At 31.2% G+C, this 144179-nt stretch overlaps 2 protein-coding genes and 1 long non-coding RNA gene across 3 annotated transcripts; all 3 read left to right on the forward strand.

The window, feature by feature from the left end:
- Nucleotides 1-30562: 30562 nt before the first annotated feature.
- Nucleotides 30563-88094, forward strand: LOC143050914 (tripartite motif-containing protein 46-like). Its single transcript, XM_076224018.1, has 4 exons — nt 30563-31416; nt 32077-32133; nt 83404-83460; nt 88025-88094. The coding sequence occupies exons 1-4, from the start codon at nt 30650-30652 to the stop codon at nt 88092-88094; spliced, it is 951 nt and encodes a 316-aa protein (XP_076080133.1). The 5' UTR covers nt 30563-30649.
- Nucleotides 88095-88461: 367 nt separating this feature from the next.
- Nucleotides 88462-93618, forward strand: LOC143051405 (uncharacterized). The gene is made up of 2 exons (XR_012970752.1): nt 88462-88601; nt 93469-93618. It is a non-coding gene; the product is annotated as an uncharacterized LOC143051405 (long non-coding RNA).
- A 36323-nt stretch (nt 93619-129941) lies between these two features.
- On the forward strand, nt 129942-131416 carry LOC143050916 (transcription intermediary factor 1-beta-like). Its single transcript, XM_076224019.1, has 2 exons — nt 129942-130752; nt 131356-131416. The coding sequence occupies exons 1-2, from the start codon at nt 129986-129988 to the stop codon at nt 131414-131416; spliced, it is 828 nt and encodes a 275-aa protein (XP_076080134.1). The 5' UTR covers nt 129942-129985.
- Nucleotides 131417-144179: the final 12763 nt, after the last annotated feature.

Raw genomic sequence — 144179 nt, forward strand, 5'->3', positions numbered from 1 at the left:
TTCCAGTTACCCTACCTCCCATACTTTTTAGTCTGAATAACAGCCTACCCTAAAGAAATTTTTTGTTGTTTTTAATAAAGCGCTTTTTTAAGTCAAAATGTTACTCCTATGTACAGACAGTACAGCCTGTGACATCCTCTTAATTATGTCCACCCTCTTGCATGGTCAACATCCAATGGTGGCCATTTATTGGGGTATTCAATCTTGAGATGTTGGCCATTTATTGGGGTCATAAAACATAGGTTGATGTTTTATCTAATAATGTTACCTGTTGTAATCAATCAGGGTTGAAGTTTTCAACTTGTATGTTTCTTTAAAATTTACCTATAAAGGTAACTTAGGTTTCTTTCAAAATTGACCGTTCACCTTTTTTTGAAAATGTAGAATGAAACATTGTTTTAGTCTTTGTTAATTAATATTATTTTTGATTTATCTGTCTGAATTTATTCAATTTTTTTTTTTTTTTTATTTTTTTTTATTCATTTTTGTATGATTTTGTTTCTTATTCTTTTAATGTCTTCTTAGTAAGAATCTTTAGAAGAAAAAAGACAAAAATATCAAAGATAAAGTTATTGACTAGCATTTGAAAGACAACAGACTTTAATTAAAAAAATTTTAAAGTAAAAAAAATAAAATTAATGTACATGATGTTCATTGTATTTAATTGTTTATTTGCATTATTTAATGAATTATCATTAATAATAATTAATAATCAAGCAAATGATATTTTTAAAGAAACCATGATTCGATGATGAAGGAAGTAATTTTTAGCAAGCCTGTTTCTTAACAAAATAAAATGATCAGACAATATCAATCCTCTTATAATAAATGTTTATAACATCTATTATTACTCAGGAAAACTACAAATATCATTATACGGTTTTAATAGGAAAAAACTATTTTTGTCTATCTTTTTTTTTAAATCTAAAATCAGGAGTTAACATTGTGCGTGAACAATTAATGGACATGTGGAATTGAAGAGACTTATTTTCCAAAAAAATATTTTAAAAAAACTGTCTTCCTTTGCTTTTTTGAAACAAATGGGAACTTATTAAATATGACATCTTCAGTTTGGCTAATATCTGTCAGTTAAAAACAAAATTTGACAAAATACACTTATATAGATGGTTACACTTTTATGATCTATTAATTAAATAATGTTTTTCTGTGTACATTTATAGTGTTATATATATATCTTTATTCTCATAAACCAAAGTACAATGGTACAGAGACATATACAAATAAATTAGCATAGTATAAATTTTAAATTCTAAATACAAATGTAAAATAGAGACATAAAGTGATTACCCAGGAGATTCTAGGCATTTAATAATAATTCTTATAAACTTGCACAGATTGTTTAGTTCAGACGGGTTGCTACTATTCATTAGGCCTTGAAATTTTAAAATATTTGGTCTGTTTATAAAATTATGCTTTAGTAGCAGTTGTGTACTATCGTCTATTGCCGAGCATTCTAAAATATAATGGAACTCGTCGCCAATGTCACCGGAATTGCACAAAGTACAAATACGATTTTCTCTCTGAATGTTTTGCCATCTACCAATTTCGATAGGAATTTTTGTGTTCAACGTTCTAAATCTACAAAAAGAAGCAATATTTTTGTCATCTAAAATTTCAAAGTAGGTATCGAAATTTATACTATTTTTGAATAATTTATAATTTAGAGCTTTTGGAGAATTCTGTACAGTAGCATACCATGTCTGTCTAAACTGGTCAGTTAATCTTAATTTAACAGTATCATACAACCAGTTTTTACTTATAAAATATGTAGTGTTCCATATATTTGATAGCCTACAATTATCAAGCATAGATTTTACATTCTTACACGAAGCTATATTTCCATTATAACTACCAGTAACAAGATTGTATAGAATAACAGGAAGTTTCTTATTTTCGCCAGTTACAAGCTTTTCCCAATAATTAATAGTACGTAATTTAATGTTGGAAGTGCTGGACTGGTATGATACATATTCTTGGTAAACATTTACAAATATTTTCCTAAACCAAGGCCTTTTATAACAATTTCAGGGACTTGAATGAATTAAGACTTTAAAACCCTTGATGAAAAATCAATTTAAAGAAAAATATAAGAACATTTTTGAAAATAGATGTAAGAATAAAAACTTTGATAAAAACTGTATATACTCAAATGTGTCATTTAAGTAGAGAGTTAGTGGTCATAATTTAGAAATAGAAAATCGTGGACAATATAAAATTCCTAGAAAGGATAGAATATGTAAATTGTGCCACTTGCTGGACAATTAAGACCACTCCTTCCTTAATTGTGAAATTAACAAAACAACTTGAGATAATCTATCTGAAAATTGTTTACCTTCTCATAATATTGTCTCTTACCCAAGAACAAAAAGTGAAAGAAATGCTAAACCTTTATTACATGAATATGTTGAAATATTGACTCCCTTATAAAATAGTCATTAATTAGAACCGAGGGCAGAAACATAAAAAAAAATCCATGTGTTTTAATTTCTTAAATTATAGAATTGTTAATTCTTTGCATTATAATTGTTTTTTGTTTGTTTGTTTTTTTTTGTCACAAACTAAATACCATATGTTTATATGACAATACAAATATTATCAAATTTTGTTGAATTAATGAATATTTTGAATATATTTATTCAATAAAGAACTAAGGAATTGCCTAAATTTTATTTAGAATAAGTTCTAAAGACAATCTTTAACATTTGTTAAACAGTATTGAATGCAGATAAGTCTATCTACTATGATTTAAGTATAACATGTATAAATCATTTTGATTTAAGAAAATTAATTTGAGAAACAACTTTTCAAAGGAAAAAGGCAGACATTGGGAAAGTTTGTATTATATTAGAAGATGATAATCGTTTATTCTTTACTTACCATAAAGTACACGTATGTAATAAAAAAACAAACTTAAAATTGATTAAAAAGGTATAATGTCAAAACAAATAGTCATAAGTCAATTAAAAAAAAAAATCAGCTATTTATTCAACTAGTTACATTATTTCATTTTATTTTTGAATTTTCTTGTCATAATCATAGTAATTAAATGTCACAAACACATACATGTATATTTTACCTGAGACACATTACCTGTAAGTTATATAATTTTAACACTTCAATGCAGTCAGGATTTCCCTTTATCCTTGACTAGTTTTTGATTAATACCTTGTGTATTAGTTAAGCGACAGGGGGTATAATGATGGACATATAGGGCCACTATGGTGGACATCATTTTTATGGCCACCTTGAATAAGATAATGTCACAGGTAGTACTGTAATGTACAAATACATAAAAGAAAAGAAAAAAAATTATCTACCTACATGTAAGGTATCTTTTATTTTAGGTGTAACTGGAACCACACATATTTTTTTTTTGGCCAAAAATCACAATCTGTGCCAGCTTTTGAAATAATCTGACATTATTATGATATTTGAGGCATACTTTGTCAAGCTATAAGCGTGTGCTTTTTTATGCAGGTTGGTGTAAACCTCAATGTGGTAGTTACGTTCAAAATATTCAATTCTGTCCCTTATGTCACACTCTTGTGTGTCCTTATTTTGACTATTCAGTCAGTACTTAAACATCAATAGATGGTCGGCAAAGCGACTCATATTTTCAATACAATAGTATGTTGACAATATGTATTTTTTGTAGTACCCAATCAATTATAAGCAAATGATGTTTGTCTAACGACACACTTATAATTTCTCATTTCTCATTTTTCAATTACAAAAGAAAGTTTTAAATCCTGCAATTTTAGATTGGTATTTATCATAAACACTTATATACCTCTATTAAGAAATTAAACATAACACATATCCGCCTTTAATGTTGCATTGCATACTACCAGTGTTGTAAACATATGTTGAGAAGAATTTCGGCAATTGTATACATTATGCATTTCCATTATCATTCTGTCTTTCAAAAACATTAAATCAACTTTAAAAACTGCAAACGTTCGAGGCACTTTGTTTATAAAAGAGACGTGTATCTGACAAAACGGAACAAATCAGATATACTTTGTTATATTATTTTTCATGATTTCTATATTATTTAAAAGTTGGCGAAATTGATATCATGTTTTTGTATGATCTCCAAAAGACAAAATGATAAGGTTTGAACAGCCATTTACTTTTTTAAAGGAGATATTCATGTTCACTACTTTGTTTGATATTCTATTTAAGCTTCGTGTTAATAGCAACCACATTCAAGTAAAAAATACACTTCAAAACAATATGCTGAACGTATTTAGTAAAATTCATAAACTGCTTTTGCTGTATCATGATTGTCTTTTGTTACTCCTCATACTTCAATCTAATTTGGATTTATTTTTCAGGGCCCGGTAAGTGTTATATACCAACCAGATAAGTATATTGTGATTAGTTGACAAAAGTAAAGAAAATAAGAACAAGTAATAGTGAATGCTGTATGTGGTGTTTTTACCGAAATAGGAAAAAATTATGTTGGAAGTTATCAAAGGTATCAGAATTATAATTTAAAACCCAAGACGCGCGTATCGACTGCATAATACTCATCAGTGACGCTCAGATCAGAATAGTTATAAAGCCAATTAAGTACAAAGTTGTAGAGCATTGACGACCCAAAATTCCCAAAAGTTGTGCCAATTACGGCTAAGGTAAATAGGAAAAATTGCAACATATGTTTTTATATGTTTAACATATGTTTTTTATATGTTTGAAAACATATGTAAACATATGTTTAGGCCCGACGTGAAAACATGTTTTCGAACATGTATAATAAAAAAAGAGGAAAACATATTAAAAACATATGTTTTTAAAATTATATTTTTTTTAAATATATGCTTTTCGTATGTTTTCATACCTGGTCTAAACATATGTTGTGGTTTGTTTTTTGGCGATGGGTTTTTAAGGTTTATGTTTTAATAGGTTTATCTTTGTTGTCTTTTTTGCTGTTGTCAGGAACTCATTTTGAGTGTAAACAACTCATTGTGATAAGTTGTTGCTTTGAAATGTAAATATAAAAAAATACCAAACTCCACAAAAAATACATGGCAAAATCAAAAGTTCAAAGAAATAAAATAAAAAAACAATTGTATACAGACATTTCTTTTTCATTTCTTTATGCAGAATAAAACAGTGCTTCATATTTTTTATATCAAGTAGAACTTTTTTTTTTAGTTGTTTCTTCTATATTTATATGTTTGTCTCTTTGACATAGCTCATTTCTATTGTCTATATTCTATTTTCGTTTGTTTTTCTCTTCGACATAACCCATTTCTCTTGTCTATATTCTATTTTCGTTTGTTTTTCTCTTCGACATACCCCATTTCTATTGTCTATATTCTATTTTCGTTTGTTTTTCTCTTCGACATATCCCATTTCTATTGTCTATATTCTATTTTCGTTTGTTTTTCTCTTCGACATATCCCATTTATATTGTCTATATTCTATTTTCGTTTGTTTTTCTCTTCGACATATCCCATTTCTATTGTCTATATTCTATTTTCGTTTGTTTTTCTCTTCGACATATCCCATTTCTATTGTCTATATTCTATTTTCGTTTGTTTTTCTCTTCGACATATCCCATTTCTATTGTCTATATTCTATTTTCGTTTGTTTGTCTCTTCGACATAGCACATTTCTGTTGTCTATATTCTATTTTGGTTTGTTTTTCTCTTCGACATACCCCATTTCTATTGTCTATATTCTATTTTCGTTTGTTTTTCTCTTCGACATATCTCATTTCTATTGTCTATATTCTATTTTCGTTTGTTTGTCTCTTCGACATATCCCGTTTCTATAGTCTATATTTTATTTTCATATGTGTGTCTTTTTGACATATTCAATTTACATTACATTACCATTACATGGTCGTGTAAAAAAACAGAACAGTCGAGTACAGATCTAGGCCATTTCAGACTTTTTTTTGTTTGTAGTGTGGTGTATATTATTAAAAAATGGACACAACAAGTTGTAAGTTGTAATTTCAAATGTTCCGGTCATGCAAGTGAGAGGTTTTACTAGCTATAAAACCAGGTTTAATCCGCTATTTTTCCACATCAAAAAATGTCTTTTCCAAATCAAGAATATGACAGTTGTTATTTATTCGTTTGATGTGTTTGAGCGTCTGATTTTGCAATTTGGTTAAGGACTTTCTGTTTTGAATTCAGTATTATTAGCTCACCTGGCCCGAAGGGCCAAGTGAACTTTTCTCATCACTTTGAGTCTGGCGTCCGGCGTCGTCGTCCGTCGTCGTTAACTTTTACAAAAATCTTCTCCTCTGAAACTACTGTTCCAAATTAAATCAAACTTGGCCACAATAATCATTTGGGTATTTAGCTTAACAAATGTGTCCGGTGACCTGGCCAACCAACCAAGATGGCCGCCATGGCTAAACATAGAACTTAGGGGTAAAATTCAGTTTTTGGCTTATAACTCAAAAACGAAAGCATTTAGAACAAATCTGACAAGGTAAAATTGTTTTTCAAGTCAAAATCTATCTGCCCTGACATTTTCAGATGAATCAGACTACTTGTTGTTGGGTTGCTGCCCCTGAATTGGTAATTTTATGGGAATTTTGCTGTTTGGTTGTTATCTTGAATATTATTATAGGTAGAGATAAACTGTAAACAGCAATAATGTTCAGCAAAGTAAGATTTACAAATAAGTAAACATGACCGAAACGGTCAGTTGACCCCTTTAGGAGTTATTACCCTTTATAGTCAATTCTTAACCATTTTTCGTAAATCTTAGTAATCTGTTACAAAAATCTTCTCCTCTGAAACTACTAGCCCAAAGTAAACCAAACTTGGCCACAATCAACCTTGAGGTAACTTATTTAAAATATGTGTCCGATGACCTGGCCATCCGACCAAGATGGCTGCCACGGCTAAAATTAGAACATAGGGTTAAAATGCAGGTTTTTGGCTTATAACTCAAAAACCAAAGCATTTAGAGCAAATCTGATTGAGTTTAATTGTTGATCAGGTCAACCCATCTATCTGCCCTAAAAAATTTCAGATGGATCGGACAACCCGTTGTTAGGTTACTGCCCTGAATTGATAATTTTAAGGAAATTTGCCGTTTTTTGTTATTATTTTTATCATGAATATTATAATCGATAGAGATAAACTGTAAAAAGTAATAATGTTCAGCAAATTAAGGTCTACAAATAAGTCAAAATGGCCAAAATAGTCAATTGACCCCTTAATGGGAGTTATTGCCCATTATATTAAATTTTTAACATTTTTCATAATTTTTTGTCAATTTTTAAAAAATATTTTCCACTGTAATTACTGGGCCAAGTTCATTATAGATAGTGATAATTGTAGCAACAAGAATGTTCAGTAAAGTAAGATCTACAAAAACATCACCATCACCAAAACACAATTATTTCATGAATTTATCTGTGTCCATTGTTTAATATACACATTGACCAAGGTGAGCGACACAGGCTCTTGAGAGCCTCTAGTTGTGAGTTTAGTAAACTAGTAAATTGGCTATTTCACAGATTGTGGTATAATTTTTTTGACATTAAGTGCTAATTTTGTTTACCTACAATACTTTGAATTTATAACCGTAAAAACGAAGTCGGTGGCTCCTTGATTATTGTTAATCATTTAAACAGAAATTCATGTTCCAACAACAAATAGCTTTTTTAACGTAAAATCTATGGAATAGACATTTGAGATTGGAAAATTTAAAAGCAAATTTAGGACCCTTTTTCGTCTATGTGATTTCTAATAAATTTTTCCCTATTTTGAATTACTTTAATCAATAATTTTTGAAAAATAAGAAAAGGTAAATGTAATTTTTTTCGATATTCAGTTAAACTACAACGAGCCAAAGATGTCGTTGTACTTAGCCAATTTACTGTAAAATGACCTTCACTATTCCGTCAATACATTCCCTTTGTGTTGGTATGATTTATTGCTGAATATACATATACATATATATATGAAGTTCATTATATGAAGATATTAATATAAGGTGCAAAATATAAACATTAATATACCATGCATATGATGTATGCTAGACGCGCGTTATGTCTTAAAAAAACAACATTTCATGTCTTGATTTTCAACATTAATTTACAATAGAATAAGGTGTTATTAGTGTAGTAAAGTAATACAATAATTATAACATTACACTGATGAATGTCAGACGTTCATTCCTTTACATAGGAAATACCCTTAGCAGAACGTATAAAACCTATGACGTATAATAATAAAACTGTTGAAATTTATGTCCATAGAGCACATTCAAAAATCTGATTATATCGTCTTTACGTCAACTTTCTTGAGAATGATGAACCAAATTTGATTTACATATTTTTAATCATAAGGCGCCAAATCATACAAATATCCCATAGCAATATTATGCAACATAAATACTTTTTAATAATCTTATTCAACTTATTCCATTGACGTTGTATTAATTTATTGCTGAATTGTATGTTGTATTTTATAATTGTTTATTTGATTTTTTTTCAGCTAGTAAGTGTCAAATACAAAACAGATAAGTATAGCGTACAAGTGCATATGTAATTCATTTTATACAGTGGTGGTAGTAGAATACTTAAGTAAATCAATAAATATACCTTTTAAATGATTATCTCAGGCACGTGTTCTGTCTACAAAAGAGACTAAAGATGCCAAAGAGATTCAAACTCATCAGTCTAATTCAAACTGCCAACGACATGGCAAAAGTATAAAGAGATAAACACCAATATACACAACAACCAAATAACGAAAAACCACTGGGACGATTTCGTGCACTTTTTCTTAGATTTCACTGCATGGGAGACGATGAAAGCTGAGATGATGAAACCCAAGGACGAATAATAACCATCATTTAAAGAACTATATGACCATAGAGAACGTATATAAAACTGGTCAAATCAACCCAAGTTCAACATTCCTAAAGGCTGTTGAAACCTAAATTTCTTTACAATTTATGAATTTATAAAATGAAAATGTCTTTTCCACATCAAGAATATGACAGTTGTTATCCATTTGTTTGATGTGTTTGAGCTTCTGATTTTGCAATTTTGTTAAGGACTTTCCGTTTTGAATTCAGTATTTTTGTGAGTTTAGTAAACTAGTAAATTGTCTATGTCACAGATTGTGTGCATTTAAATATAACTGAAAATCGAACAAAATGGCATTTATCTGTTTTACTGTCTGTAAACATGTAGCAAGCAGTTAAAAGAAGGAAAAACGTTCTTTAAGTTGTCTAAAATCCTTTCAACTGAAATTTCTACTTTATAGATTTTCCCTCAAAAACTTAATGTTGTTGGAACATGAATTTCCATTTTAATTAATATGTAAAATAATCATGGGGTCATCAACTTTGTTTTATGGGGTATTTACCAATCCGTTATCAAGTTGCTTGATAAAAACCTTAACAATCGATTTGTTATGGCCTCATTCTCAATGATGTTACTCTTTGTTTACATTAAGTGCTATTTGTTTTTACCTAGAACAATACTTTGAATGATATAAATCGTAAAAACGAAGTCGGTGGTCCCTTGATTATTGTAAAACATTTAAACAGAAATTCATGTACCAACAGCAAATAGCTTTTATAAAGACAAATCTATGGAATAGACATTTGAGATTGGAAAATTTAAAATCACATTTAGGAACGTTTTTCGTATATTTGATTTCTAATAAATATTTACCTATTTGGAATTAATTTCAACAGTAATTTCAAAAATAAAAAAAGATAAATGCAAATTTTTGATATTCAGTTAAATTACAACGAGCCAAAGATGTCGCTGCACTTTGCCTTTTTACTGTAAATTGACATTCACTATTCATTCAAAACATTCCATTGGTGTTGGTATGATTTATTTCTGAATATACACATATATATATATATGAAGTTCATTATATGAAGATCTTAAAACCAAGGTGTAAAGTATAAACATTAATATACCATGCATATGTCTTAAAAAAACAACATTTCATGTCTTGATTTTCAACATTAATTTACATTAGAATAAGGTGTTATTAGTGTGGTAAAGCAAAACAATAATTATAACATTACAATGATGAATGTCAGACGTCCATTCCTTTACAAAAGAGATGGAAGCTACCAAATAGACGTTCAAAATAATTAGTCATATGTAAACTGTGTACGTCACGGCGAAAATCCCTGTTTTCTAGATTAACCTTCATAGGAAATACCCATAGCAGAAATGTATAAAACCTATGACGTATAAAAAAAAAATGTTGAAATTTATGTCCATAGAGCACATACAAAATATGAATATATCGTCTTTACGTCAACTTTCTTGAGAATGATGAACCAAATTTGATTTACACATTCTTTATCATAAGGACTCAAATCATACAAATATCCCATATCAACATTTGACATAAATACTTTTGAATAATCTGACATAACAAACTCTCATCTTAAAATGTTCTTCTCTCACATTACTACTTATTCAACTTATTCCATTGACGTTGTATAAATTTATTGCTGAATTGTATGCTTTATTTTATAATTATTCATTTGATTTTCTTCAGCTTGTAAGTGTCAAATACAAATCAGATAAGTATAGCGTACAAATGTATATGCAATTCATTTTATACAATGGTGGTGGTAGAATACTTAAGTAAATCAACAAATATACCTTTTTAATGATTATCTCAGACACGTGTTCCGTCTACAATAGAGGCTAAAGATGCCAAAGAGAGATTCAAACTCATCAGTCAAACTGGCAACGACATGGCAAAAGTATAAAGAGACAAACAACAATATACACAACAACAAAATAACGAAAAACCAAAGGGACGATTTCGTGCAATATTTCCTAGATTTTACTGCATGGGAGACGATGAAAGCTGAGATGATGAAACCCAAGGACGAATAATAACCATCCTTTTAAAGAACTATATGACCATAGAGAACATATATAAAACTGGTCAAATCAACCTAAATTTCTTTATAATTTATGAATTTATAAATCGACACTTTGAAATTATAACTTTTCACATTGCAATAACTGATAAAGGACTATAATACTCACTAGTCTGAAAGAACAAGCTGACATCTCAAAATGCTCCATAATTGCTTTACTGCTTATTTAAGGAGGCAGACCTAGGTTAAGGGAAACAACTCTGAAAATCATCAGTACGTTTGTGTCAGACATTTCCATAAATATTTTCTAAGCTTCTTGGATACATAGATTATTTCCAATCTGTTTCAAGTAAATGCTTAAAATTCATTGACGAAACTTGACTTTTACAAACGCATAACTGATTTAAAGAGTTATCTCCCTGAACCAAGGTCTACCCCCTTAATTAATTGTAATGCCATTTTTATACTTTATTGATAAATAGTATACCATGTATACTGTATTCTATGATTAATTATTTCCCTTTTTGGCCGGTAAATGTTAAGTTACAAAGAAATAAATATAGCATACACTTATAAATGCAATTTATGATATAACGATGTTTATAAAATTGTGTTAATAGAGTATCAAAGATTAGCTATCAACATGCAATTTAAGAGAGAAATATTCTAAAATTGTTTAAACATTGATTGGTTAATTATCATTATCTGTGTTTTTTAATATGACTCTTAGGAAAGATTATGAGGAAAATAATAAAAAGAGGCATGTGTGATTCCAGTTACCTTACCTCCAATGCGTTTTAATCTGAATAACAGCCTACCCTAAAGAACTTTTTTGTTGTTTTCCATAAAGTGCTTTTTTAAGTCAAAATGTTACTCTTATGTAAATAATGTAAAAACAAATACATAAAAGAACACAAAAAAACAATTATCTACCTTAGATAACTATTATTTTAGGTGTAAATGGAATCACACACATTATTTTTTCGGCCAAAAACTCACAGCATTTGTGCCAGCTTTTGAAATAATCTGACATGATTATGATATTCGAGACATAGTTTATAAAGCTATAAGCGTGTGCTTATTTATGAAGGTTGGTGTAAACCTAAATGTGGTAGTTACGTCCCAAATATTTAATTTTGTTCCTTATGTCATACTCCTTCGTGTCCTTATTTTGACTATGCAGTCAGTACCTTAACATCAATAGATGGTCAGCAAAAGCGACTCATATTATCAATACAATAGTATGTTGATAATATGTATGTTTTGTAGTACCCAATCAATTAAAAACAAATGTTGTATGTCTAACGATACACTTATAATTTCTCATTTCTCGTTTTTCAATAACAAAAGAATGTTTTAAATCCTGCAATTTTAGGTTGTTATTTATTATAAACACTGATATATCTCTATTAAGAAATTAAATATAACACATATACGCGTTTAACGTTACATTGCATACTACCAGTGTGTTGTATACATATGTTGAGAAGAATTTCCGCAATTGTATACATTATGCATCCATTATCATTATGTCTTTCAAAAATATTAAAACAACTTTAAAAATTGATCTCCAAAAGACAAAATGATAAGGTTTGAACAGATATTTACATTTTTTAAAGGAGATATTCATGTTCACCACTTTAATTGATATTTTATTTAAGCTTCGTATTAATAGCAAAACAATATGCTGTACGTTTTAGTAAAATGCATAAACTGCATTTGCTGTATCATGATTGTCTTATGTTACTCTTCATACTTCAAACTAATTTAAATTTATATTTCAGGCGAAAGTAAGTGTTATATACCAACCAGATAAGTATATTATGATTAGTTGACAAAAGTAAAGAAAATAAGAACAAGTAATAGTGAATGCTTTAGGTGGTGTTTTTCCCGAAATAGGTAAATTTTATGTTGAAAGTTATCGAAGGTACCAGGATTATGATTTAATACGACAAACGCGCGTTTTGCCCGTTTCATCTGAATCAGACTCATCAGTGACGCTCAGATCAAAATAGTTATAAAGCCAAACAAGAACAAAGTTGTAGAGCATTGACGACCCGAAATCCCAAAAATGTGTGCCAAATACGGCTAAGGAAAAATTACAACATATGTTTTCATATGTGTAACATATACTTTCATGTGTTTAGGCCCGACATGAAAACATATGATTTCGAACATATTTAAAAAAAAAAAAAAAAAGAAAACATCTTTAAAATCATATTTTTTACAAACATATGTTTTTCATGTGTTTTTATACCTGGCCTAAATATATGTTGTGGTTTTTTTTGCGAGGGGTTTTTAAGGGTTATGTTTTAATAGGTTTTCTTTCTTGCCTTTTTGTTGTTGTCAGGAATTCATTTTGAGTGTGAACAATTCATTTCGATAATCTACGTATCTGACTACTTACATGTAGTTACGATATTGAACGCGACCCTGGAGGTGATGTTTTTAAGTCCGATGGAAACCAATCGTTCTCATTTTTGCAATAATAAAGATCGGCGATATTTATTGTAAGTGGAAGCGGGGTCTTAGATTTCTATTGATTGTAAGTAATTATCATCAAAATAAACAGGAACAATATTCTTAACCGAAATTAAAATTCATGATATCGAAAGCAAAGTTCAATCTTGTCTTTCATATATACTTTGACTGAACTATAAAATGATACATAAAAAATGTTTTCACTATTTTAAGAATTTCTGTTCATCACATAAGCACTAAATAACCTGAAAAGAAATGTTGTAGAAATGTATAGAAGCATTCGTGTGTACATTTGCACAACGCATTGTTTTCCAACCACTGCATTTATAAATATAAATTACGTGTCTGTAAAACTGACTGAAAACTAATTACTAGTATGTATAAATTGATGTGCATTTATTGTAGTTGAAAAAAAAAAACAAAAAACAAAACAGCAAATAACGAGAACTGTGTTGTTCGTAATTTGTAAGAATGTCGCCAAGACCGGCCGAACGTTCTTCGACGTTGTTTTAGAGTTGGTGCCATGTGTTTCCGCCAATTTAAATTGTTAACACTTTTTTAGAAATATCTCTTTTTCCATTCCGGTGACCCCATCCTTTTATTTCATGATTTTATTTAGATATAAACAACGCATATTCTGTTGAATACTCATTGAGAAATTATTGGTCATTTTTTATTAAAGTTATTTTTTTAATAGTTATTTTATAATAAGAAAAGGCGGGAAAACTATTATAGCAACATATCGTTATTATTTTCAACTCAGAAAATGGTAATATTATTAAAATAGTTTGTATTAACAACTAGGTTAACAGAACAAACAAGTTTTATGGGAAACCACTTTTACAAAAACATTACACTGCTATTACCTAGAAGTCCCGATTTCCAAATTTCATGAAAAAGATGGCATTTTTGTATTTGCTTACTTTGAAGCTTTTACCCAGCCTAAAGTAAAAATGAAAAAAATATTTAAGATCTTATTGGTAGATCTGAATAGAAGGATTTGTCTTTAAAGGGGCTCGCGGGTGTAAATCGAATTTTTACTTAGAAATATGATTTCGGTATATTTCCTATAAATGAACTTTATCATATAGAAAAATAAAATATAAACATGGGGTCACTGTTCATTTATGCTCACATTCTGCCTCCGAAAGAAGCATACATTTGTGTAAATGTCGTTTTTTCTGTTGAACTAATAGGAGAAATATAGGTTATATTAAAATAAAAAAATAACTCAATTACAGAAATCGCTGAAATTTTACAATTATTTAGTGTATGTGTAGCTTATTTGAAAACAACAATAGAAAATATAGCTCATCGATGAGTTAAAAATAGAAAATTCAATTTTATTGCCAAACAAATGCATGATTGCACGAAAGGTAGATAATTTGAAGCTTTTTCAATGATAGAATCATTTTAAAAGTCATCTTGGGCCAAACAGAATCGAAACTGTTGGTTGATTTTTTCACCATATCATAAAATAATAACTAATAGTGTAATCAATAAAATTTGTAATGAAAAAAAAACAATGTTTATTTTTTTGCTGAAATTTTTAAACCCAAGAGCCTCCTTAAGGAGGCTGGGGGTCTAAATCAACTTTTTTTTCTAATATAGGATTTTTCTATTTTTTTTTCTATAATAAAACTTTATCTTATATCTAACATGTCTAATATAAATATAAAATAAAAATGTGGGGTCACCGTTCAATTAAGCTCACAATCTGCCTCCGAAAGAAGCATACATTTGTAAATGTCCTTTTTTCTTGTTGAACTAATAGGGAAATATTGGTAATATCGAAATAAAAAAAAAACATAATTACAGAAATCGCTCAAATTATTTAGTTTATGTACAGGTTGTTTGAAAACAATAATGCAAAATATAGGTCACCGATGAGTTAATAAAGAATATTTCAATTTAAACGTAAAAAAATGACATTTTTGTTCCAAAGGGAGATAATTTAGAGTTTTTTCAATGATATGAACATGTTTAAAGTCATCTGTGGTTAAACCAAATCGATTAAATAGAAATTAGGTCCGAAATATTGGTATGATTGGTCCGAAATTTTCTTTGAAAGCGATTTTTTCTTGTATTTTTAAATAACTGTTGTCAACTATTGAAATATGAGAATAAATTGTGAAATGACAAGACATTGGGTAATTCATATTTGAATTCTTTAGTATGAATCACGAGCCTCTTTATGCAGGTTGATATCAACCTAAATGTGGCAATTACGTATAAAAAAGTTTCTAGTGTCACACCATTGCATGTCCTTGATTGTATACTAACAAGACCACGGAGACACTGGTTAACCTACGTGTAAATTGTGACTACATGTTTAATCGTGTTTATTCGTATGTATTTACTCCTGAGTATGCATCAATATATGTAAGCAAAAACAAAACTGTCATTTATCAAAAAATAGTATTTTAATAATATGCATTGTTTGGTTTACCAAAAGATTAAATGAAAATAACTTATGTCTATCGACACACTTTTACTTTTTCAATTACAAAAAGCTCTGGTATCTACAATAGAATCATATCTAGAAGCCATTTTTAATGTCAAATACTTATCTAATTTAATGAACTAATTGTTAAAATAACCCAAGAAAATAAACTGTTTTTTCAAAATAGTTCAGCATAGTGATCAATATTTCAGAAAACTTAGGGTTTAAATGTATTACCAATGTTATTTCAACTGATCGGGCGGAGTTTATGTTTCAATTTGCATAAGGACAGTCTATTTGAAGATGTATGTGATAAGGATGATTGCCGTTATAATTATTACTGATTTCTAATCACCTATCAGTGTCACCAAATGAATTTACAAAACAATGATTGCAGACTTTATTGATGAGTTTATCCTAAAACACCTATGTTAAGATGGACTGGTTTATTATGGGCGAACCGGCTAGACTCCGCCCAGTCAAGTTAGGGTTTAAATGTACACGGTTTTTACAAAATTACAAAAGGCACATTGCTCCTCGACATTGTATTAACAATAAATATGTAATTAACCAAGATTATATTGTCATATTCGAAGTTATTCTATTTAAGTGATTCAAATGGTCATAACGTTGATTTGTGTTAGCATAATCAAAATAATTTCAAAAAATGATTTTTTTCTATCGTGAGGATCGCAAACTGCTTATTGGAAATGGATCGTAAAAGATCTGATTCTACGAAACTTTCATTTCTTTATTTACTTACAGGATAATTTAGAATTTTTACTTGTTTAGAAAATACTAAATTTGCCAGACTAATATCAGTGCACTCGTGTTTGTGAATAGGACTATGTATACTGTATTCTATGATTAATTATTTCCCTTTTTTGCCGGTTAATGTTAAGTTACAAAGAAATAAATATAGCATACACTTATAAGTGCAATTTATGATATAACGATGTTTATAAAATGGAGTAGCAAAGATTAGTTATCAACATGCAATTTAAGAGAGAAATGTTCTAAAATTGTTTAAACTTTGATTAGTTAATTATCATTATCTGTGTTTTTTAAAATTACTCTTAGGAAAGATTATGAGGAAAATAATAAAAAGAGGCATGTGTGATTCCAGTTACTCTACCTCCCGTACTTTTTAGTCTGAATAACAGCCTACCCTAAATAACTTTTTTGTTGTTTTCCATAAAGCGCTTTTTAAAGTCAAAATGTTACTTCCATGTACATAATGTAAAAACAAATACATAAAAGAACAGAAAAAACAATTATCTACCTTAGATAACTATTATTTTAGGTGTAAATGGAATCACACATATTATTTTTTCGACCAAAAACTCACAGCATTTGTGCCAGCTTTTGAAATAATCTGACATGATTATGATATTCGAGACATAGTTTGTAAAGCTATAAGCGTGTGCTTATTTATGCAGGTTGGTGTAAACCTAACTGTGGTAGTTAAGTCCGGAATATTCAATTTTGTTCCCTATGTCACACTCTTGCGTGTCCTTATTTTGACTATGCAGTCAGTACCTAAACATCAATATATGGTCAGCAAAAGCGAATCATATTATCAATACAATAGTATGTTGATAATATGTATGTTTTGTAGTACCCAATCAATTAAAAGCAAATGTTGTATGTCTAACGACACACTTATAATTTCTCATTTCTCATTTTTCAATAACAAAAGAATGTTTTAAATCCTGCAATTTTAGGTTGTTATTTATCAAAAACACTTATATAGCTCTATTAAGAAATTAAATATAACACATATCCGCGTTTAACGTTACATTACATACTACCAGTGTGTTGTATACATATGTTGAGAAGAATTTCGGCAATTGTATACATTATGCATCCATTATTATTCTGTCTTTCAAAAATATTAAAACAACTTTAAAAATTGATCTCAAAAAGACAAAATGATAAGGTTTGAACAGCCATTTACATTTTTTAAAGGAGATATTCATGTACACCACTTTGTTTGATATTTTATTTAAGCTTCGTGTTAATAGCAACCACATTCAAGTAAAAAATACACTTCAAAACAATATGCTGAACGTATTAGTAAAATTCATAAACTGCTTTTGCTGTAACATGATTGTCTTATGCTACTCCTCATATTTCAAACTAATTTAGATTTTTTTTTTCAGGACAGCGTAAGTGTTATATACCAAACAGATAAGTATATTGTGATTAGTTGACAAAAGTAAAGAAAATAAGAACAAGTAATAGTAAATGCTGTATGTGGTGTTTTTCCCCGAAATAGGAAAATGTTATGTTGAAAGTTATCAAAGGTACCAGGATAATAATTTAATACCCAAGACACGCGTGTCGTTTGCAAAATACTCACCAGTGACGCTTAGATCAAAATAGTTATAAAGCCAATTAAGTACAAAGTTGTAGAGCATTGACGACTTAAAATTCCAAAAAGTTGTGCTAAATACGGCTAAGGTACATAGGAAAAATTGCAACATATGTTTTCATATGCTTATTTGACACCCCTTAAATCATCACAATCTTTCTTACCATGCATTACAATTACACATTTGCATTACCCCATGCCTTATGCTTAAACATCCAAAGTCACATACTATCATCCATGACTTGTCAAAGTTTCAAAATCAATATACTACATGTATGACTGATGGGCTAGTCAAAATAAAAGCAAGGGATATGGAAGGTGCTAGTACTCTGATATATACAACTGCATACCAAATATCAATGATTTATAATAATTGGTGCACTCAAACAGTCCTAATCAGAAACTTTTCACATTTAAGTTAATTAAAAATATCAAAGTCAATCAACCAGGGATTTATTGTTTAGGTCCTTTTAAACTTACCTAATTACAATTTTAAACAAACTTTTTATGACTTCGCCTCTAATACAAACAGCATGCCTAAGACGCACCTTCACGACAGTTGTTGCAAGACAAAAAAAAAGAACAAGCAATAAAGTTTTAATAGAGCTTTTAACGCTATTTTCTATAAAATTAACCTTTAAAAAATAATAATTTGTCACAGCTTATAGAAATAGCCCGCAACAAGAATTAAAACATTCAACTGTATGACCTCAAAACTTGCAACATGTATACAGAGTCTGACAACAAAACAAAGTTTAAACAAAGTTATCCGTTTCATTACTTAGCTTTCATCACAAAATATGTATTGCCTGCTGCTCCTTATACATTTTATATGTACATAAATCAATATGACAATCTATGATTCCATTATATAACCTAGAAAGCAATGCCTCAAATGAATTATGTTCTTTTGCTTAGATTATTCTACTTATTGAAGTACATGTACTTTCATTGAAAATGCTAAAAAGAAATAATGTATGACATGTACAAATGTATAATAAAATGAAATTAGAATATATCTTCCAAATTGCATTAAAAATGTATGTGGCAAAATTGGCTATTGTTGATCTCTTAAAACAAGAACAACAGATCTAGACGTGACCTGAAAAAAAATAACTATCTATATAAAGTATTGAATTATTTGAATGTTCAGGCGCCTGCTATTCAGTAGTTGTCCTTTGTTTATGTGTTATATATTTTTTCGTTCATTTTTTGTGCATACATTAGGCCGTTAGTTTTCTCATTTGAATTGTTTTACATTGTCAATTATAGCTGACCATGCGGTATGTGCTTTGCTCATTGTTGAAGGCCGTATGGTGACCTAAAGTGAATGTCTGTGTCATTGGTCTCTTGTGAAGAATTGTCTCATTGGCAAACCTACCACATCTTCTTTTTTAATAATCTATCTTATGTTTATTAAATCCATGTGACCGTTGTATGAAGTGATGACAAATGTTGTCATGCATTTTTATTTTTCCATTTTATTCAGTCCTTACAATAAGAAGATGTGGTATGAGTGCCAATGAGAGAACTCTCCATCCAAGTAACACTTTATAAAAGTAAACAATTTATATAGGTCAAGCTACGGCCTTCAACACAGAGCCTTGGCTCACACTGAAGAGCAAACTACAAATGGCCTAAAAAATTACAACTGTAAAACCATTCAAACGGGAAAACCAACGTTTAAAGTCTCTTTTTTTTTCTCTTCTATTTATAGTTTATCCTGACTTTTTCTTACATCAATTGTCATCCTGTCTTTTTTTTGCAAAGTGTCTCATGTTGCCTTTTTTCAAATATCATCAATGCCAAACCTCCACCACCCCCCCTCCCCTAGAAACACACATAAAAAACAAATTATAGCTCCATTAAAGGGAGGGTTTTGCATCAATAATCAATAGTCGGACTCCACCAAGTCAATGCTGTATGTGCCTATCCTAGGTCAGGAGCTTGTAATTCAGCGGTCCCAGTTGTCGTTTGTTCACTTTGTTGCTGTATATCATATTTGTTTATATGTTCCTGGTTTTGTTTATAAATCAATATCAGTCTGATACTTTCCTCGTTCAAATTTGCATTGTTTTACATTTGTCATTTTCATTAAATGTCTTTTATATAATACGTGTAGCTGACTTTGTGGTATAGGTTTTGTTCGTTGTTCAAGCCATCTTCAGACTTGTATCATAATTTATAGTTGTTTACTTCTATGTTGTTTGATCTCTGGTGGAGAATAGGACTCTTCCCATTGGCAATCATACCACATCTTCTTATTACTATATTTACATTAAAGTATATGTAAAGTAGACCATATAGGTACTCTAGGAGTCCACTCTTATAATTTACAAGGTAATAAGACCTGCCGCTGTAATAGACTGGGTCATATTTTTCAGCTTAAAAATATATGAATAGGGGTGAACAACTATCAGAATCATAATACATGTATGATAAGGCTGACAATTAATAGATGTTTATTGTAATAGTACTCAGTAATAGTAGTCTCATACTCAGGTTAATTCAGGCTTATTATACTTAAAGTGTTATATGCAAAGCCCTGTACTTTTTTTAGTTGCAAGTCTCGTTTTGTCTTAAAGTAAACATAGCATAAGGACTTGATTTTGAGCTTTAATCAAATGGGATGGTTTTCTCGGTAATTCCATAACGTGATACTTGTCCGCTCCTGCATGGCCTGGAATCACTCATACTTAAAATTAGGAAAAGGTTACATGTACGATATTACCTACGCAATGTATAAAAAGGTATATATATACATTTTTTAAATCTAAATTATATGAAAAGCGGGGAGTAATTGATCCCAATGAACACCCCTATCTAAAAGTAAAATAGCTAAGTATTTATAGCTAGAGAGGTAATAAATTAGTTTGCACAGTTTCATGGTTTTAGAGCAACTGATACACAAACACAAATCCCACACATCATCAGACACGATTATACAGGTCTGCATCAGTAAAAGTAATTAAGTCCTATAGTGACACTAGATAAACTATTTTAATACATTTTATCAACTATATGATGTCCCCACCCTTTTTTCCCAGGTTTGTCTTATTGTCTAAAGGGTTTACAAATTATATGGTTATTTGGTATGTGTGTGTCTTAATCTTGTAACATCATCACCATGAGATATAAAAATAGGTAATGAAACGGATTATCCAATGCAATTAAATTTATATTACAATATCGTTCTCATCTTTATACATATCGTGAAAAATAAATCTTCGTGCTTTTATCCAATACTCAAACAAAATGTGCCTAATATTTTTTACCTTTTGTTGTGCGTTTAGGGTACGTATAATTATCCATCAAAACAAAAACACTTTCGTTGCGTTGAATTTCTTAAATTTTCCATGTTGCGATTTCATTCCCCGGTTTCTTCCAGTTAATCGACAAGTCACCCATTTCAATGTATCTGTTTATAGTAAATGTCGGTTCACCAGTGTGAAAAACCAAAGTTCTTTGTATCATCTATCTGTCCATTCTTCAAAACTTTAAAAAAAAACAGCAGCAGATAATCGCGGGAACTATCAAGAGTTTATGATAAGATCAATAACGTTGCAATAATTTCGTGTGTCATCTTTTGATGTTCCTAGCTGTGTTTTATCGATATATTTTTCTTTTTTTTGGCACTTTGATATTCACCTTTTACATTACACACCACACATAATTCTAACAATATGGGAAAAGATGTACATTTTTAAAATTTAAATTATATGAAACAGAACCTATCAATTAAGTATTAGAACCCCCCGAGTATGAGAGTCTATTTGTCGAAAAGAAATAACACAGGAGGGAAATAGCAGGCTTATATGGTTGATGTGTTTTTTGTTCTGAGAATACAGGCCAGGCCAAAACTTTCACTGAATATTCTAGAAATATTAACTATTAAGTTATATTAGGCATGCAGTTACATTATGTTGATGTGTTGTAAAAGAAATGCTTTGTTGGAACAGACAGTTACGATCATCTTCAATAATAATTACGATCATCGTTGATAAAAAATAAATAAAAGTTGCGATCATCATCGTGATTTCTTGTATCTCGATTTTCATTCTTCTTGTTCTTTTTTAATCATGTACGAAGAAATATTTCAATAGCACTGGTTATCAAGATATTTTTTCAAGTAATACAAATATGAAAATAAACTGTTAAAGTGGAGAAATCGGCCTTTTAAAATTCCACTAAATTTGTGTCCGCCATATTTGAATGATCGTAATTACAGTTACGATCATCACGTTGACACCGGTGCATGTGGCATTTAGTAGGATGAGTAGAATATTGCACTTTCATGTTTGAGAAATCCATTATATAGATAATAAATGAATAAATGTATGTGATAGTCAAATTACAAATTTTTAAAGTTTTTGTTTTGTTCATAGCATTGTATATCTTTGATAAGCTTTAGATATTCAAATATTTTGGCCTCGATTATCATTGAACATTAATTGTAGGAATGCGCATCTGGTGCAGAAAAATTGGTACTGTTTATGGTATACCAGATGATGCCTCAAATTACAAGACTGTAATGGTTCATTTAGTAATTGTTTATTGAAACTAATGAAAGTACATTCATGCATGTAGCTTTACAAAAGCATTAAATCCGATGCATGTCTATTTGTGCATGGTTAATATTGTATACTGGCATGTAAACCCTGAAATTTATTCTGATATATCCATTTTTATCAAAAATTCGTGTAGCTTTAATTTGTTATTAGTTTAAGTGTTCTTATACAAATTCAAAGTTTTGCTTTGATATAAGACAAACCATTTTGAAGAACCAACGTTATATCTTAAATGCGTATTGATATGGCATGTTGATGTGGCAATTATTTTTGCAAACATTATTTTAAGCATTATGTTATATAGTAAATCTTACATCTTGCGTTTCATTTTGGCACTGCATATGGTATGTTTTTATAACACACAATTGTCGATTCGTACTTATTCAGCTTTAAAAAAACCATGTATGGATTAAAAAATTCATACGTTGAGCTTGATACATATACTAGCTTACTTTTTTGTATTCTTTGGTCGGTATTTTAAGGCATTTGACCGTGTTATTTATTGTTTTGCTATGTATTGATATAGATAAAGCCTTTTAAAGTTGTCTTTGGCATTTGGCATATTAATTACGCTGTCAGTCCAAGGCTAGCGAGACGTATAGCCACATAACTATGAACTTTCCCAAATACACCACCTGCTATACAGTGTTTATAGTTTGTTCGTGAACATGTACTGATCAAATATGACAGTTTTACAACTCACGTTTATAGTTTGTATTGTAAAATATTACCACTTGTTTGATGACATAGCTTATTGTCCGGCCCTGGGAGTATCTTTATGACACCTATATTTCAATTCATATAATAATCGATCACAAAGATTGAATATGCATACATCAACAAACTGGGGAAACACATCAGGACATAGCTTCCAAATAGAATATAGCCAGGCAGTCTTTCAGAGATTATAATCAACATCACCTTTTTCAAATCAAAACCAATTGAAGATGTTGCCTACATTTATTAAAACATTAAATGACAACGTTCCTAAATTAATGCGATACTAAAATATTTATGGTTGACCACACAGCGTGTTCGTCCTTTACATTCTCTAAAACAAGTATTATATCAATGTTTTAATGTTCATAACCTTTTGTCGGTAAGTGTCACTTGGCAAACCGATAAGTATGAATAATAGCTTTGAGCATTTAATGTCATAGAAAATATATGACAAACGGCCAAGATGTGGTGCATTTGTATGATGTAATGTTGAAAATTGAATTCAGAATGCAGAACAATGATACTGTAAATTCCATTGGATCAAATAAACGTGGATACTTTAATCAGATTGATTACGCCTTGATTACAAATCCTTTATGAAAAAAAGGAAGTAAAAATAAGAACATGTGATTAAATATTTCCAATGAGGCAGCTATCAAGAAGACGCATAATGAAATCAGGTGGTTGTAACAAAAAATCAGTCTACTAATTTTGATAATTGGCATTATAATACCGTATGATAAGTTGAAGAGATCCCTAAATGACAGTATGTGGAGTAATTTAAACGTGAAAATTGTCACTGATAAGTTCGACTAGTAACTCCGAGCGACTCGCTTTACATAATATAATATTTTCTTATTTTAGATGTAACTGTGGAGGGTAAGTACTTAAGATAAAACTTACTATCCATATTTCTTTTCTATTGCTTGGCTGTTTATAGATATAGGAAGATGTAGTGTGAGTGCCAATGAGACAACTCTCCATCAAAATAAACATTTTAAAAAAGTAAACCATTATAGGTCAATTTACGGCCTTCAACACACTTGAATCACACCGTACAACAAACTATAAAGTCCCGAAAAATTACTAGTGTAAAGCCATTCAAACGAGAAAACCAACGGTCTTATCTATATAAACAAACGAGAAACGAGAAACACGTATAAATTACATAAACAAACGACAACTACTGTACATCAGATTCCTGACTTAGGACAGGTGCAAACATTTGCAGCGTGATTAAATGGATCAAAACCCTCTCCCTTTTTCTAAAACAATAGCATAACATCACAACATAAAAAAAAAACGATAACATATCAATTGGCAGGCTTAACTCAATCGAACTACGTACATCAATACACTATAAACGAATAAATTTGATCTGCGATATCTGAATGCAAATAGTATGAATAAGTCATACAAAGACGTAGAGATCGTAGTTTTAAAAGTATTAATATAATTAAAAGAAGTATGACATGTTGATTATGAGTTGATTTGTTTGAATCTTCCAATTCACATTTACTACCCATTATTTAATTAAGTTATGTAACGGCACGACAGGAATGTGGAGAGAATAGAATTGTCCTGCAGTAGTCCTTTTAACTTCTGTGTGTCAGGGTCCATGAAAGATTAAACTTATTTCCAAATTATTTGTTTTGAATGAAACTATTGATAGGTATTTCATTCAACTACTGAAATATATAGATAACGTTAAGTTAGCATGATAGCAAAACATTAGAGTAAGCTCTTCTTAGTTTTTACATTCTCATGCATTTCAACATAATTATAAATTGAATTACTAGCACGGGAAAATGAAACAAATGTTATATTTGTGCACCTATATACATTGACAACTTGAGTGGGTTTTTTAATGTCATGTTTTCATCACAGCCTAATCCCTAGGCAGTCTGGCACTTAAAAACTAAAAACCACTGAAAATAATTTTGAAGACAGAAATTGATCCTAATAATTTAGCAAAACATGCACACATACACTATTACCGATCTCGGAATACATGAAGGATGAACCACTTGCATTCAAAAAGCAAAGACTACACATAAGATCTAAAACAAATGTTTTTATTTTGTAATAAAAATAACCATAATGATGTTATTTTGATGCATGTTTAAACATGCTGAAGCATCAAGTAATATTCATTTTATTGCAGACAGTATGAGTATATAGCAGAATAGCAAAGTAAAAGCCTGTATCATTTACTAAAAAAAGGAACATAAACTTATTTCTTGAACAATAGAACACAATTTGAAGCTTATGTATGATGGCATGTTTATTTTGATGATATACATATATATGATTCTTGTTACATATATGAAACCATTTTTAATAGTTAGCTACATTGAGGTTTTAACCACATATGTATGGACTCGTTGCACCATTTGATTCATTCAAACTTTTTTGTATTTCCCTATATTAGTAACTAATATGAACTTTATCCACTCTCATGGCTGTATTCTATTTAGAATTTGCTAGTTTAAATTGATTGTATATAAATGTAACACAACTTAATTTATGCATGAGTATCTTTTGGTATATCTAAAACTGCAACGCATAAGTTGATTTCAGCTTCCTGGTATTCATATAACTATTATGAATGTGACATATACGCTATGAAAACAGCATAAGTATATGTCGGATAGTTCGATATCAATTGATTCGAAACCAGATTAAAAATGTGCATAAATAATAGTAATGTAACCTGTTTGTTTTTCAAGTTAAACACAACATGTTAAATAAATATTCTGACACATATTTGATTAAAAGTAAAACAACAAAAATTACAATCTCAATTTAAAATTGAAAGTCAATAATCAAATTTCGAAATTTGAAGCTCACGTACACATCAAATGAATGGATAAAAAACAGACAATATGCACCCCCCTTATAGGTTGACTTCTATAAGTAGACAATTCAATTTCATATAGGATCTTCTGTTATGACTAAAAATGTAGCACTTTTACTATTAAGTTTCGTAAAAATGTATATCCTACAACGGACAGTTTATATTCACAATTTTGTTTCAAAGATCAAAACATAGGACTGTTCGTTATATTGTCAACATTTATATGCCCAAAACTCCTAAGAGTTTAAACTTGTATTCAATGTTTAACTACTCCTTCCTTGACTTTGGATCTTCCTCAGGATCCAATTTGACCGCCATTCATGTGTATTTATACTGGTAACATACCTAAGTTAAGTCTCTATGAGATGAAACATAGAGGTCATATCTTGGAACCAGTACGTAAAACAAAACAAAATGTATATGAATAATACATATCTCCCCAAAAGAGGCGTGGTTTGCGAAATAGCAACATTTGATAAATTTTCAACACAGAATAGCCATTCAGTTAGAATTAGGAGATGTCGTGAGACTGTCAATTTACACATACCAACCATTGTTCAAAAAGGGGCTAACGTCACAAAGGGAACATTTGAAATGTGTCGATCAAAGAGAAAGTGACTATTTCAAGGTATAACAATACGAGTACGAAACGATTGACAATTTTACAAATTATTCGATAGACAAATTAAGACTCACCAACACGAACCCGATTAGTCAAAACAAGTCGACACGAATAGGGTCACTGTTGGTTCCAATAGGAATGTCGATTGTCTGCCCGAAAAACACGTAACAAATATACTGTCAATCAAGATATAAAGTATCTTGGTTATGTCTGTGCTTGATGATGGTAAATCCAGAAAAGCGCTCAGTAGTCCGAACTTAGGTTCTTACATTATCTATAACAACCTGTCTTAGGGACAAAAGATATCAGAGGGATGGTCAAAATCATAGATTTAAATAGATTTAAAATAAACTGACAACGCCATGGCTAAAAAAATAAAAAGACAAACAGACAAATAATAGTACGGAAGACAAAACATAAAAAAAAACTAAAGACTAAACAGGACGAACCTCCCCAAAAACTGGGGTTGCATTCCGGTATCTTAGAAGGGTAAGCAGATCCTGCTCCACATGTTGCACCCGTCGTGGTGCTTATGTTATTACAAATCCGGTAAAAAGTCTTGTTTGGTAAGTCACAATCTGTGGGACGGTTATTCAATAACGGTCGACCAACTCGTGATAGCGTCCATAAATTTACGAAGGGATTATTTCAATTTCAACGTTTGGGATTCTTGGTTTAATGGCTTCCTTGTGTACAGCAATCCCCCATCAAGGAAATCATGATAGGAAATACAAGCCCGGGAATATCGTATCAATTGGGAGATAAATTTTCCGTATACAAGCGCTGCTGGAATGTTGCTACATAGAAAAGTAGTAAGATGCAAAGTGGATATTCCAAACTAATATGACAAAAGAACTCGACAATTCAGAAAATTTAATCGCGATAATTTTCTCTGTGTTACGTAGGCGCACGTTTTACATTTCAAGAAACAATTTAAAAAAATTCTTTTTGCCCTTTAACCCCCTCAACTCGAAATTAATGGTTTTAAAGTTCATCCAAAAAAACTTCAAACCTAAGAGAATAATTATTCGTAATAAGTACCTTTCCAAAAACAAAATTAAAAAAATGAGAAAATAGAGAAAAATGTAAATACAAAACCAATAGAGGGGTTAGATGTAAAACAATGTCAGAAAGACAAATATAACCTTGAACAAAATGCTGCCAAAAAGGAATTTAGGAAGACGTTCAAGTTTGGTTTATGTTGTTGTTGTTTTTTTGTTCTGTGGCATATAATTTAATCAAAATGAAAGAAATTGACCCGACTAAAACAATTCCGATACCAAATTGTTCTCTTAATGATAACAAAATAAATCATAGTTTATTACAGCATTGATGGACAAACTCCCTATTGTTTGAGATATTTGTTATGCTTTACGTCAATGAATTACTCTAGGCCATACATCAAAACAGAATTTATTCAATTAAGACCTCAATTGGACTTGGCCTAACGAAGCGGATTTCACGCTGACATGCAATTTTGTGATAAACTAATAATTACATTTAATTCACTATTTAACTGTTGATTTAAAGAAAGTTAACTTATTTCCGTTTATTCTACAAAAAACCTTTATTGCCTTCTTCACAATTCATTATTGAAAATATATTAATTTAACAGACAAATTAAAAAAAAATTGTTTTACTTCAGGTTTCCCGCTAGGTACTTGTTGGTGAATCTTTTGTGCTATGTATAAATAAACTCATCACATATACCAGGACTAAATTTTATGTATACACCAGACGCGCGTTCCGTCTACATAAGACTCATCAGTGACGCCCGAATCAAAAAAGTTAAAAAGTTAAAAAAAAAAAAAAAAAAAAAAAGCCAAAAAAAGTACGAAGTTGTAGAGCATTGAGATCCAAAATTCCTAAAAGTGTTGTCAAAAACAGCTAAGGTAATCAATGCCTGAGTGTTATGAATAATACATTGTGATGTTTTCCTTTTAAAACATGTTTTTGTTATTGTTTATTGAACTTATGATACTTGATAAGACTTTTTATTAAAACATTGATGTTCAGTGTAGCTTGAATTCGAAAGTGCTAACTATTTAAAGTCAGATCTGCTTACCCTTCTTAAACATTTACAGTGTCAACCTCTGCAAGTTTTAAAACAAAGTAACCGATTTATTCATTTCTCATATTTAATCATTTAATAATCATGATTTACATACAGAGGAACAGTCAAACTGATAAATCGAAAATAAATTGACAATGCCATGGCTAAAAATGAAAACGCCAAACAGTCAAACAATTGTACACACGACACGACATAGAAAACTAAAAAATAAGTAACACAAACCCTACCAAAAACAAAAGGTGATCTCATGTGCTACGGAAGGGAAAGCAGATCCTGTTCCACACTTGGCAGCCGTCGTGTTGCTCATTTGATAACAAATCCGGTAAATAGTCTAATTCGCTAGGTCACATTCATGAAAGGGGAGGAAAATGTAGTTACGACGTAAGGAACATATCTGATATCATCTCTGAAATGGTAATTCCAGAACGGTCAACCAACACGTGGTGGCGTCCGTAAATTTCACGAAGGGATGATTTCAATATAAAAAAGAAGATGCGGTATGATTGCCAATGAGACAACTATCCACAAAAGACCAAAATGACACAGACATTAACAACTTTAGGTCACCGTACGGCCTTCAACAATGAGCAAAGCCCATACCGCATAGTCAGCTTTAAAAGGCCCCGATAAGACAATGTAAAACAATTCAAACGAGAAAACTAACGGCCTTATTTAAGTAAAAAAATTCACCATTTGAAACTCTTGTTTTAATGTCTTCCTTTTGAGCAGTAACCATCAATGTATTTTATTTCGTTTGAAATAGGGTTTTTCCCGTTTGCTATTTGTAGTTAATATTTACAGATGGGAACTAGTATAACTAGTTCGGATACTGGTTTTGTAACAGTATGTACTATTTATAAGTTTGATGTTACTGCGAGCAACTAATCCTATATCTGTGTTTGTCTTGTTTATAGCCTATTGAATTAGAAATTAAATGCTTTAAATTCGGACGAGCAGGGCGAGGGAGAATTTAATGATAGGAAATACAATAACGGGCATATTGTATCAATTGGGAGACATATTCCCCGTATGCAGGTGGTGTTGTTATGTTGCTACTTAGAAATAGAAAGTTCACAATTGGAAAGCTAAAATAATCTCTTTTGTAGTAAGGTCTTTTTTTCAACCTACCCTCATTGTCAATTTCCAAATGTAAGTCAAGATATGAGGCCGTAACACTGTATCTGTTGTATCCTTTATCTCTAGTTCGGTGACCGTTAGCTACTGGTTTTTGTATCATTTGGTCTCTTGTAGAGAGTTGTCAAATTGGCAATCATACCAAATCTTTTTTTTTTGTTCACATTTATTTTGCAATATCATCTATACATATTCCAGTTATTATGGAATAATTCAATACAATAGTTTGTGTTGTTTATTTAAATTATGATAACCGAGTCAAGCATGCAGGTCAATAACAAATGTCATTTGCATAACTGTACACTAGCTATAAATAGTCAATACAGTGAAGTCTTTATCTGACAAATGATATTCACGTTATAATCTAACTTTTAATGTTTGACAATTTATCATCTAACTACACAACATACATAGATAGCCGTTATTGATTCAAATGTAGAACGTTGTTATCAATGGTTATATATCTTACCTGTGTAGTATACATTGCGGACGATAAGTGACAAAATGGCACAGGCAGCCTCTAAAACATGTGAGATATGTATCAGTGCTACAGGATCCCAATACTGTTTGGAGTGTGAACAATACTTTTGTGAAAATTGTAAAACTTTTCATAGTAGGCAGAAGATATCAAAAACTCACCAGTTCCAGTCTTCCTCAGATGTGATCCCGGAAGGTAAATCGAAATGTAAGGACCACAATGAAGACTTCAGTTTTGTATGCAAAACATGTAACGCAGTAGTGTGCAGTAGTTGTGTGACTGGTAGTCACACAGGGCATGCTTTTTCCAAGCTTATGGACAGCATAATACAGCTGAAGGAGAAGAACACAACATACCTACGTAGAAAAATACAACAGTCAACACAAAACATGAAGCAGATAGAAGAAGGTATAAAGGAATTTGATGTTAAGGTGGAAGAGGTAGTTAAAGCTATCACAAATGAAGGTGCAAAGCTCAAGGCTATGGTTGACAAATGTGTCGCAGGGATGATTTCATCGGTCAATGACCAATCTAGGAGAGAAAAGGACAAATTAACAAAGATCATGGCAGATACTAGAATGGATTTGAAGGCAGGAAGCGATTTAGACAAGCAGATTTATGAACTCGACAAGATGAGAAACGATGGAAATTTGTTAAAGTCTTTACAGAAACTTACAGATAACATTGCAAAGCTGACGATAAAGCCAATTCCCGAGTTTCCGAACATAAAGTATACTGCTAAGTCTGCAACAGATAACGACGTTAAACAGCTGTTTGGTAACTACATAATCAGGTAATTCTACTAAAAATGACTGAGCATTTTTGTGGTCGTAATACATGCTTTAATATAACCATGGTATCTTAATGAGACATGTATTTTTGCGAAATCAAAATTATGTTGCATTCTAAAATATCAACTTATGTCTGAAAAAGATATGACAGGCAAAAGAGAGATAATTCATGAAATACAAATATATGTGCATTACAAATGTATTGTTTAATATTATGGGTTTACAATGTGCTCCAGTAGATAAAGACGGGGTATATGGTAGTGTATATTTTAAGTTGTGCATGTACCAATCTCGACAAATCGTAAACTTATGTAGAAATGCAAAAAACTTGCTTTCAAACTAGTACAGATATAAATGTTTTTCCCGTTATTTAAATATGTTATTCTAAGTTCATGCATTTTATGCAATATTATAATAGAAATAAAGACAATAGAAGTATACCACTTTACAATAGTCATAAATCGATTAAACAGAACAAAACTGAGGGAAATACACATTAATTACAAGTGGAAAGCAACAGAACGATATCAACACTGTACTGCTACAAAAACAAACGCCAACATACAAAGCAAATTACTATGTGTTAACAACTGTCATACTCCTGACACTTGACAGAACATTTTGATAAAAAAATGTAAACATTTCAGTTTTTCTTATATCAGTAAAATGCGTACACAACAAACAATGAACAGAGAAAGAGAATTGCCTTCACCAAAGAGGTAGGGAAATATATTTGTATATTATACAGTTTTTATAGTTACGTATTTGACAATGTAAATAAAGGCAACATTAGTATACCGCTGCTCAAAGCTCATAAATCCATGGAGAAAAAACATAATCGGGCTAACAACTAAACTTGTCATCAAATGTTTGAGTGAATTACACATTATCTTCTTGCATACCTCAGCATTTGACATTGCAACAGTTCTGATTAAATTTGTATTATATATTTTGTACACCAGTTTACTATTTAATTTTGTTTTCGATCAATCAATTAGAATGTCTCTCTGTTTTATGTCTCTCCTCTTTTTTTCCACTACGTACGTTAGAACACACTGGGTCGAGCCCGATTGCATTTAAGTAAATAAAGCTTCTTATGATATGCAAACGCATACTAGTATCATAGATTATTTTCAATAATGTTTAAATTTTGTTGCATATAATTTTCGTAAATATACTGCTCGTTAAAATGTGCCTGCTTGTCTAGTTGAAATATTTAAAACCTCTTTATACTTATATAATATCTTTATGGTTTATGTCTCTTCTCTTTTTTCCACTACGTCCGTTAGAACACACTGGCTCGAGCAAGATTGCATTTGAGTAAAATGTCCATGCTTGTCTAGTTGAAATATTTAAAACTTCTTTAAACTGATACGATATAAGCAAAATATAAAAGTCATTCATCACAATTATCTGGACTACTGAGGCACGTATAATCAAAAGACGCCATACTGTTTTACAACAATATAACAAAGTAATACTGTTTTGTTAAGTGTAGTTTGTCCTTTTGTAAATAGTCTTTGTATGTCATATCTTTCCTCATATGGAATTGTCCTTTTTGTGATATTTTCACCTCTTTTTAACATATTATCGATTGACAAAGTTATTCGCAATCGACTGTCAATGAAGAGTTCAACCACTTCAGCATTCACATTCACAATCGACTGTAGATTAAGAGATTAACGAATCAAGAAGTCACTTTCACAATCGACTTTTCGTGATGGGTTGAATACTTTTATCAGTCACATTTCCGAAATGGATATGAAGTTAGTACAAGGGGTTTCGATTGTATAATATGAGAACTATCAGTCATTACAAAATGATTGGAATAATCGTATATAGTTCTTCAACAAGTTGAAATGAGATAACAAATATGCTGTTTTATGAATGGTTGAATTAAAATAGTTCGTCTTACATTCAGTTTGTTATTGTCTGTAAGAAAGACAGGGAAAGGGTAGGCAAATCAGGAATAATTCTATAAGGATTTGGAATGTAAAAAAAGAATGACGTTAATGTATTGTTTCCTTGTTGGTGTAAACTCTTATATTGTTTTGATGATGTCATCCGATTTGGTTCAAAGAAACGACATACACCAATTAGACTAAATAAAAAGTCGAAATTAATAATAAGGTCTTGTCAAAAATCAACAACACTACGTAACGACAATCCCCACTTACAACACATTGTAAATTGTGATACTCTTGGTGGGTAAACAGCTTCTGTTCTACACTGAACCATATGAAACCTCTCTGAATTTAAGCAATATATCTTCCTGGTAAAAAAAGAATATATCTGTCTGTGTGTGCGCGGATCTTTTTCTTTCTTAATTAATTAATTTGAGATTCATTAACTTGGTATATGACTCTTGTATATATTTCAAATGCTGTTTGCTATTTTTTGCACTGATTATGTGTCTACCACTTAGTAATAGCTTAATGTTGCTCATTATAGTGATTACAAACAGGAAGTGAACACAAAAGAGCGAGGGAGATACCTGTACACATGCAATAAGTGTGGGTAAGTTCCTTGTATCTATGGACACGACACAAATATGTAGATATGTATCATATGGCGTATCCAAAGTATGAAGACATAACGTTTTTTATTCCTTAATTTCAATGAAATGCAGAATATGTTTGGTCTTCGAAAATGCAACTTCTGTCATTTGTTCTTATTTAAAACCACATACATTGTAGATGATTGCAATGTTTCATAAATATTTTAAACCCATTGATGAAAAAACAGAAAGAGCGTTTATGAGCATTATTCTACCTCTCAACTTGTAAATACTTTGATATTTAAGCATAGGGAAAGTTGAGATCTCACTAAACTTCTATAACGCCGCCGCATTTTTGCGTCTTTCTAAATTCAGGAGCCTTTGGTCTTTGTTTGTCTTTTTAATTTTATTTCAGTTCATTAATGTGATTGGAGATTAGTATGACGTCTATTTTCACAGAACTTGCAGTATTTTTTCGCTGTGTTACAGACCCATTGGTGGCCGTCGTCTGTTTTCTACTCTTAAGTCTGTTTTTTGTCTCTGACACATTCATCATTTCCATTCTCAATTTTACATAGATGACATTCTTAAAGGACAACCTGTATGATGCGAGGACAATTTAGAAAAGGGTCCTCCAATACTATACGCAGTTCTTGATAAACCATTGATGCTATGTCTAATTGAAAATTCCAGAACAACATTGAACATTATCAGTCCTCAATAATGAACGACACATCACATTTTCACATTGAGCAGAAGCAAATATACTGGTCTGTTTGTATAGACATCTTTCACTTATACATATATATCTAACACCATTGATCTGTTTCATCTTTCAGAAGGGAAAAGAGATCTGATTAGTAAGTATTATCGACGTCTATTGTAAATGACAAATATCTAAAACGGTCGAACACTTACAGACAAGTTTTACAAATACATTGTGCGTATCTCAATCACTTGATCGTTCTGTACTACACATGTTATAAAAAAATAAATATTAAACACTGACTATTAGATACATACAGTACTGCAATATTAAAACAGGATCATCATGATATCAGCTGGATATGATTGAATATTACCACGTTTACGATATTTTCTTGTCATTCGATTTAGTTTTTGAAGTGTTTGATTAGGTTTGTTAGTTTTATTTTCTAATTTCAACCAGGTAACTAATGACTTTTCATGATACCTTAATTGCGGAATACTAATAGCACAGAGGACATTGAATCCAATTTTGTGGCCGTTGAAAATATTGTTATGACATATTATCATGGATATGTTACATTTGTCAGTACAACCATTCGTTTTATTTTACTCCCAAAAAAACTAGAATTAAACTTTTTTCTGTCAAAACCTGATTTTTACCTGATGAGTAACACGACGAATGCTACATCTGATTTTTCTATGTATTGTTTTAAAATTGTTGTTTGGCTTGTTGTCTTTTTTTGTCCAGGTGTTGTATTTTTTCATTGGGTTTAATGATTTTCAAATGCCCATTGTATCTTGTTGAAAATGTCTTTTGAGAACATTTTCAATTCATATCTATTATACTGGAATTGAAAAAAAAGGTTCCCTTATAACATATTATATTTGTTTCGCCAACATATTGTTGTCGATTTAAGGGAATTATATGCGACTGTCATACTGATTACAGGTTATGTTATAAAACCAAATTTACTCCCTCATTTCCGTATGAGGAAATGATTGTACCAAGTCAGGATTATGACAAATGTTTTTATTCGTTTGATGTGTTTAAGGTTTTGATTTGCCATTTGATAAAGGAATTTCCATTTTGAATTATCTGTTGTCTTGTATGTTGGTATTAAGTAATAATATATTTTTGAATCCTAAAGGAAAAAGGAATACTAAAGTGACAATTATTGCAGTAGTGAAATCCGAGTGGAACTTAAAATTGTTTTATTTAGTTTATTCGGGACTGATGATGACTTCGAAGTTATGTTGTTCTTTGTTGTTTGTTTTCTAAATAATTTTAAAATGTGTTTACAGGTATTTTACATTGGCATTAAGTGTTTAAAAACGGACTGTATTTATTTCCTCGACTTGTATTAACGTACAACAAACCAATTCTTGCTTATTATATAAAAATTCAATGAAGCAATCATAAAACGCATTTATTCAGGTGCATCTGGCCTTTGTTAGTCTTGTATTATTTTAATTTTAGTTTCTTGTGTACAATTTGGAAATTAGTATGGCGTTCATTATCACTGAACTAGTATATATTTGTTTAGGGGTCAACTGAAGGACGCCTCCGGGTGCGGGAATTTCTCGCTACATTGAAGACCTGTTGGTGACCTTCTGCTGTTGTTTTTATCTATGGTCGGGTCTATTTGGCACATTCCCCATTTCCATTCTCAATTTTATTAAAATTAAATTGGGTGATAAAAACCTGGTTGATAAAGCCCGTACAGATATATATTATTAGCCATCGTATTACATCTTCATAGTTATGTAACAAAGGTGATACAACATCAAACTGCGACAGATTATAGAAGTGTCATTTCGCTTTTCATGTCACATTGCGAAGTATAAAACAGTTGAACATTGTAGGATGTACACCTTCTGCTGTATCTGTCTGATCTAACAAAACAAAATAATCATAACTTTGATTTCAAAATTTATCTCAAAGGCATTGATGAAAATGCAATGTTCTTTTACTTAACAATTGAGTATATCGATGATGTCTTGTAAATCAAAAAACCACATGTCAATGTGTGCTTATATCTCATATATCACAGTGAACTTAAAATTAAGGATATAACCGAAATAACAAGTTCTGCTTCTTATTTTTTTTTAAAGAATTGACATCTTCCATCTAGTTACTGTGACAAACAATTTCAACTATCCATTTATCATTTTCCCATTTTTCAGCACTAACATACTGATTCGACATCACATAACTTTACAGTCACAATTAAGGCTGATGGGTCTTATCTCACTTACGACATGTCAAGGATTTTCTAGATCTTTAATTATGATAACAGTTGTCTGATATTCAAATTTACCACTCGTATAGTATTCCAGATGACGCAATTTTGACGAAATTATGATTTGCATTGCAAGTGAAACATGTACATCAGATATAATTTACTCCATTGACGTACATCGATTGGGCTCCCATCAGAAACCATGTAATTCTTCAAGTGTGTTGTTGATTTGCCTCTCCTTATCGAACTGATGAGATTTGATCACCAGTTAAACATGTTTCCATCAAGATATTGTCAGCATAGTTGATAAAGAAAATTATTGAAGAGAGGTCTACATGGTCTACTCTTTTGTATCAAAATATTCAACAAATATCAAAAACTACTAAACACATGGACTTATTTAATTATTAAATGAACTCAACTCTGTAAAATTTTGTTGCCATTGTAAAGAAACTCCTGACGGTCTCTATGTACCTGTATTTGTATATGTAGCTACAAGAAGCATACCAAATAAACTTTGATGATTGTATCAATAATTTAATTTTCTCTAACAACTGTTAATACTGAAACTCGTACAAACCTCATAGTATTGCTTTGCACATACTATCCTTTATTGGGACTGTATTGATACAAATAAAATACATGTAACTCGATATAAGCACATCTTTAAAGTTTTATCTTAAAATCATTAACACTTCAAAACAATAGCTAGCCATATTTACAAAGTGATGTTTCTTTATACCTATTTAAGATTGCATTCTTTTTTTTTTGTTTCAGTTACTTGTAAGTGTTATGTACCAAATAGATAAGTATATTGTAATTAGTTACACAACAGATATGAACGAAAGAATAATACACAGTAAATATTTTTTAGTGTTTGTATTGAAATTAAAAAAAAGGTTTTTAGTAAACAAAGACGCAATTGCACAGAAGTAAAAATCATAGAGATATTTTGACTTGTTAAGTGTTAAAGATATACACCTCTGATGAGCTCAAAATTTCTAGAATTAATCTTTTATCTTTCAAAACCTGATTTTTACCTTGTGAGTAACACGACGAATGCTACATCTGCGTTTTCTATGTATTGTTTGAAAATTGTTGTTTGGCTTGTCGTCTTTTTTTGTCCAGGTGTTGTATTTTTTAATTGGTTTTTATGATTTGCGAATGCCCATTGTGTCTTGTTGAACATGTCTTTTGAGAAAATAAACAATTATATTATATAATATAAACAGAATACTGGAATCGAAATAATGGTTCCCTTATAACATATTATAGTTGTTGCTTCCACACATTGTTGTCAATTGAAGGGAATTATATGCGACTGTCATGCAGAATACAGGTTAAGTTATAAAACCAAATTTACTCCCTCATTTCCGTATGAGGAAATGATTGTACAAAGTCAGGAATATGACAAAAAAAATTATTCGTTTGATATGTGTAAGGTTTTGATTTGCCATTTGATAAAGGACTTTCCATTTTGAATTATCTGTTGTCTTGTATGTTGGTTTAAAGTAATAATACCTCTTAACCTGAATATGTTTTTGAATCCTGAAGTAAAACGTGACAATTATTGCAGTAGTGAAATCCGAGTGGAACTTAACATTGTTTTATTTTTTTAGTTTATTCGGGACTGATGAAGATTTCGAAGTTATGTTGTCCTTTGTTGTCTGGTTTTTTAAATAATTTTAAAATGTGTTTACAAGGATTTTACATTGGTATTTAAGTGTTTTAAAACGGATTTTATTTATTTCATCGGCTTGTATTAACTTACAACAACCCAATGCTTGCTTATTATATAAAAATTCAATGAATCAATCATAAAATCCATTTATTAAAATTAAATTGGGTGATAAAACCTGGTTTATAAAGCCCTTACAGAGATATATTATTAGCAAATGTATTACATCTCCCTAGTTATGTAATAAAGGTGATACAACATCAAACTGCGACAGATTATAGAAGTATCATTTCGCTGTTCATGTCACATTTCTAAATATAAAACAGTTTAACATTGTAGGATGTACACCTTCTGCTATATATGTGTGATCTAACTAGAAAAAATTTAATCATAACTTTGATTTCAAAATTATCTCAAAGGCATTGATAAAAAAATACAATGTTCTTTTACCTAACAATTGAGTATATCGATGATGTCTTGTAAATAAATAAACCATATGTCAATGTGTGCTTATATCTCATATATCGCAGTGAACTTAAAATTAAGGATATAACCGAAAGAACAAGTTATGCTTCTTTTTTGATTTTTTTTCCAGAATTGACATCTTCCATCTAGTAACTGTGACAAACAATTTCAACTATCCATTTATCATTTTTTTCATTTTTTCAGCACTAACATACTGATTCGACATCACATAACTTTACAGTCAAAATTAAGGCTGATGGGTCTTATCTCACTAACGACATGTCAAGGTTTTCCTAGATCTTTAATTATAATAACGGTTGTCTGATTGTCAAATTTACACTTCGTATCGTATTCCAGATGACGTCACTTTGACGAAATTATGATTTGCATTGCAAGTGAAACATGTACATCAGAAATAATTTACTCCATTGAAGTACATCGATTGGGCTTCCATAAGAGACCATGTAATTCTTCAAGTTTGTTGTTGATTTGCCTCTCTTATCGAACTGATGAGATTTGATCACCAGTTAAACATGTTACCATCAAGATATTGTTAGCATAGTTGATAAAGAAAATTATTGAAGAGAGGTCTACATGGTCTACTCTTTTGTATCAAAATATTCAACAAATATCAAAAACTACTAAACACATGGACTTATTTAATTATTAAATGAACTCAACTCTGTAAAATTTTGTTGCCATTGTAAAGAAACTCCTGACGGTCTCTATGTACCTGTATTTGTATATGTAGCTACAAGAAGCATACCAAATAAAATTTGATGATTGTATAAATCAGTTAATTTTCTCTAACAACTGTTAATACTTAAACACGAACAAAACTCATAGTATTGCTTTGCACATACTATCCTGTATTGGAACTGTATTGATACAAATAAAATAATGTAACTCGATATAAGCACATCTTTAAAGTTTTATCTAAAAATCATTAATACTTCAAAACAATAGTTAGCCATATTTACAAAGTGATGTTTCTGTATACTTTTTTAAAATTGTATTTTTATTTTTATTGTTTCAGTGGCATGTAAGTGTTATATACCAAATAGATAAGTATATTGTAATTAGTTACACAAAAGATATGAACGAAAGGATAATACACAGTAAATGCTTTTTAAGTGTTTATATTGAAATTGGAAAAAAAGGTTTTCAGAAGACAAAGACGAAACTGCACAGAAATAAAAATCATAGAGATATATTGACATGTTAAGTGTTAAGGATATACACCTCTGAAGAGCTTGAAATTTCTAGAATTAAACTTTTTTCTTTCAAAACCTGATTTTTACCTGATGAGCAACACGACGAATGCTACATCTGAGTTTTCTATGTATTGTTGTTTGGCTTGTTGTCTTTTTTGTCCAGGTGTTGTATTTTTTCATTGGTTTTTAAGATTTTCGAATGCCCATTGTATCTTGTTGAAAATGTCTTTTGAGAACATTTTCAGTTTATATCTATTATACTGGAATTGAAAAAAAATGGTCCCCTATAACATATTATATTTGTTTCGCCCACACATTGTTGTCAATTAAAGGGAATTAAATGCGACTGTCACAGATTACAAGACTAAAACAAAAATAATCATAACTTAAATTATCTGAAAGGCATTGATGAAAAAAATGCAATGTTCTTTTACCTAACAATTAAGTATATCGATGATGTCTTGTAAATCAATAAACCACATGTCAATGTGTGCTTATATCTCACAATCACAGTTAACTTGAAATTAAGGATATAACCGAAAGAACAAGTTCTGCATCTTTTTTTTTTTTTAAGAATTGACATCTTCCATCTACTAACTGTGACAAACAATTTCAACTATTCCTTTATCATTTTTCCATTTTTCAGCAATAACATACTGATTTGACATCACATAACTTTACAGTCACAATTAAGGCTGATGGGTCTTATCGCACTTACGACATGTCAAGGTTTTCCTAGATCTTTAATTATAATAACAGTTGTCTGATTCTCAAATTTACCAATCGTATCGTATTCCAGACGACGCCATTTTGACGAAATTATGCTTTGCATTGCAAGTAAAACATGTACATCAGAAATAATTTACTCCATTGACGTACATCGATAAGAGACCATGTAATTCTTCAAGTTTGTTGTTGATTTCCCTCTTCTGAACTGATGAGATTTGATCACCAGTTAAACATGTTTCCATCAAGATATAGTTAGCATGGATTGATTTTGATAAAGAAAATTAATAAAGAGAAGTCTACCCTTCTCTATCAAAATATTCAACAAATATCAAAAACTACTAAACACATGGACTTATTTAATTATTGAATGAACTGAACTCTGTAATATTTTGTTGCCATTGTAAAGAAACTCCTGACGGTCTCTATGTACCTGTATTTGTATATGTAGCTACAAGAAGCATACCAAATAAACTTTTATGATTGTATAAATAATTTAATTTTCTCTAACAACTGTTAATACTGAAACTCGAACAAACCTCATATTATTGCTTTGCACATACTATTCTTTATTGGGACTGTATTGATACAAATAAAATACATGTAACTCGATATAAGCACATCTTTAAAGTTTTATCTAAAAATCATTAACACTTCAAAACAATAGTTAGCCATATTTACAAAGTGATGTTTCTGTATACTTTTTTAAGATTGTATTTTTATTTTTATTGTTTCAGTGGCATGTAAGTGTTATGTACCAAATAGATAAGTATATTGTAATAAGTTACACAAAAGATATAAACGAAAGGATTATACACAGTAAATATTTTTTAAGTGTTTGTATTGAAATTGAAAAAAAAGGTTTTCAGTAAACAAAGACGCCATTGCAGAGAAGTAAAAATCATAGAGATATTTTGACATGTTAATTGTTAAGGATATACACCTCTGAGGAGCTTAAAATTTATAGAATTAAACTTTTTTTCTTTCAAAACCTGATTTTTGGGTATATGTCTGAACAAAATTATTGATGAAGAACAAATTATATGGTGCTTCACTTATTGCTTTGCTACGCCCTATGAAAGTACCCAATTTTGTTGATTTTCCCGTTTTTCATCAAATGTTTACCCATTTTGGGGTTATTATCCTGAAAATAATCACAGTTCCACAAATAAACTTTTTTCCATAATTTCAATAAAGATGATTTGGAACAATCTGAATAAATTTGACATTACAAAAAACTAACGATAGGTGTTAATAAAAGAAAGTTTTATCATATGTTAATGCTTTTTCGTGTCAAACTTACCATGCTGTCAATTTGGTTAATTTGTGGTTTTCTCTATTTTTAGAACAAAATGCATATTATTTCAACTTCTCTGTTATTAATGATTGAAAAGAAATATATATCAAAGAAATTTGAAAAGAAAAATGTTAAATGAGATGTACATATCCTGGTAAAATCATTTCTTGTATCCCTCATCATACTGAACCATACTCGACTTAGTTTGATCAATACTCCACCTACTCTGAACAATACTCGACCTAATCTTAACAAACATAGACCTATTTTTTGTACCTATTTATTGTATTTCATCAATTAAAGAACTGTTTTAACAACAGTTACTTCCCCTGACTAGTAAGTTGAATAACAATTTGAAATAACAATTGCATATTAAATATAGTATTGAACCGAAAATTTCACGATAAACATTATATTACTTGAACACCTCATTATCAACATTTACATATAAATAAATCACAATAAAATAAAAATAAAACAAGCTGATCAAAACATGTATTGTGACTTATATTTTATTATTGTATTCAAAATTTTATGAATGTTTCAGAAATATTTTATGGTTTTCACTATAAATTTAGGCCTAGTATAAACTGATGGTGTCAGTTGATTTTAGTTAATAACACAGTGAACATTTTTTATTCTTAAATATATATATATGACATAGTATATAAAGCAACTTCATAACTTTAGAAAATGACAACTTTCTTTAGATTCTATATATAACACTATAGTAATCATCTATTACCTTTTAGATAAGGACATGCGTTCTAATTTTGCAGTACACATTTATTTCAATTGAATTTAAATATGTTATTGTTAAAATTAAGGACATGACATACAAGAAGCACTTAAATAAGGTGTAATTACCTCAGTATATTTGTACTTTACAGGTAAAACTAAATCCCATTTTTTATAAACTTGTGTTTTACGTATCTACTGGAGTCAATAGGCCTTGTAATTTCAGTTAAGTAGTATGTTGCAATTTGGAATTCTGAATTAAATACTCTCTGATCGGGTGTGATATTTTAAATGAATATTCAAGTATGGTACAGAGTGGCAGCGAGTAAGAATTTAAGACTAATTAAGACTGGTCGTGTAAAAAACAGTACAGTCGAGTACAGATCTAAGCCAATTCAGACTTTTTTTGTTTGTAGTGTATACTATTAAATGATTGGACACAACAAGTTGTAAGTTGTAATTCCAAATGTTTCGGTGATGCAAGTGAGAGGTTTTACTAGCTATAAAACCAGGTTTAATCCGCTATTTTTCCACATAAGAAAATGTCATTTCCACATCAAGAATATGACAGTTGTTATCCATTCGTTTGATGTGATTGAGCTTCTGATTTTGCAATTTAGATCAGGACTTTCCGTTTTGAATTCAGTATTTTTGTGAGTTCAGTAAACTAGTAAATTGGCTATGTCACATATTGTGGTATAATTTTGCATTTATATATAACTGAACATCGAAAACATGCATTTATCTCTTATATTGTCTGAAATAATACTAATTGTATTCTTTATAAATAAAAGAATATTTGTATAGAACATGTAGAAAGCATTCAAATGAAGAAAAAACGTTCTTTAAGTTGTCTTAAATCCTTTCAACTGAAATTTCAATTAATATATAAAATAATCATTGGGTCATCATCTTTGTTTTATTGTATTTACTAATCCGTTATCAAGTTGCTTGATAAAGACCTATACAATCGACATGTCTTGGCCTCTAACGCGATGATGTTACTCTTTTTTGACATTGAGTGATAATTTTTGTTTACCTAGAACAATACTTTGAATGATATAAACCGTACAAACGAAGTCGGTGGCCCCTTGATTATTGTAAATCATTTAAACATAAATTATTGTACCAACAACAAATAGCTTTTTTAAAGAAAAATCTATGGAATAGACATTTGAGATTGGAAAATTTAAAAACAAATTTAGGAAAGTTTTTCGTCTATGTGATTCCTAATAAATATTTACCTATTTTGAATTAATTTCATCAGTAATATTTCAAAAATAAGAAAAGATAAATTCATGTTTTTCGATATTCAGTTAAATTACATCGAGCCAAAGATGTAGCTGTACTTAGCCATTTTACTGTAAATTGACCTTCACTATTCATTCAATGAATTCCATTGGTGTTGGTATGATTTATTTCTGAATATACATATATATATATATATATATGAAGTTCATTATATGAAGATATTAAAACAAAGGTGTCAAGTATAACAGTTAACATACCATGCATATGAATTATGCTAGACGCGCGTTATGTCTTAAAAAAACAAAATTGCATGTCTTGATTTTCTACATTAATTTTCAATAAAATAAGGTGTGATTAGTTTAGTAAAGTAAAACAATAATTATAACATTACAATGATGAATGTCAGACGTCCGTTTCTTAATAAAGAGGTAGTAGTTACCAAATAAACGTTCAAAATAATACGGTTTATCTCTTTCATAAGATAAACCAATTTAATTATATGCATTTATATATATTTAATTGTTTGTAGTGTATACTATTAAATGATTGGACACAACAAGTTGTAAGTTGTAATTCCAAATGTTTCGGTGATGCAAGTGAGAGGTTTTACTAGCTATAAAACCAGGTTTAATCCGCTATTTTTCCACATAAGAAAATGTCATTTCCACATCAAGAATATGACAGTTGTTATCCATTCGTTTGATGTGATTGAGCTTCTGATTTTGCAATTTAGATCAGGACTTTCCGTTTTGAATTCAGTATTTTTGTGAGTTCAGTAAACTAGTAAATTGGCTATGTCACATATTGTGGTATAATTTTGCATTTATATATAACTGAACATCGAAAACATGCATTTATCTCTTATATTGTCTGAAATAATACTAATTGTATTCTTTATAAATAAAAGAATATTTGTATAGAACATGTAGAAAGCATTCAAATGAAGAAAAAACGTTCTTTAAGTTGTCTTAAATCCTTTCAACTGAAATTTCAATTAATATATAAAATAATCATTGGGTCATCATCTTTGTTTTATTGTATTTACTAATCCGTTATCAAGTTGCTTGATAAAGACCTATACAATCGACATGTCTTGGCCTCTAACGCGATGATGTTACTCTTTTTTGACATTGAGTGATAATTTTTGTTTACCTAGAACAATACTTTGAATGATATAAACCGTACAAACGAAGTCGGTGGCCCCTTGATTATTGTAAATCATTTAAACATAAATTATTATACCAACAACAAATAGCTTTTTTAAAGAAAAATCTATGGAATAGACATTTGAGATTGGAAAATTTAAAAACAAATTTAGGAAAGTTTTTCGTCTATGTGATTCCTAATAAATATTTACCTATTTTGAATTAATTTCATCAGTAATATTTCAAAAATAAGAAAAGATAAATTCATGTTTTTCGATATTCAGTTAAATTACATCGAGCCAAAGATGTAGCTGTACTTAGCCATTTTACTGTAAATTGACCTTCACTATTCATTCAATGAATTCCATTGGTGTTGGTATGATTTATTTCTGAATATACATATATATATATATATATGAAGTTCATTATATGAAGATATTAAAACAAAGGTGTCAAGTATAACAGTTAACATACCATGCATATGAATTATGCTAGACGCGCGTTATGTCTTAAAAAAACAAAATTGCATGTCTTGATTTTCTACATTAATTTTCAATAAAATAAGGTGTGATTAGTTTAGTAAAGTAAAACAATAATTATAACATTACAATGATGAATGTCAGACGTCCGTTTCTTAATAAAGAGGTAGTAGTTACCAAATAAACGTTCAAAATAATACGGTTTATCTCTTTCATAAGATAAACCAATTTAATTAAAGAGAAATAATTGCTGCATCATTCGGATTCCGTTCTCGTTTCCCGCCAATTAACGTCACATGACTTGTCAGCATTACATTGCACTAGCCACTCTTGTAGCCAGATATGTAAAAGTTTCAAAAATGTAATCGTAAAAAATCATTGACATCCGCATATCATATTCCAATATTTTGATATGAAACTATGGAAGAGACAAGGTAATTCTACAAGAAAGGATTTTCATTCAGTGCAAGGGCCAGCAAATGACGAAATTAAAAGGTAAACCGAACTGTCACCACACGATTCGATGCCATCAACACGAGGAACACATCCAGCTTCTTTCGACATGTTTGGATGTGTAAAGATCATTGAACAATTTAATTAATGAATCTTCGCCATAAAACTTATACAATGCAAGAATGACAGGGACAGCTTCAAATTTGTCAGTGGCCCATTGACCGGTGATCAATTTAATGACAGAACCAAATCCTCACACCAGGAGCCCCCACACGGCGCAAGATGCACAAGGAAAACACGATTTAAAAGAAGGAGAACCACTGATTCAAAGAATTCTTTACTTAGTTCCAGCGGTTTGCAGATTTCGTCAAACATTATTCTTGGTATGTTTAATTTATAAAAAGTTGATGTTTTGTGGCGTGTATTTATTCTAATTAATATTTATCTCATAATGAATTAAGATTAATATGATAGTGATAGAGATAAGTTTTACTGAAAAGATTATTTTATTATTATAATTTGATGTCATATGAATTTCACATGAGCAACATGCTCGCACTGTGGCCTTTCTAAATGTTTCTGCTTTAATGATCTTTTAATGTACAATATCTTTTATAACCATGCAGTCATTTGGAAGACGCACCTAGCACTATTACACACAAGATACACACGTGGGCAAAAAGTGCAAATTCTTCAACCTTTATCTCAATTAATAACATTATACCACTAATCATACACAATTATACACTATATGTTAGTTGGCTCAGCTGACGTGTAAATGAAATACACAATATGAGAGTTCGAAGACAGATGACAAATTTTGTGGCGGATAACGCTATATATAGCTTTAGAATAAACTCAATCGAGTCGATGGCTTCGATTAAAGTATTTACACGTGCAAATTCTTTGAACAGTCTTAAATATTTCCTAATACTTTTCGATACACTTTAATCGGCATTACTATAAATAAAAAATGTATAAAATTTATACCTACAATTTTCTCGTTTGACTTGTTTAAAATGGTTTATAACATTTTTCTTTAGGGGTTTTTAATTACTCACTAATGCGGTATGGGCTCTGCTCATCGTTGAAGGCAGAACAATGACTTATTGTTATTAATGCAGTATTGGCCCTGCTCATTATTGAAGGCAGAAAGTGACTTATTATTATTAATGCGGCATGGGCTCTGCTCATGGTTGAAGGCAGTAAAAAGACTTATTGTTGTTAATGCGGTATGGGCCCTGCTCATTGTTGAAGGCAGTACGATGAATTATCGTTAATGATTTATTTGCCTTTTGGTCTACTGTGAAGAGTTGTCTCATTGATTCATATCAATTCTTTTTTTTACATGAGTGAGTTACTCAGTTACATGTATATATACATATATTTGCGTTTCTATTTTTGTTAGCTTACTTGCTTTAATTTATGCATGTTTCACTTTGCCTAGCTATTTACATTATGCATGTACGTGTTCTTGTTGTGTAATATCAGCTTATAATTTGATATTTGATTTTTGTATTAAATATCAAGTCATTTGAACTTGAAATATCTACAGAGCTCCTGTTTACGTTGTTGAAACATACATATCATGCCCGACCCTAAATTTTCTGACTTACGCAAATAGAGTTAATATAGTTTTACAAGCAAATATAGTTATACAAGCAAAGCCGAGTTGATATTTTCAACCTCAACGTATGATCTGTTATTACTATTGGTATAGGTTATTCAGATAGCTCACTTAAGCTCATGGCCAGGACTATTAGTTTACCAACAAGTCACTTAGAGCAAATAAGGGAATTATGTGCACTTTTGACACAATTATCCAATTACTTTATAAACTCGCGAAGCAGCAGACAGAGCATGGTACACAATATCCTCTTTAATTTGAAGTGCGATAATATTTTTGTATAGATACATGTATTGTTTATAATATTTTTGATTGTCATGTATTGTTTATGATATTTTTGATTGTCATCACCATCTAACAAGGATATGTCAACATTAAAGATACCTTTGTATTTTACCATCACATCTCTTTTACATGTATCACATGTCAGCACGAACTATGGGCTTTCCCACAACTATTTCTAGAAACAAAACAAATACGTGGCATGTACTTTTAAGGACTTTTACAGACAAACACGCATATTATCCAAATGGGAAACTCCATGAATTAGTAAATTAATTTCAAATACCCTTGATCTATTTCCTTCTATTAAAAGGAACATTTAGCATTCTTATCTATATACAGAGCTGATGGACACAATCTTTTTAATTCTAGTCGGAATTAATCAACTATGCATCTATTGTATAGACACCCACATGGAATTTCACTTTAGCACCTACTTCTTTTAGGTCACAAAATATATTCAACGTAAAACTAGTCAAGTTTGAACTTTCCAAAAAGCTACACAGACTGCTTAGCTATATCCGAATTTTAAGTTTTACTAGGAATGCATGTGGTTGCCGACTTGGTACAGGAACTGTGGTACTTTCTATATGTATTGATTGATACGAATAAATTATTTTTTAAAAGTGTACGTTATACACCCTTGTTTTTAAAATATTGGTCACGTTATTTCATGTATTTGTTCAAAATAAAAATATATACAAATGTACCCGACTTCGAAGGAATGTCTAGAATAGCATAACTTATATATACAGGTAATGTATTTTCGTAAACTATGTAGAGGATAATAGAATTGAGAATGGAAAACTAATATTAGGCGTATTACAGATCAACAAAGCAATTAGGTAGATTCATGGTATACCACCATCTTGCATTGTACTTTTCCAGTGACCAATCAGTCTAGGTGTAACCCAAATCTTCGAATTTGTACACAGATGTTCAATTTTATTGATAAGAATTGTTATCTCTATTAAGAAAACTTCCTGATTTATGGTATTATATATATAACAAATATTTTAACAAGTATCAAACATATGTTCTTTCGAATAAATTTGTTTAACTAAGCCGGTTAGGGCGAGATAACTCTGTTAGTAAACATTGATAATTCATGAGCGGTTTATCAGTGGATGTATTACTGCTAAAATATTGCGTTTTTATGATGATTTCAATATATATATAACATGAATAATACAACAAAAGAAGTGATATCGTCATAAACAAATCTTGCTGAGGGGATATAGAGGAAGGATAACAGCCTCATGATAACAAAGCTATTTCAAAGGAAAAATATAATTGTCCAAGATTCAAACGTATTAACAAAGACTACTGCCTTCTTAGCTAGTTCACTTAAATGGACCTTTAGGTTGTGGAAAGGGGGGTTAATGAGTGTGTATAGACACACTTAAGTGGCAAGAATAAGGGGTTATGATCGTTTCCCGTAATTGTACGTCAGATCATATTATGTTTTTACTTTCCTGCGGTACCGCAGGAAGTTCTGTTGAGACCATCTCATGTCTACCCTGCACTAGTAACCCGAATTTAACTTGATCGGACAAAAACGTGTTAACGCTATTTAAATGAGATTGATCGTTATTTGATAAAGATTGACAAAAATTAAAAATTATATTTAATTCATTTCAATTCATATCAATTCATTTTAACGCCAGTCAAATAGATTTCTCTGCAGTCGATCAATTGAAATCAAGTTAGTGGTCAGTTGGGTCAAACTAATAGGCCACGCCCCTGTTAAGCTATTTCAAACATGCATTAATTCGTTTTAAACATGGATGAGACCCGCGGACTTTTTACAGGTAAATCACTCAAGCAAAAGGACCTCGATGTATATATCGTAAGTAGCGTGTGGTCCTTTGCAACTATTTACGAAACTTTATGTATTCCTGTATATTTACCGTTTCTCTTTTTACTGTTTTACTATATTGTACTCGTAAATCAAATGTAGACACGGAAAACTACATAATTTGTGTACATAATTTAAATCGATGTGTCTTGAAGCAACATATATTCATTCTCTTGCTGTATATTGATATTTGGAAAAGCTTGTAATGAAAAACAAGATATTGTTGAATAATAAAATCGACGAAGATAATGTTGACGTTGAATATGATAAACAGAAAGGCATGCTCAAAATTCTAAATGAAACAGCAGCCCACTGAACTTCTAAAACTGTGTTAAATTGTAATACCGGTCACTGGCCAAATCGGGCGTTAATTGTGGAAGAGAAACAAATATCAAACAAAAATATTGTTCTTACGACTCTGTAAAAATATTATTGTGCTGTCATGCACCCTGACGTACTTGTAATAAATTAACATGTATTCTGTATATATGAGATAAATTTTAGTCTGCGATAAAGATGGGTAAGTTGATTTAAGTTTAACGACCTTGACAGGCTATTTGTCGGCATACTCTTACGTTTTTTAATGTTTTAAAAGAAAACATACATTTACGTTTTGGGCATTTAATATAAGTCTACTTTCCAAATTGAAATGAACATAAACATTGTTAAAAAAACAGAAAATGGAAAAGAAACATTCTGCATTGTTGCTTTCATATAATTTTATTTCCTATATATTTGAGCGGAAATTTCTAAGTTAAAACTGATTGTAGTATAGATAAAATATTTCATCTAGGTGCTCTCGTTACATATTAAAATGAATTTCATTGGTCGGAACGTTTGCAAACTTTAAATCCAGGTGTTCTCATCGAGGTCCTCGTTCATGTTTCAAATCAATACACAATATGAAGTCCAGTTCGGCAAAAAGAAATCAAATTAAAACTCTACGATGTCCGATTAAACAAACAGAATTCAGAAAAATAACACTTTTACGATTCTTCCAATCACGACAAAAATATCTATCTTTTTCTCCGATGAAAATCATTACTATTTATATCAGAACAAGTCAAAAGTTGCCGGAGCTTGATTTATGATGCATACGAAACTTTAATAAATAATAATCCGGTTTGTATTTTTCAAAATAACTTTTATATCCGATAAAAATCGAAAAATAAATTATCGATTTTTCTATGAGACAAAAATTATCCTTATTGGAGTCAAATTTGTAATAAAGGACAAACCATATCCTCATGTTTTTTTATGCAGCACTAGTAAGCATAGTTCGTCTGTTATCGCTTCAAACCAAGCCATCATAAATACACCAGAGATTACTAAAACGTTTTTCAGAATTACGAAAAATATGTTATAATCCTTGACCTTCCCGAATCAGTCGATTGTATGAAAGTTTTTTTTTAAAGAAACAGGTCTTTTACTGCAAAAAAAAAAGAAGATAAAAGCGATTTTTGTTTGAAGTAACGAATGTCATTCTTGAAAAAAAGAAAGTTTTCGTGTTTTAGGTCGTCCTGATGCAAACGTAAAAGTTGAAATAAAAATTACACTCCGAGATTACACTAAAGACATTTCGCTAGCACACACGGGACTAGATTTATTAATCGTTCATTTGCAAGTCAAAAATAATAATTATGCAAAACAAATGATAAAACTTCCCAATTTAAAATTGAGAAAAATCCGACAGGAAACCAAAGAACAAAGGTACGGCATTTATCTAGAAACAATCTCCATCCAACTACAAAATGTGAGGTAAATCGATTAGCTTACGCTAGCCAAGCAACCAACAGACAAAATAAATCTTGCCTCCCCGATGAAGACTATCTATAGACACGGAATAAAAACTAAGAAATTATAATAGCATGTTAGATTGGTTACAAACACATTTATGCAAACATGAAGCAGCTGTTTCTTTACTGAACTGGTCAGTGGTAATACAAAACCAGGGTTTCAAAAAGATGAAGAAAAAGAAAAAGACATTTAAACATGTTAAAATTTATTTAAAAGCAAATCATAAATAGTGTTTAACTGAAATTGAAAAAAAAAGAATCAAAATAGTCTATAATATGTATAAATTTATATCAGAAAGCTAACAGCAAAATGAAAGGAAAATATGTGTTGCTTAAGAACATTGACCTGGGCCGTAACAGCCTCATGTTTGAAATTTTAAAACAAAGTTGAAACAAAGGCTTGTCTTCATATCAAATTGTTTTCACGGCGAATGTCTTGCAAGAAGCAAACTCCCATTACTCCGGTGTCGCCCCTGCATAATTTTGCGTGATCCATGCATGTTTCTGAATTACTTGTCTTTTGTGCATTTACTTTCCTACTAAATGGCTATAGTACAAGTATTAATTTTCATTTGTAAATGTTTGGTTTCGCAATGATGCATGTCCACCAATATCCAGACATTGTGCGAAAAAATATAGTTTAGAAGATATGATTCTATGCTGAATACAGAAAACATATACTAGTAGTCGTTTCTTCATGAAGAATTGAACTCTAACATTACAGAATACCAAACTGGCTCTCCTTTTTGAGTACTTCCATCTGGTGTCTTACATTTAAGGGTTTAACTTGTATTAAGTCGTGTCAACTTACTGTCAAGACAGACGCCTTTATAGAAAATAAAGGAATATGGAGTAAAGGTACACGGGACCTTATCGAACACAAATTTAGAGCTAAACAACAATACAAATTATCAATGGTCAGCGTTTTATTCCTGTTCATCTTTATAGTCGCTAGAGAGTCTTCAACAATGAAAGAATCACTTGTTTACCAGAAGAACAAAACGACAATAGCAAGAAAAGATCTGAGAGTACTTAAGTTTCTGACAGCTAGTTCAAACTGTTACGTTTGAAGTCTTCCTGTCCGTCATCTCGCAATCGTTATTTTTGAAGACCTTAAGTGAATGAATAATTTGATTTTCTGTCTCAGGACCTGCGCATATATAAAATACTTGCCACTGAACATTGAACCAAGTAAAATCAATACACATCGTTTCATATATAATAATTATATATGCATCTCTTTGATCTTTGAAGATCTTTGAAAAGTAGGCGATGGCAATACACCCGAGGCCCCTCAGGGGCCTCTGATGTAAAAATCAATCTACAGATGATAAAGTATTTCTTTGTTGGTTAGACTCCCTTTTTGGGAGTTGAACACTGTGCGGGACAAATTTCTTCTCATGGGTAGATATATTTTTCCCATGAGAAAATTAGTTTTTTCTTTTATTTGTTTCAGAATTTGTAAAAGTGCTATGAAATATCGAAATGGACTGACAATCACTAGTAACCAATGACTGGAACAATTTAACAGGCATTATAATAAATTAAAAGTATTTCTATCATACTTTTACACTCAATAGTCTTCTTTTTCTTTTTTTTTTTTATCGTTGAATGATTGATAGAACTTCTACCGTCCAGCGGCTGATTTTACAATTTGAATCTTTCACCTTTGTTTTCAGTCAATATCATCGTGCATTTCATGTAATAGTGTTCGCTGGACTGTCAAGTATCAGAAACATGTCTTTTGAATTTCAGAATTTAATTTTTAAGAATTAGAAAATTATAATTCTGTTTTAATCTATATACATGGGGAATGACGAATCGTGTTTTAAATTGTTTTCTAATTATAACCTTATAATTTCGTGAATTTACATCATAATCATTATGAACTTATTCTTTTTCGTCTACGTAGCTCGATATACGTGTTTTTCGCCACTAGAAAGATGTGCACTTACATTTTTTGTTCAAATTTCCTAATCATGCTTATGCAATGTTGTAACTCGTCTACACAAAAATCTTTTATTTCAATTCATTTTTGGCAAACACCTTTGGAAGTCTTTTCTAGATCTTTTATAACCTCTCGGGTAATTATCAAAGAAAATCCAGAGTTTTGCATTTACAAGGACGCGTACGGATGATCTTTGTGCTATATTCACTTGTACTTTACCCGTAGGCGGTCTTCGTGTACTGTAATTTATGGTTTAAAGGAATACGAATACTTTATTTCTCATAAAACTTCAATTGCTAGTTATCAAGAACATACATAAACATAACTATAAGGTAAAATTATCACATGCATGTGTAAACGATACAATTAAATAAACTTGGAGGACTGACTTTCACATTTATAACTCTTACATAGTTTTTCTAATATTACAATATTTGATGAGTTTAACTGTTGAACAGCTTTAAAGATATAAGAGTTTGACTAACAGTAGTTCCTTAAACATTTCCTTCTTTTTCTATATTTTAAATGTTTTACAATTCATTATGTAATGGTACTCGTCATCAATGTTGTTTGTGTCACAGAGACGGCATATTCTGTCTTCTCTGTGTAAATCCTGACACCTTCTAGACTCAATCGGCAACTACCACATCTATATCTGCGTAATGTATTATTTTAGAAAGGTAAAAAGGAAAAGTAGTTTTCAAATTGATAATTCTTTTTGAAAATACGACAACATTATGTTTTATGCGGTTCTGCAATAAAAGCAAATCATTCTTCTTGAAACTGGTCTTTGGGTTTTTGTTTAAGACATTTTGACACCCATTTATCACAAACTGTGCACAAGGACGGATAACTAATATACGTCCTTGCTGTGCATTATAATTCAAAATAGTTGTAATTTGCAATTGTTTTAAATTTGTATTTTTTCCTCACTAGATAGGTGAAAGTATGTATAAAATTTAATGTAAATTGCGAAAATGCATTACGAGCATTAATCTATACTTTTAAGTTAGAATTTAGAGTCTCAACTTTTTTCAAAATCTTTGTTATATTACCCATGTATTATTTAAGTTTATGTCAAAGGCGTTTGATTGGATAATAGTTAAAGGTAGGCGTGGTTTTTGGTAACTTTCCTCCAATCAACTGGCCTATTCGACAAACCTGTGTGCGCTGATGCGTGTAAACTGGGTATTGTAACGGAACGTGTCTTACATCAGAATCTATCGTGCGTGACCAATGTTTATTGTATAATTTCTTGTCATGTGGTTAAATTATCTGAAAAAGTTTCAAAGGTTACAACTTTTTGAAAGATTTTTTTCGGCAGAAACCAACAGCAATATTTGACGAAGACAAAGACGAAATAAAGGATTAAATTTTAACGTCCAGTGACATATATTACAATGATGTCGAAACAGAACTTGAAATTGACAATAGGTTTTCATAGAACCGCCGCTTTTCCAAAGAATTCACGCTTAGTTGCTATTTCACAACTTCGGGTTCGCATTATAGTTATACATGTACAAATAACTAACAATAAACAAATTCTGATGATTTCTGCAACTGTTCTAGGACCTTTTAGTTGTAATATAAATCTGTGATTTTTCTATATTCGTACTTTCGACGAAGCAAAGCAAGTTCGATCTAGAACTGGACATTTATGCATTAAACATTTACAATATTCAATAGTTGTACAAATTTTTTTGTAGTACATGTAGAAAATCCGTCTTTTCGGATAAAATCTTAATTTACGTACCATTGTAAAATTGAGAATGGAAATGGGGAATGTGTCAAAGAGACAACAACCCGACCAAAGAAAAAAAACAACACTGAGCAGAAGGTCACCAACAGGTCTTCAATGTAGCGAGAAATTCCCGCACCCGGAGGCGTCCTTCAGCTGGCCCCGTAACAAATATATACTATATATATATATATAAGTACGTCTGAGTCAGTTATGAATATAATTATTTTCTGTGACTGTATCTTGATTACATTAATTTGTAGGATCCTTTACTATAGATAATTTAGCTGATCTGTAAACAATAACATCTTCATGCCTTATATATCATGTACTATAGTACGCCGCTAGATTAAAACTGACGTGGAAAGGTAACACATGCCCACCGAAAGCTTTTTTTTGCGTCTAGCGGGACGGCTGCAGTGTGGGCGATTTGGTGTCACGATATCACAGTAGCATGGGTTCGAATCCCGGCGAGGGAAGAACCAAAAATTTGCGAAAGCAAATTTACAGATCTAACATTGTTAGGTTGATGTTTAGACGAGTTCTATATATGTATATATATATATATATATATAGTCCAGTGACAATAAACGCCATACTTATTTCCAAATTGTACACAAGAAACCAAAATTCAAATAATACAAGACTAACAAAGGCCAGAGGCTCCTGACTTGTGACTTGCGCAAAAATGCGGCGGGGTTAAACATGTTTATGAGATCTCAACCCCCCCCCCCCTATACCTCTAGCCAATGTAGAAAAGTAAATGCATAACAATACGCACATTAATATTCAGTTCAAGAGAAGTCTGAGTCTGATGTCAGAAGATGCATATACGGACCCTGGATTTAAATCAGATATGATCTGACGGTTTTTCAAAATACATATTTTTAATTGTGACTATCTTTAGTTCCGAATCTTTCTATCATTCTATATAATTAATTTAGTTTAAATGAAAATAAGGAACTTGGAATTAAAACACTGTTGAAGAGAAACTACATATTCGGGTTAAATTCACCTCAGTTTGTTAATTCAAGTTTGACATCTAACATCTTAATCCGTAATCCACATTTACCTGACGACCTTAAATTGTTTATTGTTTTTTATCAATCGAATATCCTCACACAGGAGACTGAGACAAATATGTTATTTGTAATGGTATTTATCAAAACTAAAATGATGGAAAATATCTTTGTCGAAAATGAATTTGCCTAATAAGCGAATAATTATAATACATAGATTTCAACATCTTCAATAGAGAGATTACTGATAAGATGTCCAAAATATCATGTACATGTATATTGCGATTAGTGCTATATAGTATGTCAATGACATTGAATGCCGCTGAGTGTAAAATATTTGTCAGCTTAAAAAAATATTTTTGACACTGCTGGTTTTAATTTTCTGACTCAAGTATAAATTGATGGACAAAAACATGGAGGGTAGAGTGTAATATTTGTAACTGGTCGTTAAGCAACCATGAATCATTTAATCTATTCTTTATATTTTCATCTCTTTATTCTGTAATTTAAAGTGCTTATCCCATTATCATCTTTATTTCTGTAAACTCTATTTATTTACTTTCATAGCCTCATATATGTACATGTACATGGTATTTGTTACAGGAACAATTTTGACATAAAAAAAATTACAACAAAGTTAGTGTCCATATTTTCAGGACACGATAAATGACTTGAATTTAGCTAGAAGGTTTTTTTTCTAAGAAAATCCAGTTTTTAACACACTTATGCTTAATACTCACACTATCAGCCCACTTGTGAACTTTTGCACTTAACCGATTTGAGCTCATGTTATTTAATCTACACCACAAACGAATAATACTTTTCCACTGTTTATCAAAATTAGGTGGTATTACTAAGTCTCTAGTAACTGTAGCATTTGGTGCATATTTTTGTACTCCGAGAAAAAAATCTACAAGCCCTATTATGTATAGAGTTAATACAGGAATATGTTTTTTGACCCCATATACCTGCTCCATATTCTATTATAGGACAAACCAATCTTTCATACAATTTTACAAATACAACGAAACAAACACCACCTAAAACAATCGTTTTACAAAAATCATCAACCTCGAATTACAATGAAGTTTGACTAAAAACCAAAAAAAGTATCATAAATTCAAAATAATTAACCTATAAAAAAATACACTAAAAAAAGAAAGAAATACAAAGTTTTGTTTTAAATCCTACAAAAACAAACAATTATATAACACGGCAAACAAAAAGGTGGAAGCCGTGTAATTGTTATGTTTCTTTATTTCTGCATGGGTCAGTGATTTTATTACCTTGTTAATTACTGGCACGTGTCGTCGGACAAAACCTTTAATGACAGAAAAAATCAAATTACGACTTAACTACAATTTCTAATGACTAAAAAAATCAGATACATTATCTTAAAAAAAACAGCGTCCGATGGTATCTTTTTTACATTCATAGCACCATCCCATCATGGGCTTAGTGCAGCTTCTTGAGCTTAGTGCACTAAGGCGGCCTAGGTGGTGTTTAGACGCTCCCTAATATACCGTCGTATTTTACAAAAAATGAGAATGGAAATGGGGAATGTGTAAAAGAGACAAAAACCTGACTATAGAGCAGACAAAAGAGGAAGGCCTATATTACGGGTCTTCAATGTAGCGAGAAACTCATGCGTATACATGTACATACATGCATTATTGTATGCACATGCTTGGACTTATAGATGCATATATATACTTGTACAAGTCCAAGATTGTGTTATAAAGTATTTCTTATAAAAATACAGGAACATTTTAATGCTAATCCAAACGCACAGGTGTCAATATCTGCAAATCTTCCGGTTGATACAAGTTGTCATTTAAAAAAAGTGAAATTATAGTGTATTTTATGGATGAATAGACAAATTTATTTTAAAGAATTACAATCCCTTAAAAACGAGGCACCATCATATATACTTATCAAACAGCTCAAATTCAAATCACTGAAGAGACATGTATTTTCGAAATGCGCATCTGGTGCAAGAAAATTGGTACCGTTAATTTTATTCTATATTAACCAGTGACCCGTGTACTAATTTTTAGGAAAAGGGATAGAAAAAGTATGAAACAAAAATAACCGGAAACTATATTTTCAAAATGCACTGCATAATTTAAACCGCTTTAAGGTGTTTCATTTTATTTTATGTTTGTGCGTATACGAAAAAATGATAGCAAGTTAAACTTCAATGTTCATGACTTACAAGTATTATATTTCTTGTAAAATTGATAGATGAGCGTTTTTCACAAATACCGAACATAAGAATATAGCGTAAACGTCAAAAAATGGACAAGCAACCCAACGAGAAAAATATAATTTCAGAGGCATCTACATGTACATGTATAACTAGTTTTGAGTTAGAGAAATCATTCAACATTTTCAATGCCAATGCATACGATTTATTTCAGATTTGTGCGTTTTTTCGATTTACGAATAAGTCAATAAGATACAAAAAAGTAATTGAAGCAAAAAAAAGATACATGAAATAACGAATTAACAAAAGTTTACAAATACATACCTAGGTGCTTTTAATAAAACAACATTTATTTTTTATATTATTATAATTTTATGTTTATGTACCCGATATGGAGTTCTTCTGAAATTAAAAATCACTTGAATGGGTATTTCTGGTGTATATACATGTATAACACGTGATACCTACATGTACAATATACGGAAATGGACACGGCTGGGTATTGTAAAGTTACTGAAGGTAGATTACTGGCAGGTGTATATCCCCGGGCGAAAAAATTACTGATTTGTGAAAACGGTTTGGTGTAATTTGTCATATTGTAAACGTTTGAATAGCGCTCATCTCTTCTGTTTTATAATATTAATTGCGCCAATAAATGGAACTTGACACATTCCCCATTTCCATTCTCAATTTTATTAATTGTGTCATATTTACCTCGAAACTATTGCCCAAACTATTAACATATTTACACGTACATGTAACATTAGAATACTTTACTTCAACTGTTAAATAACTTTATAATTACTAAAATTCGAAATTATATACTTCTCCTTCCGTATGCCATGTTTTTGTGTCAATTCTATCTTTCCATCAGGTCCATTGTGCACTTTTTTGTCAGTCTAAGTGCACTAAGGAGGCCCTTTCAGTTTGCGAATTCTGAACCTACATGTAAATACCAAAAAGGACCTCCTCAGTGCTCTAAGAAGAAACATTTGAAAACAAGTGTATAATATTTCAGTGTATGTAAAATGCGGATCCTAAAATATCATTTTTACTGTATATGCCATAAATGTCTAATGTAGAATGATAAATAAACAGACGAACTTTTTTTAATTTTTGAAGAAAATGAGGAAAATTGGTTAAAATGTATATGTTCAGAAATACATAATACTAATTAAACAAAGTAAGAGATGCAAGCGGAGTTTTATCGCGCCTAAAGCCATCCAGCTGTGAAATATATACCAAAAATAGGTGAATATTTAGGACATTTCACGAACAGATCGTGCAGGTGCTTTATAACTAACAGGTAAGATGTTGTTGCAGTAAAAAATATTCATTTTAATACAATTATTAAAGTTGTATAACGTAGAATATGCTTTGTCATTCAGTTTCTTCATATTTAACTAAATTCCACCATGATGATTTCGTAATGCTAGTCATGTTTACTGTCGAATAATGATACTATTCTTTCATTTTCACTGTGGAGCGAATCATTAGTATTGTATATGCGGTGCATTTTCACTGTATAATTTTTTTTTATCTATTACAGCTCATTTCTTTAAGCATGTAGAGCAAGACTTTAGTTGATTTGCTTGCTTTTTTTATTGGATAATCATTATGATAACACCCAATTTAATTCAAATATTAAAAATACAGGTTAAACTATGCCTATTCATATTGTTTAAAAATGTCAATCTTATTTACAAAGTTTGTATAAACAATTATACAAACAAAGCAAGCAAGCCAACCAAAGTTTTGCTTTACATGCATTAGGAAATAAGCTGTAAAGCCTTAATTTAGCCGACTTGCTCAAACAATGTAGATAAAGTAAGAGAAAGATTTGATAAAATTTAACTTACGGAGGAAAGTTTGGTTTTAAAACACTCTAATAAATTCAATAGAAATAACATTTATTTCAAATGTATTCCATTTAGTTTCTTATAAAGCGTATAGGGATCTTTATCCTTATTTTTTTTATCCATTTCCATGACACTTCACCACTAATTACGTACATCTTGATATAGATTGCACCTTTGTTTTCCCGTTTAAAAGGTTTTACACTGGAGCCCTTTATAACTTGCTATTCGGTGTGAGCCAAGACTCCATGTTGAAGATAGTATTTTGACGTATAATGGTCTACTTTTATAAATTGTGAATCGGATGGAGAGTTGTTTCATTGTCACATACGACATCTATATATGGCTCAAAAACGAAACGAGACGGGATAAAAAGGGACACAAAAATCCACGCTACTTTTTTACTATATTTATAATGGGCTTAATATAAGTCAAAATAGAGTAAAAAACTAAAATAGTGGGTCGCATTTGGGTATAAGTGTCACGCCGGATTGCCGATTTTTTGCAAGCGTGGCAGGTGAAAGTCAAATGATTGTGAAGTGAAAAACGGGAAATGAAGTCTAGCGGGACACGGATAATCACAAAAAAATAGAACTGCATAGTATAAGCGGATACAGGAATCTGACAAAACAATAAGCGGAATACGGGGATCTGCCAAAACAGTAAGCGGGATCCGGGATCAGAACCCCCCAATGAGACCCCAGAATAAGATATTTTTGTATATTCATCCTATTGTTACAGTCATGCCTTCAATAACAAATGTATTCGATGCATGCATTTTTTTTAATTTTTGATCCCTTTTTCAATTTTGTGGGGTCCAAATTTATAGACAAATGTCCTTTAATATAGATATTTGGAATTCGTTGACATGCTGAATCTAACCGTGTATCTAGTTTGGGGATTGTTTGCCTAGTTGCTGAAATAGCCCACATAGAGTTCCAAAGGGTCTATAATCAACAAAAATGAATTGAAGCATGCATTTCATGTACAATAACCCATATGTGTATGGCTTTACCTCTGCGGTAGTATCCATTCGCGGATCTAGAATTTTTCATTAGTAGGGGCCCACTGACTGCCTAAGAGGGCCCGCTGCTGTCACGCTCCAGTGATTTCCTATATAAGTTAAAATCAAGGAGAAACGTAATCTGAAGAATACAATATGACATTTTGAGAATCGCTTTTGTTATAAGTTTGAAAAGCTATATATTTGATGAAGAATGAATGAGGAGTTTGTATTTCAATTTGAAAATACATGTATCATAAATCCTAAAGTCATCAACTAAGTTTTTTTTCATTTGTTGCAAGTGCATTTATCACATAATTCTACAATAAAAATTCCTCGCATCTTTGAAAATTCTACATTAATAATGACTGCACTAACAGTGATAATTCATCGCATCTATAGTTAAAATGGATCGCTTTCAATAATCGATATGCTATATTATGATGCTTTTATAACACTTTTTTGAATTTTAATGCTATGTTTGTATATTATAAAGACATATCACAATGAAAATATGTTAAAACGTAACTTAAAATCCTTTAACTTGATATTTTCAAAACGTAAACAAATACAGTTTTCCCATGATCCTTTATTCTACAATAGACATACCCGCATATAACAGTAAAAATGAACTAGCTGGATTCGCACTTTATATACACTGATATTTGCACAATTAAATGATTGTTTTATTGGCGCAAATGAATGTTGCAGTTTTTATGATTAAGTGATACATAAAAAAAAAAAGAATTCGCGTAATTAACTTGTGGCGCAAATTAATTCTTTTTTAGCCAAACTGGATATCGGCCTTCAAAACATTGTGTATACACAAACAAAGCAATATTTATCTTTTACGCATTCTAGCCGGAGAATAAAAGTTTTTGCAATTTGTGTAGGATTTTAATTTTAGAATGCAACGAACAAGTAAGAAGATCGTTATGCACGATGAAAGGGAAAAATTTGGTGCGTCGATAAAAATTTCATGGATGCACTTGATAATTGTAAAATTTCAAGTCTTTAAATAACATCCATTTGTAGAACTGATTATTTCGATCCTTCAAATATATGTAGAATAATAATAAAGAAATATATTATTAAGTCTCTTTCATATAAATACTGTAGATTTGTATTTGATCATCGATTGCAAACATAATGTTCAGTGAGAAATATTTCATGTATTCGTACAGAGAACAAATCAACTTCTTTCAGAATACAATTGATTGGTTATTGAAGTAAATGATTTGCGACAGAATAAGTGAAACTTGGCCAGCAGCTTACCTCTAAAATAAAGAAATATAAAAAAAGATAGAGTTAATTCTGTATTTTACTCATACTGCACTTAAGCACTTTTTACAGTCAATACCGAAAATATGAAATACATCGATTTAAATTATGTACACAATGAATAATTTCTGTGTAGTTTTCCGTGTCTACATTTACATACGAGTACAATATAGTAAACTGTATAATTTGTGTATGTATTTGATCCTATGAGCTGTATATTAATTTTCTTACGGAATAAAGAATTATTATAGTTAAAAAGAAAAAAGAGAAACGGTAAATATACAGGAATACATAAAGTTTTGTAAATAGTTGCAAAGGACCACACGTAACTTACATGCCACGAGTTTTCATAGAACTTGGCAATTTTTGAAACGCATGTTTATATGCGATAAAGATCTAGTGCATTTGAGCAAATAAAAATCATGTTATATAATTATCTATCTATTTTATTTTCAACAAATTCACAAGTTTTGCATTTTTAAACCGCGTGTGCATATATATTTTAATGTTTTTATTTTAATTCCTTATATATGAACATGTCACGTGTATTATTCGGGCGCCCTATTATTCATTCGCTTGTTTAAATTGTGAAACATGTGACTTTACTAAGACTGTACGCATTTAAAGTTTGAAACAAAAAACTGCAATTGGCGCAAATTGATTCTGCCCAAACGATAGATACATCGAGGTCGTTTCGCTTAAGTGATTTACCTGTAAAAAGTCCGCGGGTCTCATCCATGTTTAAAACGAATTAATGCATGTTTGAAATAGCTTAACAGGGGCGTGGCCTATTAGTTTGACGCAACTAACCACTAACTTGATTTCAATTGATCGACTGCAGAGAAATCTATTTGACTGGCGTTAAAATGAATTGATATGAATTGAAATGAATTAAATATAATTTTTAATTTTTGTCAATCTTTATCAAATAACGATCAATCTCATTTAAATAGCGTTAACACGTTTTTGTCCGATCAAGTTAAATTCGGGTTACTAGTGCTGAGTGGCCGGTTCTGAATTGGTACCAGTTCGAGCTTGACTGTTTTATGATACATAGGATGGCCTATGTATTCAGCGTGCGTAAACTGTTAATCTTTACTCCCCTGAAACCAGGGGGTGATGCGAATAAGACCCGACGTATTTGGGGATCATAACCCTCGTTCTCTTTAGGCTGAACCTTGAGGAACTTGTGCATCCATTGCTACCAATGGTGCACAGATTTGTCAGTTAAATCAATCATGTCGGCATTCTGTCATCATGTCAGACCTCGTCATTCTAAGTGAACTTTGGCCGTTATTTCCGCATTAGTTATTTGTTTGTTATGTTTTTGCCTGAAAATTGATTCTTTGATTAAAACGGTGTATCTCTTTCATAAGAAAAACCGATTTAATTGAAGAGAAATAATTACTGCATCATTTGGATCCGGTTCTCGTTTCCCGCCAATCAACGTCACATGACTTGTCAGCATTACATTGCACTAACCTCTCTTGTAGCCAGATATGTAAAAGTTTCAAAAACCCACCCACCTCCCCTTGCAATCTCCGATTTAATAACAATTCTTGTGTCTGCTGCTGTTTTATTTATCTTTTCAGAATGACCAGAACAGGCCGGATCTATATTTTTGGGACAAAAAAGAGGAGACAAACAAGCCGATGGATTTGCTAGCTGAATCATACGTTCGAGAACTATATATGTCAATGCTAATTTTCATGAATGGCTACCACCTTTATCTAAATATTCAGACACCAGTAGTGTCAGAATGGAATTATCAAAACCTGCTATTAGTTCTTTGCCTGGAATGCATTTAACTTTTGACTTTATTTGGATAAAAATCATGCAGCATTTATCTTGATTACTTGATTCTAATTGTTCATTTATATTTTGTAATAAAATCATTCGTCACAGTCAAAAAGAATGTGAGGATCTGGCAAGATTAAGGGGTTATGATCGTTTCCCGTAATTGTACGTCGGATCATATTAGGATTTTACTTTCCTGCGGTACCGCAGGAAGTTCTGTTGAGACCATCTCATGTCTACCCTGAGTGGCCGGTTCTGAATTGGTACCAGTTCGAGCTTGACTGTTTTATGATACATAGGATGGCCTATGTATTCAGCGTGCATAAACTGTTAATCTTTACTATCCTGAAACTAGGGGATGATGCGAATAAGACCCGACGTATTTGGGGAACATAACCCTCGTTCTCTTTAGGCTGAACCTTGAGGAACTTGAGCATCCATTGCTACCAATGGTGCACAGATTTGTCAGTTAAATCAATCATGTCGGCATTCTGTAATCATGTCAGACCTCGTCATTCTAAGTGAACTGTGGTCGTTATTTCCACATTAGTTATTTGTTTGTTATGTTTTTGCCTGAAAATTGATTCTTTGATTAATTAGTCATATGTAAACTGTGTACTTCACGGCGAAATTCGCTGTTTTCTAGATTAACCTTCATAGGAAATACCCATAGCAGAAATGTATAGAACCAATAGCGTATAATAACAAAAACAGTTGAAATGTATATCCATAGAGCACATACAAAAATATGATTATATCGTCTTTACATCAACTTTCTTGAGAATGATGAGCCACATTTGATTTACACATTCTTTATCATAAGGCGCCAAATCATACAAATATCCCATATCAACATTGACATAAATACTTTTCAATAATCTGTCATAACAAACTCTCATCTTAAAATGTTCTTCTCTCACATTACTACTTATTCAACTTATTCCATTGCCGTTGTATTAATTTATTGCTGAATTGTAAGCTGTTTTTATAATTATTTGTTTGAATTTTTTTCAGGAGGTAAGTGTCAAATACAAAACAGATAAGTATAGCGTACAAATGCATATTCAATTCATTGTATACAATGGTGGTAATAGAATACTTAAGTAAATCAATAAATATACCTTTTAAATGATTATCTCAGACGCCTAATATTGTAATATATGGTAATATCGAAATAAAAAAATAACATAATTACAGAAATCGATTAAATTCAACAATTATTTAGTTTATGTACAGGTTGTTTGTAAACAAATATTACAAAATATAGGTCACCGATGAGTTACAAAAGAATATTTCAATTTAAACGTCAAAAAATGAAATTTTTGCACAAAAGAGAGATAATTTAGAGTTTTTTCAATGATATAAACATGTTTAAAGTCATCTGTGGCCAAACCAAATCGATTAAATACAAATTAGGTCTGACATATTGGTATGAATGGTCCGAAATTTTCTTTGACTGCCATTTGTTCATGTATTTTTAAATTACAGTTGTCAACTATTGAAATATGAACATAAATTGTGAAATGACAAGAGATGGTAATAATATTTAAATTCTTTATTATGAATCACGAGCCTCTTTATGCAGGTTGATATAAACCTAAATGTGGCAATTACGTATAAAACAGTTTCTAGCGTCACACCATTGCATGTACTTGATTTTATACTAACATGACTAAGAAGACACTGGTTAACCTACGTGTAAATTGTGACTACATATTTAATCTTGTTTATTCGTATGTATTTACTCCTGACTATGCATCAATAGATGTTAGCAAAAACAAAACTCTCATTTATCAAAAAATAGTATTTGAATAATATGCATTGTTTGGTTTACCAAAAGATTAAATGAAAATAACTTATGTCTATCGACACACTTTTACTTTTTCAATTACAAAAAGCTTTGGTATCTATAATAGAATCATATCTAGAAGCCATTTTTAATGTCAAATACTTATCTAATTTAATGAACTATTAAATTGTTAAAATAACCCAAAAAATAAACTGTTTTTCAAAATAGTTCAGCATAGTGATCAATATTTCAGAAAACTTAGGGTTTAAATGTATTACCAATGTTAAAACAATGATTGCACACTTTATTGATGAGTTTATCCTAAAACACCTATGTTAAGATGGACTGGTTTATTATGGGCGAACCGGCTAGACTCCGCCCAGTCAAGTGAAATAACTTGAGTAATACACGGTTTTTACAAAATTACAAAAGTAAAATTGCTCCTCGACATTGTATTAACAATAAATATGTAATTTACCAAGATTGTATTGTCATAATTCGAATGCCTAACCAACTTTTCGTATTTAAAGTTATTATATTTAAGTGATTCAAATGGTCATAGCGTTGATTTGTGTTAGCATAATCAAAATAATTTCAAAAAATGATTTTTTTCTATCGTGAAGATCGCAAACCGCTTATTGGAAATGGATCGTAAAAGATCTGATTCTACGAAATTTTTATTTCTTTATTTACTTACAGGATAATTTATAAATTTTACTGGTGTAGAAAATACTACATTTGTCAGATTTATATCAGTGCACTCGTGTTTGTGAATAGGGCTATAGTCGTGCAATACCATTTGATCGGATTATCACATAATGTATAATACCACACCGACTAGGTACCTTGTAACACAGTATCTGTCTGTTTTTCTGAATGTTTTATTTTTTATTTTTTGCTAACATGTTTAAACCCGCCACCTCTGTACAAATGGGCTTCATTGAAATAAAACACAGAAGAAACTGTTGATGCTTTCATGTTTTGAATTATCTCCAAAACAAAAGAACATTATTTGGTTTGAATAGTCATTTACAACTTGTTGGTTGATATACATATTCATGTTTATCATTTTGTGTGTATTTCGCTTGACTCTCTATCCCATTTAGTTTATACTAAATCAAATCAAATCATGTAAAGTAATATGCTGAACAAATTTAAGTTACATTTGTAAAGATGTTTTTGAGTATTTGCTGTATCATGATTGTCTAAAATTATTATTCAAACTATAAATTGAATTTGTATCTTCCTTTTTTCAGTCCATGGTAAGTGATGTGTGTCAAGAAGAGATAAGTATAGTGTGATTAGTTTACAAAAGAATGAATCTAAAAAATATATACAGTGAAAGCTGTATGTGATATTTTATTTTAAATGGGAAATATGAAAAATGTTATGATAAATAATGACGAAATCATATAGAAGTACCAAACCTATTAAAACCCTATTGCTTTTTTAGAATAAACACATCTCAACACTTTATTGAAGACTTTAATGTTCGAGTGATAGGAAAAAAGCTTGAAGACGACACAATCTTTCATTTAGTTTAATTGACGTCTGGAGCTGGCATGTCAGTAACTGCTAGTAATCTTATGTTAATTTTTGTTTTGTCATTTTGTTTAGTTTCTTTTGTTACCTATTCTGACATCGAGTTCAGACTCCTCCAGTTTTACTCTGCGGATTGGTATGTGTTTATTTTCCTACATTGACGAGAGGTATAGGGTTAGGAGGGTTGCGTCTGTCCAAGTCAGAAGCTGCACAAAACACCTTTACAAATATTTAGTTAGTTCGTCTTCAAGTAATTGTGTCACTACTTAACTGTTTGTTCGACTTACTAGTGCACGCACTTAGTACACTTAATTCATGGTAATAAATTGTTAAAATAAGGCCTTTGAAAAAGGTGAGTTTATTTTTTCGAATATTTTTTCGGTTAACTCAAAAAGAAACAAAATGAAATGCCTATTTTTATGAACATTTTAAATTTATAATGTGCGAATATGTGTGCTCAAACTTTATGCTTCATTTACCAGTAGTAACAGACACAATAATTATCTCAATTTGATATGTCTTGTTCATTGTAAACCTGTATTACTATAAGTTACAATGTATGACTAAAATCAGCCAAAATCCATCGAAAATACATTCTACATGTATACAAAATTTAAAAACACTTTTAGATATTTTGGGTGATATGTTTGCTCTCAATAACGACAGTTTCAGAGTGTACAATGGATAGATTTATACTGCTGAACTGACATTTAATAAAGCTAATACATTATACTATAAATGAACACTGTTCTGTACTTGATCTTCATGACGGGAAGCTGAAATCTATAATTTACGATAAAACAGATGCTTTTTTTGAAAGACACAAAACTCACGTTTTTTGCATTTATTTTCGATTTTAAATCCATTGAGGCCCGCGATGAAGACCGGTGCAGAAAAAAAAGAATGTCTAATAGTCAGCATTAATACATTGCTCTAATAAATATCTATTTTGACATAAAACTAATTTGGACAGTAAAAACAAATAACAAAACATTATCGATTTTAATCAGAAGTGTACGATTTGTCCTACGCTTCAGAATTTTGAACTGAACTTGATATTAACTTAACATGCAGGCTGAAATTGACACGAGTGATTTTGTTACACATGTACACATTAAAGTTTTGACATCGATGATTGTCATCGTAGAAAATACTGCTGATCATGTCTGTCTGTTATCAGAAAATTGGTTTCATTCTTATTGCTCTACAGAAATGTTTGAAATCACACATAACGTATACAAGTTATTGTTAATTCGTATAAGGTCAAACAATACGTCATTGGAATGCGACTGTAATACACATTTTGAGGTCACGCAAGTTCATACAACACTCGTCAACAGCAAAACGTAAACTCAGTCCCGAAAGGGGCGGAGCTATAAAGCGATATCTGTATGGCTGTATCTGTATAGTAAGACACGCAATTGCAGGCTAAATATGTTCTGTTTTGTTTGTTGTGCACCTTGAATGTAAGTGACATTTGACGATTGTTCAATACATTTGTCGAACAGGCAAGGGGTGAAACAAATTGGTAATGCTTTGCATATAGCGCAAAAACGACAATAAAACAAACAACAGAACACAAAACTGTACACACGTGTTATCTAAATATTGCTTATGTTTACTTTGTCCTTTGCTTGTAAATTGCAACGAAAACAGACGTTCAAGTTCTTACAATGAATTAAATAGTGGTTCCTCTTTCTTAAATTTGTTACATGATCTATACAAAAGCAGATGATAGTTGCAGTTTCCAATAAATGAATCCTATCCGACATTTAAGATACTCCAGACTTAGCATGACACACTTATTGGTAGATATTTTGCAAAAGAAAATAAGAAAAACACGTTTTTTAATACATTTAGTATGACTATTTCAATCAAACAAAACAGATGGAAGCCAAAGCCTTAGATTAAACAAACCACTGAAACGCCAAATACCATCTCTGAAGAATTCAATTACAAAAGAGTATTGAATCTCTTGGTAACATACGTTTGTTACTTAAGGGATGTAAATTGTTAACAGCTATATCTGAATTACAATAATTCAAATTTAAGTGCCAATGTAGCATATAATTATCCAGTAGAGCAAAAATAGCGGTTATTGGTCAGCGTATACATCAACGGTCAGACGTTTACAATACAAAATTATTTTCGTATTGACAAATACAAATGTCACTTCATTATAATATGATGAGCAATACAAACGAGTTAATGTACACTGAGATTCAAGTAAATTCTGACAAAAGTCGTTTTAAAGGAAATACTACTTTCTCATTTTAGGTGTAACGGTTGTGACATGTAAGTATTGACAATAAAACTAACGAGTTATATTCGTCTGCTAAAACACAAGACATGAGTGAGTCATTGAAAAAAAAGGATCGTACTTTTAAACACACGAAAACCTTCAACGAAGTATAACATGTGTATTTGCTTTTAATGTGTTCGATACATAAACTTTACATTTACAAGTATTATACATTTTATTACTTAAAGGATACAACATAATATGCAAAAACTGCTATATGTTTGAGATAATCTCTTTTAAACTTGTTATTTTGAAGATTTCCGGATTTAAAAATAACAAGTACTTCTATCAGAGACACAATTCGTTTGATTTACTCTGATGGCTGTTTCTGACATAAACCGTTATTATTTTAATATAGGGATCACGCGCAATACAACATACACGAACAAACAAAAGAGCCTAAATATGTTTTAGTATATCAAACGAATTTGTTATTTCAAAAACGAAACATGTAGGTTACTTTTGAAACAGAAAGTCTGCTCCAATCTTAGCAAATCATACACCAAGTTTGTTGACGAAATCGGTTTGAAATGCATTAAAGAATGGTAGAAGCATTGCATTCAAGAAGCAATTGATAACAACAACTATATACATTTATATTAAAAGCGAAAAACTTTAAGTATGGTTTATATACTGAAATGAAAAACCATTTTTTTCATATCTGCAGGTTTATGGACAAGATCGACTAACAGCTAAGAGACAGCCATTTACACGCAAAAGACATAATATAACACTTCTGTCTGGCGTATAACAAATGTATAAACAATGAGATATAATATGGATCTAATATTTTCCGGTTGTATTTGAATGTTATCTATATGTTGAATTATATCATGATTCTGATAACATCACTTAGTTAACAGTTAACTACAATGTTGTTCGTTCCACCTTACACCATAAGCTATTTTGTACTTGTTGTACCATAAGTATTTGTTTATGTTCACATTGTCTTATTTCAGATAACAATGTAATGCAATAGCTTTACTATGACTGGGATTTTTTTCAGTTTTGTTTTTAATTAATGTTGAATCAGCTAGACATATCTAAAATCGATTTAACTTTTTTATAAATCATTTGTGTACATGTAGACTGTTGCGTAATACAACTTATTATAATCTATAGTATTAGCCAACGCAATTGATTTTAAACATTTAAAAAAAAATGAACAGAAATACAAGTACCTTCAACATATTGTTCGAATGTATACAATGTAAATGGTAGATGTATATACCTTACACGATATCGAAATTTAATCGGAAGTTTTCGTATTTTGTACTTAATATTATGTACATTTAGACTATATTATATCATACATTTGTGATATGACGTGTAAAACAAACATAAATATTCTATAATAAATATTTGTATAAACATTCATTTTGTTGTGTTACAATGTTTGTGAAGCTTGGGTACTCAACCAAGATAAGTCCTTATATTAACTGTTCAATGTAATGTTCAGAAAAGCCTGGAATGACTCTTGACTCGCCAAATTCTCAACCTTGTCAAATAATGAGATGGTGTATATAGGAGAACCTCAGTACTCCGAGGAGGGATATTCAACACAAAAAGTCCCTAATCAAATGGCAAAATTAAATAATGAAACACATCAAACGAATGGACAACAACTGTCATATTCCTGACTTGGTAAAGGTTTTTTTCAAATGTAGAAAATGGTGGATTGAACATGGTTGTAAAACGCTAAACCTCTCACTTGTACGACAGTCGCATCAAATTCCATAAATGTTGTTCTATACTTTCAAATGAGAAAATGCTAGTTGCTGTGGTGTCCTGTAAACTTGCTTTACTTTAAAAAATTACGAATGGGCGTACTGGTTTTAGTAATTTGAAAATGGACTGATACATGATGTTTGAATAATTGCACCAGATAAAAAAAAATGTATGGTTTGTTAATAGATAAAGTGGGAGTGTTCTTATGAAATTTGAAATACCTTCAACAAAATGATTAAGATAAATTAAAATAAATCTGAAACCGACTTTTGTCATCAATAATATGCAATCAAACCTTGACCAAATCATAGACTAACTTCAGTCAAGAATAATGATTGAATCACCTTAATACAACACTCTAGGCAAAGGCAAAGACACAGGAACTTTTTCATTATTATCCAAACAAAACAAATCGTCAACAGAAGACACTACATTTAGAATGGAGATGGCATCACGTAATAGACAGTAGATGTTCAAACTGACGGCGGCCGGTACATCAGATGTATCAATCATTTCATTATTAGATTCAATCATTCACATCCCAACTTTCAATTAACATCTGGAAGAGGTAAGATGTTCTGGCCATGATATTATCACTTACACCTACTCACACGAAGCCAACCGGCACAATGCAGCCATCATTATCATGATTATTGAAGATAAATTATCAAAAACTAGGAACAAATGTCGAACTGCTTGAAGCAAGTACTGCGTTTATTGCGACATACAGAATTCTAGGAACAGAAACATAGGCAAACTTCATCATCAAACCCAGCAATATAATAAAACACTATTTCCGTTATGATATGGAACAATAGAATCGCCCTAATAGACCCCTTTTTCTCAGATACAATATCTGCAAACCAACTGATCAGCTTGACAACATAGTTTGAAGCACATATGTACAACTTCGTACTCTTACAATTCAGTTACAAAAAAACACAATGCTGACAGGTGCATCATATAGACCACAAGATAAAAAATGACGACACTTATCTCATCAACAGAATGACGAAATACATGCCATCAGGATTAAACATGATACGAAGTGATCCATATTAGAGGCCACTTTACAAATAGTTATCAAATTTACAAGGATTATAACTAAGTACGCCAGTTGCGCGTTTAGTCTAAACAAGACTCATCAGTGACGCTCTATTTTACAAAACCAGATATTAACTGGAAAGAACAACTAAACGGACAAAGACAACATCCAATAGGAGCAACCAGGCTTTTTAGAGCTCTCAGCGGTCAACGGACTAGAACAAACGATGGATTTCCAATCACGTACAGACACACCCTTTGAATTTTATGCGACTGTCATACAAGTAAGAGGTTTAGTTATTAACTTTAAAACCCAGGTCCATCCGCCATTTTCGACAGAAACAAATGCCTTTACCCTGATGACCATTTAAAGGAAATAGCGATCTTGAAATGTAAAATTGCTGTGAAGACCCTTTCTGTTTAACGAAAGTTCGAAATTGTATAACCCTTGTTGTACAAGAAAAAAATTATACAGTATACATTAAAGCTTGATCAATTGTGTGTAGCGACGCAGGTCGATTCGAGTATTGATATTGTAACATGAAGAAGAATAATGTTTCTTAATCGTTCAAGCATGTACATTGGTCGTACTTTTTGTATCTACTGATATCGGACACTAACTAAAAGTGTTGTCAGCTACAATATTTCCTCTGCAGCAACACACCGCTGCTCAATTATATGACTAAAAAGTGACAATCTTTGAATATTTTTTAAAGTAAACACTGACTATCAAGATGAAATCCAAAATGATAATTTGATAACTGCCTCTCAACCAGTTTCCACAATCCCGTCACAACAATATATTGGAAACAAGCGATCTTACAAAGATAGCCCATATACCCCCAGCAATGTTCCTATTCAGCAGACATAATAAATACACTTATAATCGTTCAGCAAGTCGATACTGACAGCATTATTCTAGATATCTGGAAAAAAAACTCGGACTCGACATTGAAAGATTCAATGTCACCATGAGGTAAAAGAATGAAGGTCTCAAGTAATTGTTCGATTTATTTCATACAGAACTACATTACTAGTATTCTCCAAGAAAAAGCCTTGGAAAAGTGGTCCTAATGGTACTTTCATTATAGAAAACATGTTATGACAAACCTCGTCAAACAGTTAGCAACTCCAAAGTATATACAACAACAAAAAAATCAATGCCTGCTAGATTACAGACGGTCGAATCTTTGTTAAAGTGAATACTAACTGTCAAACGCGCATTATTAGTTACCTCAATGAAATGAGTGATCTTGATTTACAAGGTTTCGCCATAATTCAGATTAAAATATGTTAAAAGACTAACTTTTAATTCTACTAGAATGGTTTAACTTTCTGAGATTGTGTCATATCTGCTGAACAAACAATTAAAAAAATGTATTTATAGATTGTTTCCTTCCCAAACCAGAACTCACAATGTATGAAAAATACATATTAATCCAAAATTTATTAAAGACAGTGATCACATTTAATAATAATATGTTCAGTCAACCACACGACTTCATGATAAAAGTAAATTAAAGCTTCGGTTTTTAATGGTTTACATCTAAAAAGAACTGAGGTAAAGTTTCATTAAAAGTTTCACTGTTAGTTTAATAGCTGCTCTTCCAACTTAATATGTTTGTATGTTTTTGACACCAATCTGTTGTGCGAGGGTTTTTTTTTTTGTCGTAAATTAATTGAGTCATTTTTCTCGCTCCAATCTTTACTTTTGCTTTTATAGTTATTTTTTGGTGAGGAAAAAAAATAACCAAAAGAGTCACCAAAAACATAGTCCTATTTGTTATTTTTTTACCACACTTCTGTTGTATTTCATCACTGTATTTCATGTTTTCAATTGTATTTTAAATTTTCGTTTATTTATAAATTCTGCTTTAAAGGTGTATCTTAATATGTATTGCGTTGACTCAAAAGAGATCTAAATGTAACAAACACAGAAATGAACTATAATATAACAATGGCAATTTTCCTGCAGGAACAGGTCATTTTAAGAAAAGAAAAAAATTCTTCAAAAGGTTGGTTGAACCTGGTTTTGTTGCATAACAAACCTCCCGTTTTTATGGCAATGTTAAATATAACATTAAAATGACAACATTACATGCCAAGACTACAATACAAATAAATAGCCATATATGAGAGGCTATTTTTTGGCCTTTTATATTTTCAATTTTTCTTGATCTTATTTGTCTGTATTTTTCTGTGATGATGATGATATGCGTGTCAGTTAGGTAATGTTTTCCTTCAGCAGCCCTCTCTTTAGTCCTGTAATGTTTATTCATGTAAAGGATAATTACGTTCAGGATTACAGGGGTGCTATAGGTATATTTGATAAGGGAAGAAAACACTGTGGACCTCATCCCCTATAGTAAATGCGTCCTATTTAGACATATCTGTAATCAACTTACACCGCTGTCTCCTCATCTTCAATCTATATACAAAAAAAGAAAGATGTGGTATGATTGCCAATTTGACGACAAACAAATTAACAAGTATAGGTCACCGTACGGCCTTCAACAATGAACAAAGCCCATAACGCAAAGTCAGCCATAAAAGGCCCCGAAATAACAATGTAAAACAGTTCAAACGAGAAAACTAACAGTCTTAATGAAAAAAGTGAACGAAAAACAAATATGTAACACATAAACAGACGACTGACTTGGGACAGGCACCTACATACATAGTGTGGCGGGTTTAAACATGTTAGCGATATATATCAGGAAATAATTGAATAAAAATATTTTTTTATAGACAAAGAAAAAAAACAAAAACAAAGTTTTAGCGGGATCCCAACCCTCCCCAACCTAGGACAGTGGTATAACAGTACAACATAAAAACGAGTTAGACAAATAAGTTGAAAAAGGCTTAACTCATCAGATGGACAAATTACAAGTGGACGTGCTCTCTGTTTTACGAACAATTAATCCAAGATCAGACATTTTTTTTATTAGTTATACGTACTTCATGTTATTCTTATTATTGGAAATGTTGAAACCATTTTCCTAATGAATTGTCAGTGAATGAAACACAACCACAAGAAAATATTGGACAGCTGAAGGTAGCATAACTGATCCTTACAGGTAAATGATAGTTCAATCACTCAAATAAAACAAACTGTTAATTACCACTATTTTTTTCATCATGTAAACAAAAATACAACCGAAGAACAAATGACAGTTAAAAAAACATTTTATTAAAGTCACCTTCGAATACTATAATCATGTCACTCATCAAAACAGTTTCCTGAGGAAAAAATCGCTGTCTAATTGATTTTTAACACTACCAATACTTATATCACAGCATTATTTCTCGTGTTTTTGGGTTGACTCTTTTAGCACTCATCCAATAAGTTGAGTATGGTCGTCGTAAGTCTTTTTTTTTGTGGCCTTTATGAATTTCTTATTCCAACGGATTTATCCTCGTCCGTCTTAAGGTAATCAAAATTGACCGCTGGTGTTGCTCTTATACTTCCTAACATCATTTTCAACTGCAATTAAATGAAAAAAGCAATAAAGTAATGGTTCTAAAATTTGATATGTCATGCAGCAATACAAGGGTCATGAACAACATTAAGCTTATCCTGTGTAAAAAGTGCGCATCAATAACTTCCTTCATGAACTAGTGGACTAAAATATTTTTTTTTAAATTTCAGGTTTCGGCGTTGATTTAAAAGGTTTTTTAAGTTATTGCTTAAATATGAATATAATGCAACACTTCGCTTATAAACGACATAAATATGGGAAGCAGAATAAAGACAGATATTACCGCATGTTATCTGTCAAGCAAACCAATCGTGTGTCCGATTCGCACTTTGTTCGCAGTGATCGTTTTATAAATTTTTTTTTTTTAAACTAAAATTGAGACAGAATGATGTTTCAGTAACGTTTAAAAAGTCACAAGGAATTCAATACACAAATAAACGAAAAAAGAGAAAAAACAAAACAGAAAAGGGGGGTGTATTCAGGTGGTATCGTTTGGGTAAACAATAACAGTCTGTTTAAAATTCCAACAAAAGAATATAACTGATTACATGTTGTTATCTCTTCGTTTGTTCATATTATTTATATATTTGAAATAAAATCGACTGCGGTGCATTCAACATGGTTCAACAAGATCCTATCTTCATAAGATATTTTTTCAACTCGTTAACCCTGTAAAAAATAAAACACGAGAAGGAACAAGAAACTAATCGGAGAAGACTACATTTTGAAATATCATATATATATATATATATAACTTGCCATTATTAGCTGCTTTGACTATATCCTCTTTGTAATCCACACTGAAATAATGCATCTGAATAGATCCTAAATACACATTTGATTTTAATCCAAAGTTTGAAACAACATAATTTGTAATAATGACATATTTTTCTGTGTTTTGCATAAGGTATATACTTTCATGACTTTATCCATTTTGAAACACAAAACGCATGTAAAGGTATTCACGGAAACTATGACAATGAGCGGAAACTATCAGGCGCGTAGCTACGTTTACGTCAAAACGCCCAGGCGTACACTTGAATTTGGTAAAAAAAAAAAATATTTCATCTAAATAAAAATAAAAGAATTGGTTAACACTACATCAAACGTCTTAGTCTTTCTTCAATGGCTTGGTAATTGCAAATAACAGTGACGTAAATTAGTATTTAATATTTGTTCATTTTCTGTCTAAATCTGCCGTAAATTCTATAGTACTCACTTTCCTTCTTTTTTTTTTTTAGAAATTCATTATAAGCTAAGATTCGATATGTGGTTTGAAATTTTTGTCGCGAAAGCGAGACATTTCGATCCTAAATTTCATCGGCGGTGCCAATATAATTTATAAATATATACTTTACATTTAGGTTCATTAATGTGGTCAAATTTTTTAAGATATCAATAACTTTGTCAAACATTAGTACAATTTTACGGTAGCTGGATAAAAACTGTTAATGGTCAAACGAGTATCCAGAGCATAGTGACGAAATTATATATGATGAGTTTTCCTGTATTTTATGGATTTTTCAGTTTTATACCGACAAGCGGACTGATCTTTGCGCAATTTAATTCATATCATCTGGCCACCGTTTAATAACATATTGCACAGAGTGGCAAGCTTTCAAATACTTCCTTTCATTGAAATAGATACGACTTCGACTGAGAGGACATGGTATATATTGTCCATATATCACACGTATTAACAACACTATGTACACAAATAAAAAACAAAAATTTGAAGACAAAATCAGTAAAACATATTAAACAAAACTATCTGTCATAGTGATATATGAGGGTCTGGATTGGGGGAAAACAGGGAGTTTGGGGGGGTTGTCATATTTTTTTTTATGTTCTGTCATTCGTTTGGTCATTCTTATCTCTTCGGCGAAAAATATGCTTATTCTTAAAGTTATGTGTCCTTTTGAATTTGCAACTGCACTATACAAATTAAATCATTTATCAATTTTGATTAATATCTGATTGAAACCAACCACAAAAAAATATAAATATTTCTATCTATTTGTGATAAATTGGATAGGGATACAATATCAGTCGATCAGCTGACATAGGGTGACATGTTTTTATTGTACGATTCTTTTTTCCATATTCTTTTATTCTACACCTTCTTTCGAGGGCTCAGTTCTTGGAATTATTTAAATGGACCAGTTTTGATGAAACTATAACATAATGTAAACCACCATGTGTAGTTGTGCACCTGACTTTGGAATTACAAAATGTCTGTCATTGCCATGGAACGTGACAGCCAAAATATGAAAGATAGAAATATATTCCAAATTATCTGAAACTTCTTTCATATTAAGAGACCCATGTACACTTTAACATGATACATTTTTATTTCAGATGGGGGAGGGAAATTTTCATGCAAGATTCCAGACAGAACATTTATGTGGTAAATTAATTCTACAGACATTAAATGTTATATGATGGAATTATATTTGGGAGCACAATATGCAGCAGTAGTTTGACTTTGAAATTTTTAAAATGGCGACCTTTGCCATGGAAACATAAAAAATTATTTAAAAAATCAAGGTTTGTCACGCTTGTTTCGAGCAACATTGATGTGACTTTTGTAAGAAAATTTCAAACCTGGTACTTGGTTAATTTACATGATAAGTTTATAAACGTCCATATTTTGTCATGAAATTGTGCAAAAATTAATATTCCAGACCAAGAAAAAATAACTAATGAAAATATTTGATTCTCGATAACTTTTAAACATCCGGATTCTTCTCCCACGCTTGTCCACTACCAGCAGGTTATTTGGCCTGGACCCGCTTACAAGTGCATTCAGGCCCCTCACCGAGTTTCGGGTGTACACGTAAAATTGACCTAGCTACGCCACTGCCAATACATATAAGGACATATCTGTAGTCAGCATATATTAATTTTAAAATATCTAGCAATGTTAATTGATTTGAATAACTTTAGATCGGATTTATTGATCATATTAATATTGTGTGTACAGTTTATCAGTGGACTAATCGGGGTTCGTCTCACTAGTTTAAAATAACACGCACCATTGTGACGTTTAATTAAATACAAATATCATTTGTTTGAGGGTAGTATGGTTGACAAACAACTAGTTTATTTGACACTGGTTGATATTTGATTACAAAGCCTTGAAGATGCTTCATAATAGATATAGATACTATTAGAAAAATAAGCCGTTTCTAACACCTCTAGCTATTTCATATATTTATCAAAATGTCATACTTATTGGCAAAATTTATTTTGGCGATTAAGGTTCGTCCGCTTAAATAAGCGAAATCGAACAGCACAGCAACTCTGAGATAACGAATATTATGGAATGTTGAAGGTTTACCTCATTGTAAGATCGTTTCCTTGATATTGACACAAGTAAACTACTTATATCTGAATTAAATGAAAAATTTGGTGAAAATTGTATGTGTTTCTCAATTCACTGGCGACAGGTTTCATGGTCATTTATCTTCAAATACCAAAATAGTTTGATATACTGTTAATTTACATATTGTGTTCCATTTGCGATTTTTATATTTTAAACTTAATGTGGTTTTAGTTCGCGGTACATTTTAAACGGGAAACGCTTATCCCGTTTATGCATACGGTTGATGTCATTTTGGAGTTCGTTTGATTATAAGGGTTTTTATGGTTAGACTTGATTGACGAGGCTTTATCACTGGTAACCTACGGTTGACATTTTTATAATATTGAATGTTCATTGATTTATTATTTCGATTAACTACAACCATTCGCAACTTCCCAAAGTTTAATGATAGGTTCTAATTCACAATAAATAAATATATGAAGTGAATAAAACAGTTACATTTTACAACTGACTACATAATCTTGAAATATGTTATTTCTTGTTGACATATGTAAGAAAGCACTGTCCTGTAGAACTGTTTGTACTTATAGATTATCTGTGGTCGTCTCAACTTTGATTTTCTCGATATTTTACAGATGACGACGTTGTTAATTTCATTGACAACGCCAAGTTTCATATGTTTCTAGTGGTAATTTATTTCATATCACTTGACGGTGCTGTGGAGGGAAAGTATTACTCATTAAGATCAAAGGAAAGTTTGGTAAAATAGCGATACCAGTAGATATCGCAGGGACCTGTACCGCCAATCCCTTGTTATTATTACAGTAACATAATTGATTATGTCATTGCAATTGACTTAGACTAGTAAAACTGAAGTTGGATCGTCAAGTTTCTAACACTTGGACTCGCGTATGTTACAAATGAAATGAAAATGTGTTCTCTATTCGGTCTAGTCGTATGAAACATCGGTTTAGAATCTGGTAAAAATCTTACCAATGTAGAATTTTCAAAAAAAATGTATGCAGATTTATACGTAAATCGTTTTTTATAGATTGGTATTTGCTTTACGCTGCACGTGCGCAAGAAGGCTATATTGCGGCGAGAGCTAATTCATATTTTTTTTTCTTCAATTAAATATGTTATTAGAATCAGACAAACGGTCCTTTAATAAACTTAAATTCAAGTCTCAAGCAAAGTGTTTATTGACAAAAAAAAATCACACTATGATTTTTCGTTTTGTATACACATACTATTATTTTACTTTATTTGTTAATTATTACTATGCTTAGTCATCCATAGGTATAACACAAACCAGTCAATAAAACAAGTCAATAAATATAATTATCCCCGGCTTAGTATATTTCTAGGATTTTAATTGGTTAACGCACGTCGTTACAAAACCCACAGACCCTGAGTGTTTCTAACCCATATCCCCGGACGTTGCTACCCATAACATCGGGGAAATTCACGCGCGTTTTCCTTAGTTCTTCGGTGGTTCCTTATGAAATATCGTGTTCTGTATCCATGATGTCTGTATAATTAGATACTAAATCTACTAAAGATTTTATCTTGTGTCGATTATTTGCACTCATCTTAGTAAATTCATCACTATTCTGCCACATTGTCAATGAATGGCACTACTGACCTAGCTATGCAAATGACCCACGTTGACATCATACCGTCTATATTGTAACTGTAACAACTTTGAGCGCCAAATTCGACCCATTTCATTTTCTCTGTCTTTAGATTAAAAATGTCTTATATGTGTCTACCTATAGTGTTCTATCAGAGGTAGTACCCTACACCCCGTTAAAAATATGTCAAAATCCCAAATTTCAATAAAATATATTTATAAAATGAATAAATGTTACTTTCACGTTGAACTTTGTGGTCGAATTACTCTAAAAATCTCCAGATTAAGACTAAGACCGGAGATAAATTCGTTATCTACTTTCATATTCGTATTCATATCTGCGCTTCAGGGTGTACTTGGATACTTCAGGGTGTTAAAATATCCATATATACGGATATGAACTTAGCTAACTAATAGTATATATTAACTTGAGCATTTGTCATTAATACAATAGTCATTTAAAACATTATTGTATGTTAATTGTCCAATTTATATATACATTTTGATGTTTTAGAGTGTAACATTTAAATAAAGGGCATACATATATACTCGTTATTGGTTTATTTCGATAGCAGTGTTGGCAATTGTTTTATTATCTTACCAGTAAATTATATATCGGCGACGATAAGCAACACTATGGCACAGGCAGCCTCTAAAACCTGTGAGATTTGTGTAAGAGCCTCGGGATCTCATTACTGCTTAGAGTGTGAACAGTACTTTTGTGAAAATTGTAAAACCTTACATAATAGGCAGATGATATCAAAATGTCACCAATTTCAGTCTTCATCAGACGTAATCCCGGAAGGAAAATCGAAGTGTAAGGAACACAATGAAGACGTGAGTTTTGTATGCAAAACTTGTATTGTAGAAGTGTGCAGTAGTTGTGTTACTGGTAGTCACTCAGGGCATGCCTTTTCAAAGCTTATGGACAGCATATCACAGCTGAAGGACAAGAATACAACTGACCTCCGTGGGAAGGTACAAGAGGCAACCCAAAACATGAAGCAGATAGAAAAAAATATAAAGAAATTTGATGTGAAGGTGGAAGGCGTAGTTAAAGCTATTACAGAAGAAGGTACAAAGATAAAGACTATGGTTGATAAATGTATCGGACAGATGGTTGCATCAGTCAAAGATCAATCCATAAAGGAAAGGGACAAATTGACAAACATCACAGCAGATACTAGAACGGATTTAAATGCGGTAAGCGACTTAGAAAAGAAAATATATGAACTCGACAAGTTGCGAAACGATTGGAAAATGTTACAGTCTTTACAGAAACTAACAGATGAAATTGCAGAGCTGACTATAGAGCCTATAACTGAGTATCCCGACGTACACTATACTGCTAAGTCCGTAACCGATCATGACATCCTACAGCTGTTTGGTACATTCAATATCAGGTAAATCAACCGTATGAGTGGCTTGCTAACTTTAATATGACATTTATTCTTGTTGGATTTTTTTCGGTCCATATATTTGGTTAGTAATAATTTTGTTTTCAAATATCAATGTATTTCTGAAGTCAATGGCATAAAAGACGAAGTGAAGACAATGAAATAAAATAAAAGATGTGATTATTTTCTGTTTGTTTTTAATAACTAATTAACAATGTAATATAGTTAAAATAGATTTGGCCAATGATTACAATGTATGATGTACATTTTGAATAAATAACAATGAAATCACGATACCGCGTAAAATTATTAAGTAGTTTATACATACTTCGTTTTTAGACCGGTACTGATAAATCTGATTTCAACAAGTGTTAAAATGTCTTGTTTTCAATTAATGCCCAAATGAAACGCATGTATTAAAATCAAATTCATTGGACTATTTTTACAGTGATGTACGTACAAAACGAACCGGGCACAAAGCAAAAGAATTACCTAAACCAAAGAGGTAGGAAAATATGTTTGAATGTTTTACAGTGTTAAATTAACTCTTATGATAATATAACGTCTTCGTCACATATCTAAATAAATTATTCATATATACCTTATTATTTAACGTAGTTCATCCCCTCTGTCTACGATTTTTAACTGAATTTGTATCCTATATTATGTAAACCAGAACACTGCTAAACTGTTCACCATATTACTAGTTATGTACTTAACTTCATTACATTGTTTCAAAGGAGCTGTTTTTAAAGCCGTATTTACTTATATTTCTTGATACATATTTCACCAACTCATATATTTGTTTTTAATATTTTGTTTCGTTTTGAATCTAATCTTCTACAAAATCATCTGTGATGCGTTTCATACGTAAAACAAGCAGTCAATCGAGCACGATTACACATCAGTGACTAATACGGACAATGCAAACGTACTGCGTATATTATTTTATATAGCGTTAAAAAAAAAGTTGTTTTTAATTTTTGTACATATACTGCTTGTTGAAATTTGTCTGCTTGTCTAGTTGAAGACATCGAACCTTCATGTTTTGAAGTTTTGACATGACTATTAAATTTAATATACATTAAAATTATCCGCACTATTAAAGCAAGTTGTGCATGGTATCAGATGAGGAAACCATACTTTATTTCCAACGACATTATCAAGTCATACGCAGTCTCCTTTTAATTTGAATATATGTAGTTTTATTTGAACTGTTGTTTGTCCTTTCGTCAATTTTTGGTGTTTGTTATAGCTTTCCCCATATTTATTCGACGTATGCATTTGAATGTCAACTTTGATATTTTCCACTTCTTCTTAAAATATCTTCGATTCACAAGATTATTTAAAGTCGACAGTCGATAGAGGGTTGAAATACTTCGTCAGTCACATTCGACTGTTGATGAAGGGATCAACGACTTCAAAAGTCGCATTCACAATCGACCGTTGATGAAAGGTCAATGACTTAGGCATTCACATTCACATCCGTTTATGAAGAGGTCTAAGTCTTTATTAGTTATATTCAAAATCGAGTGCTGATGAAGGGGTCAATGACTTCATCAGTCTTATGCATAATATACTGTTGATCAAGGGTCAACAAATTTAATAGTCACATGCACAATTTACTATAGGTGAAGGGGTCAACGATTGCAGCAGGCTCATTCACAACGAATGTTGATTAAGGTTTCAAAGAATTTATCAGTTACATTCACGAATTGCGAATGAAGTTAGTAAAATTGTTTCGTTTATAAAGCATCATTTAATAAACTGAACATAACATTAGTATTAAGAATAATCGTATATAGCTTGTTCAACATGTTCAAGCGAGATTACAAATATGCATGAGATTTAAACTGATCTACGAGTTGTTACATCAAAGTACTTCGTAAATTCATGCGGTGTTTTATTTGCTGTAAAAAAGACGGGAAAAAGGAGGGTAAAGTATATGCAAAGCAGAAATTAAGGATTTGGAATATAGATCAGAATGGCGTTAATTGCTTCCTTGTCGATACATTTGGTTTAAACTCTGATATTGCTTCGGTGATGTCATAATTTTTTGTTAAAAGGGACAAAATACACCAATAGGACCATTACACCTACAACAAAGTCGAAGTTAATCACAAGGTCATGTGGGGAAATATGCGCAATTGTTTCTACATAGGCGGTAATGGTAACGTTTTCTTCTGTTGCTCAACCCATATCATAAACTTGTATATGTATGATGGCTTGTTTCGAAGCTAAGGCATTTTTACATATGTGGTTAAATTTTCGGGGTACGAAGTGTGATTCATTTTCCCGTAAATTAGCAAACTCAGAGTATCCTTTTGCGATGTGGCTCCTCATGGTAAAAAATCCCATTTTTGACACAATAAGTTCTTTAAAAATTTAATACTTTGAACACATTTGATGGCTCCAAAGTTTTTACACATTTATTCTGTGTTCCCTTACTTTCTAAATTAACACAAATGGTTCAGCTCAGTCATTTGTTTATCATAGAAATGTGTCAAATATCACTACACAGAGATTTATTGTTTACACGTGACTTTTGAGTTCCTCATTTCAAGGCGCATTAGGGATATTGTCCCATATTGAAATCCATAGTTCTGATTTTTTCCAAATATTTTTAGGTGATCCTCATCGGTATGACATTCTGAATAAATCTGTGTAATTTGGTCCATTTCTGAATAAAAATAAAGTCGTTTCAGCACTATATGGCAATGACACTTTTATCGCTATATTCATTTATTTTTAATACAATGTGTATGTATAATTAATTTCTTCCAGTATACCTTCACTATTCAAAACAAGGACAAAACTTCTGATGATAACCTTATAATTACAATACACAAACCCTGTTAAAGCATTCCATAACATTTGCTTGTGTCTAAAAGTGCATTTTGACAGAGAAAATATGCAGAAATGTAGATTTTATAAAAAAAAACAACACCAAAATAATTATTCTTACTAGTGGACATCTGGTATCTAATACTGTGGAAACCACTCGAAACTACTGAGAAATTCATTCTTATCATGTAATTAGAATGCAATGAAGTGCAAATTTTCAAAACTTGTCCTTTCACATAATTCTATTTGAGAAAAAAAGGCTTTTTACATGTATTTCAGTGCAAACTTTTATCAGTGAGAAATCCACATGAGGTATTAAAAGAAACATTGTGACATCACGTGTTTTATGGCGTCATTAAATAACGACAGATCAAAATAGTGCTAAATATAGTTTGCAGTGTTACATGGGAAACAGTTGCCGCACGATTTAACTCGAAATATCGAGTCGAAAAGATCAGTAACCAAGCCTTTTCATTTAATATCAAGACCATAGCAACAGTTTTCATATAAGCATATTTCTAACATACCGACTGTAATTTCAATTGCACAAATACCATAAATAAATAATTTAGAGCTTGCCTAATAAAACAAAATGCTTACCAGTTATTCAGGACTTTTTAAAACCTTTAGTTTGCCATCTCATGTAAAAAAGTAATGATATGTCTGGAACTGAAATAAGACAAAAAATTTACTCAGGCTGTGTTATCATTTAATTTAAATAAATAAGTATTATTGAGAGAGAAAAATCTAACTTTTGAAAGTTTTATCACAAAGAAAGAAAAAAAGCTGCTCCCTTGTTGCTTAGCCACCTTCATTTAAACCGTTTATATTAGAAGCAATGAGTGGTAGCTAACTAGCTTAATAGTTGAATAGCAATATTGTTTTCAAGAAAGTTTGACCCTCCCCCCTTTTCACTGAGAAATGTCAATACCTAGTGTTTTGCTCGTGTGTATTAAAAATAGTAATTCATGATTCTCTTAATACATGTACTTGTTTGTTTTCTGTTTATTTGCATATGATATCTACTGACCAGGGTCAAATCATTGGATAAAAGCACATGTGATGATGTATCTCACTTTACTCATGTGAAGTGTGTTATCTCCCTTGATTGTCAGTTATTCCTGTAGACCGGAGTGATAATTACATAACCAAGACTATATTGTGTCATGTTTACTTACAATTTAATAATATTACATGTAAGTTATTTCTTGCCTTTTTCAATTAAATAAACAATTCCTTTCGGATCTCTCGGGGGTAAACACAGTTATGATTGTACCTAAAAAAGTGTTCAGCCCCGTGCCATTAATGCATTTTAAAAGCGAAAATTTCATTGCCTTTTGGCTGATCTTTATCAATAATATTTATCTTAAACTGTTTATGATAACTAGGTATAAATACAAAAATACTAACCATCATTTTCACAATTTGCTGTGGTGTACAAGGTGAAATCATCTTAAGATATATCTGGATTTTTTGTTAGAAGATGGGGCAATATGCGCAATTGTTTCTACATAGGCGGTAATGGTAACGTTTTCTTCTGTTTCTCAGCCCATATCATAAACTTGTATATGTATGATGACTTGTTTCGAAGCTGAGACATTTTTACATATGTGGTTAAATTTTCGGGGTACGAAGTGTGATTCATTTTCCCGTAAATTAGCAAACCCCGAGTATCCTTTTGCGATGTGGCTCCTCATGGTAAAAAATCCCATTTTTGACACAATAAGTTCTTTAAAAATTTAATACTTTGAACACATTTAATGGCTCCAAAATTTTTACACATTTATTCTGTGTTCCCTTACTTTCTAAATTAACACAAATGGTTTAGCTCAGTCATTTTTTTTATCATAGAAATGTGTCAAATATCACTACACAGAGATTTATTGTTTACACGTGACTTTTGAGTTCCTCATTTCAAGGCGCATTAGGGATATTGTCCCATGTCAAAAATCAAGAACACTACGTAACGACAAAACCAACTTACAACAGATGGTGCATTGTAATGCTCTCGGAGGGTAAACAGTTCCTACTCTACACGAAAGCCATAGAAAATCTCTCTTAATTGACGCAATATATCTTCGTAGTGAAAAGTATATAGATTATTATTTTTTAACTCGAGATTCATTGACTTGGTAAGTGCCTCATGTATATTCAATTGTCAATTGGTATTTTTACACTGTTTATTTGTCTACCAGTTAGTAATAGCTTAGTGTTGCTCATTATAGTGATTGCAAACAGAAAGTAAACCCAAAAGAGCGACGGAGATACCTGTTCAGATGCAACACGTGTGGGTAAGTGTCTTGTTTCTATGGACATGACACAAAGATGTATATCTTTATCATATGGCGTATCTAAAGTATAAAGACAAAACGTTTTTATTCCTTAGTTTAAATGAAGTGCAGAATATGTTTGGAACTCGAAAATGCAACTTCTGTCATGTGTTCTTATGTAAAGCCGCATGCATCATTTTGTACATTGTAGATGTTTGCAATATTTCAGACTTTCTCGCTGTGTTACAGACCTATTGGTGGCCGTTGGCTGTTTTCTACTCTTAAGTCTGTTTTTTGTCTCTTTGACATATTCATCATTTCCATTCTCAATTTTACATAGATTACATCCTTAAAGGGAAACATGTATGGTGCGAGGATAATTTAGAAAAAAGGTCGTACAATACTAGACTCAGTTCTTAATAAACCATTGATGTCTGTTTGATTGAAAATTCCAGAACAACATTAAACAGCATCAGTCCTCAATAATGAACGCCATATCACATTTTCACTTTGAACAGGAGCACATTTACTGGTATGTTTGTTTAAACATCTTTCACGTATAAATATACAACTAACACCATTGATCTGTTTCATCTTTCAGAAGGGAAGGACGATCTGATAAGTAAGTATTATCTACGTCTATTGTAAATGGCAAATATTTAAATCGGTCATCTACTACAGACAAGTTTTGCAAATACATGTTGTGTATCTCAATCACTTGATCGTTCCGATGCTACACATGTTATAACAGAATAAGTATTAAACACTGACCATGATATACATACTGCAATACACTGATGAGTCTTTTGTAGACGAAACGCGCGTCTGGCGTTTATACTAAATTTAGTCCTGGTATCTATGATGAGTTTATTTAAAACAAGATCATCATGATATCAGCAGGATATGGTTGAATATTACCAAGTTTACGATACTTTTTTGTCATTCGATTTAGTTTTTGAAGTATTTGATTAGGTTTATTAGTTTTCAACAATTTTATTTTTTAATTTCAACCAGGTAACTAATGATTTTTCATGATTTTCTTGATTGCAGAATTCATATAATACAGAGGATATTGAATCCAATGTTGTGGTCATTGGAAAAATTGTTAGGACATATTACCATGGATATGTTACATTTGTCAGTACAACAATTCGTCTTATTTTACTCCCCAAAAAGCAAGATTATTACATGAGCAACACGACGAATGCTACATCTGAGTTTTCTATGTAATGTTTTAAAATTGTTGTTTGGTTTGTTGTCTATTTTTATCCGGGTGTTGTATTTTTTCATTGATTTTTATGATTTTCGAATGCCCATTGTATTTTGTTGAAAATGTCTTTTGAGAAAATAAACAATTTATATATATTATACTGGAATTGAAAAAAGTCCCCTTATAACTTATTATATTTGCATTGTCATTTTATTTATATTTAAGCTTCGTAATAGCTATCACTTTCAGATTAACAGTTTTCACTAAATAAAATCAAAAGACAGAACAAATGCTGTTTATTATAGAAGTATTGATATGACATTTTGATGTAGTAACTACGATTTAAAGAAGATTTTCTCAAAGTGATTATTTTACCAAAAAAAACATTATTAAAAACAATTAAAAACCAATTGTTCAGAGAACAATTGAAGGTCTTTCCATCAAAACAATGTATTTTGATATGAAAAGTTGTGAAACTAAGTTTAAAATGTCATTTCAATCGTCAAATGATAGCTCCTAGTAAGCTGATTCCAAAAATATATTGTTTCCATACATTTTTTTTAAATAAGGGAGATAATTTGTTACTTCCGGTTTGAAAAATGTTACTTCCGATTATATTTGAATATTTACTTGACACTGATTCCAAAAATATCTGGTTCTATATACTTTTATATTAATAAAGTACAAAAAAATAGCTATTTCCGGTTTACAAAAGGTCACTTCCGGTTGTTTTTTACAAGGTTAAATGGTTTGATACCTTTTTCTAAAAGTTGTATATCTTTATCATGTATACATATAGAATAAAAGCAAAGGTCAAAATCTAGAACGTCAAATTAAGCTATGACCTTGAGATCAATTTCAAGGTCATAAACCAAGGACCTCAAATCAAAAGACCATAGGTCTTTATTATATTTAGTTAATGAGTTATATCACCAAACGCGTATTTTTAAATACATGAGGGGAGAAAACTCCCTTTTACATTCAACGTACGCTTGCAATCAAAATTTACATCTTACGACATGTCGCAACTAACAATTTAGTAAAAATAATTTGTTGATATCTTATACAGTCTTTGGATATAAGTGAAAATAAGCCAAATTCAAATATTAGAATATGACCTTGACCTTTGACCTTGACCTAATTTTCATTTTTTGGGACCAATGACCTCAAATCAAAAGATCCTAGGTCTCTATCACTTATGATTTATAAGATAGAAATTCATATCACGTATATCAGATGCATAAGGGGAAATAACTCTCATATGGAGCGGTCATATCGCTTCGGTCAAAATAGGACAAATCATGCGAAGGATATAACGAGCAATTTTGTAAAATAAATTTGTCATAATCTTTTACAGTTGCGAAGGAGATGCGCTAACAAGGAAAACAGTGTTTGGGGAGATAACTCCTACAAAGAAAAGTATTCGTTTACGCAGGGTAAATTTCAAAAGCGCATAAACTGTTCGATATCATATACCAAATATCTAAGCGACATATTGCGAAACAAATGTTTATCGCAAGAACAAAATTAGGCGGAAGAAAAAAAAAATAATTAAAAACCAATTGTTCAGAGAACAATTGAAGGTCTTTCCATCAAAACAATGTATTTTGATATGAAAAGTTGTGAAACTAAGTTTAAAATGTCATTTCAATCGTCAAATGATAGCTCCTAGTAAACTGATTCCAAAAATATATTGTTTCCATACATTTTTTTTAAATAAGGGAGATAATTTGTTACTTCCGGTTTGAAAAATGTTACTTCCGGTTATTTTTGAATATTTACTTGACACTGATTCCAAAAATATCTGGTTCTATATACTTTTATATTAATAAAGTACAAAAAATAGCTACTTCCGGTTTACAAAAGGTCACTTCCGGTTTTTTTTTTCAAGGTTTAATGGTTTGATACCTTTTTCTAAAAGTTGTATATCTTTATCATGTATACATATAGAATAAAAGCAAAGTCAAAATATAGAACGTCAAATTAATCTATGACCTTGAGATCAATTTCAAGGTCATAAACCAAGGACCTCAAATCAAAAGACCATAGGTCTTAATTATATTTAGTTAATGAGTTATATCACCAAACGCGTATTTTTACATACAAGAGGGGAGAAAACTCCCTTTTACATTCAACGTACGCTTGCAATCAAAACTTACATCTTACGACATGTCGCAACTAACAATTTAGTAAAAATAATTTGTTGATATCTTATACAGTCTTTGGATATAAGTGAAAATAAGCCAAATTCAAATATCAGAATATGACCTTGACCTTTGACCTTGACCTAATTTTCATTTTTTGGGACCAAGGACCTCAAATCAAAAGATCCGAGGTCTCTATCACTCATGATTTATAAGATAGAAATTCATATCACTTATATCAGATGCATAAGGGGAAATAACTCTCATATGGAGCGGTCATATCGCTTCGGTCAAAATAGGACAAATCATGCGAAGGATATAACGAGCAATTTTGTAAAATAAATTTGTCATAATCTTTTACGGTTGCGAAGGAGATGCGCTAACAAGGAAAACAGTGTTTGGGGAGATAACTCCTACAAAGAAAAGTATTCGTTTACGCAGGGTAAATTTCAAAAGTGCATAAACTGTTCGATATCATATACAAAATATCTAAGCGACATATTGCGAAACAAATGTTTATCGCAAGAACAAAATTAGGCGGAAGAAAAAAAAAATAATCAGAAGAAAAACAATAGGTCTTTCCACAGAAAAGTGGAAAGACCTAATCAGAAGAAAAACAATAGGTCTTTCCACAGAAAAGTGGAAAGACCTAATTATGTCTAAGTTGATACTGGTATATTGTGACTTATATAAGAACTATCATACATTAGGCTTTAATGCATATGAATGTCTTATGTATAATCATCAATACTGTAGGCTGCGATTTATTCAAACTGCTGTCATCATAGAGTCTTTGTCATTAGTGTGTTATCGTTATTTCTCAAATTCAAAGGTTTATTTACCAAGAAATCACATACAGACCTAACTGTATACGTTACAACCTATTGGTATTGGTTCATGCAAAATATCAGGCAGAACGAACGCTATATAGTTTATGAGTTTTGATAGGGCATTTTGATGTGGTAACTACTTTTTAAATGAAATTTTCTCTGTGTAAAAAAACAGTTGTTTTCTTTACTTTGAACATTATGTAAAATAGTAAATCATGAATCTTGTGATTTATCTTATTAAATCTTGCAGTTTGACACTACATATTGTCAGGTTATTCGCAGATGTATTTGCCGTTATTTAACGCACAATAGTTAATTCGTAGTTATTTAGCTTTTATACAACGTGTGTGTATTAACAAGTTCAGATTAACATTTATACATTTGTTAATCTATCTTAATTCTTTTACTATGCATTATGTATTAAACGGCAACAATCGTCTGTTATTTGTTGTTTTGGCATGGATTAGAAATATCATTTCAACTCTCACTAACAATTTGTTGTTTCATACTGTAAAGATGTACTACAGCCTAAGGTTATGGGCAATCATGACCTCTGAAAGATTCATATTCCATGCAAATCAGACACGTCATTTCATTTTTAGGTTTACTAAGCTATAATACTGGTGTCGTGAATGACTTATTACAACCTCTTCTTTTATGACACAGCTTGTTGTTCGTCCCCGGCTGTATCTTTTCCACATGTTTACCTATTATGAACCATTATTTCAATTTAAATAATCATCAATGACAAAAAAACTGTGGGTACACATCAAGAAAAGAGTCTCCAAAAGAAATAAAATCTATTGTTTTTGTTCACTGATTTTGTAATTAACTTAATAAGTCGGGTACTTGATAAATTGATTCAAAATGCAGAACAATGTAACTGTGAATTAATTGAAATCAAATATACGTAGATACTTTAATCATCCTAAATTTACGCCTCAATCATGAAATAAGAAACTGAAAAAGACGATGTGAATGAATATTATAAATGAGACAGCTATCTAAAAAAACAGTGATTACATTCGTTGTAATTACAATAGGTCACCATACGGCTTTCAATAATAGGCACTATAATACCGTATTGTAGGCCAAACATATCCCTACATGACAATGTGTGAAGTAATTTAAAATTGTAAACTGTTTCTGTTAGTTGTCTAGAATATGTTTGTCCGAGTGACTTGTTTTAAATAATTCAATATTTTCTCATTTTAGCTGTTCGTGTGGAGTAGTACTGCAGATAAAAACTTACGATCCATATTTCTAGTTTATGACTCAACAGTAAATAATATGAGTAATTCATGCAAAGAAGTAGATATCGTAATGTTGAAAGAACTATAATGACCTATAAACGATTATAACATATATATTTGTTTGTTTTGTTTAATACTTTCTATGTAATCACTATGTACATCTGGTCGCCAAGAATATGCAGAGAATAGCCTTTTGCTGCAGTAATCTCTTGTTTGTTGCGTTCTTAAGTTATAAAACCACTAATGTATATCCCATTGCTTTATATGTTAATTTATGTTAATTCATGCAATTCCAAGCATTAATGGCTACGTTGTCTTAAGTCTAAATAAAGTTGCAGTTATTGTATGTCAAAACTGTACCTTATCCTGATTTGTGAAGAAAAAATCCACATACCTTAAATTGCATATCAGAGCGTAATGGTTCCCGGAAATTTGATAGTACAGAAATAGGAAAATCTGATCTGAACAACAGTCCAAATGTGTCCTCCTATTAAAATTGCATATACTACTTTATTATTCAAATAAATCTTTCAACAAGGGTTCTTTAGTGATCCCAAATCCCCAAACTTTCATTTGATACCTAAACATCCCCCGATATACTAGTATCCGATATTGACAAAGATACAGCTATGTGTAGGAACTATTTTGTTTAACATATGTACTACTTTCTTGTATGTTCTTTCCGACCGGGCCTGCATAAGTGGTTCTATACCTTAAGAGATAACGAATTACAGAACGTGTAGTTTACAAGTAGGTCTCTAAGGGGAGACTATTTGTCTATTTCGGTCTTATGTCTGTCTCTGTAACACATCGTTTATGTTTGAAAGCACTGGTACTCTATTATACCGAATACATACTCAACGAACACATGATATTTCAACACATAGAGTAAATAAATTAGAAATAAACATAAAATCGACTTTTTTTGAGATGATTCAAACTGCCCAGATAAACTGTAAGGTATCGCTCAAAATATACACAATTTAGATATAACATGTAAATATTTATCCCTTACGATGTATATCTTCGTGTGAATTTGACGATGATGTAGATTCAAATTATTGTATATTTTAACCGTGAAAAACCTTAATATGTTTTATATAACGATATTGTAGATATTCTTGTTTTTTTCAAACTAAATAAATTATGGAACTGGTAAATCCTTAACTGTTTTTTTCTGCTTTGCCAACATCAAACATCGGCCTAGTCACCTCTTTGTTCTGTCTATTATTATACCATTTCGACATTAGAAAGTAACCTTTCGACAAAGTTTTTGTAACTTCTTCGAACTGGAATGATTTTATACATGGTACATTTGTATGCAGCTTCATAATATTGATTAGTTTTAGCAACGCCATCTACTAAAAATGGCTCATTCCACAGGATTTCAACCCCTCAGCACTACACTGCGGTCGGAAATATACAACTGCTATCCGTCTAAACGCCAGAGCATAGGTCCGGTTCGTGATCTCATTTGGATAAAATTTATGAAATAGCTTTTAACAAACAATCAGTTTACAAACTTTACGCCAAAAAAGACAAGTTTAGCTTCCCTAGTTGTGAGCTTTCAATATATATGTAGCAACATTTCAGCAGCGCCTGCATACGGTGCATACATCTCCCTATTGTTACGATATTCCCGGGCTTTTATTTTCTATCATGATTTTCCCGATAGAGGGTTGCTGCTCACAAGGAAGCTTTTAAACCAAGAGTTCCAAATAGTGAAGTTAAAATCATCCGTTCGTAAACTTTACAGACGCCATCACGAGGTGGGGAACGTTATGGAATAACCGTTTCACAAATAATATCGGATATGTTCCTTACGTCGTATCTATAATCAACTTCCCTTTCATGAATGTGACCTTCCGAATTAGACTATTTACCAGATTCGTTATAACATAAGCAACACGACGGGTGCCACATGTGGAAAAGGATCTGCTTACCCTTCTGGAGCACCTGAGATCACCCCTAGTTTTTAAATTGGGTTGGTGTTGCTTATTCTTTAGTTTTCTATGTTTTGTGTAATATTGTTTGTCTGTTTGTCTGTTTCATTTCTAGCCTGGTCGTTGTCGGTTTATTTTTGAGTTTGACTGTCCCTTTGGTATATGTTGTCCCTCTTTTAGTAGGCGCGGAAAATAAAAATTCTGTTGTGTTTTCATATTGCAAACACAGAAACCTTTTTTGAAGGTCTCGATCAGATAGCTTCGACACAAATTGTACATGTATATAGATAAAGGCAACAGTAGTATACCGCTGTTTGAAATTCATAAATCGATTGCGAAAAAATCCGAGTTACAAACTAACACTGAGGGAAACGCATCAAATATAACAGGAGAACTACGACATAACAGAAACACAACATTAAAATGTAACAAACACAGTCACTAACTATAACATAACAATGGCCATTTTCTTGACTTGGTAGAAGACATTTTTAGAACAAAATGGTGGGTTGAACCTGGTTTTGTGGCATGCCAAACCACCCGCTTTTATTGCAGTGTTAAATATAACATTAAAATAACAACATTACATGACAGGACTACAATACAAATAAATTGGAGAACATATATGACAGAGAAATACACGAATAATAGCTAACAAATGATCCCAGGTTTATAATTTCAGACGTGCGTTTCCACACAATACTAACCAGTAACGCTCAGATGAAAAACGTTCGACGACCAAAAAAAAGCACAACGTTTCAGCGCACTGAGGACTAAAAGTTCCAAAAGGTTGTGACCAATACGGCTAGGTGATTTGCCTGGGATAACAGCATCCTTATTATTTAGAATAATTTATACTTTTGCAAACAGTAAATTTTACAAAATTACTATATGATTGATATACATGAAGTGGTGACAAATTACAAATTAAAAATAAATTACATAAAACAACCTTAACCAGCACATAAAAATACACAGCCGAGTTAGCAACAGCCATTAACGCACAAAGGGACGTCACATTTGAATTTCTAAAGAGATTTCCCAAAAATTAGATAGAATAAGAATACAATTCAAGATTAGATTTGTAAGACTGATATTACATTTATTAATAACAATGAAAATTACAATACTAACTAAAATCAAATTGTGGTAGTATTTAGATATTTAATTTTATTATCTAGCTATGTCGGTGTTTCTTCTGAATCAAACTGTAAATCAAAAATATCGTATACATTTCGTCGATCCAAATTAAATTTAATAAATGTACTGGATGATTATTTATCTTTACCATAACACACGTTGACAACAGGAAAATATAAGATTTACAACTACAAACGTAAAGACATTTGAAAAAATCCGATGAAAATAACAAATATAACATCAAAACTAAACATATGATTTTTTGGGGATAGAAAAGTACCGTGACACGTCTTATAGCAATGCGAATTTACACTCAGCTAAACAGTCACAATCGGGAATAAGTCGCGTTCGGTAATTAAAAAATCATACGAAGTAATTATAAACCACAATCTAACAAGTGTAAAAATGTCCTTAGTTAGTTTGGACAAAGACTAAGGACAAAAGACACATCGTATGGATCAACCAATTCGTGATGGTGTCCGTATAATTTACGGAGTGTCATTTATAATCTGTCCCACTCATAAGTCTGTTGGAGAAGTTTTTGCGTTATGAGCACACTCTTGTATATGAAGTCCGTAAAGTGTGAACATGCACGAGAATAACGTATCCATTGAGATATGTAAACACCATACAATGGGGCAGAGGGTATGTTACTTCTGAGAAATGGGAAACTGATAATTGGGAAGTTGAAATCGTCCCGTTTATCATAAAAGTAACCTTGTTATATTTCCCAAATTAACTAAGAAAACCATGAAGAATAGATAAATAAAGGCTTTTGAAAATGTCCTTTTTTGTGCTGACTATGCGGTATGGGCTTTGTTTATTGTTGAATGCCGTACGATGACCTATAGTTGTTAATTTCTGTGTCATGTTGGTCTCTTGTGGAGAGTTGTCTCATTGGCAATCACACCACATCTTCATTTCGATATCATGTAGTGGTGAAATTTCCCCCCAAATTGAAAGAGTACTGGTTATAATACCACATCCCCCCATATGTGTACATTGTATGTTTTATTTACCAAAGAGAACAAACTAGAAAACCATCTCATATTGAAGGCATTTGTTAACACGTTTTATTAAACCAACTCCAAATATCAGTAAAATATTTACATAAAAAATATGGTTATCATTAAATCAGTTCAGAAGTTTATTTGAAAACTGAACCTTTAAGAAAACAAATGAATTGGTTGACAAATGTGTTAAATCGGAAACATTTGATGAAGCAGATGTAGACCATGATTCAGGTTTCAAGGAAGTACTACTGTCATATATTGAATATATTAAATTTAGGATCAGTTGAGTACATAACGAGAAATTATTGCGTCTTAGTCTGTCTACGATGTGATTATATAACAGAACTATTTGTTTGTATATTAATACATGCAACTGTTGCATCACAACTACTTAGCAAAAGGATTTTCTTCAGTGTTTGATCCTTGGATCTAGCATGAACCCGTGTATTCAAGACTGGCAGTTCAATTCTTAGTTTGACAACTCTTTGACAGTCTACGCCTAAAAGTGTGTATAACTTATTATGTTGATGTGCAAATAAAAATGAAATTTATTATAAAAAATATTTTATTTTTCAAAACCTGTGCATTTGTTATATAAGTTAATTATGTTTGATAATCTTAATTGTAATTTTTTAGTTGAAATTACTCACATGGTATATAATTTTTCAAGTATGGAAAATTGTATGTATAATACTCACAAAATCTAACAGCTGTATAAATATGTTATTTACTAATGTTATTTACTAATATTAACCAGGCCGGGATAATGTACCGGTACTTGATGCTTTTCAACTAACAAATGTAATAATTTATCGTAGTATTACTCAAAACGTTGCTATACATTATTGCATTTGGCGAGTAGTTATGTATCGTTTACATTAGATATAACCCTCACTACCGGTGTAAAATAAACAACTGTGCCGACCTCAAATGAGCAGCAAGCTGAGAAAATACATAGCCACAAATCCCAGACGGATTCAGGTATAGGACACCTATATTAGTATCAGACAGTTAAGGTTATACAATACGAAACGCCTGTGCACAAATCGAATTTTCCATCAAATCGTGGTGTAAAGCAAGTGCACGTACATCAAAACTCGTTGATATTATCCAAGAACTCATAGAACAAGCAATAAAACGCAATAATCAGATCGTAATATATCTATGGCCAGGCACCTGTGATTTGACCATCAAAAAAGGCAAATTTATATCTTAGAAACAGAGACAACAAAACCATCTAAAAAATAGAAAAACAATGCATCAGAGCCATTAAAATAGTAGAAAAATACCCAGCAGCAGAGATTAAACTTATTGACTGTCCATTGCGTATGTTAGTAATGTAATACATTCATTACAAGTTGCGACTTTTTATAAAATGGGTCATAGATATAGGAAAATGTGGTGTGAGTTCCAATGAGACAACTCTCCATCCAAATAACAATTTAAAAAAAGTAAACCATTATAGGTCAATGTACGGCCTTCAACACAGAGCCTTGGCTCACACCGAACAACAAGCTATAAAGGGCTCCAAAATTACTAGTGTAAAACCATTCAAACAGGAAAACCAACGGTCTAATCTATATAAAAAAAAACGAGAAACGAGAAACATGTAAAAATTACATAAACAAACCTCAACTACTGTACATCAGATTCCTGACTTAGGACAGGTGCAAACATTTGCAGCGGGATTAAACGTTTTAATGGATCCAAACCTTCTTCCTTTTTCTGAAACAATAGCATAACATCACAACATAGAAAAACAAACTATAACATATCAATTGGCAGGTTTTTAAGTAAATCAAAAAACGTACATTAATACACTATAAACGAATAAATTTGATATGCGATATATGAATACAAATGCACAATTAATAAAATATTAGTGACAAACATTCAAGGACAAAAAGCAAACAAACAAGTCCAAACAAAGCCATGTCAAGACACCACTGCAAAATATTCAACACTTCGAAAATATTACATGATTGAAAGTACATGGTTTGCAAAAACGTATAAACAAGGAATTCCGAAATTAATGCAAACATACTCTACTGTGATTGTTAAAACAAAGACAATGCCAGATAATCATGCAATTCTATGTACAAATATTATCATCTAAAGTTTAAATGCCAGTTTGTATGTTGAAAAACTGTATTTTTTTGTAATGTCTGAATTTACAGTATGTTCCCCATCCACAATAATCTAGATACTGTATGTTACTACAAATCAGTATTTAAAAGAGAAGAACTGACAATACAAAAGCTGTAGACAAACGACGAAAGACGACAAAATACCACTTTGACAACTGATTAAATCAAACTCCATTATATCGATCATAAACTGTGAAGGCATGATATGCATTGGAATATGAACGTTGTGCCGACATATTGTTATATGTAAAACATATTATAAAGAGATGATACAAAATATTCAAATGCACATGGCTTATGATTGAGTAGTTGTGAAGCAAGATTAAGCATCAACAAGAACCGATATGATTAAAACCTAATTAAGAATTAGATTTTAAACATAAAGTAAGTCACTATTATTCATCAGTTTGAAAAGTAAGTTAAACTGATCTATGCAGCTAAAGGATATTCTCTGCACATTCATGTCAACCCATTTCGTAATTAAATTAAAGACTGCACAGGAAATATTATATACCACCAAATAAAGGTATAAAGCTCGGACAATAATAAATGTTATAAAAATACATCTTAATGGAAAATGTTACAATAGACATATGTTATATAATCTTATATAAAAAAAGATGCCCGGCACAATTCCCTAACCGAGGTTCATTTGTAATAACTGATTGTTGATCAAGAACAACTTGCCTCTGATAGATAATAATACCCTAACTGGACTAATGTTCTCGCGTGTGTTCATATCTTGATTTACACGCACATGTACAAACTTGCCAATTAATACACGAAGGAAATATTTACTCTGCCATGGCACATGAGAGTTCAGCTAGATAGTCTATAGTCCATTAGCGGAAAGCAAAGTAAAAGGATAATGCTAGCTTCTTATATTTCGTCATAAGAATTTCTTGTATGAAGTCAGCCTCATAATAATAAAGAAACAAGTCGTCAAGAAGAGGGACACAAGTGGTTTCCATTGGAATTCCGACAGTTTGTTGAAATACGCGTCCTCCGAACGTAACACATATGTTGTCAATCAAGAAATCAAGCATCTTGATAATGTCAGTTTCTTTTGTTTGAATCAGAGTGGTGATCCTTTACAAAGCAGGATATAACCCTCCCTAAGACAAGATACTTGTTACCCATTCTTTTTTATGAAACAAAGCAATACCAACTCTTTCAATTTGTCTTTTAGTTTGGAATGTGGGATACTTGTATAAAGTGTAGAAAAGTCATTTTTTAATACTATTGCAAGATGAGAGAGAGTTATAAATGCGCATCTGGGACAGAAAAATTGGTATTGCATTAAAATAAAGTATTGAGGTAGGTGTTGCTTGTTTTCTGTTCTATTGCAATATTCGCACATTTACTGATTTCAGCAAGTCAACATGGCGGTTCGCTAACGCTCAGGATAAAATTCGAATATCACGGCCCAGGCCATGTGCAAATTTACAACAAATCTATGGCTTCCATGAATTATTTCTTAATTTTTATGTTCACAAATGACATATATCACATATTGATTTTTAACTACGCATATCAAAGCAACATGATCAATATGAATCAAATATACCTTGTATTAGGTTGCACATTTATAATTAATTATATGGTATGTTTATATTTTATTTTGTAGAATGCCACCAAAGAAGTCTGGTTTAAGGCCAGCTAAAAGAAGAAAACTTATAAATGACAACATTGAGCCAATAAATGTTAATGTTGATTCTATGACCAATGCTATGAAAGATGCCATTTCAGCCGCTGTAACGGCTAAAGTTATGGAAAATCTGAAGGACAATGGTATTCTACCTCAAACTATTACACAACCTCCCAGTAGGGAAGCTACAGTTGAAGCATCTACTCAAGAATATAACCATGAAAGATTGGACGATACCTACTTGAACATATTTATGTTTTGTATGATTTAAAAGTGAAATGCAAAGGTAGAAAAAAAAATTGAGGAAAAGGTGTAAATCGCAAGAATTTATGTTTAAACTGTTGAAATTTATATTTATACAATAATTCCAAACCTTGTTGGTACTAAAAATAACAGGTAAATATTGGTGTCGAAAACTACGGGAAATACCAACCTTGTTTATCTCCCTTTAATTCCTTCTCGCTGTGACGTCATATGAGTTCTTTGTTACATTGGTATCGAATACATGTGTTAGAACGTAAACTTGTAAACAACGTTAACCGGCTATGGTGTTTTCTGTTGCATACAACTGTAATACTGAATCAGGTCAGGGATTATGTTTGTTTACATTTCCGAAAGACCAACAAAGACGAAAGATTTGGACACGAAAGGTGAAGAGGCAAAATTAAACTTTGTTCAACGGAGCATTCCAGATTATGACCCCAAACACTTGGATTTTGATCAATTTGTTATTGTTGCAAGGATTGCCTCGTTCATGATATTCACACCAAATCAGAATAAGACTGAAAACAAATGTTATGACTTTATTTAATTATGACAAGACGGCAGTAACAGACTTCTGCCCTTCCCTCAGGGAGCCAACCCAAGTATGCATCTAGAACATAGCCATAGGAAAATGACGGAGATTACAGGTATTTACATTACAAAGTCATATATTTCATTATTTGTAAGGCATATTTGGTTCTTTAATTAAGGCAGGGTAGGCATCATTTGTGTTTATAATTTGGTTAGGATTATTTTTATTGGAGCTCGATCTTCATAGACTGGTTGAATCGATATTTTAACTTCGAGGCTATACAATGTTAAGAAGTCATAGTAGGCCTGCATAAAATGAATGAACACAAGTGTGTCACTTGCACTTACATGTACGACAGACCAAATACAGACATTTGAAATGTTTTCTAAGACTGATAACAAAATCTTGGTAGGTTTGAAAGTCAATCACTGATCTTTTTCTATAAAAGGGGGATGGGGCTTATATATACCAGGAAAACATTAAACCTTCAAAAAATAATTTGCTGAAAGGTTGTTGTCTCATTTATATATAGTATTGTATAAAATATGTAAGGGTTCGGCGGAACACAGTGTTTCGCCTACTTTTGCTGTTAATTGCAGGCTCAACAAAAATGAGGGGAAAGATTATTAAAAAATCCACTTGATTCTATCTTTATATTGTGAGCAGCTTCTGTCCAAGTTTGGTAAAAACCCAGGATAGTTAATGAATCTAATAAATATTTAAAAACTTGAACTGCTGACTGTATGTAACGTTAACTGGCAGAAACGCTAAGTCTATATATAAGTAAAATACGGAAAAAATGGGTTTTTTTTAACAAAATTTACTTCTATATTTTATGTACTATCGTATGATCATGAGCTGCTGTATCTTGATTCTTCTTTCCGAGTTTGGTAGAAATTCAGGCCAATTTAAAAATGTTATTAATATTTCACGTTTAAAAACTTTAACCACAGAGTGAATATTTGTGGACGACAACGATGCCGCCGACAGAATGTAGGATCGCTATGTCTCGATTTTTCAACAAAAGTCGAAAGCTCGATAAAAATGATTTGCAATGTACTTCACCTACAGTTTACATGTACATGTCAGTATAAAACCGTCAATGAGATAAACCTTAACAGAAACAAAACAACAAGGCTGATAGTTTAGTCTTAGATGCATGATTTTTTTATTAGTTGTTAGTGGCTTTGAACTAGCTGTCAGATAACCGTGAGTACTCTCAGATCTGTTCATTGTGTCTTTTTGTGTCGAGATGTATAAGTAACCGGCCACGTCCACTTGTATTTGTGTCCATAATTGACAGGTTTGTGTTGGCAAAATAAAAGAATATAGTCATTTAAGTAGTACAAGTTAGTGTATAATAAGGGGTTACTTGCTACTGGCATAATTTAGCAATGTGACAGAATACTTACTCATGAATCATATGATTTGGATCAAATGGATTATTTTCTTGAAGGTATTCACCCATGTATTCATAAAACAACATGCACAAGAAGGTATGGTTTGGGTTGGACAAAATCAATCAATCAAAAGGGATATAAGTATATCAACTCTCCAAGAGCTAAACCCAATTAACCTGGGCTTTATTATGTACAATGTACATGTGTCAGGTGTATTACAAATGTAATACTATTACAAAGTGCAATTGATTACAAACAAAGCCATGACTTTCCTTAACAATTTTTCTAAATACTTTGATATTTATGAGATGGAGTTTATAGAGAGAATCGCTCTGTTCAAGCAAATTAATAAGCAGAAATACAACAGTCTCTTACTGTAGCAAGTTTGCCATGTTGATCAATCATCATATATTGAATTTAAAAAAAAGAGAGAAATATATTTTCTTAATTTATTCCATTTACAACTTAAAATTTATTTAAACGAATCAACATGATCAAACATGCACCCACCCTCCCCATGTTTTGATATATATAAGTACATCACACCAGAGACATACACAAATGTACATGTATGAAGATATTTCAACAACTCGTGTATTAAAGTACTGTAAATTTGCAAAATTTGTTCAAAATTAGGACTGACTAATGACTATAAATATAATTTATTCAGAGATGTACAATAATTCATGACAAAAATTATCTACATATATATAATATATAGTGATCTCGGACTCACAAAAGTTATGCCTAAATACATTATTTTACTATCTTATTTACGCACCATGAGAGATTTTGAAGCCGGCAGGCTCTTAAAGATCTATTTCGTTTCCATCTTCACCATCGGATGTAGAAAATGTTGGCTTCTTTATCCAGTTACCGATTCGACACCGGCAATCCTCTGGCTCCGACTTACAGGTTCATACATGTATGATTGTACTGACATAGTTAGTTTAACCTTGGGAATGTCTATCTGTTCACGTTCATCCTCTGTGAATCGATAGTCCATAGTTGTATCATTGTATTGTCGTTCACATATTCGCGGCCATGCTTGTTTGTTTACATAATGAAAGGACACGAATGACGTCACCAGCATTCCGGAACAAAGGGAGATAATCATGTTGCACTTTCCCCGATGAACCATGAAGTTACCTGTTTTATAGGTATTACGAGGACACACATACGACTACCAATATTTTTTTTAGCATTTATTTTAACCAATTTATTAAAATATGAAACAAAAAAAGTTTTTAAAAACCTTTGCATTTCACCTTTAAACCGTTTTTGAATTAGTCATTGTCATTTTGATTTTGTTATATGATTTTTTAAATTTTCATAAATTTATGCTGACAATGTGTTTATTTATATTTTGTTTATTCACCTGCCAAATACACAACCATGTTTAATACCTGATAAACGTACATTCGTTCAGTATGATATCACGCATTATTGTAATGAAATTTAATAAAAATTAAAGGACAAACGAGTAAAGTAATAAGCTCGCGATTTTGATCCCATTTGAAATTGATCTCAACTCAAACGATATCAAATGATTGTATGATTTCTTATGCAATATTGTCTCATTTAAAATCATACAAATACATGTATTTTGAATATGAAAGCAATGACATTTTTTTTTTAAGCATGATTTTGATAAATACATGAAGCACAATAAAGTATTACAGATTTTTGTTCGTTTTACAAATTAGCAGGTGTGAACAATGTATGTTTTAAAGGCTGTCTGTGTTTACTCATTTTCTAGTTTGACATTTTGACACCTAAAAATAAACATTCAACATCAAAGTCTAAACTTAACCCTTGTCATACGATATATATTGATACATATACTTTGCTTTTGTCTTATTGGACGCGTATATGTTTACAACCTTTGTCTTTATTAATTCGTTTTATATCTTTTTTTTTCATAATAATATATTTTTTTAAACATGTGATGTATCAGGTAAGGGCACTTTCTCCGATCATCGTTGACGTAATTGCGACTTCTTCAATAAAAATATACATAACTTATTTATCTAGTTTCAAAGCATGGCATTTTCTGATTGATAGTGGGAAGTGTTTATTGTATTTACCAGTAAGATTCAGTTAAATGCACCCATATAAATAATTAACTAGTATAATTTAACCATTAATAACCTAGTTGATACATGGCTGATTGATATAATATAATATATTGTTCTCGAACGAATTGCGTATGTTCGAAATCTACCTGGATGTTTATTTGCCATTGTAATGCACTTGTTGAAATGTAGATTTGTATATTCTAAATCTGTTCATGGTTTAAATATATTACATTTTGCTATTTGAATTTAAAAATTATTTAAAGAGTGCAGTGTTTTATTTCACCGCATTGTGAAATCTATCCGCCGTTGTATAGAGTTAAACTATCATGGCGTAACTATTTATGTTTTGTATGATTTAAACCGTTGAAATATTTGTCATTGTTATATTGATTTTATTATATGACTTGACAAAAGTTCATAAATATATGCTGACAATGTTCTTATTTAATTTTTATGTATTCACCTGACAAATACACAACAACGTTTAATACATGAGAGTCGTTCATTCGTTCAGTATGATATCACGCATTTTTGTAATGAAATTTAATAAAAGTTAAACGACAAAGGATTATAGTAATAAGCTCGAGATCTCGATACTATTTGAAGTTGATTTGAACTTAAAGGATATCAAATGATTGTATGAAGAATTGTTTAAGTCGCTGTTGCTCATTAATTTTGCATTCATTCTACCTACATGAACTTAAAGAATGTATAAAGGTTAAACAAATGTCTTGTGTCCTAACCAGTTAATTGATGATCCTGAAGTAAAAAGTGTCGATAATAAAATAATACCATAACCATTCTTTGCAAATTATTACATGTATGCAACACAATTAATAATTAATCTTTGTCTAGTTTTCAGACAATTCTGATTGTAAAGTGTGGTTCAAAAAAGTAAGAGTACTCGATATAAATTATATCGACGTCTCTATAAGTTTGATATTTGATAACTCCTGATATTATTGTCCTATCCATCATAAACTTATTTCTATTTATACATTTTGTTTCGATTAAATTTAAAAGTGAGGAACATCTTAATTTGAATCGCTCATATGAGACAAGACAATACATTTGAAAACATAGCAGATCATGTATAGGATTAGAACTAGAGTTTTGGAAGTCTGATGGCCCGCTGCATAGTGTTCTGAACTCGGACAAATCTACTAGTATACTGTCTTCCTAAGTTTAGTAAGTCTATCTGTAATTTCAAACAGTTGATTTTCTGGCAATCAGTATATTTCTTTTGGATCTGTTTAAATTGAGAATCGTAGTTCCCTGCCATTTAAATCTTAATATTTCTGTATTCATACATTTTTTGACAATTGCAGGATCTGTTGATATTATGATTACCTTCAAAATCTAGAATATACAAATATGTTGTTTTCAATTATTTATCCGAGTTTTTGTTTTATTGTTCAAAAATCTATGATGACATACTCTATAGGTATCCATGCAGATATGATATATAAAACCCATTCAAGAGACACACACTGTTTAATATCTTATCCAATTGTCAACACTTACAGGATATGTTTTCCTAATATTCAGGTTGATCAATCTGCTGATAAGGATACGTTTTTCTGGTATAACATGTGTGGTATATTGATAAACAGTGTTAATGGTTGTCATTTGTTCATGTTGTACAAAAGTGCTTCTCGTTTCTCGCTTTTATTCAAATTATACTGTTGGTTTTCCTGTTTTGCACTAGTTCCTTTTGTAGGCCCCTTGTGACTATATGTTCGTTGTGATCCAATGCTCCGTGTTTAAACCAATACTGATTTACTCTAAATAATTAAGACTTTAATGAAGATTTGTCTCATTGGCACTCATTCCACATCTTCTTAATATGTATATTGTATATGTGGAGGCTTGTCAGGGAAACAAATATTTTAACTAAATGAAAAGCAATATACGTGAATACATAAATAGATTAATTACGCCTTAAACTATTTTACATAATTCACTCTTCATACTTCATAAAAAAAACGTAAAGAAGATGTGACGATGAGACAGTTTTCAAGTAAATTTCTAATGAATTTAGTGGTTATAATAATATATCGTCGTACGGCCTTCGACAGTGAGCAATCTTATAACAAACTAAGTAGATCCCTGCATTACAATATGTGAAACAATGAAAACAAAACTATAGGCCTGATAGATTCCGTAGTTTAATCCGGGCGACTACAGATGGGTGCACTTCTAACCTGTACAGCAAGTTAACTTGATAACCAGTCATTTGGACTGGTCAAAGTTAACCTGTGACCGAATATAGGACTGCTCTGACCAGTCCTAGGACCAAAATCTAGTTAACTTGAAAAGCGGACTTGGACCTAGGACTGTTTTTATGTCTGCCAAAAAGTTAACTTGGAAACAGGTCCGCTATTGATATAAGTTAACTTCAAACCAGTCCTGTCATAAGTTAACATAAGTTAACTTCGGAACCAGTCCTGTCATAAAGTTAACATAAGTTAACTTGGAAACCGGTCCTGCCACAAAGTTAACTTCTGCTTGAACAAATCCGATCAAAACCAGACCTGTTCCCAAGTTAACTTTTGACTGGTCTGGTCAACACTAAGTTAACTTGTAACCAGGACCGCTCTTCGTTGATTTAAAAAAAAAATATTTTTAATATCTTTGTTTCGTAGTATAACATCGAAAATAAAGTAATTTGAAAATTAATACTTCCGTTTTATGAACAGGATTAAACACAAATAATTGAAAATAAGTACGCACAGAACGTAACACAAATTTATATGTGATCTGACAATCTATCTATTATAAAAACGATCTCGGTTACAATGATAACAGGCACTGAATATATATATATATATATATATTCCGAGATCAAATTCAATCATATTATGTATATTTTTGAAAAGAAGTATATTTGATGTTAGGTGTATACGTCCTTGTTAGTTATACATCCTTGAACTATGCAGCCACAATCAGCAATAGTTTAATTCATTTAAATAATGATTACAAATTTTTGTTCGCCTAAATTAAGGGTGCCAGCATGTCTTCTTTTTACTCAAAATACTGATACGTAACAAAATTTCAGTAGTTTTGATGCCTCCAGTTGACTTGTACAACAAAATTATTTGACCGCATCCACCAAAACTGACCATATATGCACTTTAATTTGTAAATCTATATACCCGCATAGTAAATCAGCCATATTTTTTATGTCAGGATTCAATGTATAATACAATCCTGACAATGGACAGCAAAATTGCAATATAATAATAAAAAAATTTGGTTCGCATAAATTTAGGATACCAGCATGTCCTCATTTTATTCAAAATATTGATACGTAACAAAATTTCAGTAGTTTTGATACCTCCAGCTGACTTGTACAACAAAATTATTTGACCGCATTACCAAAACTGACCATATGTGAACTTTAAATTGTAAATCTATATACCAGCATAGTAAATCAGCCTTATTTTTAATGTCAGGATTCAATGTATAATACAATCATGACAATGGACAGCAATATTGCAATATAATAACAACAAATTTTGGTTCGCATAAATTAAGGGTGCCAGCATGTCCTCTTTTTACTTAAAATACTGATACGTAACAAAATTTCAGTAGTTTTGATGCCTCCAGTTGACTTGTACAACAAAATTATTTGACCGCATCCACCAAAACTGACCATATATGCACTTTAATTTGTAAATCTATATACCCGCATAGTAAATCAGCCATATTTTTTATGTCAGGATTCAATGTATAATACAATCCTGACAATGGACAGCAAAATTGCAATATAATAATAAAAAATTTTGGTTCGCATAAATTTAGGATACCAGCATGTCCTCATTTTATTCAAAATATTGATACGTAACAAAATTTCAGTAGTTTTGATACCTCCAGCTGACTTGTACAACAAAATTATTTGACCGCATTACCAAAACTGACCATATGTGAACTTTAAATTGTAAATCTATATACCAGCATAGTAAATCAGCCTTATTTTTAATGTCAGGATTCAATGTATAATACAATCATGACAATGGACAGCAATATTGCAATATAATAACAACAAATTTTGGTTCGCATAAATTAAGGGTGCCAGCATGTCCTCTTTTTACTTAAAATACTGATACGTAACAAAATTTCAGTAGTTTTGATGCCTCCAGTTGACTTGTACAACAAAATTATTTGACCGCATCCACCAAAACTGACCATATATGCACTTTAATTTGTAAATCTATATACCCGCATAGTAAATCAGCCATATTTTTTATGTCAGGATTCAATGTATAATACAATCCTGACAATGGACAGCAAAATTGCAATATAATAATAAAAAATTTTGGTTCGCATAAATTTAGGATACCAGCATGTCCTCATTTTATTCAAAATATTGATACGTAACAAAATTTCAGTAGTTTTGATACCTCCAGCTGACTTGTACAACAAAATTATTTGACCGCATTACCAAAACTGACCATATGTGAACTTTAAATTGTAAATCTATATACCAGCATAGTAAATCAGCCTTATTTTCAATGTCAGGATTCAATGTATAATACAATCATGACAATGGACAGCAATATTGCAATATAATAACAACAAATTTTGGTTCGCATAAATTAAGTGTGCCAGCATGTCCTCTTTTTACTTAAAATACTGATACGTAACAAAATTTCAGTAGTTTTGATGCCTCCAGTTGACTTGTACAACAAAATTATTTGACCGCATCCACCAAAACTGACCATATATGCACTTTAATTTGTAAATCTATATACCCGCATAGTAAATCAGCCATATTTTTTATGTCAGGATTCAATTTATAATACAATCATGACAATGGACAGCAATATTGCAATATAATAACAACAAATTTTTGTTCGCATAAATTTAGGATACCAGCATGTCCTCATTTTATTCAAAATATTGATACGTAACAAAATTTCAGTAGTTTTGATACCTCCAGTTGACTTGTACAACAAAATTATTTGACCGCATCCACCAAAACTGACCATATGTGCACTTTAATTTGTAAATCTATATACCCGCATAGTTAATCAGCCATATTTTTAATGTCAGGATTCAATGTATAATACAATCATGACAATGGACAGCAATATTGCAATATAATAACAACAAATTTTTGTTCACCTAAATTAAGGGTGCCAGCATGTCCTCTTTTTACTTAAAATATTGATACGTAACAAAATTTTAGTAGTTTTAATGCCTCCAGTTGACTTGTACAACAAAATTATTTGACCGCATCCACCAAAACTGACCATATATGCACTTTAATTTGTAAATCTATATACCCGCATAGTAAATCAGCCATATTTTTTATGTCAGGATTCAATGTATAATACAATCCTGACAATGGACAGCAAAATTGCAATATAATAATAAAAAATTTTGGTTCGCATAAATTTAGGATACCAGCATGTCCTCATTTTATTCAAAATATTGATACGTAACAAAATTTCAGTAGTTTTGATACCTCCAGCTGACTTGTACAACAAAATTATTTGACCGCATTACCAAAACTGACCATATGTGAACTTTAAATTGTAAATCTATATACCAGCATAGTAAATCAGCCTTATTTTCAATGTCAGGATTCAATGTATAATACAATCATGACAATGGACAGCAATATTGCAATATAATAACAACAAATTTTGGTTCGCATAAATTAAGTGTGCCAGCATGTCCTCTTTTTACTTAAAATACTGATACGTAACAAAATTTCAGTAGTTTTGATGCCTCCAGTTGACTTGTACAACAAAATTATTTGACCGCATCCACCAAAACTGACCATATATGCACTTTAATTTGTAAATCTATATACCCGCATAGTAAATCAGCCATATTTTTTATGTCAGGATTCAATTTATAATACAATCATGACAATGGACAGCAATATTGCAATATAATAACAACAAATTTTTGTTCGCATAAATTTAGGATACCAGCATGTCCTCATTTTATTCAAAATATTGATACGTAACAAAATTTCAGTAGTTTTGATACCTCCAGTTGACTTGTACAACAAAATTATTTGACCGCATCCACCAAAACTGACCATATGTGCACTTTAATTTGTAAATCTATATACCCGCATAGTTAATCAGCCATATTTTTAATGTCAGGATTCAATGTATAATACAATCATGACAATGGACAGCAATATTGCAATATAATAACAACAAATTTTTGTTCACCTAAATTAAGGGTGCCAGCATGTCCTCTTTTTACTTAAAATATTGATACGTAACAAAATTTTAGTAGTTTTAATGCCTCCAGTTGACTTGTACAACAAAATTATTTGACCGCATCCACCAAAACTGACCATATATGCACTTTAATTTGTAAATCTATATACCCGCATAGTAAATCAGCCATATTTTTTATGTCAGGATTCAATGTATAATACAATCATGACAATGGACAGCAATATTGCAATATAATAACAACAAATTTTGGTTCGCATAAATTAAGGGTGCCAGCATGTCCTCTTTTTACTTAAAATACTGATACGTAACAAAATTTCAGTAGTTTTGATGCCTCCAGTTGACTTGTACAACAAAATTATTTGACCGCATCCACCAAAACTGACCATATATGCACTTTAATTTGTAAATCTATATACCCGCATAGTAAATCAGCCATATTTTTTATGTCAGGATTCAATGTATAATACAATCATGACAATGGACAGCAATATTGCAATATAATAACAACAAATTTTTGTTCGCATAAATTTAGGATACCAGCATGTCCTCATTTTATTCAAAATATTGATACGTAACAAAATTTCAGTAGTTTTGATACCTCCAGTTGACTTGTACAACAAAATTATTTGACCGCATCCACCAAAACTGACCATATGTGCACTTTAATTTGTAAATCTATATACCCGCATAGTTAATCAGCCATATTTTTAATGTCAGGATTCAATGTATAATACAATCATGACAATGGACAGCAATATTGCAATATAATAACAACAAATTTTTGTTCACCTAAATTAAGGGTGCCAGCATGTCCTCTTTTTACTTAAAATACTGATACGTAACAAAATTTTAGTAGTTTTAATGCCTCCAGTTGACTTGTACAACAAAATTATTTGACCGCATCCACCAAAACTGACCATATATGCACTTTAATTTGTAAATCTATATACCCGCATAGTAAATCAGCCATATTTTTTATGTCAGGATTCAATGTATAATACAATCATGACAATGGACAGCAATATTGCAATTTAATAACAACAAATTTTTGTTCGCATAAATTTAGGATACCAACGTGTCCTCCTTTTATTCAAAATATTAATCCGTAACAAAATTTCAGTAGTTTTAATACCTCATGCTGACTTGTACAACAAAATTATTTGACCAAAACTGATCATATGTGCACGTTTATTTGCAAATCTATATACCCGCCTACCATTGTACCGAGTGCCTTAATGTCTTCTCCTGGCGCTCCTGTTCACATTTTAGTAGGACCGTAAATTTACACGTAATCAATAATATTGGAAAACCATTAATGCAAAAAATATTCTGAATAAATTGAGAATGTCAGAATTTCATCTCTTTATTCATAATAACAGTCACATCATATATATAGGAGTTCATGATGGTGTACGTGTAAAACAAAACTATTATGCCACATCATCAAAGTACCAACACTGACATGTCTGAATTCATTTGTACTATTTACAATGATTTAATAAAAAAAAGTATACGAGGTTCTCTTCTTGGAATCTATTATGTCGGTTGATTGATTTTGTTTATAGTTAAACGTCAAGTGGCAACTATTTCATTAAAGTGCGCATTGAGTATAATTTTAGGACGTCCCATATAAATATCGGCAATGACTATTCTCTCGATAAATCTGACGAATTTGACGAGATTGTTGATAGTTTTACCACATCGTATGCTTACGGACACTGTACAATTTCTGTTAGAATATTCTGCGGGAAATAGAATAGTAAATCCAATGCAAACAAGTTGAATATCAATGAAATATCCATGCAAGTATAAATTTATGCATAAAGTAAAATTTAGGAAGGGACAGGTAAACAACGGGGAACGAAGTAACGTAGACAATGTTGCCGATATCCCGTGATATAAGAATATTGTTCCGATGCGTTGGATAACCTTTCTATCCGCCTTCTAATAAAAAAAAACTCTGTGTGATCGTATAGCCATTTTTTATTTATATAAAAATACATGTATATCAAATAAAAGAGAGCATTTGTATAATATCTAGTAGAGTCTAGCGAGTAAATAATAAATGATATCTGTGGGAAAACAATGCGAATGTTGTTTACATATTTTAATGAAAGCTCAAGTCTGATATGAAAACTCTTATAACGATAATCTGTCATAAGCAGACCTGTCCTCAGGTCTGGTCAATAGCAGACTTGTCCACAGGTCTGGTCAAAGGCAGACCTGTCCTCAGGTCTGGTCAGGAGCAGACCTGTCCACATGTCTGGTCTGAGGCAGACCTGTCCTTAGGACTGGTCAAAAGCAGACTTGTCCACAGGTCTGGTCTGGGGCAGACCTGTCCTCAGGACTGGTCAAAAGCAGACTTGTCCACAGGTCTGGTCTGGAGCAGACTTGTCGATAGGTCTGCAGCAGTCCTAAAAAAGCAGACCGTAGGTCTGGTCCACCAACGACGAAGTTAACTTGCTTGACTGCTTAAAAATTCTCAAGTTAACTTAGAAAGCAGTCAACAAGTTAACTCTAAGTTAACTTTTGTCAAGGTTAGGACCGCACCCATCTGTATTTCTAATAATAAAAAATGTATCTGTTTTAGCTGCCTCTGTGGATTACACATATAGTAATCTTAAATTTACAACTATTTTGTTTCTTTTTGACACAATAGCTTGGTGGACGTGTACGTGTCTCTGGTAGGAATGTAGGGTGTTCGGTTCGCAGTCAGACAAGCTAAACTTTTGACTATAGGCATGTGTTATTATTCCTCAACACACGCATGAGTTGCAACAAAGCTTAGTCTGATTAGGGACAAAATAATGGGTCATCGTCGGATAACACGTCGTTCTGTGGATTACTATTTGTTATCATCCAAAAAGTTTAATTTATATTCACATTATTTTATTGTTCTATAGATTTGGATTTTTCATTGATCTTCCTCTTCAATCTTTTAGAGGATATGTGAAGGAAATGAAAGAAAAGTCGTTATTCTCTCAGATATGTACTTATTACTCAGTGGTTGTCGTTTGTTGATGTGTAACATATATGTTTTTAGTTCCTTTTTTTTTGTACATAATCATGCCGTTAGTTTTGTTGATTGAATTGTTTTGGATTTGTTATTTTAAAGCTTTTCAAAGCTGACTATGTCGTATTGACTTTCGTCATTGTTGAAAGCTGCACCGTGACCTATAGTTTATAAGTTATGAGTCATGTGGTCTTTTGTGGAGAGATGTATCATTGGCAATCATACCCATATTCCTTTTTTATATATCTAGAATTCAAGCATATTTCCAATTAATGTTTTTCAGCAGTGACATCCAATCTGCTTCATCCTTTAGTATTTCTTAGAATTATGTTACACGTATGTATGTTAACACATGTATGAACTATTTGATCACACTCTTTTACAGGGGTGTGATCAGTGCATCAAAATTGCGTCAACACAAGTTTGAGGAAGAACGACTTTAACCGAAACAACTTGAGTGTCATGGTCATTGTGGAAAATTAAAGCATCAATTCGTTATGCATTTGTCTCAATTTACTAACAACATGTTTAGTCATTATTTGTGGCTTGCTGTATTTTGTGAGGCAAATCTCTGTACCGAAGGTCGTACTTACATCTGTAATGGTTTATTTTTACAAATTGTGACTTTGATAGAGAGTTGTACACATACCACATCTTCTTATATATTTATAACTTACGGTGACATTTTGTCTAATTGTGTATTCGAAGGTCAGCCGATGTATGAGAAGAAAGAAAAACGCGTTCTTTAGAACTAAATTAGCACATGTAAAGAGTTTTAGGAAAAAAACTCTAAACAAACACTTTTTTTAGAAATGATTCCATATATTAAATGAACAATTAGATGAACCCTTCCGAATCAAATGATATCACCCGCTGTTATTGGTAGGGTTTGTGTTACTAGTCTTAAGTAGTATTTGTTGTGGTCATCTCCTTTTTCACCATAGCGTTTTCGGTGAATGTCCGACTTATTGTTTGAAAGTTCCTTTTTTGTGCTCTCTTTCAAAAAAAACACCTTATACTTGAACAAGTAAGATTTCAAAATGTATGTCTTGCTGATGTTGACTAACTTATGTAAGCCTTATATGCATGATATATATCCCCATAACATAGTTTTATGGGTGAGAATGGATGTCATGTAAATGACATCACCGAGCATCCATTTCTATTGTTACTCAGTTTTAGAAGAAACGTGTATTTCTACGCGATTTAATTACACTGTTCAATAGCTTATTTGGATGTTAAAGTGTATTAGATATAAGAAAATAGATTTGCTCGTATGTCTAATAAAATTAAAAAGTTTGTGATAATTAACACTGTTCAGGATCTCGTATATATTTACAGTGAACAGTACGTGAACAGTATTATTGTGAAAATTGTACAACCTTTCATGATAGGCAAAAACTATCAATAAATCACCAGTTTCAGTCTTCCTCAGACATTATTCCGGAAGGCAAATCGAAATGTAAGGACCATAATGAAGATGTCAATTTTGTATGTAATACCTGTAATGAAGCAGTTTGTAGCAGTTCTGTGACCGAAAGTCATAAAAGTCATGAATTTTCCAAACTTATGGACAGTATATCTCAGCTGAGAGAGGAGAATAAAAATGACCTTCGTAAGAAGGTACAAGAGGCAACCATAAACATGAAAAAGATGGAAGAAGGTCTGAAGAAATTTGGTATGAAGGTAGAAAACGTATTCAAAGCTATTACAGAAGAAGGCACAAAGATGAAGGCTATGGTTGATAAATGTGTCGTAGCAATGATTGCATCGGTCAAGGATCAATCCAAGAAGGAAAGGGACAACTTAAAACAGCTATCGGCAGATACTGAAATGGATTTGAAGACAGGAAGCGACTTAGACAAGAAAATATATGAAATCAACAAGACACGAAACGATGGAAAATTGTTACAATCTTTGAAGAAGCTGACAGATGATATTTCCAAGGTAACGATAAAGCCGATACCCGAGTTTCCGAACATACAGTATACTGTTAAGCCTGTAAACAATAATGACATTACACAACTCTTTGGTATCTTCAAAAAAAGTCAACTGACATAAATGACGTTGACATGTTGTCGATTTTATTTTGCAGTCGTGATTTATAAAATTTCATTACAATAATGCATGATATGTAGTTCATTATATAAAGATATTCATATCCATAAAAAATATACATCAATATGATTATATCTACCTAACGTCAACGTATTTGAGGATTATCAAACAATTTGTTTTTAACAAATCATACAAATATCAGATTTCAATAGTTGACATCATTAATTACTATACTTTTCAATAATCTGACAAAAACAAACTGTAACCTACAAATGTTCTCCTATCCCATGACTACTTATTCAAATAATTATATTGAAGTTATTTTACTTCATTGCGGAATTGTATGCTGTAATTTATAATAATGTATTTTCGTTTTTCAGAGTGTAAGTGTCAAGTAGCAAACAGATTAATATAATGCAATTAAATATGAAATTCATAATGTAGGGTGTTTGATGCAATGTTGTTAGTAGAATAGTTCGGTAAAAAAATAAAAATGCCTATTAAATATGTTTCTCAGACGCGTGTTCCGTCTACATTAGTCAACTTCAAAAATCTGAGCATGATGGTCGTAACTAAAACAACAAAAATGTTGATGTAGGATTGAATAAAGCAAGTCAAGAGTTTTAAACGTGTCTTTTATTATATGAATATATTATATGATATATCTATGAAGTTTTGTTTTACATACAACGTGTAATAAAGCATTTTGGTCCGTGTAACACTTATGCGTTTAAGATTTTAAAAGTTTTCAAATATTAGGTGTTTGTTTTTTTATTTTGATTAATGCTTTAAAATATATATATATATTTTTAATGTATTGGACCACATAAAGCTTACATGTAGCTTGTTTATAGTTTTAAACATTTCCTTAATTATATGTATATATTATATGATATATATGTGACGTTGTTTTCACCAAATAATAAAAACTAAAAGGGGTGAAGACAGGGGGTTCATGTTAAGTGCGAAATGATATATAATTTTATAATCTTATTTTATCAGCTGATAATTATCCACCCAGCTGTAGAAAAGCTTTTTATTTTTTTAATCCATAAGTCTGGAGATAAAGAAGACATGCAATCATAGAGATTTCTATTTTAAACTGTCTGTCAAAATTATATAGCTCTTTTTAAATAAAAGACCAATCCATAAAGCATTATGAATATAGGTTCTCCAGTCATCAATTTGGATTTAGTTCAAATCATAAAACGTCTGGTAGCATATTTATTTTAAAAACTCGTGTCACCAAATACTCGGAAAAAAATAAGACAAAGCTTGTTTTTTTAGATTCACGTGATGTTTTTGACTCTATTTGGCATATTGGCCTGTTGTACATGTATAAATTGATAAATGAAGGTGTCGGTGTGAAGTGTCATACTATTTTGAAAAAAATATGTATAGTTTATTACAGTCCGCACTGAAGATTAGTACCAAACACTCTTTTTTCGAGGACAGTTTAGGTCCTACTTTTTAGCTCACCTGGCCAGAAGAACCAAGTCAGCTATTCTCATCACTTGCCGTCCGTCGACCGTCGTCTTCGTTACCTTTTTACATTTTGAACTTCTTGAGAACCACTGAATGGAGTGGAACCAAATGGTCGTAACTTAACCATCCGCTTACCACCAGTGAATATGCTGAACAAAGTAAAATTGATAAACTGACGCTTATGAGATAAGTATTCGCTGTATTGTGATTGTCGTAAGTCATTATTTAGATTCAATATATGTATCTGTATTTGCATTTGTTTTTTCAGTCTAATGTAAGTGTTGTGTATCAAACAGATAATAATATTTTCATTAGTTTACAAAAGAAACGACCAAAAAACAAAATATGGTGAATGCTGTATGTAGTATTCGTATATAAATGGAAACATGATTTTTTTTTATAACAAATGAAAATGCAAGCATATAGATAGAACGAAATCCACATTATGGAAGTACAAAGGTACTTTGACTTGATGAATGTTTATGAGTGTTTTTGCTGATAAACATAAAATATGATTACACGTGAAACGCAAGTCTCTGTACCTTATTTAAGACTGCAATGTCCAAGATAAACGGGAAGAAGTTATCAGAACACCTTTATATTTCATTTTTCAATTCATTAATGAATACATTTGATATTGTCTATTTCCAGGCTTATAAGTCTATCAATACCATCATTATTGTTTGATGTACATTTTGTAAACGGTTCTGCAATAAAAAATGACAAATTCATCATTATTTCAACTGCTTTAATTAACTACTGAACCGATTATCATGCAATTTAAAACTATAGTATATACTGGCTTCTAAAGCTGCAGGAAACAACTTGCAAACATAGATTAGGTTCGTCTATAAATCATTGTCCCACTAATAAACTGTTTGCTCTATTTACTTGTATTTGTGGTTCAATTAAAAACCTCGTAATACATTGTTTAAATAAAACCTTTGAAGATGGTGTCATTAATAACTTTCGGAGTGTTGAAAATTCGTTGCCAGTACTTGATAAAATTGTATGCTCGTATAGGGGATTAACGATTGGTACATAACTTTATCGAAAACGCATATGTCGAAACAAATTACCAATGCCTTGGCAAAATAACTGAGAAATCAATTATAATAGAATGCTAAAAATTTAAATATTGTGGTTAGTTACTAATTTAGATTGAATGCATACAGTCATCTTTGGACTACATGAACTCAAATTAACATGAATAGTTTAATTTGATTAATTATGACTTCACTCTATCATTTGTACTGTTGCCAATTTGGCAGCCATCATGCAGAGCAAAGATGATGTTGATGACACTAATAATTGGTCACCAATACACATACCATTATTGAAAGATCAAAGGTCACCTTATGACAATAAAAAAAGCAAAACAAACAGAAAACATGCACTGATTACTCAATTCTGACAAAAAAACGTTTTAAATGATATTCAATCTGTTTGCTACAGCTGTTGTGGTATGTAAGTATTGATAATAAACTAACGAAATATCGAAAGAGAACATCAGAATCTACTTATTTTTAGTCAAATAGTGACCACATGCACTATCAAATGATTGAATTAACAAAAGTGCATAACGATGTGTTGGGCAAAATCAAACCAATTTTTCATTTCAAAAACGAAAACACGAAAGTTACAGAAAGTCTTCTCCAATCTAGGAAAACCATTCACACAGTTAGTTGACGAAACAGGTTTGAAATTCATTCTAGAAATGTTGTAATGCATTCAATATATATACATGAAAAGGGAAATACTTTAAGTATGATACTTCTATTGAAATGACAAAAAAACATTTGATTTATATCTACAGGATTATGCAATGAATCTGATAGAAAAGAGACAACCAATAACAAACATTTGATACAAACATGTTCAAAACATTCCTTTATGACGAAACAACAATGAGATACAATATGTATCTAAAATTGTCCGGTTTCATTTGCATGTTATCTTAATGTTTAAATACATTATGATTCTGATTACATCACACAAGCTACTGTGTAAACAGTTTACTCCAATGTTGTTCTTACCACCATTAGCTATTTTGTACTTGTTTTACCCCAAGTATTGGTCTTTTTTTTTCTTTTGTCTTATTTCGAATATCATTGTAATGCAATATATTGACTGTGCTTGTTTTAACTATGTTTGAATCGATTTGATTTTTTCTTGAAATCGTACATGTAGACCTTTACGTACTGCAAAATCATTTCAATCTGTCGGATGAGTCACATAACAATTGCTTCTGAACAATTCAAAAATTAAACAGAAATACTAGTACCTATAAAATATTGTCCAAAGTTTACACACATTATAAATGGTAAATGTCTTTACTTTACACGAAATCGAAGATCAGACATCAATTTTTTTTTAACTAACACTCAATATGTAGATTCAAACTATTTTTAAGTGTAACACTTTCAAAAATGTATATGAATATTGTTTTTGTTGCTTTATATAATATTTAGTTTAAATAGAAAAAAATAATTTTTCGTTTTACTTGGGGAAATTAACTGTGAATTTGATTGATAGTTTCTTTTTTATATATTTTGCGAAAGAAGGTATGTAGGCTGATTGTCATCAATATCTATATTTCCATTCGTATTTATACCTTGCCTGCGTCTGGCGTATATATAAAAATTAAAATCACAAAAATCCTGAGGTCAGAGGAAAATCAATTCGGAAAGTTTATAATCACATGGCAAAATCAAATAACAAAACGCATCAAAAACGAATGGACAAGAACTGTCATATTTCTGACTTGGTGCAGGCATTTTCAAATGTAGAAAATGGTGGATTGAACCTGGTTGTATATCTAGCTAAACCTCCTACTTGCATGACAGTTGCATCAAATTCCATTAAATTGTCACCGATGCGTGAACAAAACAAACAAACATAATAGGTAAAAAGGTCAAAAAATTTAGTACTGGTATCTATGATGAGTTTATTTGCAAAGAAATCTTTCGGCAAACAGTCCTTGCGCTCTAATAAAGGAATGATTTAAAATTTGGTGTGCAGCTTGAAAATGATCTTAAATATAATTTTGTTATGCGTAAGACATATTTACAGCTACTTTGCAAGTATTACTGGCATGATTGTCGATAATGTTACATATTTCACTATAATTGTAAAAGGAATTTGTTCGTCAAAATGTTTTTTAGGCTTTGCTACAACCGTATCAACATACTCATGGTTATGTGTGACAATGCTTTTCAATAACGGTCAACTATATCAGATATGTCTGTCTTTACCAATTTGAATGCTATGCTCCAAACCTCGGAGCTCATTATTTTAGTGATTTTACTTTTTCCCCTTAAAATCAGGATGTCGTCAGTACAATTTCTTAAGAGATAAATCAGTCTTTACCAGTAGGGATGATATGCTTAAACATGCATATCAAGCAACAACAATCTATAAACTGAGTTTATTCAGATTGACGATTAATGATATTAGGACAAATACAAGTTTATATATAAACTAGATTTGTCAAAGCGACACGAATAGCCCCGTCCCAAAAAGTTGAAAAATCTGCAATTTCAATAACAAACTGTAGATCATCTGATAACGGACAAGATGTAGGAACAGACAGTTCCAACGACTTGTTCCTCAAATAAGGCTTAGCACGGTTGGATCGCGATATAATGACGATGAAAGGTGAAAACGCACAAGATATCGATAATATTGATAAAAGGATACGAGATATGATTAAAGAAAATGAAACGTTAAAAGATGTCGTGAAGAAACAATCAGATAAAATATACCGACTTCAAAATTCGATTGACAAATCTGACTCTGCTTTAGTTGAATTCATGGCCGAAATAAGATGCGAAATCAAAACTCTTACAGATGAAAACAATCAGACTAAGCAAAATAGTCAAAACTTGATTGAGGTCAAAAAGGATATTTCAGAAATCGACACAGTAATAAGTTCTCTTGCAACCGAAACAGGAAATAACTCAACCAAGATACAGTCAGTAAAAGAAGATATTAATGCGTTGAAAATCTTCGAAAAGTCTGTAGATTCTAGGATATCAAGGCTGGAAGATTCGAAATTTAGCGGAGTAGATGCTTTACGTGCTAACTTAAAATTAGTGAGAAAAGATATATATGATTTGAGTGACGAAATAGACACAGTTAAATCAGACATCAAAGTGAACAACAGCAGTATCTCAGATTTACACAAAAGTGGTGACATGAAGAAGACAAAAACAAAAACAAAGAACTATCCAAAGTCCCCGAAAATAAGTACAGACAGCGACATTGATCTCATTTCTTTCGTGAGTCCAAAACGTCTGTCAAAATTTCAAATGGCAGACCTAACAGATAAAGACCAAGAAAAGTCGACAACTGAACATCAGTATAATGGAACAAAAGATATAGTTACTGATAATTCTACTAATATAGACACAGTCATCGATGATAGTAGTATGTCAGAATTCAGTTCATTTGAAATGTCCAAGACTATAGAAAATCATGGGAAAAAGCAAACACAGACTCAATCCTCAACAGAACACATTGAAGTTGTTATATCGAGTGATCAAAACATGGTTTCGTTAAACAATTTTAGGGGAGTATCGGATAAACGAGTCGAACGTTTGTATGTCGGAGGAATTAGGAAAGACTGCACCGAAAGTGACATGCGAGACTTCCTACTTGAAAACAATATCAAGTTCACCTATATTCGATTTTTCACCAAAGGATTATATAGTAACTCTGCTCAACTAAATGTTCGACACTCAGAAAAAGAAAGAGTGTATGATTCTAACTTTTGGCCAAACGGCATTTTTTTCAAACGTTGGTTATCCCGTCGTCAGCTACAAGAAAGAAACAGCTATAAGAATGAAAAATATGGCAATTAACAAATTAATATATCTAGTAATCATCTATATCTTATGTGACACTTTAATGAACATGTCCAGCAAACTAACATTTATGTCATGGAATTGTAGAGGGATTATGTCAAGTGTCCCATATTTGGTGGAGTGCTTGAAAAACCACGATGTTGATATATGTGCTTTACAGGAACATTGGTTGCGTAGACACTGTGTAAATGTACTCGAAAGTATTGATTCGACTTATTCATCTGTAAATCCAAAATGTGTTGATGATAGCTACCCTGAAGCGTTTAAAATTCGCATGGAAGGGGGTGTGACTTTTATTGTTAAATCTTCAATTGTCAAATATGTTGAAAGTATTGATATAGAGGACACGCGTATAACAGGAATAGAAATTCACACCATTCACTCCGAGAATATATATTGCTTCTGTGTATACTTACCTGCATCGTCAAAGCCATTCGAACATTTTAGAAATTACGTTGAGCGACTGTACGACATATACATGATATACTCTCAGCTAGGTATAGTCATCATTCTTGGAGATATAAACGCCAAAGTAATTGGTCCGAGATCATTTAATTCCGTTAGAGATAAACGATCAGTAACATTTGCGAAATTTTTGGACGAATTGCGTCTCGTTTCCTTACATTTACAACCTTTTGGTGAAGGAAATACATTTACATTCCAGTCTTATGAAAGTGGTCCATCTACTGCTATAGACCATATTTTGATATCAAAGGATAATATCAGTCTGATTGATTCTGCAAGAGTGTTAGACGATCATTCGTTTAATGTTTCGGATCATCATCCAATTATAGCCAAGCTAATATTAGACAATACAGTAAATGCAGACACGGAAACTATAATACAACAATCCAAGGTATCATGGAACAAGGCTAGAGAAAAGAACAATTTGGAAGACTTCTCTTTTGCAACTTCACAGCATCTTTGGGGCGTGGAGATACCGAGTTTAGGATGTTCTAATTGTGATATAGAGTGTTATTACTCGAACATCGTTGATGCAATACAACAAGCTGAAACAGAAACTTTACCACACAAAACTTTCGTAAAATACCTTAAATCATACTGGACTCATCAAGTAAATGCGCTGCATGAAAATATGGCTTCAAAACGCCAACAATGGATTTCTTGTAATAGGCCAAGAGGTGAACACGTCATATTTCAAGAATACAAATCAGCCAAAAGAAACTTCCGACGGGAATTACGAAATGCATATCAAAAGCATATGCAAGAAACATATAATTCACTCGAAAAGGATTTCGATATAGATCAAAAACGTCTCTGGTCATTTCTGAACAAAAATAAAAAGTCTAAAAGCTGCTTATCAAGACTAATTGTAAATGGGAGACAATGTTCGACCCAGGATGATATCTTAGATGGATGGGCAGAGCACTTCGAGTCAATCTTCAAACAAAATACTGAATCAGAACCGGTTAGTGACAAGGAACGGGCGATAACCAAGACTGTTGAGGTTGCTCACAAAGATTTCAGAGGAACATTTTATAACAACACTAAGCTAAATATTACAGTTAACGAAGTGGAAAAGGTATTGAAGTGCCTAAAAAATAATAAAGCGTCTGGATTAGATAACATCGAATATGAACATCTGAAATACGGCGGCAACAGTTTGAGAAATCACATGACAAAACTTTTCAACTTAGTTTGTTACAACTTTTATTCTCCAAAATCTTGGAAATCAAGTTTGATTGTTCCTTTATTTAAAGGAGGGAAAAAATGTAAAAGTGATCCAAACTCATATCGAGGAATAAGTTTAGCACCGTGTATTGGAAAAGTGTTTGATAAAATCATTGATTTAAAACTTGAATTGAAAAAAGACAACAAATGCTTTCCAAACCCACAGCAAACGGCATATCAGCAGTGTCTATCGTGTTTACATACATCATTCAATATTCATGAATCCATTTATCACCATATTGAAAGACTTGGAAAAGTTATAGTTGTTTTACTTGATTCAACAAAAGCATTTGACACTGTTTGGCACAACGGATTGTTGTACAAACTGCTTGAATATGGAGTAACTGGAAAATTATGGTTGCTTATAGCTAATATGTACTCGGACGCTAAAAGTGCAGTTCTTTACAACGGACAAATCTCACGTTTCTTCCCAGTTTACCGTGGTGTTCGCCAAGGGAGCAGCTTATCATCTAAATTGTATTTGTTATACATTAATGACTTGTTAGAAGAGCTTTCCGATTGTAGACGTGGCATACTCGTAACGGACATTCATATTTCATCACCAGTTCAAGCAGATGATATCGCTTTGATCAGTACTAACTGTTGTAACATGCAGACGATGGTTACAATTTATAGCATTGATTGGAAATTTAAGTTTAATCCACTAAAAAGCATTCAACTTAATTTTTCCAAATCAAAACAACATACGGATATTCTACTGTACAACAGCAGCATACAATTGGAAATTTCCGCTAGGCACGTAGGAGTCCTATTGAACAGTAATCTTAATTCTATGGACAGAACACTTCAAGCCTGCAGAACATTAAGATCTTCAGCATTAGGGTTGATCAAATCAGGTTTACATCCTTCTGTTATCAGTATTGACACTTGTAACCGTATAGTTCGTCAGGTATGTTTCACGAAAGCTTTTTTCGGATGTGAATTGTGGACCGAAATTACCAACAACGAGATTTTATTACTAGAACGTGCACAACGGTATGTGTGTAAATCTATACAGGGATTACAAAGGCAAACTAGATCTGATATGGTAACTGCGTTGATTGGATGGAAGTCCGCCGAGTCATACATAGATGAACGGAAATTATTATTTCTTGGAAAGTTAATATTAATGAAAGACTCAATGCTTCCAAAGCAGATATTTCTTACCCGAGCTATGGAATTTAAATATAACTGTGTTAAACACCAGCTTGGATTTATTCCTGATATACATAGAATTTTGGTCAATTATAGATTGTCAGACTTTGATACTTACCTGAGTACAGGTCATTTCCCAACTTACATTCAATGGAAGAAAACAGTTAAAGTTGCCGTCCAAGAAACCGAGGAATCATTGTGGCGTTTCAGGACACAAATAGACAAAGATTTTAAAATCTTCAGTCGTATACATACACTTTCAAAAGGTCTTCATCCTGCTTGGACTTTTAGCCGAAAACATCCATTACTTATAGAACAGTGCCGTTTTATTGTCAATCTGTGTACCTTAACCCGTCCATATGAAGAACCGTTTTTTCTGTGTGACAAGTGCGGAAGGTTTTTCGGTGATATAACTATTCACATTGTACTCTCTTGTGAAACTTTCCAGTCAAAAAGGGACAAGTTTTGGTGTGATTTAATAGATATAGGTCCAATCGAATTCAGTGCCTATCTACATAGTTTAACTGACGAAGACTTTTTAGCATGCATCTTATCATGTCATACAGACTTTGATCTAAACGAAGATGAACGGACTATGTTTCAAAAGGCCTGTATCACAAACATATACTGGATGTGTGCGACTTGAATTGGATGAATAGAACAATTTCTACATATTAGACAATTAGTTGTGTAAAAGATTCTATCGTGTGAACATTGCTACTTTCTTAGGCTGATAAACATTTAATTTTATTCTCTTGTTACGCATTCTTCACGTTTATATAATTGTGTAAAGGTTAATTTTGATATATTGTTTGTAAATATACTGTCCTATCTTCCAACTTTACTTTAACTATCGATCTAACTAATGCTCTTCATTATTGGAGGAAATAAAGATATATATACATACCAAATATCAGCTCAAAATCTGGAGGCGTATAGACAAAAAGTCTGTATAACTGTGATTTTCAACAATTTATCAAAGTCCAAAGCCAGTAATTTTGACAAAAATTAGCGGACCGGAACAAAACTTAAACTTGATCTGTAACTCATCATAATAAGCTCACATACTAAACATCAGCCAAATACCTGAAGGCATTTAGAAAAAAACTCCGTATAACTGGGATTTTTAACCATTTGTAAAAGTCCAAAGCCCGTAATTTCGGCAAAGATTGGTGGAGTGGAATGATACTTTAACTTGATTTGTAACTCATCATGGTTAACTTACATACCAAAAAATCAGCCCAATATCGGAAGGCGTTTAGAACAAAAGTCCGTAAAATGGTTTGTTGCGAAATGACACAATGACGGAATTACGGAATTTCGGAGAAGGGTAAAACTATATTGCACCGACAACTGTGTTGCGGGGCCATAACAAAAACTACGATGCACTAGTCTTTGGTGGAGTTCGTATTGTTAAGCCCTTAATTTTCTCTGTTGTGTCTTGTGTAGTATTGTTTTTCTGTTTGTCTTTTTTCTTTTTAGCCATGGCGTTGTCAGTTTATTTTTGATTTATGCGTTTGACTGTACGTTTGGTTTATTTCGTCCCTCTTTGCTGTAGACAGTTGAGTTGTACTCCTGAGAAATTCGAAGTTGGTTATCGGAAAGTGGAAATCATCAAGTTTGTCAGAGAGCAGTAATTTAATTTACTATCAACATCACGACAGATCCTATAATTTTGGTTATTTGAGTCCACTTGTTAAACATCAATCAAAAATGATATTGTAACGTTTTTTAGCGAAGTAAATCTATTTAGTGCATTCTATTTCAGTCTATGAAATATGGTCTACATTCAGAAAAATTAATTGATTCAGTCGACAAAATACAACCGAGCCGACCCTATATCTTCTGTTGTGGTTAACCTTTTGAATCTACCTATGGTTACATGTTATGTGCATGTTATATACATGTTACCACTGTGCAATAGGACATTCAACTTTTGAAACCTTGGCTATCACATAGCGGTTTAGCTTCTTTCTAAACGTTTAAATAACTTCGATAACTGCTTCCGTTACCAGTGACATTCATTTGGTACGTATCATGGCGGTCTTTGTTATATCATGAATGACTGGTTGTTCTATTATTAATTCATATCTTCAGTGAAAATATGTTACTGATATATAGTTGTATTCTCATAACAATATCACTTTTTAAAATAATGGAATGAATCAATATCTTTGATTTTGAACATTAAAGGGATATACACAACACGTTATTTCTGAATAGTGCATGCATAATTGATAAACGTCAAATTGTGCTCTTTTTAAAATCATTTGAATTAAAAATATATATTGTTTTTTATTCAACAAAAGTATTGCTCGCTGTTAACAACTACTCCACTGACACAGCTATCTCAGTGAAGGTCCCTGTTTCATTAGCACCAGAAGTTCAGGGATTCTTCGTGTAGAGAAACTGCATATTGTTAGTCGTTTACAAAATATTATAAATATAACATCAATAGATAAATAATTAAATATATAAGTAATTTTGTAACTATATCTGTCATTTAAAGAATACCAGGCCTTGCAGACATAAAACTTTGCTCAGTGCTTGGAACACACAGATCATGCTCTAAACACGAACTACAGCATTCTTTGGTTGATTCTTGAGCCTGAGTACAAAAATCGTGCTAGAAAGTTTTATGATCGAGAGGCCTGGTATAACTTCAGGTTGTAGTGACTATTACTTGAGAATGTGAGCGTGATATTTCAATTTACTGGTGCACTTGATAGATTTGATATGTATATCGAGACATGAATTATATTATGTGTAAAACCATTATTATGTCTCTGGTGATCCTGGTAATAAACAACGTAAGCCTTTTTGTACCCCTCAAATTTGATAGCATATACTGTTGCAATGAAATACGGATAAATACTACATTTAATACATTTTCAATACATAAAATGATATTTGATGATGTCATTTGCATGAATGGGACTTTAATGATATTTTTTATCTGTTAAACTATATATTGATATAATTATATTAACCTGGATGGATGCAACATGTACAAAGACGCTTGGAGACTTTTATAAATATTTGTGTTAGCTTGAAATATACTATTTATCTCATTTTACACATGTATTGATATAACTTGTTTTTATGTACACTCCAATGCTTGATGACAGTTTACATTGATAACATCTAAAAATATATATCCGGATATTTCGATTCCGTTGAAAATAACTCCAGACTAGGCAATCTGTTTTTGTAAGAAATTTGTGTGACCGTAATACATATCATGAAGACGTATGGCTCATTTTTATATATATATATACCTATCTATATATATCGTGTTGTCTAATATAATAGTATCCTCAACCGTACATGTATTTTCATTGAAACGAATTTTGAGCAGATATGATTTATTCAAACTGAGTTTACAAGAACTAAACAAATATCAATGAAAAACACTGGGACTTTTGCATAAAATAAAATGTATGTTAGGTAGTCCGTTGAACTTCAAATATTTTATTTTGGTTTTTGTACACACCTAACCTACAATAAAATGTTTTTCATAGGGTGATATGTCTATCTATACATACTGTAATTATTATCAGGATAATAATATACTTTTTTTTTATGATTCTAATTATGAACTAATATCAGCAATAAAACCGTACATAACTAATAATACAGTAGTCAATAAAACGTATATATGTTAAGTATGTATAACATATCTACATTATAACATGTATAACTTGAAAGTTATGCCGAACAGTTTTACATTTAAATACACAACACACATATTAAAACTTCATTGATTTAAATGTAGAACGTTCTTATCATTGGATATTTACCTTACCTGTATATGTTACAACGAAGACGATACATGACAAAATGGCACAGGCGGCCTCTAAAACTTGTGAGATTTGTGTAAGTGCTCCAGGATCACAATACTGTTTGGAGTGTGAACAGTACTTTTGTGAAAATTGTAAAACGTTTCATAATAGACAGAAGATATCAAAAACTCACCAGTTCCAGTCTTCAACAGGCGTGATCCCGGAAGGTAAATCGAAATGTAAAGACCACAATGAAGACGTAAGCTTTGCATGTAATACATGTAATACAGCAGTATGCAGCAGTTGTGTCACCGGAAGTCATAAAGGACATGAATTTTCAAAGCTTATCGACAACATATTACAGCTGAAGGAGAAAAATAAAAATAACCTACGAAGAAAGGTTAATGAGGCAACCCAAAACATTAAACAGATAGAAGAAGGTATACAGACATTTGATGTGAAGGTGACAGAAGTAGTCAAAGCTATCACAGAAGAAGGTACAAGGATTAAGGCTATGGTGGATAAATGTATCACAGAGATGATTGCATCGTTCAAAGAAAAATCAAGAATTGAAAGGGACAAATTAACAACTGTATTTGCAGATACTAAAGCTAATTTGAAGGCAGAAAGCGATTTAGACAAGAAAACAAATGAACTCAACAAAACCCGAAATGACGGAAAATTGTTACAGTCTTTACAGAAGCTTACAGACGACATTGCAAAGCTGACGGTAAAGCCTATACCTGAATTTCCGAAAATAAAGTATATTGCTAAGTCCGCAACAGATAACGACGTTAAACAGCTGTTTGGTAACTACATAATCAGGTAATTCTACTAAAAATGGCTGAGCATTTTTGTGGTCGTAATACATGCTTTAATATAACCATAGTATCTTAATTAGACATGTATTTTTGCGAAATCAAAATTATGTTGCATTCTAAAATATCAACTTATGTCTGAAAAAGATATGACAGGCGAAGGAGAGATAATTCATGAAATACAAATATGTGTTCATTACAAATGTATTGTTTAATATTATGGATTCAAAATATGCTCCAGTAGATAAATACGGGGTATATGACAGTGTACATTTTAAGTTGTATTGATACATGTATACTCGTTATTTAAATATGTTATTCTAATTTCATGCATTTTATGCAATATTATAATAGAAATAAGGACACTATAAGTGTACCGCTTTACAGTAGTAATATATCGATTAAACTGAAATAAATCCGAACAAAACTGAGGGAAACACACATTAATGACAAATGGAAAGCAACAAACAATATTAACACTGTACTGATACAAAAACAAACACCAACATACAAAGAAAATGTCTATGTGTTAACAACTGCCATACTCCTGACACTTGACAGAACATATTGAGAGAAAAACATGTAAAAATTTTAGTTTTTCTTTTATCAGTGAAATGCGTACACAACAAACCATGAACAAAGAAAGAGAATTGCCTTCATCAAAGAGGTAGGGAAATATATTTGTATATTATACAGTTTTTAAAGTTACGTATTTGACAATGTAAACTTGTTATCAAATGTTTGAGTGAATTACACATTATCTTATTGCATACCTCACCATTTGACGTTGCAAGGGTTCTGATTAAGTTTGTATTATATATTGTGTACACCAGTTTATCGTTTAATTTTATTTTCGATAGATCAATTAGAATGTCTCTGGTTTATGTCTCTACTCTTTTTTCCACTACGTACGTTAGAACACACTGGCTCGATCACGATTGCATTTAAGTAAATAAATCGTCTTATGATATGAAAACGCTTACTAGTATCATAATTTATTTTCAATAGTGTTCAGATTTTGTTGCATTTAATTTTCGTAAATATACTGCTCGTTAAAATGTGCCTGCTTGTCTAGTCGAAATGTTTAAAACCTCTTTATACTTATATAATATCTTTATGGTTTATGTATCTCCTCTTTTCCACTACGTACGTTAGAACACAGAGGCTCAATAAAGACCTCAATTGGACATGGGCTGAAGAGGCGGATTTCCAGCTGACATCCAATCATTTGATAAGCTAATACTAGCTGTTAATTCACTATATAATTGTTGATATATAGTGACATTTAATATCATAATGCCGCCTTTTTCACAACTCATTATATTGAAAATAAATTACTTAAACAGAAAAATTAAGAAAAAATGTTATTTTACTTCAGGTTACTCGCTATGTTCGTGTTGATAAATTTTTAGTGTTATGTATAATACGCTGTGATGTTTTCCTTTTTAAACATGGTGTTGCCATTTTTTATTGAACTTATGATACTTGATTATATTTTGTATTAAAGCATTAATGTAAAGTGTAGCTTGAATTCGAAAGTGCTAACTATTTGTAGCCAGAACTGTTTACCCTCCTTAAACATCTAAAGTGTCACTCTCTACAAGTTTTAAAACAAGGAAACCGATTTATTCATTTCTTATATTTTATCATTTGATAATCATGATAAACATGTGTACTGATACAAAAAACAAACGCCAACAAACAAAGAAAATGTCTATGTGTTAACAACTGCCATACTCCTGACACTTGACAGAACATATTGAGAAAAAAAAATGTAAAAATTTTAGTTTTTCTTTTATCAGTGAAATGCGTACACAACAAACCATGAACAAAGAAAGAGAATTGCCTTCATCAAAGAGGTAGGGAAATATATTTGTATATTATACAGTTTTTAAAGTTACGTATTTGACAATGTAAACTTGTTATCAAATGTTTGAGTGAATTACACATTATATTATTGCATACCTCACCATTTGACGTTGCAAGGGTTCTGATTAAGTTTGTATTATATATTGTGTACACCAGTTTATCGTTTAATTTTATTTTCGATAGATCAATTAGAATGTCTCTGGTTTATGTCTCTACTCTTTTTTCCACTACGTACGTTAGAACACACTGGCTCGATCACGATTGCATTTAAGTAAATAAATCGTCTTATGATATGAAAACGCTTACTAGTATCATAAATTATTTGCAATAGTGTTCAGATTTTGTTGCATTTAATTTTCGTAAATATACTGCTCGTTAAAATGTGCCTGCTTGTCTAGTCGAAATATTTAAAACCTCTTTATACTTATATAATATCTTTATGGTTTATGTATCTCCTCTTTTCCACTACGTACGTTGGAACACAGAGGCTCGAGCACTATTGCATTTGTGTTAATACATCTTCTTATGATATGCAAACGCATACTAGTATCATAAATTATTTCAATAGTGATTAGATTTTGTTGCAATTAATTTTCGTTAAAATGTCCTTGCTTGTCTAGTTGAAATATTTAGAACCTCTTTAAACTTATACGATATAAGCAAAATATAAAAGTCATTCATTACAAATATCTGGACTATTGCGGCACGTATAATCAAAAGACGCCATACTGATTTACAACAGCATAACAAAGTCATACTGTTTTGTTAAGTATAGTTTGTCTTTTTGTAAACAGTCTTTGTATGACATATCTTTTCTCATATGGAATTGTCCTCTTTGTGATATTTTTACCTCTTTTTAACATATTATCGAATGACAAAGTTATTCGCAATCGACTGTCAATGAAGAGTTCTACCATTTCAGCATTCACATTCACAATCGACTGTAGATTAAGAGGTTAACGAATCCAGAAGTCACTTTCACAATCGACTTTTCGTGATGGGTTGAATAATTTTATCAGTCACATTTCCGAAATGCATATGAAGTTAGTACAAGGGGTTTCGATTGTATAATATTAGAACTATCAGTCATTACAAAATGATTGGAATAATCGTATATAGTTCTTCAACAAGTTGAAACGAGCTTACAAATATGCTGTTTTATGAATGGGTAAATTAAAATAGTTCGTCATTACATTCAGTTTTTTATTGTCTGTAAGAAAGACAGGGAAAAGGAGGGAAAAGGGTATGCAAATCAGGAATAATTCTATAAGGATTTGGAATATAAAAAAGAATGACGTTAATGTATTGTTTCCTTGTTGGTGTAAACTCTTATATTGTGTTGATGATGTCATCCGATTTGGTTTAAAGCAATGACATACACCAATTAGACTAAATAAAAAGTCGAAATTAATTATAAGGTCTTGTCAAATAATTAGGAACACTACGTAACGACAACCCCAACTTACAACACATGGTGATTTGTGATACTCTTGGTGGGTAAACAGCTTCTCTTCTACACTGAACCATGGGAAACCTCTCTGAATTTAAGCAATATATCTTCCTGGTAAAAAATTGTATTTCTGTCTGGGTGTGAGCGGATTGTTTTCTTTCTTAAAGGTTATTTTTTCAATTAATTCGAGATTCATTAACCTGGTATATGACTCTTGTATATATTTCAAATGCCATTTGCTAATTTTGCACCGATTATGTGTCTACCAGTTAGTAATAGCTTAGTCTTGTTCATTGTAGTGATTACAAACAGGAAGTGAAGCCAAAAGAGCGACGGGGACACCTGTACAAATGCAACACGTGTGGGTAAGTTCCTTGTTTCTATGGACATGACACAAAGATGTATATATGTATCACATGGCGTAGCTAAAGTATGAAGAAATAACGTTTTTTATTCCTTAATTTCAATGAAGCGCAGAATATGTTTGGTCTTCGAAAATGCAACTTCTGTCATTTGTTCTTATTTAAAGCCACATACATTGTAGATGTTTGTAATGTTTCAGAAATCTTTTAAACCCATTGATGAAAAAAACAGAAAGAGTGTTTAAGAGCAGAATTCTACTTCTCAACTTGTGAATACTTTGATATTTAAGCATAGGGAAAGTTGAGATCTCACTAAACTTCTCTAACGCCGCCGCATTTTTGCTTCTTTCTAAATTCAGGAGCCTATGGTCTTTTCAGTTTTATTTCAGTTCATTAATGTGATTGGAGATTAGTATGACGTCTATTTTGACAGAACGTGCAGGACTTTCTCGCTGTGTTACAGACCCATTGGTGGCCGTCGGCTTTTTTCTACTCTTAAGTCTCTTTAACACATTCATCATTTCCATTCTCAATTTTACATAGATGACATTCTTAAAGGGAAACATGTATGATGCGAGGATAATTTAGAAAAAGTTCGTACAATACTATACTCAGTTCTTGATAAACCATTGATGTCTATTTGATTAAAAATTCCAGAACAACATTGAACAGCAACAGTCCTCAATAATGAACGACACATCACATTTTCACATTGAATAGAATCAAATATACTGGTCTGTTTGTTTAGACATCTTTCACTTATACATATATAACTGACACCATTGATCTGTTTTATCTTTCAGAAATGAAAGGAGGACTTATGTGTAAGTATTATCTACGTCTATTGTAAATAACAAATATTTAAAACAGTCATCCACTACAGACAAGTTTTACAAATACATTTTTTGTATCTCAATCACTTGATCGTTCCGATACTACACATATTATAAAAGAATAAATATTAAACACAGACTATTAGATACATACTGCAATATTAAAACAAGATCTTCATGATATCAGCTGGAAATATTGTTATGACATATTACCATGGATATATTACATTTGTTAGTACAACAATTACTACATCTGAGTTTTCTATGAATTGTTTTAAAATTGTTGTTTGGCTTGCTGTCTTTTTTTGTCCAGGTGTTGTATTTTTTCATTGGTTTTTATGATTTTAGAATGCCAATTGTGTCTTGTTGAAAATGTCTTTTGAGAAAATGAACAATTATATCATATAATATAAACAGAGATAAAATGGTCTCCTTATAACATATTATATTTGTTTCGCCCACACATTGTTGTCAATTTAAGGGAACTATATGCGACTGTCGTACAGATTACAGGTTAAGTTATAAAACCAGATTTACTCCCTCATTTCCGTATGGGGAAATGATTGTACCAAGTCAGGAATATGACAAATGTTTTTATTCGTTTGATGTGTTTAAGGGTTTGATTTGCCATTTGGTTTAGGACTTTCCATTTTGAACTATATGTTGTCTTGTATGTTGGTTTAAAGTAATAATATATTTTTGAAACCTTAAGGAAAAAGGAATACTAAAGTGACAATTATTGCAGCAGTGAAATCCGAGTGGAACTTTACATTGTTTTATTTAGTTTATTCGGGACTGATGATGATTTCGAAGTAATGTTGTCCTTTGTTGTTTGTTTATTAAAATAATTTTAAAATGGGTTTACAAGTGTTTTATATTGGCATTAAGTGTTTAAAAACGGATTTTATTGATTTCCTCTACGTGTATAAACTTATAACAAACCAATGCTTGCTTATTATATAAAAATTCAATAAAGCAATCATAAAATGCATTTATTAAAATTAAATTGGGTGATAAAAACCTGGTTTATAAAGCCCGTACAGAGATATATTATTAGTAAAATTTATGACATCTCAATAGTTATGTAACAAAGGTGAAACAACATCAAACTGCGACAGATTATAGAAGTATCATTTCGCTGTTCATGTCACATTTCTAAGTATAAAACAGTTAAACATTGTAGGATGTACACCTTCTGCTGTATCTGTCTGATCTAACAAAACAAAACAAAAATCATAACTTTGATTTCAAAAATTATCTCACAGGCATTGATGAAAAAAAAATGCAATGTTCTTTTACCTAACAATTATGATTATCGATGATGTCTTGTAAATAAATAAACCACATGTCAATATGTGCTTATATCTCATATATCACAGTGGACTTAAAATTAAGGATATAACCGAAAGAACAAGTTATGCTTCTTATTTTGATTTTTTTTCTTCAGAATTGACATCTTCCATTTAGTAACTGTGACAAACAATTTCAACTATCCATTTATCATTTTTCCATTTTTTTAGCACTAACATACTGATTTGACATCACTTAACTTTACAGTCACAATTAAGGCTGATGGGTCTTTCTCACTAACGACATGTCAAGGTTTTCCTAGATCTTTAATTATAAAAACAGTTGTCTGATTCTCAAATTAACACTTCGTATCGTATTTTAGATGACGCCATTTTGACGAAATTATGATTTGCATTGCAAGTGAAACATGTACATCAGACATAATTTACTCCATTGACTTACATCGATAAGATACCATGTAATTCTTCAAGTTTGTTGTTGATTTGCCTCTCTTATCGAACTGATGAGATTTGATCACCAGTTAAACATGTTTCCATCAAGATATTGTTAGCATAGTTGATAAAGTAAATTAATAAAGAGAGGTCTACATGATCTACTCTTTTCTATCAAAATATTCAACAAATATCAAAAACTACTAAACACATGGACTTATTTAATTATTGAATTAACTCAACTCTGTAAAATTTTGTTGTTATTGTAAAGAAACTCCAGATCGGCTCTAAGTACCTCTATTTGTATTTCTAGCTACAAGAAGCATATCAAATAAAATTTGATGATTGTATAAATAATTTAATTTTCTCTAACAACCGTTAATACTGAAACTCGTACAAACTTCATAGTATTGCTTTGCGCATACTTTCCTTTATTGGGACTGTATTGATACCAATAAAATACAGGTGACTCGATATAAGCACATATTTAAAGTTTCATCTAAAAATCATTAACACTTCAATACAATAGTTAGCCATATTTACAAAGTGATGTTTCTTTATACTTATTTAAGATTGCATTTTTTTTTCAGTATCATGTAAGTGTTATGTACCAAATAGATAAGTATATTGTAATTAGTTACACAAAAGATATGAACGAAAGGATAATACACAGTAAATATTTTTAAGCATTTGTATTGAAATTGGAAAAAAAGGTTTCCAGTAGACAAAGACGCAATTGCACAGAAGTAAAAATCATAAAGATATTTTGACATGTTAAGTGTTAAGAATATACACCTCTGAGGAGCTTAAAATTTCTAGAATTTAACTTTTTTTCTTTAAAAACCTGATTTTGGGTATATGACTGAACAAAATTATTGGTGAAGAAAAAAATCATATGGTGGTTAACTTATTGCTTTGCTACGCCCTTTGAAAGTACATTTACCCAATTTTGTTGTTTTTCACGTTTTTCATAAATGTTTTACCCATTTTGGGGTAATTATCCTGATAATAATCACAGTTCCACAAATGAACACTTTTTCCATAATTTCAATAAAGATGATGTGGAACAATCTGAATAAATTTGACTTTACAAAAACTAACGATAAGTGTAAATAAAAGAAAGTTTTATCATATTCTAATGCTTTTTCATGTCTAATTTACCATTCTGTCAATATGGTAAATTTGTGGTTTTCTCTGTTTTACGAACAAAATGCATATTATTTCAACTTCTCTGTTATTAATGTTGAAACAAAATATGTATCAAAGAAATTTGAAAAGAAAAAAGTTAAATAAGATTTACATGTTTCTTGTAAAATCATTTCTTGTATCCCTCACACATCTTCTCAAAAGACCTACGTAGTTTAAATTCATACGGTAAAAAATACCAATACAACCTTTCCGTTTCTCTGTGTATATGAAAAACATGATTTAAGTGATAAATGTTATTAAAACGCTCAATGCAAATAGTCATTTTTTTCTTTCTAATCCAACAAATGGTGTATTTAGAGACAGAACGTTAACCTTTGACAGACCAAATGCATCCTAATTAGTTTATCCATTGGGAAATTAACAATGCAATGTTACTACCAACGTATTACATGTACAATATAGAATTAATTCAAAAAAGATACCAGGATTGAAATGATGATTGCAAACGTGTGTCCCGTCTTCAGAAAAAAATAAAATCACAAAAATACTGAACTTAGACGAAAATCAATGCGGAAAGTCCACAATCACATGGCAAAATCAAAAAAACAAAACGCATTAAAAACGAATGGACAAGAACTGTCGCATTCCTGACTTGGTACAGGCATTTTCAAATGTCGAAAATGATGGATAAAACCTGGTTTTATAGCGCTAACCCTCTCATGTTGATGACTGTCTCATCAAATTCCGTTATATTTACATTAATGCGTTTAATAAACAGACACAATAAATAAAATAGTCAAAATATGGGTACATCAGTCATTATCGTATAACAATTTTAAAAGGAACAAAATCCAACAGAACACAAAAAAACATCCACCTACAAACACATTCATTGATTTGGATTTGTGTATCTGACGCCAGAAAATTTTATATGTCATATAAATTTGTTGTTCAATGAGCATGCAAACAATTTTAAAATTTACATAGGCAATTATAGCATATAGGGTTAAAAAATCAAAAGTATGTAAGAATAAATATCAGAAATAGACCGAGATTGAAAATATTCCAAAAGTTATATGTAATATTTATCAGAATCCACAAATAGTTAATTCCACTATCAGTCATCATCGTATAACAATTTTAAAAGGAACACTTTAACAGAAAACAAAAACAGAAAACAAAAACATCTATCTACAGAGGTAAAAGATACCAAACACACTTAAACATATAAGTCGAATCTAAACTCACAATGCCATGGTATGAACCTATATACATACATAACAGTATACAAAAATCAAATAACCCGCGGTTATTCCATGTGCTGTTCTGTAGGTATACATTAATGGGAAACGCTCAAATCAGAAACGGTTAAAGCTAAAGGCGAACATTTGAAATATATGACCATGTAGATTATAACAAATTGTTAGCTATCACGACATACCAGAAAAAGTGTGAAATTGCCTATATCTGTTCTCGACTGTACTGATTGTAATCAACCAGTTTAAAGGAGGCTAAATTGATTTGATAATACTCGACTGTATATACTTTACTGTCTAAACTTATACTCGACCTTTACTCGACAAGTACTTCACCATTTTATACGCGTCCAAACTATGTTCGACCTAGTCTGAACCATATTCGACCTAGACTGAACCATGCTCGACCTTGTCTGAACCATACTCCACCTAGTCTGAACAATACTCGACCTACTCTTAACCAACATAGATCTATTTTTTTTTATCTATCTATTGTATTTCATCAATTAAGTAACTGTTTTAACAACAGCTACTTTCCCTGACTAGTAAGTTGAATAACAATTTGAATTAACAATTGCATATTAAATATAGTATTGAACCGAAAATTTCACGATAAACATAATATTACTTGAACACCTCATTATCAACATTTACATATATATAAATCACAATAAAATTAAAATAAAACAAGCTGATCAAAACATGAATTGTTACTTATATTTTATTATTTTATTAAAAATTTTATGATTGTTTCGGATATATTTTATGGTTACTGTTTTCACTATTAATTTAAGCCTAGTATAAACTAATGGTGTCAGTTGATTTTAGTTCATTATACAGTGAGCATCTTTTATTCTTTTATATATATGACATAGTATATAAAGCAACTTCACAAATTTAGAAAATGACAACTTTCTTTAGATTCTATATATAACACTATTGTAATCATCTATTACCTTTTAGATAAGGACATGCGTTCTAATTTTGCAGTACACATTTATTTCAAATGAATTTAAATATTTTATTGTCAAAATTAAGGACATGACATACAAGAAGCACTTGAATAAGGTGTAATTACCTCAGTATATGTGTAATTTACAGGTAAAAAGAAATCCCATTGTTTATAAACTTGTGTTTTACTTATCTAGTGGAGTCAAAAAGCCTTGTGATTTAAGTTAAATAGGATGTTGCAATTTGAAATGTATGTTATTCTGAATTAAATACTCTCTGAACGGGTGTGATATTTTAAATGAATATTCGAGTATGGTACAGACTGGCGGCGAGTAATGTCGAGTAAATTTAGGACCAATTAAGACTTGTCGTGTCAAAAACAGTACAGTCGACTACAGATCTAGACCATTTCAGACTTTTTTGTTTGTTTGTAGTGTATACTATTTAATAATTGGACAAAACAAGTTGTAAGTTGTAATTCCAAATGTTCCGGTCATGCAAGTGAGAGGTTTTACTAGCTATGAAACCAGGTTTAATCCGCTTTTTTTCCACATCAGAAAAATTCGTTTCCACATTAAGAATATGACAGTTGGTATTCATTCGTTTGATGTGTTTGAGCTTCTGATTTTGCCATTTGGTTAGGACTTTCCGTTTTGAATTCAGTATTTTTGTGAATTTAGTTAACTAGTAAATTGGCTATGTCACAGATTGTGGTATAATTTTGAATTTAAATATAACCGAAAATTAAAAAAAAATATATTCAGAAATAAATCATACCAACACCAATTGAATTTATTGAATGAACAGTGAAGGTCAATTAACAGTAAATTGGTTACGTACAGCGACATTTGTTGCTCGTTGTAATTTACTGTTAATTGACCTTCACTGTTCATTCAATAAATTCAATTGGTGTTGGTATGATTTATTTCTGAATATACATGCATATATATATAGTAAGTTCATTATATGAAGATATTAAAACAAAGGTGTAGAGTATAAACATTAATATACTATGCATATGATGTATGCTAGACGCGCGTTATGTCTTAAAAAACCAACATTGCATTTCTTGATTTTCTACATTAATTTACAATAAAATAAGGTGTGATTAGTGTAGTAAAGTAAAACAATAAACATAACATTACAATGATCATTGTCAGACGTCCATTCCTTTACAAAAAAGGTAGAAGCTACCAAATGGACGTTCAAAATAATTAGTCAAATGTAAACTGTCTACGTCACGGAGACATTCGCTGTTTTCTAGATTATACTTCATAGGAAATACTCATAGCAGAAATGTATAAAACCTATGACGTATAATAACAAAAACTGTTGAAATTTATGTCCATAGAGCACATACAAAAATATGAGTATATCGTCTTTACGTCAACTTTCTTGAGAATGATGAAAGCATAAAGAGACAAACAACAATATACACAACAGCAAAATAACGAAAAACCAACGGGACGATTTCGTGTACTATTTCCTAGAGTTCACTGCATGGGAGACGCTGAAAGCAGAGATGATGAAACCCAAGGACGGACAATGACCATGATTTTAAAGAACTATATTATCATAGAGAACATATATAAAACTGGTCAAACCAACCTAAGTTCAACAATCCTAAATGGTGTTGAAACCTAAATTTCTTTATAATTTATGAATTTATAAATCGACACTTTGAAATTATACCTTGTTCACATTTCAATAATTGATAAAGAACTATAATACTCACTAGTCTGAAAGAACAAGCTGACATCTCAACATGCTCCACAATCGCTTTACTACTTATTCAATTAATTGTACTGTCATTTTTATACTTCATTGCTAAATAGTATGCTGTATTATATGATTAATTATTTCCCTTTTTTGCCGGTAAATGTTAGGTTACACACAAAACAATATAGCATACACTTATATATGCAATTTATGATATAACGATGTTTAAAAAATGGTGTTAATAGAGTAGCAAAGTTTAACGATAACATGCTATTTAAGAGAGAAATATTATAAAATTGTTTAAACATTTATTGGTTAATTATCATTATTTGTGTTTTTTTCAAATGACGCTTTCGAAAGATTATGAGGAAAATAATAAAAAAAAAAACATGTGTGATTCCAGTTACCCTACCTCCCATACTTTTTAGTCTAAATAACAGCCTACCCTAAAGAACTTTTTTGTTGTTTTCCATAAAGCGCTTTTTTAAGTCAAAATGTTACTCCCATGTAAATAATGTAAAAACAAATACAGAAAAACAATTATCTACAATAGATAACTATTATTTTAGGTGTAAATGGAATCACACATATTTTTTTTTCGGCCAAAAACTCACAGCATTTGTGCCAGCTTTTGAAATAATCTGACATGATTATGATATTCGAGACATCGTGTTTGAAGCTATAAGCGTATGCTTATTTATGCAGGTTGATGTAAACCTTAATGTGGTAGTTACGTCCCAAATATTAAATTTTGGTCCTTATGTCACACTCGTGTGTGTCCTTATTTTGACTATGCAGTCAGTAGATCAATATAAACATCAATAGATGTTCAGCAAAAGCGACCCATGTTATCATACAATAGTATGTTGATAATATGTATGTTTTGTAGTACCCAATCAATTAAAAGCAAATGTTGTATGTCTAACGACACACTTATAATTTCTCATTTCTCATTTCTCAATAACAAAAGAATGTTTTAAATCCTACGATTTTAGGTTGTTATTTATCATAAACACTTATATACCTCTATTAATATATTAGATATAACACATATCCGCGTTTAATGTTACCAGTGTGTTGTATGCATATGTTGAGAAGAATTTCGGTAATTGTATACATTATGCTTCCATTATCATTCTGTCTTTCAAAAATATTAAAACAACTTTAAAAATTGATCTCCAAAAGACAAACTGATAAGGTTTGAACAGCTATTTACATTTTTTATAGGAGATATTCATGTTCACCACTTGAATTGATATTTTATTTAAGCTTCGTGTTAATGGCAAGCTTATTCAAGTACAAAAATACACTTCAAAACAATATGCTGAACTTATTAGTGAAATTCATAAACTGCTTTTGCTGTATCATGATTGTTTTATGCTACTCCTCATATTTCAAAATAATTTATATTTGTTTTTCAGGCTAAAGTAAGTGTTATATACCAACCAGATAAGTATATTGTGATTAGTTGACAAAAGTTAAGAAAATAAGAACACGTAATAGTGAATGCTGTATGTGGTGTTTTTCCCGAAATAGGAAAATTTTATGTTGAAAGTTATCAAAGGTACCAGGATAATGATTTAATACGATAGACGCGCATTTCGTCTGCATAAGACTCATCAGTGACGCTCAGATCAAAATAGTTATAAAGCCAACCAAGTACAAAGTTGTAGAGCATTGACGACCCAAAATTCCAAACAGTTGTGCCAAATACGGCTAAGGTACATAGGAAACATTGCAACATATGTTTTCATATGTTTAACATATATTAAGGTAACACGATACCGAATGACGTTACGCCACGAGTTATCGAATAACGTTCATACATACAAGCCAATACAGCAGGTTCTGCAATCACAAAGTGATTATTTAAAATAATAAAGAAAAAATATTTTGGATAATCATAACTATGTGACATTTTTAACGGTAACTTTTTCTAGATGCAGAGTGCCGAGAGTTTTGATGCAATACGTAATTGTTTTATCATTTTCCGGTAATTCTTCTGCTCAATGTTAACCTTAAACAATGTATTAATTTACTTTTAATTCATATCCTTTTCTTTAATATTTTAGCATCTGCACGATTTATCTATATAACTATGTT

The sequence above is a fragment of the Mytilus galloprovincialis genome, chromosome 11, assembly GCF_965363235.1.
Source record: "Mytilus galloprovincialis chromosome 11, xbMytGall1.hap1.1, whole genome shotgun sequence".
In the NCBI taxonomy this organism is placed as follows: Eukaryota; Metazoa; Mollusca; class Bivalvia; order Mytilida; family Mytilidae; genus Mytilus; species Mytilus galloprovincialis.

Bases quoted from the DNA above. Each gene is read 5' to 3' on its own strand.
- LOC143050914 (XM_076224018.1), top strand. From the start codon at position 30,650: ATGGCACAGGCAGCCTCTAAAACATGTGAGATATGTATCAGTGCTACA. The intron at 31,417-32,076 runs GTAATTCTACTA...TTCTTATATCAG, and splicing joins TTTGGTAACTACATAATCAG to TAAAATGCGTACACAACAAA. The intron at 32,134-83,403 runs GTAGGGAAATAT...CTATTTTTACAG, and splicing joins GAATTGCCTTCACCAAAGAG to TGATGTACGTACAAAACGAA.
- LOC143050916 (XM_076224019.1), top strand. From the start codon at position 129,986: ATGGCACAGGCGGCCTCTAAAACTTGTGAGATTTGTGTAAGTGCTCCA. The intron at 130,753-131,355 runs GTAATTCTACTA...TTCTTTTATCAG, and splicing joins TTTGGTAACTACATAATCAG to TGAAATGCGTACACAACAAA.